The sequence below is a fragment of the Melopsittacus undulatus genome, chromosome 19 (genome assembly GCF_012275295.1).
Source record: "Melopsittacus undulatus isolate bMelUnd1 chromosome 19, bMelUnd1.mat.Z, whole genome shotgun sequence".
Classification (NCBI taxonomy): domain Eukaryota; kingdom Metazoa; phylum Chordata; class Aves; order Psittaciformes; family Psittaculidae; genus Melopsittacus; species Melopsittacus undulatus.
In genome coordinates, this window is record NC_047545.1 from 150085 (window position 1) to 267178 (window position 117094).

Here is a 117094-nt window from a genome sequence, read left to right on the forward strand (position 1 = left end):
TGCCTGCGCTCTGCCTGACCCCTCACCAGCACCAACCAGAGCACCCCAAGCTCAGCACCATAAAGAGCCCCAGCAGCAGGGTCACACAGACCCCCCCCCCCCCCCCGGGCAGGAACCGGTCTGGTCCCTGCAGCCCTCCCAGCACCCACCCCATGCTGCTGCCACCCCCCCCCATCGAAACCCAGCCGCTCCAATGCAAACACGTCCCACCCAGCGCCTGATCAGCCGCCTACAGGACCCTGTCCCTGCCAGCGCGCTCCGCCATGGGGCTGCCTCGGGCCACCCCCCCCCATGGCCGAGGGTACCCCAGGACCCTGCCAAGCCCTGGGGGGATGTGGCTGCACCGCACCAGGCTCAGGGCCCATAGGGATGGGGCAAGTGCTTCCCTCCCAGCTGCTTCTGAGAAACGCGGATGACTCAGGGAACGCCGCATTCCTGCCTCGCTCCAACGCCTGGCCCCGCATCACCCCCAGCCCCAGACACCTCCGGGCCCCCCCAGTCCCTGCTGGCACCCCCCAAAAGCACAGCCAAGCGGTCCTGCTCCAGCTCCTTACAGATGCAGAGGGGGAAGTCAAACCCAGACAGAGCACGAGGGGGCAGCAGGAAATCCCCCCCGCCCCCATACTCTTGCAGTCTCCAGCTGGGCACAGCCGTGACTGACAACTGGGTCCCACCACCCAGACACCCGTGGGGGGGAGGGGGGGTCCATGCTAAGGAGGGCAGGGGGCAGAGCCCCACTGCCACATCCCATAGGTGGGCAGGATGTGTGCGTCCCCCCCACCCCAGCAGGCAGCGGGAATTGGGGAAGGAAGCGCTGAGGCTGCAGGATCCAGCGCCAGCCCCGGGGCTCTGGGCACGGCTCCCTGGAAAGCGGGGGCAGCTCTGAGTGTGCCCAGCGGAAGGAAGCGCACGGAGCCCTTCCAGGAAGACCCCGACCTGCGCAGCCGGGGGGGGGGGGGGGGGGGGGGGCAGAGCATCCCCATCACCTCCTGCCTGCCCAGCAGCCGCTTCCCCACAGGCACCAGGGCTGGGAGGGGGTGGCAGCGCCCCGGCCCCCCGCCGCCCCCAGAGGAAGCCGGCGCAGCTCCCCCTGCGCTGCCGGAGGATGCATGACGCAGGCACCACCGAGCAAAGCATGAATGAGAGGAGTGGTTTCCTGCCCCCCCCCCCCGCCCCCCAGGTGCTGGCGGTTCCTCCTGCACAGCCCCAGCTTCCTGAATCACCCGCCCAGGAGGAACCTGCAGTGGGCAGGAGGCAGAGCCGCTTCCCGCAGCAAACCGGGGCTGCCAGGCCCCCAGCCCGGCCCCATGGGCCCCAGCCTGCAGCCCACAAACCTCTGCTCTGCGGCACCTGCCCCCATGGGAGCCTTGCTGGGCGCTACGAGCCCCGACAGACGCAGAGGGTACCCCCAAAGCCCCCCTGCACCAGGCAGCTCCATGAGTCCCCTGGCCCTGCTGCTGCTCCCCAGGACATCCCACCCCAGTGTGGGGGGGGCTGCAGCCCCGAGGCCAGGGCATGCACTGCGACCCCAGGACCCCTTCCGTAGCTCTGCACCCCAGTGGAGATGGGCAGCACCCCCCGAGCAAACCGGGCTCCGGGGGGGCGGCAAGGCAGAGAGGCCAAAGCAGGCACAGGACTCAATGGGTTAAATCAGCTGCCAAAGTCAAGGTCACCCCGGGCAGCCAAGGGCACCAAGGGGCAGCCGCAGCCCTTGCCATGTGCTCACAGGGGCACAGTCGTACCCCCACCAAGCCCCCTCTGTCTGGCCCTCGATGGGAGGCAGCCAGGGCACAGCGCAGGGCTCAGCCCCGGCTCGGAACGCAGTGAGCAGGTTAAATCCAGCCCATAAGGAAAGCAGAGGAGCTGCAGCCTCGGCCAGGAAAAAAGGGAAGGAGCAGGATCAGCAGCAACGAGAGCGACGGAAAACAAAGGAGCCAGGGCCTGCGCGGCTGGGGGTAAATTCCACCTTGGAGCAGGCAGCTGGCGCCTGCGCACGCAAGGGCCCTGGGAACGCTTCCTCCCCGCAGGACCCCCCCGACACCCCCCGCAGGCACCGAGGAGCTCTTCTAAACACAGCCCCCACCCGCGCCCCCTCCTTGGCACCCAGCACAAGGCCACCGAGCACCAGAGCTTCCATCACGGCACGGCCACCCCCCCCCCCCCCCAAGGACGGCTCCAAGGAGAGGGGAACACCCCCTCTGGGTGCTGAGAGGAAAACCCAGGCTCTGCAGCCCCACAACCCGCCCGGTGCAACCCAGCAGCTCCCCACAGCCCCCTTCAACACTGTCCAGCAGCCATGGGGCAGGCAGCAGCCCCAGCTCTGCAATGGGGGGGGGGGGGGGGCAGCTGCAGCCCCACAGCCGGCAGCAGGGCCCTGTGCTGCCGACCTGCTGCGTGACCTTGAGTGAGTCACTTCACCTCCCAGCGCCGCTGCCCTCCCCAGCTCCAGGCTTGTTTGGGCTGCGAGCACTGCGGCGTGGGGCCTCCCTGCGCTCAGCACCACACAGGATGATGGTGCCCGCCCCGGGCACCACCCTCAGCGCTCCCAACCCCTGCTGAAGGTGAAAGCTAAGAGCCCAGCACCAAACACCGAAGCCTTTTGGGAAGGGAAGACGAGCAGGGTCGCAGCATCCCCCACACGCTCGCCCCTGCCTCCATCATCCCCGGCATCAAGGCTCTCACCTGAGTTTCAGTTAAGCTTTCCAGGGCTTGCATCACCGACTGCTCTGGCCTGGATGCCTGGGACTGGAAAAAAAAGAAAGGGGGGGGGAAATGAAGATTACAAATGCAGAGAAGGAGGGGGCGTCCGTGCGGCAGGAGGAGGGAGGGATGACATGTCACTTCCACTATCTCTACACGAGCCCTGAGAAAGCTGTGAAATATTAAACCTGCTGCATGCCCAGCCCAGCGCTGCCTCCTGGGCGAGGGCCGGGGCAGCGGAGCCGCAGGGCTGCCAGCACATCCTCGCCCAGGGCTTTAATAATAGATGGGGACGAGTGGGAGGGAAAGAGAGAGGGAGGGAGCAGCAAGAAAAGGCTGCTTACCATCAAGCCGGCCTCCACGGTGGGCACCAGCGTCAGTTTGCTTCCTTCCACGACCCCCAGATCCTGCAGTTTCCCAGAACTGAGTCGGCTGCAGGAGAGAGGAGATTCCAACAGCGGGGTCAGCGCGGCCTCAGTGAGCCCCAGTTACGTGCACCACCAGCATGGGGGTGACAGGAGGGGGGACACAAGCTGCAGGCCTGGCTGCTCCCAGGGGACCGAGCCCCCTTCAGCATCCCCACCGCAAGGCAGGAGGTACCCAGCACCATCCTGCCTCGTCCCCAGCTGCCCCCTGCACCCCGGGGGGAACAGCACAGGTGCTGGGGTACCCCTGCTCCATGCACTGTGCAAGAACGCTGGTGAGGGACCCGTGGGGCTGTGTGGCACAGGAAACCTGCGGGGTGAGGGTCTCGTGTCCCCTCGGGCTCGCACACACACGCGGTGTCCCCGGTGCCCCCCTCCCCTCCCCGCTCCGCCTGAGGCTCCGCAAGTTACTCCAGGCCGGGGGCGAGCGCAGCACGGGGCCGCCCGCCCCCTCCTCGAGCTTTGCTCCCGTCGGGGGGGGCCGCGCAGCCCCCTCGGACCGGGCGTCGGCAGACAAAGGACACCCCCCCCCCCTCCCCGCGCTGGGGCTTCGAGGGGGGGGGGCGGGCGCCGCCACCGAAGTTGAGCCCAGAACAAAGGGCAGGGCCCCCGCGGGGCACGACCGGGGCCCGCCGCCCACCCCGGAGCCCCGGCCCCGCTCCGGTCCCCGGCCCGCCCCCGCCCGCGGCCCCCCGGGCCGCTCCCCCCCCCGACCATGGGGCCAGGCGAGGGGAAGGGGGGCGGGAGCCTTTGTGCGGTGCCGAGCCCGGTGCGAGGGGCCGCCCCCGCGCCCAGCCCCGCTGCGGGGGGATGGGACCCCCCCCCGGGCCGAGCCGTACCTCTCTTTGTGCAGCAGAGCCAGGCGCTCCTTGGGCACCTTGAGCCGCTGGGACAGGCGCCGCTTCAGCCCCTCCACCGTCTCCTCGGCGGGCACGGAGAGCTCATAGCGGGTCCCGGTGGTGGTGTTGATGTAGAGGTTCATGGGGGGCTCGTTCGGGACCACCTCGCAAGCGGGGGCCCCGCGGGTGCAGCTCCTGGCGCCGGGCTGCGGGTCCATCCGCCGACCTGCGGTGCAGGGGAGCGGCGGTCGGTGGGGGCCCGGGGGGCGGCGGAAACGCGAGCAGGAGGAGGAGGAGGAGGAGGAGGAGGAGGAGGAGGGAAGGGGGGGCGGACAAAGGAGGGAGCGGGGCCCGCTCCGCCGCACGCCCCGGCGGTACCCACGGGAACTCCGGCTGCGCTTCAAGTCCTCCGAGGATAGAGCGGGAGGGGGGTGGGGGCCGGGGCGCTCCCCGGCGCCGCCTGACAGCGCCCGGAGCCCCCGCGGGCCCGGAAAGCGGCGAAAACGGTGAAAAATGTGAATTTTTTTTTAAAAAAAGCAAAAACCAAGAAAAACCCCTCAAAAACCGGATCTTCCCGCTCCGGGGGGGGGGGGGGGGGCGGCGCTGCCCTCACCCGCTGCCTCCTTCCTCTGTGCTCGCCGGTGCGGGGGGGGGGAGCGGACCCGAGGCCGCGGCGAGGGGCAGGGGGGGGCGCTCAGGGCCGGACCCGCCGAACCGGCCGCCGCCGCCGCGCTCAGCCGTGGGAGCCGACTGGGGGGAGGTTACAATGTAGCAACGTCCCGGGGGCGGGGCCTCGCCCTCATTCACTCCGGCTCCTCCGGCGGCCGCCAGCCAATGGGAGGGAGCCGGCATCACAGACATCCGCGGAGGCAGCCAATGGCAAGCGGGGGAAGGCTCCCCACGTGGCCCGGTGGGAGGGGCGGCCCGGCCGGATTCCTCCCGCCCACGCGGGCGCGAGGCTCCGCCCCCTCAACCACCCCCCCCCCCCGCGCTCTGCCCCCCGCCCCTCCCCTCGCGCCCTCGCGCCGCGCCTGGAGCCATTCATAATCCCGGCGCACAACAAAGGCCCCGCGGCCCCACCGGTACCGGTAGCGCCGGGATCGGCACCGGAGCGCCCCCCCCCCCCCCAACACCCCCTAACCCGGGGCGGGGTGAACGCGGGACACGGGCGGGGGGGGCCGCTCCCCGCACCGGAGGCGGCCGCGGGGGGGGGGGGGGAAGAACCCGGACCCCCCCTCCCCCCCTACCGGGAGCCGAGTGACGCGGGAACACCGAGGCGGAAAGGGCGGGGGAGGGGACACGCGGAGTCACCCGTACCGGTCACACCCGCCCGGTCACCTCCCGGTGACGCCGGTGCAGCCCCAGCGAACCCCCCCCCCGCCCCGGGGCCGGCGCCGGCGCCTCGCCCGGGGGGGTTCGGGGGGGGCTATGAGTCAGCAAAGCGCGGGCGCCCTCTGCCGGCCCCGCCGCGTCTGCTGCGCCCGGGGGGGCCGCTGAGCCGGAGCCGAGATATGGGGGGGGCCCGGTCACGGTGCCCCCGGCGCCGCTGCCCCCCCGCCGGTACGGAGCGAACCAAGCGGGGCCGCCAGCCCGGGCACTGCGGGGCACAGGGGCCGCTTGCCGGGACGCGGGGGGGCTCGGTGGGGGCTCCCCGGTGCCGCGTTCAGGGTCCCCCCGCAGCCGGAGCAGGGTCCCCGGCCCCGCCGCCCTGGCCATGGGGACTGGAAAGCCTCGAGGACCGGGGGTACGGAGGGCTCCGGCGGGGGGGGAGCGCGGCCGGCACCAGAGCGAACAGGTTCCGCCGTGGGTCCGTCCCCACGGGAGCCTCCGGGCTCGGGGAAGCGAGGCCGCCCCTCCTGTCCCGGGGCCCGTGCGTGAGCGCAGCCCGCTCTGCGGAGCCCGCACAGCCGCACAGGACCCCCCATCCACACAACCCCCCACCGGTTCCGGGACCCCCCGAGGGCCCATCCCGCCCGTAGCCAGCCCCACTCACCGAGCCCGGAGCGCTGCCCCGCCGTGTCCCGGAGCGCAGCTGCCTCCGGCGGCAGCAGGGAGGAGAAGACCCCGAATAGCTCCCGGGGGCCGCGGCTCGAAGCTGTGTCCCCTGCCCAGCGCAGCCCTGACTCGGAGCCGCCGGGGAGGTGCCCCAAGTTTTATCCCGCACCGCCCGGGGTGGAGCCTGCTGGGGGCAGGAACCGGCCCTGGCCCCGGCTCCGGCCCCGGCTCCGGAGGGACCCGCAGGTGACGCGGCCGCAACCGCTCGGGGGGGGGTCCCCGATCCCTGCCCTCAGGGTCCCAGTCCCTGCTCCCGGTCCTGCTCCAGGGGTCCCGGCTCGGTGCGCCCTGACCCGATTTCAGCCGGGGGGGGGGTCTGAGTCTCTCCCGGGGCCCCGGTTCTACCCCTCCGGGGGTCCCCATCACTGGGGTCAAAGTCACCCCATGCACAGGGTTGAGCTCTCCTGGGGAGCTGAGCTTCAAAGCAGCTCCCGGTGGAAACTCTCTGATGTCTAATAGCGAGGTTGGGCCATCCCTCCCCTGGGGATTCCCTCTGCCCAAACACCTACTGCACAGCCAGGGCAAGGACTCAGCCCCACAGGACTGTTTGGAGCAGAGGTAGGTCCCATAGGGGGTGATGTCCCAGTGCCCTGGAATGGGAGCCAATGGCTGGTTATCCCTTGCCCTGGGACAGGGTCTGTGGGGCCAGCGGCTGCCCCAGCCTGCACAGGGAGGATGCTGGTGCTGGGGAGATGCTGGTGACCTCCGGCTGACTCCACTGCCTCTCCTTTGCAGACAATGCCCTGGCACAGCGAGACACAAAGCAGCTGGAGGGGGGATCTGGCAGCCGCGAGGAGGGGGCTGCACATCCCCGACCCACGAGGCAGCAGCGAGGGGGGCCTGGAGGGAGCCGGGGCCCGGGGGGGGGGGGTCCTCTCTCTCTCTGCAGCCCTAAAATGCAGCCGCTGTTTTCCTCTAGAGTGGCCTCCCCTGGGGTCGGGGCAGATCGTGGTAGAACCGTGTTGGGGGGAGAGCGAGACCCCTCCATGTGCCAGGAGCAGGGATGGGAGGGAGCTTTTGTGGTGCTGTCCTCGGCCCACCGGCCCCCTCCGTGCTCTCAAGGGGGAGATGAGCTCAGGCAGCTCCAGCTCCTGCCATTGTTGTCCCTGGGAGAGGGGCCGGGGCAGGGATGCACCATTGTTCTCTCTGGGAGCTGCGAGCCCTGGGCCTGGGAAGCCACTGCTGCAGGGGCCATGTCCCAGCCTGTGTGTCCCGGGAGGAGCGGGGGGCAGCCGGGCCCTGGCCAGGGCTCAGTTCTGCACCACAAGTGATAAGGGAGCAGGGCCTGGCCTGTAGCACCCTGCTTGCAGCCCTGCAGCCTGGGTTGTGTGGGGAGGGACAAGGGGATGTCACGGCCATGGGGAAGCTGCTCTGGCTCTGGCCATGCCCCAAGGGCATCTCCCCACATCCTCGCAGCCCTGAGGAGCCCCGTTCCCGGTCACCACCCTCCCGCATGGCTCCATCTCCTTCCTGTGAGGAAGCTCATCTCCTCCGGCAATCCCATGACTCCGGGAGCTGGTGCGTTAGGAAGCATGTGCAGATTTCAGTGTGGTTGAAAGTATCCAGAGCCTCCAGAGACACAAGCTGGGAGATCCCAGGATTCCCAGCAGCCCAGATTTTGTGTGTTTAGTTCATTGTGTTGCCCTGGGAATACATCATTCAAGATCACAGACAGACTTGGGCATAATTGCTGTGCAGCATCCGAGGCTCTGCCATCTCCAGAGGGAGCATTCTCCAAACCCCGCATGGCTCAGCAGCTTGGGGAGAGCTGATCCAACAAGCAAATACCCCCCCAGGAGCTCCCTCAGTCCTTGTGGATCAGCCCCACAGTGGCTCACATGCACCAGGTGGGCAGCATGGGCACAGGATGGGGCTCACCAAGGGTCCCACATGGACACTTCCCATGGGGCCTGCCCAGTGCGCACATCCCAGTGCAAGGGCAGGCTCGGGGCAGGACCTTGGGGTCAGCTCCATCACGTCGCTCGGGGCTGCCCCATCCTGCCGGCCCCAGCTTCAGCTGGGAGCCCTGAATCTTGGGGGCTGGTTCTTGGAAGTGCTGTCCCTCGAAGGAAGGGAATTCCCAGCCCTCTTTCCGTGGGGAAATCCCCCACCAGCCCCAGGCAGCAGCTTTGCTCTTTTTTTTCTCCTTTTCTTTTTTTCCCTTTCCCTTTTGGACTGGATTCCTGGCTGGTTTCACAGCTTTGGCAAACGGGGATTTTATCACAAGTCTCTGCATTCCCCTCACAGGCGCGGGGTCATGGGATTAAGGGCAGAGCTGACGCCAGACAGGAGGGAACAGGGCAGTTTCTCACTCCTGCGGCTGCAGAAGATGCGGGGGGGACCGGGACCCTTCTCCTTCAGGTCCCCATCCCGGTCCCGCAGGGTGCAGGGACCGGGGCCACGGTCCGGGCGCTGCCAGCAGCGAACGGGAGCGTTCCCATGGGCGCGGGGCCAGGGCTTGCACGGGGCACACCCGGCAGGAGGGAGCAGCCGAGCGGCTTCACCTCCTCCGCTGCAGGGGGGGGACACACAGGGATGGGGGTCCCGGCCCCCCCCCCCCCGACCCCCGAGCCCTATGGGCTGAGCGGCTCAGCCTTAGTCACGGTGGCGAGCGGTGACTCAGGTGGCCCCGGTGCGCTCAGGTGAGCCGTGGCTGCGGTGACTAAGAACCGGTGCTCCCCACCCTGCCGGCGTGAACCCCCATCCCACCGGGCTCCCTGCCGGGTGTCCTTGGGCAGGCCGGTGGTGCCGGTGACGCTGGTGGGGCTGTAAACACCCAGGCGTGTCCTTGGAAACACACAACCGGCTCCGTGTGTTTCCCGGCTCTCCGGGATGTGTCCTGGTGGCCCCTGGCACCGTGTCCAAGCGTCGCAGCCTGGGGACACTCCGGCTGTCAGCCCAATGAAGCTGGAGCCAGGGACCCAGCCTTGGCATTGCCTGCCCTGGCTCTGGGGCACCCCCCTGGGGCTCTGCCCATCACCCTGACCTCAGGCCTGATGAGCCCCAGAGGTGAAGTCACCCTCGGGTGTCAGACACCCCAGGCAGCCCCATGTGCAGAGGGGACCCTGGCACAGTGCAGGACTAAACAGCTCCTGATGGACCCCAGGATGAGCTGGATCCCAGCCCAACAGCACTGGGGCAGGGGGAGTCACCGCAGAGGCTCCCATCGGCAGCCTGGCCCTGGCCCTGGGAAGGATGGCGAATCCCTCCAGATATAGCAGCACCGTGGGCCCAGGTGTGGGGCCGTACTTGGCTGTGCCAGCCCACAGTGAGGCCAGGGCTATTACGGGCTCCCTGAGCTCATGGTCCCCATCAGGACTCTGAGCTCTCCATCGCTGCTGACGCAGGGTGAGCAGCTCCCTGCCCATGGCTCTGCTGCCTCCCTGACATTCCCTGACGCTGCCTCCCTGGGCTGGGCAGGAACAGGCATCTGACTCTTCCCCTTGCAGCACAAGGGCAGGTTGGCCCCAGCCCTGCTCAGCATCCCTGTGCCAGCTCCGGCGTCACCCCTGCCCAGGCTTCAGCCCAGAGCCTTGCTGGGATGGGGGGGGGGGGGGAATCCCAAACCCTGGCACCACCACATCCAGCTCTGCCACTGCCCTTTAGCCACCATGGCCCTTGTTCCCCCTTGAGCCCCATCCTGTGCCCCAGCCCATGCAGGAGCTCGGCACTGGCCCCAGTGCTTTGGCAATCGCAGCAGTCGCAGGTCAGGAGAGGTCTCGGTGGTTGCATCAGCACCGTGGGTGCGCTCCCAGCTCATGGCCACCAATGGGACCCTCCCCTGGGCATGGGCCAGGGTTCAGAGCCACCAGTGGGGCAGCAGCCCTGGAAACCAGCCCTGACCCCCTGCCCTCCACACTCCCTGCCATGGGAAGGCCCCTGTGGTCGCATCCAGCCCTGGTCCCAGCTCGCGGTTGTTTCTTGGACGCTGCAGCATTTGTTGGCCTGCTTGAAGTGCCTGGCTCCAGGAGTCAGAGGCCAGCTCAGCCTCCTCCTGCTGTTGTTATTATTATTGTTATTATTGTTATTAGAAATGCTTAAGCAAGTTGCCAGCCCTGGGGAGGGGAAGGGCCCAGGAGCTCAGCAGCCTCCTTGGGTATATGCGGAACCTTGTTCCTGGGATGACCCAGGCTCATAAATCAGGGGGCAGCAAACCACACCCCATCCCTCCCACTCCATCCCATCCCTCAGCTCCTGCCGCTGGGGCAGTTCCTGGTCCAGTCTGGGTGTGAGGGGAGCCGAGGCTTCATCACCACATCCACTCTCTGCTGCCATCCCGGGCCCAATCCCCTCTGCCTCCCTTACCCCAAAGCTGCCCCTGCCCTCATCTCACCCCAGCCAGGCCCTGGGTGCCCCCCGGTATGACCCAGGCTTAGGGAGCACTGACACCATGTGCAGGGTGTCTGCGGTGCCACCGATGGCAGGACCCCATCACACCGGTACCCCGGGGGTCCCACAGCCCGTTCCGCCCCCCCCCCGGACTACGCACCCCACAATCCATCGAGGCCACGCCAGGGTGGGCAGGGCCAGCCCGTCCCGCAGTGCATTGTGGGGGGTGTAGTTCGGTTGCCCCACTTTGGGGTGCGCAGTTGGGGTGCAGCATCCCCAGCACCCAACACTGAACACTGCCCCGTGGCCGGGCAGAGCTCAGTGCCCCCTTCCTGGGGGTCCCATGGGGCACAGCTGCCTGATGGGAACACTGAGCCCACCCACGGGTGTCCAACCCCACAGCCCCAGGGCCAGATCCCGCCTGTGCAAAGGGCAGAGGCAGAGCTGGGGCCGTGTGAGATGGATCCTGCTGAGCCCAAACCCGTGCCAAGGGCTGGGGGCGATGCTGGTCCTGGGGCCGGGTGTGGGGTGCCCGGTGTGGGGGGCACGGGGCGGCTCGTCCGTGCTCTGACACACACACGGGTGCACACTCAGCGCAGCGGCATTCCCACCCCGCGCCTGCCACTGCTCCACTTGGAGCCGTGTCAGGAATGTGGGAACCTCACCCGCGGGGGGCCCGGTGCCAGCCCAGGGCTGCTGGCACCCCTCTGCCCGGCCTCCCATCAAAACCCTGTGGAGCTGCCAAGGGCTGGTGGGGCGGCTGCAGCCCCACAGCACAGCACGGGCCATTGGGGCACACATGGCACCCACTGAAGCCAGGGAGGAAGAAGAAGCAGAGCCCTGCGGGGGGGGGGGGGGTTGTGCCACAGGGAACCCCAACCCTGGGCGAGCTGGGGATGGGGAAAGGTGCTTCCTGCTGGGCTCATCCCTGCACACGCGTGTGCAGCCCCTGTGGCACCAGCCCAGCTGCACGGGCACTCGTGCACACACACACGCGTGTGCTCGCCCTGCTCACAGCCACAGCCACGCGTGCTCCCATGTGTGTCACACTGGATGCGGGCTCATGCTGTGTGCACACATCCCATCCCCGGCACGCTCACCTGGCTCCTTCCCAGCCCGGCCGTGCTGACCTCGCCACGGTTCCTGGTTATGGTGATGGTGCCCAGCATTGACACTGGTGTTGGACACCGGGGGTGCTGCCTCCCCCTGAGCCTGACCCCAGGTCCCGGTGAGGTGGGGCTGGTTCCAGGCTGGTGGCTGCATGGGGTCACCCCAAGGATGTGGGGCCATGGCCTATTCTGGGAATGGCATCAGGAAATCCTGGTGGCGAGAAGAGCTGAACCCTGGGTGCCACCGGCTCTGCCATGGCTGTGCATGGGGGTGTGGGTGCCCCTGACCTGTGCCCGCACCGGGATGTCCCAGCACCTCAGGCAGCTCCCTGACTGCTCCGGGATGCTGGAGCAGCCCCTTCTCCATGGGGGATGGAGGGAGATGCCGTGCCCAGGGTTGGGGTGAGTCAGTGTGGAGCGAAGAGCAGATGGAGGTATCCAGCCCTGCGCCAGACCCACTGCGCCGCATTCCCCAGCGCCGAGACACGCTGCAGGGAGCCAGGCTGGGCTCATCCCGGTGCTCTACCCATGGGGAAACTAAGGCACCGGCCAGGGAAGTGACTCACTCTGCACTGTGGCCTTCTAAATGCCCTGCTCTGATTAGATAATGGGCGGAAGGATCAGAGAGAGCGAACAACTCCTCATTAAACCTTTGTCTCCCCATCGCACCTTCAGCTCCAAAGGGAGACCTTGGCCATGCTGAGCTGGCTCTGGCCCTGCCCTGACACACACATGCTGGTGAAAGCAGGAGCCATCCCAGCTTCTCCAGCCCCTCGTCCCAGTGATGCTGGGAGCATCCCAGGAGGCAGGCCCCCCCACCAGGCTGAGCGGCAGGAACCAGAGCTCCCCGGTTGCATTGGCTGTGGTGATGAGGCACAGGCAGTGCCGGGGCTCTCCTGCCCTTCTCTCTCCTATCTCCCCTCTCCCTTGCAGGCAGCCAGAACTCGAGGGGATTGCTCTGGTGAGGCTCACAACAAGGCTGCGATAAGCAGCCAGACAAGGCCGGCGTCTCAGAGCAGCCGGCACTGAGCAGCTTCAACGCTCTTGTCCCACTGCAGGGCTGGGGTCAGGGGGAGCAAGGGCTCTGCCGGCAGCTGAGGCGGGAGCTCCTGGGTGGAAAATTCCCTCCCAGGGGGAGCAAATCCTGCTCTCCCAGTGCCGGCAGTCCCGGCCTCGCACCGCCTCAGCAGTGTCCCTGCTCCGATGGGAACCAAGGGTCTCAGGAGCTGCTGGTGCTCGGTGGGGGAAGCAAGAAGCCAAAGAGAAGAGCAGCTCCCCTCGATGGGGGTCTGTGGGGTGCACAACCCTGCACCTTCTGAAGGTGCAATGCACACTTGTGTGCACTCAGTGCTCACACATCAGAGGGGACCCCCATTGCTTTCCCCACACCTCACAGGACCCTTTGGGGTGCCCCAGCTGCGACCTAGGCGTGGGGGGGAGGGGACTGCAACCAGGCCCCATCTGCCGAGACAGGATGTGGGGCCGGACGGGGGACACAATGTGGGGAAACAGCGAGGGGCGAGCGGGTCACAGCCCCCGGCTCCCCCTGCACCGCGCAGAGAGCGGCAGCTCCGGTTCCTGCCGGCCCCGTCGGGCGCTCCCCGGCGCCCTGCACCTGCCTGGCCCCGGGGGGGCCGTGCCTGCAGCGGCCTGTCCGCGGGCAGCCGGGACGCGATGGAGCTGGTTGTGCCGGGGTCCGCTCAGCCCACACGGGTGCGGCCGCGCTGGCTGCAGGCACCGAGGCTCCGCGCCCGGCCGGCCCCGTCTTGCTGGGTGGCAGCGGCTCCCTCCCTCGCTCCGCACCCCGCGGCGGACGGCACACCCCGGCATCACGCCCCACAGCAGCTGCCGGCGCTGCCCGGGCAGGGAGGGGGCCGCAGGGCCGCGGCAGAGCCGGCACGGCCAGGTAGAGACGGGGATAGTGGGAAGCCATCATCACCATCACCATCATCATCACCATCACCATCATCATCACCATCACCTGCCCTGTGCGTGGCCCCCGCCCTGTGTGGGACCCCACAGGGACACGTGGTGGCCCCAGCCCATGGTGGGGGGAGTGGATGGGGTTGGGCTCAGCAGCTGTCTGGGATGTACCCTGCGGGGCCACGGCGCACAATGACCCCATTGAGGTCCGGTGGGGTGGCCCCAAGGTGGTGGTGATGATGGAAGTGACTTCAGTGTCACACCAGGCCTTAATCCCTGCTATTTATACCCATTAAGGGGCGTCCGGTCAGCGCACAGGGGGCCGTCGAGGGAGCGGGGGTGAAAGGGCTGCCCTCTCCTCATCCCCACCGCATGCGGGGGCATCCCGGAGGGCAGCCGGCCCCGGCCCCCCCGGCTTCCCCTCCCCACTCCCGGCCTCAGCCTGGCGCCGGCCCTGCCAGGAAGAGCCCCCCCTCCGGGCCCGACTGCAGCCGTTTCCTCCGGGCCAGGAACCGGGGAGCCCCCGGCTGCGGTGGGCAAAGGGAACCGAGCAGCCCCTGGAGCCCCCAGCGGGACGCCGGGTGCCGGGATCCAGCCAAGAGCTCCTTGGGAACCTCCCAGCTTTACCAAGGGCGAAGTCCCGGCACATCAAAGGCAGGCGGGGGCAGCGGGAACCGGGTCAGGAGCCTTTGGTCCCAGCTCTGCCGCAGTGCCACGGTCCGGTGCCTGCGCACCTGGGTGCGGGGCTGCTCCCCCTCCCTGCCTGGCACCGGGCCCAGCGCTGTGGCAACCGCCACCGGCTCCGGGGGTGTTCTCTGCACCGGCGCTGCCGTGGGAACCTGGACCGGGGCCACCTCGTTCCGCTCGGGCTCCCTGGGCCGCCTCTGGAGCCGGCGTCGGGCTCGGCTGCCGGCGCCTCCTCCCGGCCTCTCCCTGGGATGGGGGCTTCGCTGGGCCCCCGGCGCAGCCCCTGTGTCCCCATCCGTGCACCCCGCGGCTTTGGGGCGGCTCCAGCGGAGCCAAACACGAGTGGTCACTGAAGCACCCGCAGACCCCAGGAACAATGCGCTGCCCCATTGCCCCTGCAGCTCCCGGGGGGGTCACCCACAGCAGCAGCACCCTGGAGCATCACAGGGCAGGGTCTGCCGTTCCCATGTCCTATCCCTGCTCTCCCCAGCTTCCAAGTGGTTCCCCCCCCCCCCCCCCCCCCATCCGTGCCTCAGTTTCCCCAGGAGAGAACCCACCCCAGGCCAAGGGTTTGCTGTGCTCGCCAGTGCAGCGCTGCGGGGCTGCTGGCCCGGGAGCTGCATGACTAGCACCATGGTGCTGGCTACAACACCCGCTCCGCACAGCGCCCCGCGGCACCCGCTCCTGTGCCCAGGGTTTGGGGTGAGGCCTATGGGGCAATAGCTCCCCACGTCTCCACCGCCATCTGCCGGCAAATCCCCCCGAAACGGGCTGGATGCTGTGGCCCGAGCCCCTGCTCTTGCCCGCAGGGCTTTCCCTGAGCCACGTGTGTGGGAAGGCGGCGGAAAAGGAGCATTTTCCAGTGATGGAAACTGAGAGGAAAAGGCTGCAGGATGGAAGGAGCAACGCAGCACGGGTTAATCATTACAGCAGCGCTCCCCCCTGCTGAAGGAAGTTGCGGGGATTCGGCCTTTGAGCCACCCAAGGGCAACGTGGCCCAAGCAAGGACACGGCCAGGCTCGTGGGGAGCCTCTGCCGACCTTCCCATGCTGGGATGGGGCTGTGGCATCAGCCCACGGCCATGGGAGCAAGGGAGGAGTCCTTGGAGCCACGTCTGCACCCGCAGCGCTTTGGCAGGGACGAGGCAGAGCCCAGGCACCGAGGCCATGGGGCGATTGCAGGGGGGCTGCAAGGGGCAGGGACGGATCCTGAGCACCGGGTTTGGGCAGGGAAAGGGGCGGCTCTGCCGGGTGAGTCAGAGCGGGGGGAATCCTGGCGTTCAGGGCTCGCATTTCCTGCAGAGAGCCGGGAGCTGGGTGGGACGCTGGGAATTCCAAGTGGCCGAGCACGGGGAGGGGACGTCAGCACCGGGACATGGGGCCTGGCTCCGCTCGGAAATCATCCCCCGAGAGGCGAGGCGCCGCTGGCAGCAACGGGGATGCTTCAGTTCCCGAGCGCTCCCGGCCCCGCTCCCCACCCTCCATCTGGCAGCAGGAGGTGGGAGTCATGGGCGAAAGCCCTCGGTGGGAAGGAAGGAGGAGGGCGACGCCGCCGTGTTCCCGGCAGCCCTTCCCTCCGCTTCCCAATCCCGCCCACCGCACCCGCGGCTGCTGAAACCCGGAGGCTCCATGGGATAACTGCGCTGATGCTCCCGGCCCCGTATCCCCCTCCCGGAGCAGGGACCAAGGTGCAGGACCCAAGTGCTTCCCCAGCAGTGAGGAGAGACCTTGAGGTGCTGCTGCAGACAGAGATGTGGTCCCCAAGTGCCAGCACTGCAGGGACAGCCCCGCTGCCCCCCGAGCCGGGCTGCTCTCGGGAGGAGATGAGGGCGGATTCACCCCTTGAATCACATCACATCAGGGTACAGGCATGGGCACATCGGGGCTCGACCCCCACATCCCCGCTGGCAGCACCGACACCAGATCCTGGTAGCCGAGGGAGCAGGGAAGTGTTCGCTCCCTGCGCCCATCCTCGTGGCATCCATCGGGATGTGACTGACGGCGGCTCCCGGCGTGGGCAGAGGGAGCCGGAGCTGAGCGCGGCGCCGGGGGAGGACGAGAGCGCTGCTGCTCTCCAGAGCCGGATAACGAGAGCGAGGGGAAGGGACCGGTGAAGGGCTCGGGGCTGAGGCTGGATCAGGGTGAGGGATGTAAAGGGGACTGCGGGAGAGCACAGGGAATGTCCCCTGCCCCCCCGAGGAGCAGGGCAATGCGAAGCAGGCTCACAGGCATTGCCCAGCGCTGCTCCGGTCCTGCCTCGGTGGCAGCCCCTTCCCCACAGCTCGAAGGCAGGAGAACCCCTGCCTGTGGGGAGCAGGGATGCGAAGCGAGACTGGGGGGGCCTCCCTGCTCCCCCCAAACTACAAGTCCCAGTAGACATCGCGCTGTGAGAGCCTGGCCAAGGGCACCCTGTGAGGGGCAGGACCAGGGCCCCACCGGTCCCCGGTCCCCCCGGGGGCTGGCAGGAGGCAGCGGAAGGAGCCGGTGAGAGGCCGCTGACGGAGCCGCTGTTTTTTCCCATCCTAAAAATAGGCGCTGGCCGCTTCCCCAGTTCCCGGCCTCGCCAACGCTCTTCCATCAGCTGAACCCCCCCCAGCCCGGGCACCTTCCGTCAGCGCCGGGGGAGGCACCCGCACGCCGCAAATAGAACCGGGGACCAGGGGCGAGCGGGAGGCAGCGGAAGCAGGAGCAAAGAGCCCGTCCCCAGTTATTCCCGAGACGTTTTAATTAGCACCGCTCCGCCTCGGAGGCTTGGCTCATGCACGGAGCGGCGCACGACCTCTGAAAGAGAAGGAAAAGGAGGGGAAGAAGCAGGCACCGGAGCAGCTCGGGAGCTGGGAAGTCGGCTGAGCTTCAAATAGCCTCAGCGTCAGGCACTCGGCGGCTTTTAATGAGCCACAGTGAGAGATTTAACAGCACAGGCGCTATTTTTAATCACTTGGGAAGGAGGGAGGGGGGGAGGAAAAGACGGAGCAGAGAGGAGGAGGAGGAGGAGGAGGAGACAGCCAGGATGACATCCTGGGTGGCAGCACCCGGAATAGCCGTGTCCCGGAGCACGGGAGGATGGTCCTGCTGCCCTTGGCGGAGCGGCAGCAGGCACCGGGAAGCCAAAGCGGGATCCCTGCAGGCACTGGAACGCTGCAGGATTAGAGCAGGGTGAGGGGACCCTGTGTGCCCAGCAGAGCCTGCACTGGGGGCTGCACTGCAGAGGGAACCCAGAACCCCTGTGGGGAGCTGGCACCGAGCATGGAGCCTCACAGCAGCCGGTGCTGCTGGCAAGGCCCCATCCTGGGCATCTGGCACAGGCAGAACCTGTTCCTTTCTAAAGCCCATTCATCCCACAGAGACTGGTGAGCTGGCCACAGCCACGCAAGTGCTGCCTCCCTCCTTCGGGCTGCCCTGGGCTGCTACCAGCCCCCCACCAGGCACAGATGTGAGGAAAGCCTCCCACCGTGCTCGGCATCTGCTCCCCTCCCTGCACCCAGCCCGTTTCCGATGAGTGGGGGCAGATTTCCCCTGCTCTGTGTGCTACACGCATGGTGGAGATGCGGTGATGGGGAATGGGGCCAAGCCCGGGCAGCTGCTGTCCAGCTGCAAGCAGCACTGTGATGAAACAGCCCAGAAACAGGAATTCCTGCGGCAAAGGCACTGGGTTGCTGAGCAAAAGCCAGATGGGGCAGGAAGCCTCTGGCACAGACCTGCATGGCCCCACGGATGCTGCCTCCTCTTCCTGCTGTAATCCCGCTGTCCAGGTGGATTATTTGAGGTGGAGGTAGCTGACAGCACGAGGAGAGGGGTACAAAATCTGCCTGACAACCTCTTGTAGGTGAATCTCCCAGGAATGGGAATACCCAGAGGAGCTCAAGCACAGCTTCCCAAGCAGCTGCACTGCAGCACAGGGCAGGAGTGGGCCCCAAGCATGCAGCCACCAGAGCAGCACGAGCTGCAACCCGTGCTCCAGAAGAAGGCAAAACGCTACGAGATGGGATTACGTTTACTTTTAATGGATTGGACCATTCTGCCCGCCTCCGTTTGTCCCAAACCATCCATACAATAGAGGCAAGGAGGGCAGTCTGGGCTTCCTCTACATCCACAGGGGAATTCCTGCAACACAGAGAAGTGGGATCGGTTTTAAGGCGGGTTCTGGTCCAAGGGCTCTCAAACCAATGCCAGGAACCAGGAACCAGCAGCTCTCCCAGAGCTCTCCCAGGCCAGAGCAGAGGGAGCAGAGAACTGAGCCTGCTCCCTGCAGAGCCCCTCGGAGCAGCTCCTGGTGCCTCACCAGCCAGGCACAGCCCCACGGCCTCCCGACAGCCAGCACATGGGAAGAACAGGGATAAGGCACCATAAAGGAAAAGGGGCCTGGCCCTGCCACCCCAAGACAGAAGCTGTTTGTTTGCAGGGGAAGGAGCACACACAGGGCAGAGGCCGCCTGCTGCTCTGCCTCTGGGGCCTCAGGCATCAGCCTGCCCCTGAGCTGCACTGGGGCTGCTGTGGGCAGGGTGAGCCCCATAGCGCTGACACCCACAGAGAAGGGCAGCTCTGCTGTCACTGCTCCCCAAACCCAGCACTGGAGCACAGGAACGGGTCTGCAGAGATCCCAGCCAGGACACAGGTGACACTGACCTGCATTATTCCAGGGCTTTTACAAGGGCTTCATTTGCTTCTACTTTGATCTGAGCTTCTGCTTTAGCTGCTTCATCGGATGCTGCGGCCATCTCTGAAACAGCCTTCTCCAGGTTTGATTTTGCAGTCTGAACACAAGAGCACACGGAACACGGCATGGAAAGACCACGGCAGGACAAGAGGCTTGTCCTGCAAAGCCCTCTTACCCATGCAGGGGCCCCGCAGACACCCTATCAACAGCCCTGCGGGGAAAAAGCTGGTTTGGAGACTAAAGAGGGCAGGGGAGGGGCGAGATCAGCATCTGTGTGAGGAGGGAAGGGGTAAGGACTGCGCTGCTTCCTCTGCCTGCAGCCTGGGGGGAGCTCACCCGGAGGACCCCCTTTGATGTGGATCAGGGGGGATGGGGAAGCAGGGGGAAGGGGTGAAGGCACAGGAAGCTCCTGAGACACCCCCCCCACCACGGCGAGAGAACCCCCCCGATGGAGCTCGGCTGCCGGCGCTGCCCACTCACAGCCAGGTCCAGCATGTCCATGGTCACCGCCTCCTCCGCCAGCACCTGCACCGTGGAGTCCGCGTGCACCGTGACGGAGCCGCTGCTCACTGCGGGGACACGGGAGCGGCTCCGGGTCAGGCAGCGCTGCCCCACGGGGCTGCTCCGGGGTCAGACCACGGAGGCTCAGCCTGGAGCCTGACCCGGTCCTGCCGGGGGGGAACAGACCCAGACCCCCCTGAGCCCCCCGCTGAGCCCCTCCCGCAGGCCCCACCCGGACCCCGGCGGGGCACAGGCCCCGGGGCAGCCGCACCGTCACTCACCGAAGTACCGGGTGGCGGTGCCGTCCTCGGCGTGCACGGTGACCACCCCCGGCCTCAGCACCTGCAGCGTGGGCACGTGCGAGGCCAGGATGCCGAAGGCGCCGGTCAGCGTGGGCACGTCCACCTGCTTCACGTGGGCGCCGTTGTAGAACACCTGAGCACGGCAGAGCGGGGCGGGTGGGCACGGGCACGGGCACCGGCACCGGAGCGGGGTCAGGGCCGGGGTCACGGCCGGTGCCCTCGGTACCTGCGTGGGGGACGCGAAGGTGAAGGCCATGGGGGCGGGGCCGGGCGCGGCCTCCGCGTACCCGCGGGCCCGGGGCGGCACCGGGCGGGCGGCGAGCACCGGGGCGAGGCGGCGGGCGAGCAACATGGCGGCGGCGGGCAACCGGAGGGCGGCGGGCCACGTGACGCCGAGCGCTGATCCCAGCGTGCCCCGCGCGCCGCCCGGACGTGACCGCGCGGGCCGCGGGGGATCATGGGGGTTGTAGTTCACGGGGCTCGATGTGGGAGCGGGAGACAGACCCCGAACGGAACCAACCGGAAACCTCCGTGCCCGAGACCGGCAGGGGGGGGGGGGGGGATAGGGTCAGGGTGCGGGCAGGGCTCTGGGTACAGGCAGAGCTTGGGTACGGGCAGGGCTCTGGGTACAGGCAGGGCTCTGGGTACCGGCAGGGCTCTGGGTACCGGCAGGGCTCTGGGTACCGGCAGGCTGATGCAGGCAGGGCTCCGGTACAGGCAGGGCTCTGGATACAGACAAGGCTCTGGGTACTGGTAGGGCTCTGAGTACAGGGAGGGCTGATGCAGGCAGGGTTCTGGTACAGGCAGGGCTCTGGTACAGAGAGAGCTGATGCAGGCAGGGCTCCGGTACAGACAAGGCTCTGAGTACAGGCAGGGCTGATGCAGGCAGGGCTCTGGTACAGGCAGGGTTCTGGTACAGGCAGAGCTGATGCAGGCAGGGTTCTGGTACAGGCAGGGCTCGGGGCAGCCCCTGTCCCCACGTGACGCCCGCGCCGCGCGGGGGCGGCTCCGGTTCATTCATAAATCCCGGGGCCGCCCCGCACCGAGCGCAGCGGCGGCGGCGATGGAGCCCCGGTCCCGGCTGTAGGTGAGTGCCTGGCCCCGCCGCCCCGCGACAGCCGGGCCCGGCTCGGGGGGGGGGAGACTGCACTGCATCCCACCGCACGTGGAGGTCCTGGGGTGTCCTGCGTCCCTGCCAGCATCCTTACCCTGCATCCCTGCCTTCATCCTTACCCCTATATCCCTTCCAGCATCCCTACCTTACATCCCTGCCATCATCCTTACCCTACATCCCTGCCTTCATCCTTACCCTACATCCCTGCCAGCATCCCTACCTTACATCCCTGCTTTCATCCTTACCCCTATATCACTGCCAGCATCCCTACCTTACATCCCTGCCATCATCCTTACCCTACATCCCTGCCTTCATCCTTACCCTACATCCCTGCCAGCATCCCTACCTTACATCCCTGCTTTCATCCTTACCCCTATATCACTGCCAGCATCCCTACCTTACATCCCTGCCATCATCCTTACCCTACATCCCTGCCTTACATCCCTGCCTTCATCCTTACCCCACATCCCTGCCAGCATCCCTACCTTACATGCCTGCCATCATCCTTACCCTACATCCCTGCCAGCATCCCTTCCCTGTATCCCTGTCTGCATCCCTGCTCCACATCCCTCTCAGCCCCGTGGGGCTCCCATCTGCCGCTACCCCACAACCCTGCCAGCATCCCTGCCTGCCTCCCGCATCCCTGCCTGCATCCCACATCCCGGGCGGGGCCGGGGCAGCCGGGGGGAGCAGAGCGGGTCCTTCCGCTCCCCCCCGGCCCCATGGGATGCGCACACTTGTGGGCGCAGACCCCTCCCTCTCCCTCCTCTCCGTGCGGAAGCGCCGGGTCCCTCGGCCCGAGCCCCCCATGTCCGTGTCCGTGTCCCGGCCCGGGGCCGCCCCGAGGCCGCGGGGACCGGCCCCTCCAGACAATGGCCGCGCTGTTCCAGCTGGGTCGCCATGGAGACGGGATTCCTCCATGATGGGGAACGGGGGGGCACCCTTCATCCGTCATCCTTCCCCCCCACCGAGCCCCCGCCTCGGTGCCCGCAGGGATCCCATCCATGGGTGCCCATCCCATCGGGGCCGCCCCCTGCCAGGCCCCGGCTCCCCCCTGCCCTGGGCACAGCACGGGGGGGGGGGGGCAGAGGAGGGACCCCCCCTTCTCCCATCACCCCACATCCCCCTGCAGCACCAGAACACCCCCACATCCCTCCGAGGGGTCAGCACTGATCCCTGGCGGCCGCCCCCGACCCTCGCTGCCGGCCGGGCCCCCCCGAGCAGCGGCTCCCCCCGGGGCCGAGGCTCCGCTCACGCTTTTCGCTGACCTGATTTTGAGCGGTGCGGACCCCGACACCGGCATCGCCCCCCCCCCCCCCCCCCCGGCCCCTCCGGTGCCGGAGCCGCTGCTGGGGCTGACTCAGAGCCGTAAGAAGCGCCGGGACCCCGCCTGCACCCCCTCCCTTCAGTGCCCCGAGCTGCTCCCCCCGGCACAGCCCCGGCCACCACAGGGGAAGCTCCGGCTGCCGGTGGGGTCTGTGCCCCACGGGAAGCCGGGGCTGGGCGCAGGGTGACAGCGATGAGGGGCGAGGAGGCTGCGTCCTCCTCTGATCCCTCCATCCTGCTTCCCTCCATCCCACCGCGCCTCCATCCTTCCTCCTGACCACACCCTCCCTCCATCCCTTCATCCCGGTCCCTCCCTCCCGGTTCCTCCCGGTTCCTCCCGCACCGCGGTGCCGGGCAGGGCCCCGGGGCCGGGCAGGAGCCTCCGCCGCCACCCCCGGCCCGGCCCCGGCACCTCCCGCTGCTTCCCCCTGCCCAGGACGTGCTCGGGCTGGGACGGACCATGAGCGATGACCCGACACCGTGGGACAACGCGACGGAGAGCGCGACGGTCAGCGGGGCCCGGCTTGGGGGGGGTCGTGGGGGGGGTGCGGGCTCTGCATGGCCGCCGTGGGGCTGGGGTCTCTGTCCCGCTGTCACCCCCCTGCTCCCCAGTGACCCCTCTCCGTGCCTTCTGCATCCCGCTGAGATGCTCTGAGTGTGGGTACGTGGGGGTGCAGGCACCGACCCCCGTGCTGGGGCTGGGGTCCTGTCCCCATCCCCATCCCTGCTCAGTGTGGGGCCCCCCGGCTGCCGTTGCCTTGGTGAAGGCAGGTCCCCGGAGCTGGCAGCAGGCCCGGGGGTGGCGGGGGAGCAGGAGCATCTCTGGGGAGCAGATCTCAGCATCAGCTCCACACCCCTGTGGGGCTGGGATGTGGACCCCCCCCGGCTCAGCCCCTGTGCCCGGTGCAGGCGGTGCCCGGTGAGGTGTCCCCCCAGGATGGGTACGTGCTGCTCCTTGCCCTCCTCTCCATCTTCATTGGCGGCACCCTGGTCCTGCTCTCCAGCATCCTGATCATCTGCCGCCGGTGCTGCGAGGCCGACCGCCGGCACTCCCGGTGGGCACCACTGTGATGTGGGGTACAGGGGTGGGGGGGCTGCTGTGGGGCACTGCTGACCCTGCATCCCCCAACAGAGCCAGTGATGACCCTGAGAAAACCAACACCACCTACCTGGAGGACTCGCAGCCGGCCCAGGGTGAGCATCACAGCGACCTGCCAGTGCCCACCCACCAGTAACACCAGCAGCTCCCCACTGGGGGTGAAGCAGCTCCTGGGACCCCCCTCTCCTGGATGCTGGGATGGCCACACACCCCCATCACCCAACACCCAACTGGGTGGTTGGCATTGAGGCCTTGGGTGCAGCGAGTTTGCCCGGCCTCAGCTGGGGATGCTGGTGATGCTGGCGTGCACCACGGTGGGGGGTCCCTGGTTGCTGACACCCCCTTTTCCATAGATATCACCATCAAAGTGGAGGACCCCGACTGCCTCTCATCCTCCAGCTACCGGGATGCGGAGAGCGAGCGGTTCCTGTCCTCCAGCTCCTCCACCGCCCGCCGCGTGTCCTTCAACGAGGCCGCGCTCTTCGAGCAGGGCAAGAAGACCCAGGAGAAGGGGAGGAGGTGAAGCCTGGGGCCGGGACAGGGGGGAGCCGGGAGTGGTGGGGGGGCCGGTGCTGCCCCTGCTACCGCCGCATGCCCGCAGGTACACACTGACCGAGGGGGACTTCCACCACCTGAAGAACGCGCGGCTGACGCACCTGCACCTGCCGCCTGCCCTCAAGATCGTCACCATCCACGAGTGCGAGTCCAGCGAGCACAGCCTGGCCATGACCCCGCGCCTGCCACCAGCCAAGCCCGGCCTCGCCATCTTCCAGGTGAGCCCCGGGGGCAGCGCCGCAGCCGGGCTGCGGGGGCTGGGGGGGCTGGGGGCACCTGCAGGGGCCCCGCGTGGTCGCTGGCTCCGGTGTGGAGCCCCCTGAGCGCTCTGTGCCCCACAGCCCCCGGCGGGGGCTCTGCCGCAGCCGCTGCTCCCCAGCTCGGCGCTGCCCGGGGACACCTACAACTCCAGCGCTGACACCAGCTTCAGCCAGGCCAGCCCGGCAGCCTCCTCCGACTCCGGGGAGGGCCCCTCGGTGAGTGCCGGGGCTGGGGGGGGGAGAGCCTGCCCCGAGCCCCCCATTCCCACTTGGGGGCCAGGGAGGACACAGGGAGGATGTGGAGGAACCGGCCCTGTCCCACCCTCCCCATCCCCGTCCCCGGGGCACATCTGTGCATCAGCTGAGGGGGATGAAGCCCTCATGGCCCCATCCCTGCTCCCAGCCGGTAGCAGCACCCAGGAGCGGAATGGGCAGTGCCGGCCCCGGGGAGCCCCCCCCGGCCCCCACGCAGGGCACGGTGCTGCAGTTCTTCACCCGCCTGCGCCGCCACGCCAGCCTGGACGGGGCCAGCCCCTACTTCAGGATCAAGAAGTGGAAGCTGGAGAGCACCCAGCGGGCGTCCAGCCTGGACACCAGAGGTGGGAGCTGCACCATGGGCTTGGGCACGGGATGGAACCGGCCCCCCCCGAGCCCTGCCCTGTGCTCCCTCCTCCAGGGTCTCCCAAGCGGCGGCAGTTCCAGCGGCAGCGGGCGGCCAGCGAGAGCATGGACCAGGAGGACCGGGACCCACACCAGACTGACATCATCCAGTACATCGCCCGCACGGACGACGTGGCCTTCCACCCGGCGGGCAGCCCCTTCCTGCCCCCCCCAGCCAGCCCCCCACCCTCTCTCGGCAGGTATTTTTCAGTAGATAGAGGGGATGGGGAGGGGGGTCCGGGAAGGCTCCGGGGGGGCTCCCCCCTTCATGCGGCTTTGGTGCGGGGCGGATTGGGGTGGCGGCAGCGGTTGGGGGTGGATGGTGCATGGGGAAGGTGATGGGGACCACAGAGCTGAGCCCATGCCCGTCCCTGCCGTGATGCCGGGGTGGTGCCCACAGGTTAGAGCCGGGTGAGGGCAGCCCCGGCGAGGCCGCGGTCCCAGAGCCCCCCAGCGCCTACCATGACATCTGGAGCCTTCGCGCCTCGCTGGAGCTCTATGCCTCCTCCGAGCGCAGCAACGACCAGGACTCGGTGCGCAGCGACGGTGGGGACAGCGTCTCCTCCGCCGGCGGCTTCCCCCCCTGCCCCTCTTCACCCCTGGATGAGGCCGAAGGCCCCGAGGAGAAGCTCTGGGGTCGGCCCAAGCCGGAGGAGTCGGAGCCCGGCACGCGCAAACTGCTGCAGATGGACAGCGGCTACGCCTCCATTGAGGCTCCAAGCCGGGGGGGCGAGGAGGGGACCCCCAAGGACCAGACAGCCTCCGAGAAGCGCATTTGCTTCACCAGCGCGGGGCGGAAAGGCACCATCTTCGAGAGCTTCGAGGGCCGGGAGCCGGAGGAGGAGGAAGAGGAGGAGGAGGAGGAGGAGGAGGAAGGGAGCGTGGTCCGGGGTGCAGCTGGGGGGGGTCTCCCCCGTCCCCACAGCCCCCTGGCCTGGTCCCCATACGGGCAGATGTTCCCGGGGCGGGAGGCGCTGCCCCGGCGGGACTACAGCATCGACGAGAAGACGGACGCACTCTTCAATGCCTTCGTGCGCCACGACCCCCAGTTTGACGAGTCCCCACTGCGGGGCAAGCACCGCTCCCGCACCCACCTGCGTAAGCAGTGGCAGCACACCAAGCAGTACAGCGACCCCGGCGTGCGCTACCCGGCCCTGGAGCGGCACCGCACCCCGCTGCGCCGTGGCGACAGCGCCAACTACCCCCTGGACACCCGCTTCCACAGCCCCCTGCCCCGCATTGTCAGCGCCGGCGACGAGGAGGCGGCGGAGGCGGCCGATGGGGTCCCCCCCGCCCCGGCACTGCCCGACCCCGAGATCCAGGTGATCGTGGAGGAGGAACCCGGAGAAGCGGGGCCCGAGCCCAGGGGCGGCCCCGAGCCCCCCGGGGATTGCCCTGGCCCCGGCAGGTGCCTGGGGCTGGGCTCCGGCTCGGAGCTGGTGATGGACAAGATCGCGGGCGGCATCGAGGAGCGGCTCTATGGGCACCTGAGGAAGGCAGGAGGGAGCCTCGAGCACACGGTGGCCGTGGCTGCCAGCGACGCCCCCCCCGACCACAGCCCTGTCTAAGGCCCAGCGCAAGGGGGAGAGACCCTGGCACAGGGGTTTGGGGCTCGGCAGGGCCAGGAGGATGCGTGGGGGCCCCTGGCTGTACCCCTGGTGTGGGGTCCGGCAGCGTGGGGTGGCCGAGGCGCCAGGCACAGAGCCCCGGGGGGGTGATGGGATGGAGCAGAGCAAGGAGGGGATGGAGCCCTGAGCCCAGCTCTGTAGCGGACGCGCTCCCGGTGTTCACAAGCAATAATGTCCCTGGTGCAGCCGGGATGGCCCGGTGAGGATGGGGCCAGAACTGGGTGCCCCCCCTGCCCCACCGCTGGTGGGAAGGGGGGGGGCGGTTATTTGGGGAGGGGGAGTCCCCTCCTCAAGCCCACTCCCTCCTCCCTCCAGTTCTGCAGGGATCCTGGGATCTAAACTGGAAGCCACAGGGGTGGCCGTGCTGGGGCAAGAGGATGCTCGAGGGGCTCCTGTGGCAGCATCCCAAGGGCTGGGGAGGAGGAATGAGCCCTGGGCCCCCCCAAAGCACCCCTAGAGAGGGGTGGGGGCTGCCTGGGTGTAAAGGGCAAGAGCCAAGTGTGGGTGACCCCTGAGTGCTCTGCACCCCCCCTGCCCTCCCCAGGAGCTTGAGGCCCTCAGAGGATTTGTATTGGTGGGTACAGAAGCAGCGGCTGCTCCGTGGGGGGGGGGTTGCTTTTTAGTGGGGTTTTATTTGTGTTTCAAAGGATGGGTGCAAAAAAAGGGGGAAAACCCAATAGTATCTCCCCAACTGTGTTACCTGTTCCCCGGGGGGCTGGGACGGGGAGGGCCCCTCGGCCCCCCAACTGCATGCGAGTCAAGAGGCCGGATCGCTCCTTCCCTCTGCCAAGTCTCTGTCCAAAGCACCAACTCGAGCTCCAACTCGGTGGTTTTAAGTCTATAAACAAGACAAAAAAGACAAAAACCCCCAAAGTGTGCCTCCTCTGAGCTTGTTTCCGTGCGGGGCAGGGGCTGGCTGGGGAGGGCAGGGAGCCTCCGGCCCCACATCACCCCAAAGGAGCGGCTTTGCCAGGCCGAGGAGGAAGGAGAGGACCAAACCCCACCTCGCTGCTTGCACTTTATTGTGGTTTTCTTAAAAAAAAGGGAAAAAAAGGAAAAAAAGAGGAAAAGAAACCAAGAGTCGACGACCGCTCCTGCCCCCTTCCCGAGCCCTTGCCAGCATGCAGGCTTCATCGAGCTTTTGCTTTGTCTTAATACCTGGGTTGGGTTTGGGTTTTTTTCCTCATCTGGTTTATTGTCACACATCACGATGTGTAGGAATCTCTAAATATACGGCAAATATAAACAAAACCAAGGGGAAAAAAAGAGGAAAATATATAATATATACCAGTAGTCTAAAACATAAAGTGCACGGCAATGGCTTTGCACGACTTCTACACAGCCGGGGGGGCCCCGGCCCCGCTGCTCCCACCCCGAAATTCAAACCAGGAGCAGGGTCTCGCTTGGCAAAGTGATGGGAGAGCAGCCGGGATCCATCCTCCATCGGGTCCTGGGTCCAGGCGCGAGCGGGGCCGCAGGGATGGAGCCATGGTTGGGTTCCTCTGGGTTCTTTTTGGATCACAAGCACAGTCCACGCCAGGAGAGAGGCAGAGATGGGGTGAGGGGGGGGACATGGGCTGGCCCCAGGGCGCTGCTGTGGGGAGCAGAGGGGTTACAGTGAGTGTGGGGCCCAATGGGCAGGTCGCAACATTGTTCAGGTCCCCCTCTCTTGATGGCACTGTGGGGATGGGAATAAGGGGGTCGTGGGGGCCTCGCTCCATCCAAGCACCCAGCCCTTTGCCTGCATCACCCCCACCTGATCCTGCAGCCAGGAAGCAAATCCCAAGGGGAAAGTGCAGGAAAAGGAGCTTCACTTGTGCCACGGAGACAAAGCTTCTGTCACTGGTGTTAGGGGCTGACTGCTGGGGCAGAGTTGGGGATTCCCAGCCATTCCTGGCCATCCCTGCAGCGCATGACCCAGGCTCAGGCAGCCTGCATGGACCTTCCCCTTCCCCAAACCTCTGGGCACCAGCGGTGGAGTCCCCAACCCTGGGACCTGAGCGGGAAGGGGTGAGAGGAGCCCCTGATCCCACCAGATCCGAGGCATCTGCTGGCGGCTCCAGCAGGTCCCCGTGCAGGTGAGTCACTGCCAGGCATGAATTAAAGATGAAGCTGCCACAGGGCCCGAGCTCTGACAGCTGCAGGGGGAGGAACGCGCTTTTATTTCGGGCTCCTTTCACACCACAGAGCTGGTCGTGATCCAGGCGGATCCTGAGCCGCAGCCCCACGGAGCCGTGACGTGCAGAGAGCCCGGGGGTGGGAGCGCGGGGTCTGACTCATCACTGCCTCACTCATGAATGAGGGCTGGGGAGAAGGGACAGGGAATGCAGAGCCCTGGCAAGAGCCGGAAGGAGGAGGACGGGGGAGCGGGGATGATGCTCAGCTTCCCCCGGAGGGGAAGGGGCTCGGGTATGGGCACCGGTGGCACGGACACCTCCTGCTCCGGGGAAAGGGGCTGTCCTGACCCTGCAGCCCAGCAAGGGGGGCAGGATGAGGCAGCAGCTTACATGGAGAGGGTAGAGCAGAGACAGGCAGCAGCAGAATAGGGAGCACAAGGGGGGTCCCCACTGGGCTCTGCACCCCCCTCACAATGCAGAGGCTCCCGGTTCTGTGTGCCAGGGACTTGTGTGTCAAGGTTGGATATAAGGAAGAAGCTCTTCACGGTGAGGGTGCTGAGGCACTGGCACAGGGTGCCCATAGAAGGGGTGAATGCTCCATCCCTGGCAGTGATCAAGTCCAGGCTGGACAGAGCCTTGAGTGACACAGTCTGGTGTGAAGCATCCCTACCCACGGCAGGGGTTGGAACTGGATGATCTTCAGGTCCTTTCCCACCCAAATCATGCCATGACTGTATCTGCAGGGGGATGCTCAGCACCCAGAGCTCTCCCCTCTCCTGCTGCCCCTGGCTCAGACCTGTTCCCCCCCATCCCGTTACCTGTGCGGAGCGAGGGGCCCCGGCCTCACTGCTGCTTGCACGTGGAGAGCTTGCGGATCTTGCTGCTAGCAGAGCAGGCCTTGCGCGAGGGGTTGGAGGAGGCGCTGGCCCGGCGCTCGCTCTTGCCTTTGGTGCTGAGCTGCCCTGGCTCCGTCCCATTCATGCACACAGGCTTGGGCAGCCCCCGGCCGCGGCTCTGCCCGTTCTGCGCCGCCGCCTCCTCCTCAGGCACCTGCCCTGCAAGGGAAGAGGGAGGTGAGGCAGCGGGAGGGCCCTGCAGCATCGCCCATTCCCATCGCCTGGAACGCTGCTGCTGGGGGGGGGACATCAGAGCCCTGCTCCAGCACCTGCGAGGGCAGCACCGCAGCGAGGGGTGAGCAGGGAGGAGGAAACCTGAGGGGCTGGGGGCACCATGGGGGTCCCCCGGGTGGGAGAACAGCCTCAAATGAGCCCTGCTCCCCCCCGGACCAGCTCAGTGACTCAGCACACCAAGAGCCATTTCCAGAGGCATCTCCTGCAACAGGGTCGGGTCCTTGCACTCACCCCCCAGCACAGCCCTGGCCCCCTGCTCCCACTGGTGCACCCCCAGACAGGCAGGGGCTGGTTCCCATTTCCCCCCCCCAACAGATCCATCTGAGGCAATTTCCTTCCAGCAGGAACGTCACGCTCCAGGGCCCTTCAGTTATGACTCAGAGGGGTGAGTGGAAGCGAAGGCTGTAAGACGATTATGTATAATTTTCTTTAAAGGATGCTCAATCCTTTCTCTGCCAAGGCCGAGCAGCGTCATCCGTCTGCACTTGCGCCAGTGATCACCCCACTGCTCAGAGAGGAGGGGGACACACATGGGGATGGGTGCTGGGAGACACGCTCCTCCTTTGGGGCTCCACCAGAGCCCTGCACCCTCCCCTGCGTCGCCGCATCCCCCCCCAGCACTGCTGCAGGATCCCGTCCTCCATCCCTGCGCCGTGCTCACAGATACACAGGGCACATCCTCGGTGGGCGAGGAGGCAGACAAGGGGCCATGGAGGTCACCTTGCTCAAAGTCACCTTCAGCACCCACCTTCCTCTCAAAGGCCTGAAGCACTGGAGGCAACAGGAGCCCAGCTTTGGTAAAGCCTCATTCACCGGTGCAGGGGCTGGAGCAAAGCTCTGGCACAGGCTCCTCTGACAGCCCCAGGCCCTTCTGCTGCTCACCTGATGCTCCACGTGCGCCCCAGTGTGTCAGTGCTGGAGCCGGGGGCAGCCGCAGTGTCCCGGGGGTGTCCAGCCGTGCACCTCCCCACTGACAGGGATGCAGCTCCTCGCACAGCTGCCCCCCGAGCAGGGGGGACCTGGGCCATGTCCTCACCTCCAGGGCTTTCTGGAAAGGCCCAGCAAGGCAGGAGGCTCAGGAGCACAAAGCAGACACCAGTTGGACACATCCAATCCATCCCGATCCCACTGCGGGGCCGGCCAAGGCTCTCTGAGCTGCTCCAGCAGGGCAGGACCTGCTGGTCACAGTGTTCCCCTGGGGACCCAAAGCATTGCTCAGGCCGTACCCCCACCCCGAGCTCAGGGTCCTTCCTCTTGGCCCCACATCCCAGCACCCATCTGCAGCACCTCAGATAACCCCACTGGAGCAGAGCTGGAGGCTCATCCTTCCCTCCCTCAGCTGAACTCGGGCCAAGTCAATTCCCATTTCTGGCTGGGGAGGGAGAGAAAACACATCCCAACAGTTCCTCTGCCTTTTGTGCGGCTCTTCCCTCCTCAGCACAGCTCCCCGAGTCTATTATGGACACAGCACAGAGGGAGGGCACGAGCTAATTTTACCTCCTCACCAGTGACAGTTGCTGACGTTCAAATTAATGAAAATAAGAACTGAACACGGGCTGAAGTCTTGGCAACTGCCTGCCCACGAGGAAGCCGGTGACCCAGCACTGCCTGGTGGAACAGCTACATCCTACCTTGCCATTACCGCCTGCTAAAAATACAGGGATAAAAGGAGGCTGAGAGAGGCACCAGGAACGTGCGTGTTCATCCTCACCACCTCTCACATTTCTTAATGGCTCCATGCAGCTCATTCAGGCACAAAAAAGGCTTTGCTATAAACTCAGGAAGAGCTTTTGGAGTCGCTGTGTTTGTCAGGCACAAACACACGTTCGTGACTTGCAGCTCCAAAGGCACCTCCCCAAGTACCAGTTTTACCCAAAGCCTCCAGCCCTGGCTTTGCTCCACAGCCTCAAACCAAAGCTGAGGGAGCAAAGGATGGATCCTCTGCAGGAGACCTGCACTGGAAGCAGGAAGGGGTTAATGGTAGGGAGGAAGAAGCAGAGCACAGCCTTCTAAAGGTGAAAGGGGCACAAGATGCTTATACCCATCTACTGCATCTCCCAGAGGAAATCATTCTGGAGAGGACATGGGGCCAGAGCGCTCCCCTGGGATGAGGTATTGAACACCCCTGAACCAGCTCTCTCTGCAGGAGTCTTTCAGTAACCCTTTAACATACAAGCATATTCCCCAGCCCCTTCTTCCTTTGCAGGATCTAATGAGGTTCCTTCTCCTCCCTCCCCAGCACCCACCTATGAGTCACTTTACTCCTGCCCTCGCTGCCCAGCAGAACCACGACTGAATCCACAGGCACTTACAGGGGTTTGACACTTTTATTGTCCTAGGGGGTCTCTGAGGTGGAACAGGGACCTGGAGCTGAGTGAGTTCAAAAAGATCCTGCAGGAAGACCCGAGGAAAGAGGTGAACATTTACCCTCCACTGCGCTGCACCCACGGCTCCCTCCTCACCCTGCTCCTCCAGGAGCTTCTCAGGAGGGTTCTGCTTCTGGTGAGGGATTTCTGCCCACCACAAAGCCTGAACCTGCAAACTGCACCTTCCTTCCCCATCTCCCTCCTTCCTCTTACCCTTCTTTCAAGGCATCTCTGCAAGACCTGGGAACCTCTGTCACAATCACAGCCTCCCTAAGCCAGGGCCCTGCAGTGATGGCTGCACAGGAGCAGCACAAGAACATCCAGCACAGAGAAACCCTCTTCCTGCTCCAGGTGGTTCCCTAGGGAGCTCTGTGCTGTGGCCCACATCTGGACTGCTGTGTCTGATGGCTCTCAAGGAATCCACCCTTCATGGACCCATCCAGCTCAGTCTGTAAGACCCGAGGGCTGGGAGGAGGACACACAGAAACCACTTCACTATCTACCTAAGCCATTAGCAACAACTCTTGAAACAACCCAAAGGTTAAACCCATCAAAAGGCACCAGTTAAACCAAAGTCGTGTCCAGCCCACCCACTTCAGCTAACTAAGGGGGGAAGTGCTGGTTTATGGGGCCACAATTAATCTTTAGGTCTTTAATCCCTCTGAAACAGCACAAATTACACACGAGAACTTAAAACATCTCCTAGTAATTTGCCTGTCATTTCTGAAATGACAGTTCTTATTTGGGTTTAAATACTGCTGTTTGCATTAAGAGTATGCAATAGCTGGTAGTGCTGCTCTGGAGATGATCTCCCACTATCAGAGTCACCTGCCTGTGTGGGTACATCCAGCTCACTGGCAGACAGGGCTGCTGGGGGAGCACCAGCATGTACAGCACTCAAAACCAGCACCAAGAGCTCCAGAGGCCCAGCAGCAGCTGGGACAGGCAGCTCCATCCGGGGCTGCTGGACACACCCCTGCTGTGGGCAGTCTGCCCAAGCTTCTGCTTTTTACATCCCATAAAGCAGGCAGCAAGGCAGGCTCATCCCCACTGGGGAAGCTAAAAGGAGACAGAACATTTCAACTACAAGTGAGAACAGGGAGGAACACAACTTCTGTCCAAACCCATTGGTGGGGGAGGTCTGCAGGAACAGGCTGGATTTCACCAGTAACCCACTCTGCAAGGGGTCACAAACCATCACAAACCATCTCACTACAGTGCATTGAGCCCCTCTGCTTAAAAATACAAACCCAAAAGCTAAGAAATTATTCCCCTGCAGAACAAAGTTAGCTGCTTTGGAAACAATACAACAGGAGGGTCCTGGGGGAAGCAAGGAGATGATCCTGCACTCTCCAGCCACTGCCATCAGCTCAGGCCAAGGGAAGCCCAAGAGGGCAGTGGCTCTGGGGCCTAGGCTAAGCTTCACCTTCCTCTTCTGCACGCACGGCTGGTGGGAGCACGGCTTCCTCTCCAAACAGCTCTCCAGGGCTGCTCAGTGCTCTGCTCTGGCCGCTAAGCCCTGCCTCAGCTTTCTCCTCCTCCTCCTCCTCTGGAGCTGGGAATGCACAGGGAAGCAACAGAGCACTGTTAGAGAGATGCACAAGCTTGTTTTCTACACTGACACCCAGAAAGCAGTGACAGACTCTGCTCTTGGGTTGCCTGAGACAGGCATGTGCTAAGAGCAACAAATCCACTCTCACAGAGGTTATCTCCAAGGCAGCTTACACACAGACCAACTGTACCTACTGCCTCTTGAAGCCAGTTTGGAAGGAAAATGTAGCATCAGAGAGGGATGTCAGTGATGCTGGTCATGGATTTTTAAGCCTCATCATTGTGCCCAGGTCCCACTGCCTGTGATGGGGCTCCCAGCCCCAGCACTTTGGCAGAATCACGTCTTGGGCACTTATGCCCAGGCTGTTCCCAGTGAGAGCTCTTGCAGAGCAAAGAGCAAACCCTGACAACAGGGAACGCATCTGGCAAGTTCTCATCTCTCCTGTTTCTGCACTTAGAAGGGCCCCATCAATCATGTACGTGCTCCATGAGCCTTTTTAAGAGGATCCCTCCCTTCAGAAGCCTCCACTGAGCTCTGAGGAAAGGCCTGGCCCTGATCAGATTCCAGCACAAAAGTCCATGGGATGTAAGAAGAGAGCAAAGGACAGAGCTCTGTGGGTTACCCAGCTGGCACAGGGACATTCCTACTATTAGAAAGGGTTATAAATTCCCCAGCTGTCACCAGTGAATCTGCACTTGGAAATGGATTGATCCCACTTTGCTGAGACACCATCATCTTGGCAGCTCCTCCTTGGACTCACCGATGGATCTGCTTGGACCCTGTTGGGGGCATCAGTCTTGGAACTACAGAAGCCAGGGCTCTCCTCATCACAGGGAAGGTTGGGCACAGGAACCTCTAACACAGAGTGGTGAGTCCATGAGCTTCCCTACAAATGGTACTTGACACCTGCCCTCCAGAACAACTGAACCAGGCTAGAGTAGTCCATCTACAACCCCTGTTCTGTTGATGGAGGCAGTGAGACAAAGAACTGCCCTGATCAGACAGCACTGCTGCGATGACTAAAACCCAGCAGCTTTTGTCTTTAGTCTTACCACAGCCATGCCCTTCAGTCCTCACCAGCCACATGGCCTACAGGAACAGGGAGGCTGAAGAACAGATATTTGATCACCACCTCTTTGTTAGAGCTGCACTGCTGAAACCACCTCCCCTCCCTGTACTTACTGGCTGGCTTACCTTAAAACAACAGGAAACCCCTAACAAAGGAAGAAGCAAATCTGTAAGTAGATAGTTACCAAGGCTGGAACAGAAAAAAGAGCACGGTGTAAGGCTACAAGCAGCCTTCTTTGTCCAGATGTGCCATCTACTCTGAACACTGAGTCATTTTAGGGCTCTGCTCCAAAATAACTCAGTCTAGCAAAAGAATTAAATGTGCTAAACAACACTGTCCAGGAGGAGCAGCTATTACTGGATGAAGGAAGGAAATGGGCATATGGGTAATGCACAGGAAGGGGCATCCTGGTTGATCAAATAAAGGATGGAGGCATCCGGAGCATCACAGCTACTCACTAGGTGTGACTCACCCCACAGTAATCAATAGTTTCCTCCTCTGCTGAGAGGATTAGTTGGACCTCGAGGCCTTTCCTGAAAAGCTTGAAATGGATGGAAAACAAGCTACTTCTGCCCTACCCATCCCAGCACCATCTTCTCCTACCTGGTACTGTGAAGTCCTGAGTGTAGATGATATCATCTTCAATGTCATACAAGTCATCATCTTCTTCCTCATTGTAGCCATGCAGATCTTCCAGATAAGGCACCGCCGTCATACTTCTCCACCGGTCCTTTGTTTCTGGGCTGGGAGGAATGGGCACCAGAGCCTCTGCCTGAGCGTGTTTCTTACGAAACCAACTGCAAAGAGGCCAAGAGCAACGTGTCAGCAGCACAGCTTCACTGCCCAGGAGGCACAGAGAAACCCCTCACCCCACCAGAGGGGCCCATTCCAGCCCCACAGTCAAAGGTTCCATATGGAAAGCTTCCTGGATGGTTTTCTGGCACTGCAGGGCTTTGAAATGGAGAATGAAAGGGAGGAGACTGTCAAGAAAGGTGAGTGTCCTGCTGACAGCACCACAGGGACACCTGCATCTACAAAGAGCAGCTCAGGGCCTGCAAACAGAGCACAGGAGTCTTTTCCCCATCATCAGCCCAAGCCCAGACCCTCAATGAGTCAAACCACAGCAGAGCTGCTAGAGCTGAGATCTGGGGTTAAAGCAAGCAGAAGGAAGTTCTTTCCCAAAGTTGAGGCTAATCCAGCACAAGACAACAAAGTCTGCAGAATGTCAGTCTAAAGAGAATGGTATTTACTCCTGAGCAACTTTAACAGGCAGTTTCCAACAAGGCCACAGCAGAAATGCTTCTACTTTATCTCTTTATCCCACTTCTGTCTCAAAGGACGTCTATTACTGTTAAACCCAGAGTGCTACCATCTGCCCAGCAAAGGGTATCAGCTCTGAAAGCTGCTCTTAAGCAGATCAAGAGACTAACAGGCATCACATCAGCATCTCAGAAGCCAGCTGGGTGCCCTCTTGCATTGTTATCACCCTTCCTAGCAGGGGTGCAGCACTGGGCTGTCTCTGGGACATCTGCCAGTGCTGCATGTGGGCACCGAGTTTCCTGGAAGCACTGCTGGAATACTCCATGGGATCTCTCTTCTGAATGCAGGTGGGACCAGAAGTCTAACCTGCCCTTCCAGCCCACCCCCCCCACCCCCATCCCACTCCTGTCCCTGAGCCAGCCAGGTTTTACCACTCCAGTCCCAAACTCATGTTAGGAAGGAAGGGTTGGATGCCCCTTCTGCACAGGAGAACTGTAAATCTAATGTCATTCTAGTCTTACATTGCTTTGACATTGCCTGAAAAAAACAATGGCACTCTAACAAAACTACCCAGCCAAAGCAAAAAGTTAGGAGATGAAAATGTAGCTGCTGGGACAAATCAGCCTGGATTCAGAGGAGTGAACCCTCATCCAGAGACCTGCTTCACAATCAGCATCTTTCAACTGCTTTCTCTGTAGCAATTGAGTTTTAAAGTGAGGAAGACAGCAGCATCCTGCCACTTGCAGGAGGAAAGAGCAAGGCAGGTCCTATAGCCTGAAGGTTCAGAAGGAAACATGTTTTGGGTAATCACGTATCAACACCATGCAAGGAATCGTGTTCCATCTAGATCCCACTGGTCAGGTTCCACCTCTGGTTCATGAAGAGGCATTACCAGAGCAAAGGGAAAAGGTCAGCCCTGCTCCTGGCCCAGCAGGAGCAGATTTTGGCCAGCAGTTTTAGCGAGGCCCCTGTCTGGCTTCTTTGGTGATGTGCATGGCACACAGCACTCCTAATCCCATCATTTCCTTTCCCCGCCCTGGGAGGCTGCTTTCATCAAGGAAGCAAATGGCAGGATCACCCAGTGCAGGGCAGCGGAGCCAACACAGACACCAGAGCTGCAGGCATCCAAACTGAACAGCATGGATCTAAGGAGGATGGAGCATCCTGACAAATGAGATCAGAATGACTGCCATTAAAAGGAGCATTTTCAAAGGAGAAAGCCTGGAAGTCTCTCCAGCAACCGGTGTTGTTATTTTGCTGTATTTCAGCTCTGCCTCTTGCTTTCCTTCTGTCCTACTTACCAGGAGAGTAAAAATAGGGTTTTATTAACAGCAGAAACCTGAGTCGCTGTGCTCGAGTCATAATGATTCCATCCTCTGGGAGGTGATTTCAAACACTTGCATATGCATGTATGGTAATGAGGATATAGACTGAGAAGAGAAATTCATTGAAGTTCTAAGAAAAATCAAAGCCCTCTTGGAAGGAGCCTCAAGCAATCCTGTGTGGAGCAGCAGAGTATTTCCCAGCAAGCAGTTTTCCAGCAGGGACAGACATTCTGCTTCCTGCACTGGTGCTAAATCTTATTAGTGCAGATTTGCTCTTCAGCTGAGGACCACTGGCTCCATCAAACCCCCTCATCTGGCTCAGGAAGCTGCTGCCCACTGATGAAGCCAGAAAATGGCCACTCTCCCATCACTCAGCAATGCAGATGAGGTCAAGTCCATCTTCACCCTTCATCACTGACCCTAACCCATGGGCTGGATTAGTGCTGCCCACAGAGTGCCCTATTTCACCATTTGTCCCCAGTTTCATTCAAGTTTTCTGAGCCAACGACACAAACTCTGCTCTTTTCAAATCCTGGTATAAGCAAGGTTAAAATAAGCAGCAGTAAGCTCAGCTGCAACTTCCAAACACTCCCAGCTCATTCACTTCCCATTCTAGGTCACAAATACTTCAGTTTGCTTGTTTTGTACAGGGACAATTTGCTCTGAAACCAGATGCCAAGCTGCAGGCCACCACCCTGCCAGCAGGGATGGCTTCGGAACAAATCCCCACCCCTGGCAATGCCCAAGGCCAGGCTGGACAGGGCTTGGAGTAACCTCTCTAGTGGAAGGTGTCCCTGCCCATAGCAGGGAGGTGGAACTGGGTGAGCTTTAAGGTCCCTTCCAACCCAACGCAGTCTGTGACTCTATAAAATCACTGGTACGGCAGCTCCAGGGCCTCAGGAGGAGACAGGAGCCTGGCAGGTTAATCTACACCTCCACTAATGAAAGGTGGGAGGTGGAAGTACCTTCCCCTTCTTGCTATCAACTCTGGCAATCGTGTCTACGACTGAACAAATTAAGTGTGACACTCGTGGAGAAGGAAGGCAGGATGGTTGCCTTGGAAACGAGGGACAGAGGCAGAATTCTGCATCCACTCCATCACTCTAAGTGCTGCAGCAGGGTCAGTGAATTAGCTACAAAATGCAGTGTATGAGCATTAAGCCCTTCAGCAAAAGCACAGGGTAGAGGAGATGGTGAATGGTCTATAGAGAGCAGGTTGGTAACTCCCTGGCTCTGGGCAGCTTCTCTTCACTGGCCCATGTTTCATCCCCAGAGTATGCAATATTCACAGAGGGGAAGTGACAGGCTCAGTTTTCCATGCACCAGCATCCTATCCCGATCCTTCTGGGAAGAGCAGGCTTCATGGCTCTTGCATTGCTAGTCAGGGGTCAGCTTCTGGCAGTTGACAAACTCTCAGGCTGAGAGTTGGAATCCATTTGAGTTCAGAGCTCGGAGGCTGCGCTGCACACATCTCATGAGGAGGTCTGAAAAGCCGCTGGAAGCAAAGAGGAGAATGTGGCTTTGTCCTGAATTAAAACCAAGTGCAGAACCATGAGCGTGAGGCAAGAGCTCAGCTATGGAAGGGAAGAGAGGAGAAAGCAGCTGGCAGGTACAACCCTGAGTAGTCTCTGCCTACAGCAGCCTTCAGGCAAGGCTGTGGCTGCAGGGGGCAACAGTGTTGGGGGCAGATGACAAGAATAAAGGGAAGAATGGCAGAATTCCCATCACTGGGCCATCAACACATGCCTGCTGCTTCTTGGAGCAGGACTCAACACCCCTCAGTGTTCCTCTCACCCCCTGATGGAGCCCTTTATTCTTGATCCCCCGATGACAGCAAGAAACAGCACCACATGGGAGGTGTTTATCCAGCTCTGGATGGATCCCGAGCACCCAGACACCTCTGTGACACTTCCCTTGGGATCACCCTTCCCACAGGACAGGGGAACACAGCCCCTTCCCGTTGTGCTGACACCAGCCTGGTCTGGCAGTGCTTGGCTCCACTGCCCAGGGCACAGCGTTGTCCCTGCTGGTTTTCAGGGCACTTTGAGAACCCCTTTGTCCATCGGAGCAAGGCACCAGCCACAGCAGTTCAAAGACCTAAAAGGAGACTTGCAGCAGCATGGGAAGGCACCGGGTAATTCCGGTTTGAGGCAGTATCCATCCCAGCAGGGCAGCCTGGGGAAGGCGCTTGATGTTTCCATAGCCTAGTTCCTTTGCCTTAACACATGCTTTTGTGGGAGGAGTGTAGAGAAACCTAAAATCATTAATGACTATTGCTCCCACACACACACGAAATCTAAGGATTCTACAAAGCAACCCTTTTCTTACTGAAATGCTTTCCCAAAACCCCTCTGAGGATCCCAAATGGCTCCTGCTGTCCTCCCCACTGCTTCGTGTGCTTCAGAAATACACCAGGGCCACGTTAAGCAGAAGGGCTAAGCTTCTCTCTATTTAAAGAAAACCAGGAGAACCAAACACTGGATCCTGAGCACAATGCTCCTCCACAGAAAGGAGATGGACAGGCACATCCAAGCTCTGCTGAGTTTGATGTCATTATTAGGATGCCACAGCAGGAGGAAGGAGGCAATTACTAAGAGGGGAGAAAAGCCTGTTAAGAAGCACTGGTTAAGCTCACAGCAAACTAATAAGGGGCTAAGCCTTGGAAACGTTTCTGTGTTTGCAGGTAGAGCCTCTCTCAGGGCTATGAGATGAAAAGCCTCCTCACAGCAGCTCTGCCCAGGGAGAGGGCTGGCTGGGCACAGGAATCACTGGGATCTGTGCCTGCCCCCATGCCAGAAGCTTGCTCCAGTTTCTTTGGCTTCCTGACGGCAAGCAGGGTCTCTAGAGAAGCCTCTTTGCTTCCAGCTGGGCAGAGCTGACACAAAAACTCACTGCCACGTGGGAGAGGTATAAATGAAGCCCACAGGGGTGGGTAAGTGGCTCAAATACCCAGCAGATACACGCGAGAACCAGCTATGCACCCAATGCATCTACAAGAAAGAAAGTGCTTCTAAAACACCCAGTAATGCACTGCTGGACTTAATTCCTGCTGTGCTTATTGACAAAGCATCCGAGGGACTGTGTGCAAGCTGGTCACCACCCTGCACCAGCTGTAATGAACAGGAGAACCACTTCATTGGGAAGTACAACAGTGCTTTGCTGTCTGGCTTGAAGCACTCCAGTTCTCTGTGGTGGAGGGGATGGAACAGCAGGAGCTTTTGTTTCCAAGAGCAGCTCTATAGGTGCTTGAAGTGCTGTGCAGCATTGCAGAGGCCAGCTCCAAGCAGCATCTCATGTGCATGGCAGAGGAGGCTTGAAAAGCAAACGTGTGCTCCCATCCCCTTCCAGACTCAGAGGAAGGAGTGCACAGCTCTTGGCTACTGGTAACAACTGGCCTGGCTTAACTGAGTGCCCAGGCTACACGGGACCTGCCTCCTGCCTCTGCCCCTCACCAGGGGAAGGGAGCAGCCACTCCCCTGGTGAACACCAGCACGTTTCAAACCTGGCACATTTTGTTCCAAGGCTCCTGCAGATGCCTCCTATGCCATGACCCCTACCAAGGACCAGCACTGGCACCACATGGTGAGCACGGGGGGTGCTTTTCCACAAACACACCAAGAAAACAGGGCTCTTCCTGCCTGCAGGAAGCACGTTGGAGGCCATTGCCTCCCAGAGCCTTGTTTTTCCAAGGTTCCCAAAAGCTTCCTGGGAAGCTGGCAGCAGGGTCCCTGCTGAGCAGCTGTGGTCCGAGCAGCTCTGCCTGTCCTCAGAAGCACTTCCTATTCAGAGAGCAGATAAGCTACTGCAGCCTCCGCAGTGAAGCATCCTTCTGATGCTTTTTGTTCTTGTACTTTTATCCGCCCAGGAAATCTCTGCTCCGAGGCAGCACGTTCAAACAGATCCTCAAGGAAAAGAAAAAGCCTCAGAGATAAGAGGGCCCTTTCTCCCCCCAGACAATGCCAAGGAGAAAGAGGGAGGGAGGAGGATGACATTAAAGAGAAAAAAAAAATTCCTATTGTCCTGGAATGCTTCTGCACATCCTGATTCCATATGGAGCAAATACCAAGGGCTATTTCTGTCACCAGACTGCCCAGAAAACCAGAACTAACACACATTACTAAATAGTCCTAGTTCAATAACCCAGCTTTAAGGAACCCCTGTTCTTCTGCTCCATTAGCACTATCCAGAGCCCTTAATTACCAAGAACCAGTCACTCTGGAAGCAGATTTCCAACATATTCATTATTTACTGGTTAGCAATTCAAATGCTTGCACCGGATGCTCTAATAGGAGGGAAAAAAGCCAAGTGAAGGTTGCCAGAGCTCCAGCAGAGCTGGAGGAAGGATATCTAGTGACTTCCATGTGTCTGCTGTCAAAAGGAAAAATGAGTTGAGAGCAATAGCACAGGTACATTAGCATAAGAAGCAGAAAGAGAATGACTAATAGGAAGAAGCTGAACACTCACTTGTGCTGCCTTATCTGCTGTATTGAAAATCTCTTGGCTGGGTCGTATTCAAGCATCCCTGAAAAGAAGGAAAAAAAGTCCAGGTGTGATCACAGATGCTCTCAGCCAAGTTGAAGACAGGAAGCATCAAGCTCTGCCCTTCCCTCCCACCTCCCTCCCCAACAGCCACTGGGGTGTCCAGCCCTCCTGGCAGCTTAGGGAGCCTTTACATCCAGGAAGAACCTGCTGCTTGGGTCACAGGCAGCTCAGCACAGCATCCCCACTCCATTGCTGACTGCCTGCTTGAGGCTGTTATTCAGCTTCCCCACCTGCAAAGTGGATACGACCTTTCCCTTCTTCACCCTGCAGGGGCAGCAGCTTGCACAGCCCTGGATCATACATCCAAGTGTGTCTTCAGGCAAAGAACATCAAGACTTTGCCTTTCACAGAAAATGCTATTGAAGTCTCTCCATGGAAGGGCCAAAGCCTGAGGCACAGCATACAACCAGTTGCTCAGCATCCCAGAATCTCCAGGCTAGTGAAATTCTATTGTGGAAGTACAGAGAACAATCTACAGTCCCTCCTTTTGCCCCAGCCAACAGGCTGATTTCTGGCATTGCCTGCTAAGATAACTGGGGAGAGAGTAAGAGGATAGAGAGGAAAAGTAGCTCTCTAGGAGAGAGGGAGGTGGGTTCTTTCAGACCCACAGGATGCTCCACTACCTTGAGAAAGCTCCACAACTCAACAGAAGGAAGTACCAAATTTTGCCATATTCTTCAGAAACCAGCTAGTGGGACCTACCACATCCATCCAGCAGCACCCGAGCCATCCCCCAGTGAAGGGCCCATGAACACATTCCTCTAAACCAACATTAACAAAGTCTCACTGCTGCACATTACAAGGAGTTTTGCTTTCACTGGATGATACCCCCCTTGCTGCTCTTGCAGCACCAGTGCTGCTGTGAAGTGGTGAAGCAGGCAGCATGAAGAGCTTGGGACAGAGGTGAGAGGAAGACTCCATCTCCAGCAACCAGAAGAAAGGCTACGAAGCACAGCTGACTGTCAAACAGGAGCTAGAGAAGGTCAAGGGCACCACAGGCATCTGGCCTCATGAACTGAAGGCACTCGAGTCTTCAGAGCACACCGGAAACTTATCCTTGCCCTGCTGAGACCACAGGAGCCACCATGCAGCTACAGCAGACTGACACTGAGCAAGAGTGGAGCTACAGCAACAGCTCCCTGCTCGAGGGCTGGCAGCCTCCTGAGCAACTCCTTCTCTCTGCTATCTCCTCTCCTGAGCAGGCTAAAGCCTATAAACAAGCAGCCGTCAGCCCAGGCTGCAGCTACAGACCACAGCCTCATGTATGTGGCAGGAGTGTCCTGTGCTCCAGCATGGCCCCAGCAGACCCTGCAGCCTTCCTGGAGGCTGGAAAGGACCTTGGAGATGACCTAGTGCAAACCTCCTGCTTGAAGCGGGCTCTGTTTGCCCAAGGCTGTGTCCAAGGGGGTTTGGAATGACTCTGAGGATGGAAACTACAACCCCTCAGTGCAACCTGCTCAGCCCCCTGGTACTAAATGAGTTTTCTCACGTTCTGGTGGAATTTCTCCTCACCTCAGAAGAAATAATAATTGAAAGATGAGATGGGAAGGTGGTTCAGAGGAAAAAAAATCCCCACCTAATTAAATAACCTATTAATAACCTATTCCTAAGATCATTAGGCAGTTTCACAGCTGAGCTGCCCAGATGTGATGGCTTTTTTAAGAAATAGGACTGCAAAGAGACCTCATGTGAAGTTCAGGAGACACCAAAGCAAGAACTGGCTCAGTTACATCATTCATGGCATCAGAAACATGTAAGTCAGGAGACCTCCCCCATTTACTGACTTAAGGATCACATCTCAAGGTGCTTTAGGAATCCAGCTTGTTATGATGAAGAGGCCCAGCAGCACCAGTTACAGACAGCTCTGGTGCAGAGAGCTGTGTGTTCTCAAGCAGGAAGATAACTGATGAAAAGGGACCGTATTTTGGGCAATGTTTGGAAGAAAATGGCAAGTCCAATCACTGATAATGTACATTCATGCCTTCAGCTCTGACTCACTCGTGGCAGCGCTGCGGCTGGAGTCCTGTACTGCAAAGAGACTTCCTCAAGACAAAACATCATGTACTGTTCACCAGTCATCTCAGAGTGTCTGCCCACAGGAACCACACACTCTCTTCTCCCATTTAGGGGAAGGATTTCCATGCAGTTCATCTGTGAGCAGAGCTGAGACTCTCTGGAACGGGGCGACTCTTCAGGGGATGCCTAACTCACAACCTGGAAGGATTCACTGTGCCCATACATGGGGCTCTGAGCCCATCACACATGGGCAGCCTCAAAACCCGTTTCAAATCCTGTCAGTGCGATCCAGATGCTGGAGGCCACGAGCCTGTCCTGACTCCTTACAGGCTTCAGCTCACACACCCCAATCCTTTGGGACAAGGCAGCACTACAACACATGGCAGAATAGCCACTGTTAGCAGACAGCCGGTACATGGCTTGGGAAGTGAGAAATCAGAGAGCAGGAGCTCATGAACCCAGCCTGGATTTCACTTCAGAGTCTCCAGCTCAGACCAACATTCAAACCAACCAAGAGAAAAGCACTGTAAGTCCAGTCTGTGGTGGGAGACAAGGCTTCTTCCCTCTCCTTCATCCTCTGCAAGCACAGACAAGTGTTCTGACCAGAAACTCCCTCTGCAGGCAAACCTGGAGCTCTTGATCAAACCGTGCAGGAGTCACCATGGGATGGGTTTCAGACACCAGGTGCCTGCCCTGGGCTCTGGGGACAACCTGCTCCTGCAGAATTGAAGCACCCACTATACCCAGAACACACCTATAGTGACAGGTCACTGCAGTCACACGCGAGTGAGAGACCGACCAACCTGTCCCAGGTGCTAAGGGCTGTAGCAGAGTCTGAAAGTCAGGTGTGAACACAGTGACTGCAGTCTCAGAGCTTCCTCGGTCAGTATTAGAATAGGAGTAGGAAGAGCTGAGCTCTGTCACTTTGCTTGTCCAGAAGCAAACTGCATACAAGTTGATAAGTCATGTGCTAATGCTGACAGAAGAGCCTTAAGGCTATTTATAAATGCTTCCACTGACACATTGTTCACAAGGCAGAGCAGCGCTGGCTCTTCGCTCCTCTGTCAGGGAAGAGCATAAATAAAGCTTCATCCCTGATTAGGGAGACAGAAAGAGGAGCAACATCTCAACTAATCTGTTGACATACACTGGCCTGCAAGCCTCTTTATAAGTCAGAAGCTTAAAAGTCCTCTAAACACTGCTTCTTCTGGCAAGAGGAACAAGAAATAAAAACAAGCTCCAGGGGGAGAAAAAGCAAAAAGCCACTATAAAAGTAGTCCACAGAAGAACAGAAGCTTAAAAGGTGTATTCTAGTGTTTGCTTCATGGTACTGTGGTCAACACAGCACTTGTAGCCAGAGAGGAAATAAGCACTTTGCAGCATCCTGAATCCTTCCTCACAATCCCCCCCAGAGGAAGCACTTGCAGCACTGCAGAGTGCTTCAAAAGTCTTTTAAAAGCAATGCAAAGGCAAAACCAAGTCTCTAATGAGATAGAGCTGAGCTGTGTGGGTCTGTGCTGCTCACAGAAAGCAGCCAACAGTCATGGACAAGATCTGATCTGCAGGCTCTTGATTCAGCTTCAACCTGCCGCAGAAGCAGCAGGCATCTACCAGGAAATGCAGATGCTGTGGACAAAAAGAGCAACCTAAATAAAGCCTTTGGGTTTTATCACCATAGCTACGTAGTATCAGCACCACAGGGCTTGGCCCTCCCCTGCCGCAGGTGCCCTGGTACCTGCTGGGCTGTGGGATGCTCGGTCACAGAGCACAGGGAACTGGCAACTCCATGTAATCCATCCTCCACGGATTCACTGTGCACTCCAACCACTAGGAAACATCAAGAGAAGCAAAACAGACCAGAGAACACCAGCTTTTGCCAGCTTTTACTGGGTGACAGATGCCTACGACAAGAGGAGGGGTAGGAGCGTCTTCTCAGGTGGGATGGAGAGAGTAATGGGAATCGTGAGAGCTTCCCATCAGCCTGGGTGAAAGGGTCCAGGTGGCAGAGACACAGACATCTCCTCTGCCTACCAAACACACTCAGTTTGCATCCTTGTGGTGTCTGAACACAAAGGGGATGATGACAAAGAGCAGCCAGGATGAAGGGAGCAACTCAGACAGGCATAAGAGCTGGACAAAGGGCATCAGGCACGAGGCTCCTCCATTTACAAGGAGGCAGAAGGAGAAGTAGGAAATTCTGACTCCAGGTCTTCTACAGGGAATGGAAAGAGAACTAAGGAAGGAGTTACTTTGCTAATGAAGCATAAGATTTTAAGCTATCAATATCTTCAGCACAAGAAAGAGAAACAACTGCCACGCTTGATTTCCCTGGGGGACAGCACTAAGTGCAGAAGAGAGGCTTATCACAAACCTCAAATGGTTTCTGCAGGGCGCTTCAGAGGCCTATCCAGACAGACCATTGCACTTCCTCCCTTTGGGCACTTCCCAAGCTCATAAAAAAGGCCATGTTTTGAGTCAGTGCTCCCAAATCAAGCACCACATACGGATGAGGACACGGCTCCCTGGGGTGTGCGGGTATGACATGGAGCACACAGCAGTTGGGAACACTGGGCTGTGAGCAGGGGCCACATGAGGCTCAGCAGAAGGGCCATGGTACCAGCTGTGCTGAGCACAACTGGAAGCTCTGCCTGTGCGATGCCTTCTGGAAGCTCTTAGGGCTGGTTACAGCTTCTTGAAGCACACAGAAACAGCACTGTCCCCAGCCCAGGCTGGGAGCACAGCTCCCTGCAGCCATGGGGAACACTGTCCCCATGTGCTGTCTGTGGCATGAGGTGCTGCCCTAAGCTGCCTTGGAAGCCTCAAAGACAACGGCCCCATGAGCACGCAGAGGGCAGCACACAGCTGTTTGCAGCCCTGAGGACAGGGCTGACAGAAGGAAGGGAAGCTGCTGTGGTTTGCTCACAGGCTTTCACCCACACCAACCCCTCCAACCCCACAGCACAAGCACCAGGAAAATCAACCTGAACCAAAGCAGTGTCAGCCCATATCCGAGCTCTGATCCCTCACAAACAGCTCAAGACCTGTGCCTGTGCTGAGGGGTGGGGAGTGTAACCACACAGGGCTGTCCCCTGCCAATGGGACTGCAGGAATGATGCCTGGGATCTCCCATGTGCTCAGTCACATCCTACCTGCTGCCAAACAGGCCCTGCTGGGCAGCTGCTATGCACAGTGTAGCAGCTGCCCTGACATTCACCTCCCCAAAGCAGACACTGCTCACTACTGCGTAGTGCCTGGAGCAAAAGAAAACCCAAACAAAAGCCACAACTTTCTCCTTTGACCCAGAAAGTGCTGCTTCTGTTTCTCCCACAGCCTTGTGGGCACCAGTCACTTTGCTCCAGTATCCTAACGGTAACTCTCAGTTTGGAGAGGGAGGAAGATGACAGCTGGGACTGAAGCAACTAAATTCAGAGCTGAGGAGGGACAGCAGAGCCTGAGCACTCAGCATTTCACAGTACAGAAAACTTGGAAAGGGGATTTCATTGAGTTCTCCCTTGCAAAACCTACATCAATGCTATGATGCCATTTTAAATTTAACCTCTTGTGGGTTTTGTCTTTAGATGCAACAGCTTCTGAGAGCGCAAGAATCGTGATGCAAGAACCAACTGTACAAGGGGTAGCAACTGCAACTCATGCAGGGCTTAGTGTACCTCAGGAAAACGTTTGTGTTAAATATGTGTCAAAGGCTTATAAGGTTCCCAAGCACAACCTCCCTCTCTAACAGGATCCTGCCTCTTCACAGGATACTTGGCATGAAGCTCTCCCCAGCACTATGCAAGCTGAGCATCTGTTGCATTTCTAAGTTTCGCCCTTGCAGAGCCATCTGGGGGACTCACCTCTCAATAAGTCTGAGAGTGGAGGACCACAATCCTCTGGAATTGTGTAGTCACCTTTCCCGATGTTTTCAAATAACTTATAGATATTATCCCCTTCAAAGGGGTACAGACCCGTTGTGATGTTGTATCTGTAAAGGCAAAAGGAGAAGCTGCATGAGGAAAAGCACCCAGAGCAGGGACTTCGATTTTGGGGAACAAAACCCCATCCAAAGCAGGGACCACCACACACCCCCCATCCCTGCTCCCCCCCACCCTACAGAAGAGCAGCGATGGCAGCAGACAGCATGAGACTGAGTTATGTGGGGCTTTGTCATTTTACTGCAACTGCTGGGTGCTGCACAGGCACTTACAGTGTGACCCCTGCAGACCAGATGTCTACTTTAAAGCCTGAAAAGGTGTCAAGGCCATTGGCAATTTCTGGTGGCTGGAATGCTGGCGACCCTTGGCTCGTTCTGCATGTGTCATCCTCTGCAAACGGATGCAATGCCTGTGGCAGAAGAGACCCATTAGCTTCAAACTTCCAAGGCAAACAAACTGTAACCGTGAGAGAAACAAAAGGGGAAACCTCTGATACTGGCTTACATGGGATGCTGTGCTGAGTCTATCATGAGAACATGCCACTGCAGCAACTACATGCCAACAGCGACAATCCTCACACCTCTCCTACCCAGCTAAAACAGCCTTTAAATAACAAGAAGGATGAGGTTATGTAGCTCATCACCATCTCACCACGCTTGTGGGCTTTTCTGAGATTGATGTCCTCCTCCGTATGCTTCCCGGATGGAAGTTTTGTGCTGTTATCAACAAAAGTGGTTTGCCAATGGCAATAAATATTCGGAGTCACTCGAGAGCACTCCACAAGTTTAACAGAAGCCCAACTGCACAATAAATCACTTGGCACCACCAAGGTCACCTCCATGCAGACTGTCACGCTTCCCACAGTCTTGACTTTGCTGCAGTTCTCACTTACCTCTGCTACGCCTAAATCGGATATTTTTAGTGTCCCATTGGTTGTTAGCAGGAGGTTCCCCGGTTTGATATCCTTGTGGACAATCCCTTGGCTGTGCAAGTATTCTAAGCCATCTATAAGCTGGCAAAAGTACCTGTAGAAAGAATTAGAGGAGAAAAAGTTCACAGACTTCCACAGATGGTGAACTGGTCACACATAAACCAAAGGAACCAATTTGTACCTACCCGTGAGCCTGAAAAACTGGAAACCTCTTTTCTGGGACACTGTCCAGCATTTCCTGCATCCCACACACACAGTACTCCATCACCATATACGTAAAGGCAGCGTTAAGGAAAGTTCAAGGTCAAACACTTCTCAGTGCAGGCAGAGCACTGTGGCACGGGCAGCCCCCACTACACACACACAGTGAGACAGGCCAAGGGGAAGAACCCCCTTCTGCTTATGGCCACCTACAGCTCTGAGACCATTGAAACAGGAGGTGAACCCCACAGGAGTGAGGCTGGGGGTCTCATAAGCATGGCACAAACAGGGTAATACTCTGAAGGGGCTGCAAACAGAGTGAGGAACCCCTGGCAGAAGCACCCTGGGCTGTAGCGTATCCTTCAGTACCGAGGCTGCTCTGCACATGAAACAACAGCGAGGTCCCAGCACCTTCCCCAGAGCTTCTCTTATTGTCCTTGTCCTGTCCCCACACAATACAGCTCAATGCTGCTCACCCCCAGCCCCACCGTGGTATTTCAGCAGCAGGAGGTAGGAAGCTGTTTTGAAACTGTGTGGATTCAATGAAGTTACAGCAGAGCTGGTGGCACTTTTCACGTTCCCTGGCAGCATATTCCAGTGTTCAGCTCCTTAAGCTTTAATGGAATGAACATCACAGCTGCCTGAAGCAGAAACTGCCTCTTCTTCCTCTCTCTGGGCTTTTCAAGGCAGCCACTGCATGGAGAGGGGCTTCTAAGAACAGACCCTGAGACATCTGGTGGCTTTGCCAAGGGAGTGCATCTTCCAGCTACAGAGCAGTGTGAAGCAGGGCTGCCAGGCAGCTGTACCCCACAGCACTGCTTGGTCACTCATGAGTCCTGGCAGATGCTGCCTTAACCTAAGCCTAAAATAAGTCGCTTATGCCCCAGGATGCCATCGTACCTCTTAAGGCAGGAGAGGCTAAAGAGACCCGGGCTGTAAGTGGGATCTGTGCTAAGAACTGTGTTGCTCCTTTTGCGGCATGTTACATCCAGGAGCTCAAAACACTGCTTTTGCTGAGCACTGCTTCCTTGCAAGGCCAGTGCAGTGAGTAAGAGACTGACCTGTGCAGGAGGCAGCCTGAGAGTGAGCTACTGTTCAGGTGGATCCATCCCCAAATCTGTTCACTGTGTGGCTGCACAAGCGTTTGCACCCTCAGCACACTGAGCAGGCATCAGCACAAGGGTGAAGCCAGAGCATCATCATGGATGAACCCTGCTCCCAGGGAAACACCAGCTTTCTCCAGGTACCTGCCAAAACTGAGCATCCAGAGAAACAGGCTTTCTAGGAGCGTCAAAGCAGGTAAAAACAGTGACATCAACCTGTCCTTGCAAGAGGGCAGCGCTGAAAAGCAGTCTGTGGCTCTTCAAACACTACTGTTCACAGAGTAAAGCAGGGAACGTCCCCTCTGGCTTTGGGAGGTCACATTTCTGAAGGAACGTTTTGGGTTGTCATCGCCTGTTACCAACACATGAGGTCTCTCTCGGGCTCCTTTTTTCCCCCGTGCTTCTCCTTTAGCAGCCCAGCTTATTAAATAAATGGTGTCTTGCAATAGACAGTAATTGAATTGCAGTCCCTTCGGGCTGTTCAGGCTACAAAGCAGGCAAAAGTTGTCATGCTTTTTTTACACTCATGACTTGGTGGCAGAGTATTTGGTCTAATTAAAGCACACAATTAAATTACCCATTTTCTGAAGTATTTAGAAAACACTGTCAAAAAATAAGCAAAGATTTAGAACCTGAACTCCAACAGAGCAGCAAAATAAACTCCCAAACTGGTTAAGTCAAAGTGCACTCCGAGCATGGCAGAGATTAAAACCCCAGCTACCCACTTCAAGCCAAGGTGTGCAGTTACACCAGTTCGTGCCTACGTGTACCTGGGGAACAGGTGAAGTCCAACAGATGCACTGAGATCACAAGCCACAGCCCAGGCTCCAGGCCGGAGCAGTATGGTTTCAAAACGCTGGGCTGTAGGTCTCACAGAGGATGTGCTTTCAACTCTCACCACTGTTACAAGCTTTAGGTCACTTCAAGCACTGTCACAAAGGACAGCAAACCAGAGCAGGCTTGGGAATCCATTGGAAGGATAAGCAGCAGAACACACAACCTGCTTAGGCAATGGCGCCGAAGACCTGCCTAGGGAGAGCTGCAGGAGCCCGGTGTCAGCCAGGGGCAGGGTTGGTTCCTCTTGTGATGGAGAGACAAAAAATACCTAAACCATTGCCAAGGACTTCAAGTAAAAAGCATTACAGGAATTGATTTCACATAGCATAGACAATAAAATGTCCATCTTCAGGGGAAAAGAGGCACCGAGACATCCCACAGCTACAACCAGAGGCTGGAAATGACAGACCTACAGCTCTTCTTTCACCTCTGAGCTCCTGAAGGTCACAGAATAAACCAGAGTGTTTGAGGGTCCCCAGCCCTGCAGCTGGGACCTGGGCACAACATTTCAGTCCCTAACTGGAAAGCTCAAGGAAAGGAACTTGTGTGGAAAGCATTCCAGACATGCAGCATGTTGAAAGCTGTGCAAGCAAGTTTAAGCTTAAGAAACTCAAAGGGGGCACAACCAAAGCAGAACTACCATGATTCAGCACTACAACAGTGGGAATTCAGACCTTACAATTGGGTGAGAAAAAGGATATATTTTCTGCTTCTCTTCATTGTACAATACATCGACCAACTGGATCACATTTTTGTGCCGCAATCGTCGCAGGAGCTGAATTTCCCTGCAGGAAGAGGAAAGGAAAAAACCTGTGTTAAAAACAGCCCATTTCCTTACTACAGGTTAAATCAATGGTTTTTAAGTCATGTGCATTTTGAAGACACTTCAAACTGTATTAGGCCCAACTGCTTTACTGGAGACTACCCAGGCACATTGATAGAAGGTCTTGGTTGTTCTTGAATTCACTGGTCCAAGGTTAGATCATGAGGAAACCTGGTCACTGGGTACAGACACAGGTGCCCCTTCAGCAGCACCATGCAGCCACTCTGTTCAGGGCAGGAGCTTTAGTCCATTGCTCCCTGACAACAGAGCTATTCCCAAGGAATGACCTACCTGTGTGCTGCACAGGAGATGGGTGGTAAAACCTCCCTGTGCCAGGGCTCTGGTGCCATTCAGCACCAGCCCACCAGAGCCCTGGCACTAGGCTCACAAGGTGCTGGTGCAGTGAGCCAAACCACCTCCTCCCACTTGCACAGCTCCACTCACACCATTCCCTGTGGCCCCGGGCAAGCTCCTCACCATTCCCAGTTTCAGCCAGTGCTGAAAGCTGGAGCTGGACTGGCTGCCCTGTCACCTGCCCAGGCAGGCCAAAGCCCATCCCGATTTGCTCCATGTGTCAAGGATGTGGCTTTAGCAGCTTCCCCCCAGTGATGGGGTTTCACACAGCAGTGCTGGGAGCTCAGCACCATTGTCTCCAGTTACACCCTTGACGATGCACTGCACTCGTGTTTACCACAGTATCTAGGACAGTCACTGCCAAGACAAACCTTTCATGTTTGCGCTTCGTGCTTCTTCGTACGCAAGTGTCATCTGCAGTTACAAGAGCAGGAATAGATCTGCTCGGGCTTCCAGGCTCCAGGGAATGTTTTTAATCAGCATCGTGACCAGGAACAGCCCCCACAGATGTCAGTGTGAGGCAGCACCGAGGCAGCATCGTGCCATTAGGTGTGTTCCCAGGGCCAAGCGCAGCAGAGCAGTTGGCACACGACTGCAGCCCAAATGCTGTTACCGAAGCTGGGAAGCAACTCAGAGAGCAGTTACTTGCCCCAGAAAAAAGGAAAGCAAAAGTTCCTAATTGCCTGAACAAGCAATTCCTCCTGGCAGGAAGTGCCTTCCTTCTGAGCACCATCAAATACAACACACAAGCAGCTGGTCAGCAGTGGGGCTGCAGGCCAAAGGCCCCCGAGCTGGCCAGTGCATTTGTGTGATCAGTTTAAGTGTCTTTACAGCTGAGTCAGTATAGAAATCAGCCTGAGGATACATCGCAGCCCTCAGAGGCAGTAGCAAACGGAGGCAGCTTCACAGGGCCCTTTACTAAAGCTGTGATTTCCAGGAGAATTCAGAAGTGAAGCAACCAGTGTAAGAATTATGACATCGGTCTCAAGAATGGGTGGAAAACAGGGAGTTCCAGTTAATCATCTCATTTCTTCCAACCTTGACTCCTAATTTGACTTGACTGAGCAGTTCAGAGATCTGAACTGAACCCTCTGTTGTGGGGAATAAAGAATGAGGAGACACCTTCCCTCGGCTGTGAAAATGGACCCTTGTCTGTCATCTCCTATCAGCTGCTTTCATCTCCCTCTCTTGTGATTCTGTACCGTGCCCCAAACCACATTTTAGTGTCTTTTGCATTCACCTCAGCCTGCAAAGCCCCAGCTGTGAAGAGGAGAAACAGGAGGATCAGGACAGTCAGGTCAGGGTGGTTCTGTCGGTGTGTGAAGTGCACATCCTGCTCCTCACTTTGCTCTGCTGCTTGTGCTGAACCACACACAAGCTCTTCTCTCCAGCTCCATTTGCTAAGCTGCTTTAAGGAGCATGGTGACATTCCAGCAGTTAGGAGCCCTGAAAGCAGCCTGACAAGGAATTCTGAGCTGCCTTTGGAAGCAGGAGCCCCAGCCCAAACACATGACATGCCAAGCTCTAAACCACCCATCCCATGCCCACACCGTGATGGATCACAGCCCATTAACCACCAGTGAGTGCTCCTCCCAAAGACTCCTCTGGTGCAGGAACACAAACAGGTTCTTTGAAAGGTCTTTTAAGGATCCCTGAGCATGTATGAATTATTCACCACCAAAGTTTAAGCCAGGCACTTTTCCTTTCTCATCTATGGCTTTAAACACAGCCCTGATGGGAGCTAAGCAGAAACCTGGGGTAAGAAGGCAAAACGTTGGGTTTAAATGGCACACAGGTTTACCAAGTGATGCAGCTGCTCTAATTATAGGAACGACCAAAAGACTGAAGTGGATTAAATTAGCCTAGAAACTGCAGCCAGCATCAGGGCAGGCCTAAGAAGTGTCTCTGTAATGAAGGGAGACGGGCCCAGGGCTCAGGCCAAGAGAGGGGCCGAGCACACGCATGGATTTAAATAGGACTCTTCTGCTGGGAAGCCAAAGGGAGCTTCCAATATTAGGAACACATTGGAATTCCTGATCCCAACAGCACATTCCCTGTCATGTAGCTTGAAAGCACAAATGCTAATTCCTTCACCTCCAACAGGCTGGTCCCTGCTCCACACTGCACAATGAGGCTCCTCAGTGGGACCCTGTGAGTCACCCTGATGGCCATGGACCCACCACAGGGCAGAGGCCAAGCAGCCCGCTTCCCAGAGGGAAGATTCCTGCTATTTTTAGCTCCTGTGGCATCCTGGCCGGAGCAGACCCAGCCAGAGCAGTCACCTCCCACTCCATTTGAGTCCCCCAGCTCTGCCGAGCCAGTGCCCTCGGTGCTCACCTCCCCGGCATGTGCCCAAAGCTACTTTTTATCCCCAAAATCAATACCAAACACCACCGGTCCCCTGCTTCCATCACCGTCTGCCTGCACCACTGACAGCACGAAGGACGAGGTTCAGGTGGCTCTGCTCCTGACCAAGGACAGGTGGCTTCCTGCCTTTCCCAATCCAGCCTGGTGTAGATTCCTGGGATACCTTTCGAGCTGCTCCTTGCCCCCTCCAAAACCTAATGTGGAATGTAAATCACAGCAGCTGCTTTTGAGTTGCTCCTTTACCTCTCAGAGGGAAAGGGAGAACCCCGTGAGGAGCCAGGCTACGCTTCCTGCAACATGGTGATCACTTCCATACACACCCTACGGAGCAGTGCTATTACGGAGCCAGAACAGTCTCCATTCTGGAATTTTGTTCCTGACTCTCCGGACTAGAAAGCCCTCAAGTGACAAGCCAGCCTGGCAAAGTGTGGGGCTTGCTTCAAAAGAAAACCATCTTGGAGGAGGAGGAAGAGAAGAGAAAAAGATCTTCCAGCTTGGGGGCTCCTATGTGGTTCTGCCAGAGCCACAGAATCCAAGTTATCCCTCTCCAGGTACCTCATCTGGGCAGGTAGGAGGGAATGGTGGTGCTCAAAGCTGTGCAGAGCAAAGCTGCCTACTTGAACCGTGTGCTACGTGATTTTGGAAGGTGCCAAGAATGGCCTAGGAGAAGACATGGTCCTTCCTGGACCATTTGAGTAAGATCTCCACCACAGGATGCAGCATTCTTTCTGCAGTTGTTTCAAGCCTTGCCTTCATCAAAGCCATTCTTGCTAAGGGAAAAAGGAGGAACAGAGCCACATCATTCCCTTCCTTCAGGTCACAGTGCTCCTCCACAGCTTTAAGCTTTTAGGATTTTTATCAGATACAAGCAATTGTGAATCTTTCCCATGTTACCTCCCAGGTTGGATGGACGCTGGAGGAGAGGGCTTGCAGCAGGGCTGTGCTGACAGCCCTGGGCCTTGGAGCAGCCACCCTCACCCCTCCTTCCCTTCCTGCTCATGCCTGAAGCCCAGCTCAGGCTGTCCACATGCAGCATGTGGCATGAGGAGCCTGGCACAGGAACTGGACACATCCCCTGTGCCAAGAGCCAGGGATGCACAGAGAGAACAGGCTCCATATGCCAGTGCTGGCACGTCCCAGAAAGCCACTAGCACCATCCTTCATCCTTGCTAATTGCTCCAGAGGGCTTAAGACTCCTTCCTTTGGTTCTTACACAACCAAACAGAGACATTAGGTGCTTGTTTAGATTGATTTTGTAATCCTGGAGAGGCAAAGCAAGTTTAAATCACACATTAGTATCCCCAGTATACCCCAGAGCAGACTAACCAAGAGTCAAGCTGGTGAATGGCTTTTTCCTGTTGATTTCACCTAAACCCCAGCAACTCCACTCGAAAGGACACAACTTGTCATTGTCTACACATAAGAAGCTGCACCCTTTGCTCTCGGAATGGGGAGGGATGTTTCAGGCAGGACTGAGCAGAGCACTGCACTGTTTCCTTCTGCAAACTGAGCCTGACACAGCTGAGTGAACATCTGACATGGGGAGGGGCTGACATCATTACATGTGGGTGAATCCGGAGTGGATCCACATCTTCCACATTTCGGTATCTCAACAGTTCAGGATTTAGAGTCTGGAAAGGGGTGGGAGGCCAAAAAGTGGGAATGCTCAGGGGCTGGAGCACCTTCCATACAAAGACAGGCTGAGAACGTTGGGGCTGTTCAGCCTGGAGAGGAGAAGCTGCGTGGAGACCTCAGAGCAGCTTCCAGTGTCTGAAGGGGGCTACAAGGATGCTGGAGAGGGACTCGTCATCAGGGACTGCAGTGATAGGAAAGAGAGTGATGGGTTTAAAGTGAAACAGGGGAAGCTCAGGTTGGAGATAGGGCAGAAGTTCTTTGTTGTGAGGGTGCTGAGGCGCTGGCACAGGGTGCCCAGAGAAGCTGTGGCTGCCCCATCCCTGGCAGTGCTCAAGGCCAGGTTGGACACAGGGGCTTGGAGCAGCTGCTCCAGTGGAAGGTGTCCCTGCCCGTGGCAGGGGTTGGAGCTGGAGGAGCTTTCAGGTCCCTTCCAGCCCAAAGCAGGCTGGGGTTCTCTGTCTGACAGGACAAACCCAGCCACCACAGCCCAGCTCCTGGTGCTCTGGTTTGACTGTTCCACCACAGAGCCCCAACAGACACCAGCTCCAGAATGAAAGCACCAGAGCCACCAGCTCCGCTCAGCAGGAGCTTCATTAAGAGAGCCAGGAAACGGAGCTGAGTCAGTTGAGCCCATCTCTGTGTACAGCACACGCCTCTGCAGCCACCAGCAAGTCCTTCCTCCAGCACAACTGTCCCTGCTGTGGGGTGCAGGGCTCTTGAGCTCCCACTTGAAACCTCCAAGGGACTCTAATGAGCATCTCTTCAACTCTCAGCACTCACTGAGCGTGGTAAGTACAGCACAAGGCACTTGGGATACGCACAGGAAGTCCCAAACCCTTAATTAAAATGTGAGGTTATTAGCACACAGTTTTATTAAACTGGTGCTGCTCGAGACAAAGTCTTCCCTATTTTCTTTCATCTCTCTGGCAATGCTACTAAACTCGTTTCTTGTGTTAACTGGAGGCAGGAACTCGCCATAGCCCTGTCTGGGTGACGGAGCCACCCCAGCCCTTCTCTATAGTAACTAGAGAGAAGCAAAGATTCCCCACACTGCTGTAGGGAAATGTTGCATTTGTGAGTTTAAATCCTCAACATCCACACCAGGACTCACAGGGCTCAGTTTTCAGGGGCAGAACCCCAGTGTTTCAGGGTAGAGAAGAATCATGTAACTTTACACAGGTCTCAAACACATTTCAGTCGCAATTTCAAGGTCCCCAAGGCTCTGTTACTGCACCAAGGACAGGCTGGAGCAGTGGTGAGGAGGAGCAGCTGGAGCTTTCCAAGTCCAGCCCCACATCTCCAGCACACAGCACAGACCTCACAATCCTCTACAGCTCATCATTAGTGTGCTCATTACTGCCCATGTATCACTTGCTCACGTAATTACTTACCCAAGGGCCAGCAGTCTAGGAACTGTTTTCTAGGCAGGTTCTTTGATGACACACTATCAATGCAAGTTTCACCTTCAGCACCGCAGCAGCAATGCTGAGGTGTCCTCTGCTAATGGCAGAGGCACGAGCCCGTTAGAGGAACTCAATCACGTCTCTGTCAAATCAACCACGTCCCAGGTGCACCTTTATCCTGCACAGGATCACTGAAACAACCAGCTTGGAAAAGACCATTAAGATCAAGTCCAAGCCTTACCCCAGCCCTGTCTAGGCCACCACTAACCCATGGCACTGAGGCCTTGTCTATGGGGTGTGTGAACACTTGCAGGGATGGTGCCTGCCCTGCCCTGGGCAGCCTGTTCCAATGCCTGAGCATCCTCTGGGGCAGGAACTGTTCCTCAGCTCCATCTAAACCTGCCCTGGTGCAGCTTGAGGCCCTTTCCTCTTGTCTCATCCCTTGTTCCTTGGGAGCAGAGCCCAGCCCCTCCTGGCTCCATCCTCCTGTCAGGCACTTATAGGGAGCCATCAGGTCCCCCCTGAACTTTCTCTTCTCCAGATTAACCCCTCCCCAGGCCTTTCACTTGAGCTGGAGCAGGCACTGGCTATGCAGTTGTACTACAGGGTGCTTTGAGACTGGAACAGTGAACAGCCTCTTCCAAGAGGAGCTCTTTTACACCCAGCCTGAGCCCCAGTTGCTGCTGAGTGCCAGTGCACCCTTTGCAGCACTATGTGAAGACATTAACCCCTGAGAGCACACTCATAGTCTGCAGACACCCTTGTACAGAGCAGGACACAAGTGGGACTGGAAGCAGGGTTCCCTGCAACACTGGAGTCGTGTCTTTACTCATTACTGCACCTCTTGATGGCTTTCAAGGAACTGGAACCTAATGGTGCGATTCAGTCCAGTCTGATTCTCTCCTGTTCTATTCCACACCAGTAGCTTGCTGGGTACAAACCACTCAGCAAAGCTGCTCTAATGGAGCCGTAGGAAGTCAAACTTTAACAGAGTCTGGCCAAGCAACGTGACATTAAAGAAATACCATCAGCAGAGCACCTTGCAGCAGTGGTTTGCTCCCCCATCCATACTGACCAGGCAAACCATAGGGGTTTGGTGATGTATCACAGCACAAGAGGTTTACTGAGAGCAGAGACAGCTTCCACAGCCTGTTGCAGTAGTGCCAAAGGGCTTTGGTAAGGTCAGAGAGCCACAGGAAGAGGGTATCACAAAATACAACGTTTTGCCTTAAAATCACCACTGAAGCAGCAGGTAAAGCAACTGAATAGGTGGGCAAAGGGAAAAGGCCACGGCGACGAAAATAGGCACTTGAACTAGAGTAAACTCTGGTTACAACATCTAAAACCTGCCTCAGCACTCTGAAGCAGGTGCAGCTGAGCCAGAAAAACATCCACAGCAAACCAGAGCGTGCTTGGCCAGGCTGCTTTAATAACTAACCTTAGGGAAGCTAAAGGAGACCCAGCCCGGCTCTGTGCATGACTCAAACTGCTCGAGTTCACGTCAGGACTCGAGCCCATGACCAGGTTCTGGTCTCAGGCGAAGCTCCTGGTGTCTGACAAGTCCTTCACTGCAGGGAGAAGCACTGACACCTAAAAGTTTCACTAAGGAGGAAATGATCTCCCCCTTCTTTAGAGGCTCTTGATGTAAGTGAAGGAGGGAGCAAGGCTGGGAAGGGGCACTCATGCCTTTAACCAGAAAAACAAGAAACATTTTATTACACATTAACCAACAGTTTCCTCCGATTCTGAACTGGGGCCAGCAAAGGAGAGAAAGGGAGGTCCCACAGGAGGTTTTGTGACTATTCCATAGGCAAGTCTGTCAGCAGAGGCTGGGAAGCAGACTCGGGCAGCTCACTGGACGAGCCCTGGTACACAATAAGCTCAGAAACACAAACCAACCCCAGCACCTGCACCAAGCCTCTGCCAGGTCAGAGCTCCACACTCAACAGCTCCAGCCCCAGCACAAGAGACTTCCAAAGAGCTCCACGTCTTCCCTCCCACTCCAGATAACCCCTCACAGCTCCGCTGCCCGGGCTGCACCAGCAGATAACCAGCCCTGGGCTGGGCTGGGCCCCTGGCATGGTGGGAGCACAGCCCCACAAGCAGGGAATGTTTCCCTCTGGCTGCTGCCTTCCATTAGGTCCTTGGGCCCTGACTAACCAGCACGTAACTAGCACTTGGGAAGCTCCCAAGCACAGCTCTTGAGTCACTGAACTAAAGAAGGTTGACAGCCCTTGGCCCCATTTTACACTTACGGAAATCAAATGAAGAGAACCCTGAATTACTTCCCGAAGTCATCAGTCAGAAATGAAACCAAGAAAGGAACAACAACCCCAAGCCCTCCCATGCCCGCTGTGCGCACAGGACGTTGGATCACCTCCGTTGGGAGCTGGAACTGCCACCCAGTTGCCATCAGGATCCACCTAATACACAGCTAGCACAGACCACAAGGCCAGCAGGTGAGCTCCTGCACCTCTTCCAGCTGACAGCACCAGTTTACCTCTTCAAGGTGACATCTTAAGGAGGGATTGCTTTAAGAAACCCTGGTTTATTCTTTAAAAGGAGCTGTGTGCTCCCACAGAGAACCCTTGGGAGCCAGCTCCCTCCCCTGCTCCCAACCTCAAGCGCTGGCCGCAGTTCAGCGCCAGAGACTCCTGAATACCTTTGGCTTAGGACACACTTCCAGAGCAGAGAGCCATGTTGTCAGATACATGATCCAGAACTTCAGCTGGAAAATAATGACAAACTTTAACCCCCTCCCTTCCCAGCTCCCGGAAGCATTTACTCACTTTTTCACATTTGCCTCCCCGTTGGGAATTCTGCGTAGCTTCTTCTTCTTCAGGATCTTGACAGCTCTCCTACAGAGGGTTTCAGAGTCCAGCATCTCCTTGACTTTGCCATAAGACCCTTCTCCAAGCAAGTCTCCCATCAGGTACTTGCCAATGAGCTTGGCTCTCTTCCGCCGGGGCTGGTAGATGACCTCGGTCGAGTCGATGCGATGGATGAAAGTGTCCATCCCCACAGACATCAGCTCACCCTCTGCAAACATGCCCAGCTGCTGCGGCTCCTGCATATCCATCCTGGATTAAGTTCCTTAACCTGTTTTCCTTACGCTCTCAGGGGTTTAATCCTGTTTGTGAGTTTCCAACACTCCCTTTGACTCCTTCTTGAAAAGAAATCTCTCGAAGATTGTACAAACATGAATAAAGAAAAAAAAAAGAAAGAAAACAAAACCAAAACAAAGCCACGAGCTGCTTCCAGCTCAATTGGATGCGAAAAGATCCAGGCCTGGCTCCAGAAACACAACGTCTTTGAAAAAGAACATATATCTCTGCCCAGAGCCGCTCAGCTTGGGACTTGCTTTGCTTCCGACCTGGTCCCGCTGCTACGGTGCTTTCGAGTCAACTCGGCCTTTCCCCGTGGCCCAGTTTGATTCTTAAGTGCTAGGTCATCCTCTGGGACTTTAGGCCACCACGTAAAACCAGGCAACGAGCGAGTCCCTTTCGTGACTTTCCATCCCTAGCAGCTCATAGCAGCCAGCTCCAAGCGGGGGGTGGGAAGCGGTTGTTGCCCCTGGGTGCAGATGGGGCACTGGGGGGGGGGGGGGTTCAGCCGTTTGGGAGCTGGAAGCAAGTTTCTTTGAAGGAGTTTTCGGACACGGGAATCCTCACGTCCTCGCTTTTCACGCCTACAAAAGTTTGAGGCCTTCGGTGCCTGTCAAGATCTCCCAGGGGCATCCTTCAACCGCGCGGGTTCCACCTCGCACATGATGCGGCACCACCAGCACGGGTCCAGGGGTGGCCGGTGTCCCACAACACAAACCCCAGCGCGGCCTCACGCAGCCACCGGGAGCGGTCAGGACGGGACTGCCTCTGCCCCGCGGCCCGGACACCCCATGCCCGTGCCCACACCAGAAGGTCGCTGAGGGGATGTCCGCTTTACCCCGCACACCGGGGTCAGCGGAGCTGGGGAGGAGGCAGCGGCACCGCCAGCACCCCCGGGGCTCACACACACACCTCAACGGTGGAGCCCGGACCCCGCTTCCCCCCGAGCCAAGGCCGAACCCCCCGCTCCCACCGCGGGGAGCCCGCCCGGCCCGGGCCCTTCTCCCCGTGCGGGCCGCGGCCGGGCCTAACCGGCTGCTCCCTCAGCGCCCCGCTGTCACCTCAGGGGACGGAGCTGGGCAGCCGCGTCCGCCCCCCCCGCCCTCCCCGCCGCCGGCTACCGGGCACCCGGCCGGGCCCTGCTCCGCGCTTCCCCCGCCGCGCTCCCCCCGCGGCCCGGCCCCGTCCGGCTGCAGCCCCGCTCGGCTCCGGCCCTACCCCCGCGCCGCCGCCGCCGCCATCTTGTTTACCTCCCGCCCCCGCCCGGCCCCGCCGCGCTCCCGCCGCTGCGAACCCCCCCAACTGGCGGGCCCCGCCCCGCCCCCTGGCGACCGACGTGCGTTCCCATTGGTCACGGCCCCGGCCCCGCCCCTGCGAGCCCACCCGCTGGTTGGCTGTGGCCGAGGCACGAAGAGGCGGGGCCAGCGTTACGGGTTTTCGCTTCCGGTTGCTTCCCGGCCTCCCGCCCACCGCGGAGCGCTGTGATAGGCTGAGGGAGCTGCCCGTCACCGGGGGGGGCGGGGCTAAGGCGGTGCGGGCCAAAGGGCGAAGGAGAAGCGGGTGCTGTGGGACGGGTTGGGGCCTGTCCCGTCGGGCCGGGGTGCGGAGCGGGCCCGGCGCCCCCCGCCGCTCCGGGTCGCACTTCCCGACTGCCCTGGACTATAATAAACAATGGACAGGAACCGGGGCCGGGGGCAGCCGGGGCCGGCCCCTCCGCAGGGCAGCTCCGCACCGGCCCCGGTGCGTGTTTGACACCGTTCGCTTTTGGTGGGTGCGTGCACAGGGAGCAGAAAACACCCCCGAGAGGTGCCCATGGCTGCCGGGATCGCCTTCATTCCGCGGGTGGCACCGGGTTAAAGCCTTTCCCCCGGGAGGGGTTTTACACACGGACAAACACCCCGGTTCCGCCTGTCAGCGGAGCGCCAGGTGCTGGCAGCAGCACGGAGCCCTGAGCCCGTTTCCAGGGGCTCAGCAGGGTCACAACAACCTCCTCCGTGTCCCCAGGACCCCAGGGAGCAGGGACAGGGCTGGGGCGAGGCCCAGAGCACCAGGAGGAGGCAGAGGAGCCCCATGGGGGTGAGCAGGGGCAGAGCCCCTGGCTCCAGCCAGCCCTGCCTTCCCCTCCGCTCCCTCACAGGCTTCTCTCATGATAGCGCCCGGCCACATATGCTTCACCTCAGTGCTGTCACCGAGCACGAGCACGGAGGGCTGGAAAGCCGGCACCCAAGTTCTGGTAAGTGCCGTGCTTCCCGTTCCCAAGAGGGACGGGTTCCCAGCAGCGGGAGGGCAGGATCGCCTGGAACCCATCCATAGCAGAGAACAGCACAGCTCCCATCACTGCTGCTCCCTACCTGCGCTGCACCAGCTGCTCCCTGCACCCTCCAGTACACATGGGGTGCCCCCAGGCCCTCTCTGCCTCCCCACTATGGAGCCTGTGGCTGCAGCAGCAGCTTCACCCCTGGGGGGGGGTCAACCTGCTTCTGAGCCGAGGAAATCAGGCTGAGACCCACAAAGCTCAGTGCACAGCACAGGGCCACCCTCCAGCAGGCAGAGCCCTCGGCCACAGGGGGCAAGGAAGGAGCTCCCTACCCCAGGATGGCTCCAGCACAAGGGGGTTCTCTAGGGCTGCTGCTCTGTCCCTGGGCTGCCTCTCCCCGGTGCTGGCAGAGGCAGGGAGGGCTTTCCCGGACCCTGGGAAGTCAGGGGATTTCCAGGCTGTGGGAACAAACAGGAACCAGTGGCATGCAACAGCAGCCGGGTCACCCCAATGCGGGCAGAGCAGCTCCACAGCATGCATGAGGGCAAAGCCAGCAGCATCAGAGCCATGAAACCCCCATCTCTGAGCCCATTTCCTTAGGGCTAGCTGTCTCCCCGGGCAGCAGCATCAGGGCTCTGAGCACCTGGGAAATGCCTACCTCCTGTTACACAACAGCAAGGATTGCACGGGTGTTCCCTCCAAGATGCTGCCTTCTCCTTGTGCTCTCTCCATGCTCAAGGAGAGCACCCAATTTCCTATCAGCACCCACCCCACTGTCTGCTCTCCCCTGAGCCTCCCCTCTGCACTCCCCCACCACCAGCACAGCCCAGGGATGCTCCTGAGAAAGCCCCTGTAGCCCCTCCACTCCCTTATTAAGAGGTGGCAATTAGAGCAGAGGCTTTATCTGCACCCTGGGTGGTGCTGAGGAGCAGGGGTGTAGGGTGGTTGTGGTATGATCAGGAGCAGGTCAGGCATTGATGTCCATTCTCTGTTATGTGGTACGGCAGTGTCTCTATGGGTCCTCTATGGCTTAGAGTTCTTGTGTCCTCCAGTGTGGCAGCACCTCACTGGCTGTGCCTCCCATGGTGAAGGTGCCCCAGGGCTGCCCCTGCACTGTGCTGGCCCCCAGGGACCATGGTCTGGGGCAGTGCCTTGGGCTCTAAGCCAGGACTTGGGCTGGGCCAGGGGGAGGAAATAAGTGCTTGTGGGACCCAGTGCTGGTGTTGGTGGTTGCAGGAGGAGGTGGCTCAGTGTGTGTGTGTCCTGGGCATCTGCTTGTTCACATCTGTGTCTTGTACTGAAGAAATAGCTCCTGGGCATCCCAGACACAACATGCGGCTCCATCCCAGCAATTGCTCCCAGATACAGGGGCCTGGCGCCAGGGATGCTGCTCCCCCCACAGCGTGCCCATGGCTCTGTGTGCAGCATGGGGGGTTTCTTACAGGGATGCCATTTAACAGAGCCGGAGCCTTCGGTGTTAAGCTCTGGAGCAGGGATATTCCAGCAGGTCTGCCACGGGCGCTGTGGTTGATGAATGCCTGCGGATGAGTGAAGCCTTCTGAGAGCAGTTCCTGTCGAGGGGAGGAAAAGCCCAACTGAGAAACGCTGTGCTGGGGTCTGAGCGGAGAAAGGGAACCTTCCCCGGGAGTGGGGATGTGCTTTAAACCCTCCCTCCTTCCCCAGCTTGCTGAGCACCGCATCCTATAGCTTGGGATATCCCAAGGGAATCCTCGTGCACGCGGGGACACCGGCGCTGCTCCCAGCACATCCAACGGCAAGAAACCGAACCGAGCCGGTGGGTGAGGACCCCGCACGGCCCAGACCCGGGCACCGGTGACGCCGCAGTTCGCCCCCGTGCTGCCTCCGGTAAGAGCCCCGCTTGGAAGGGCGGCTCCGAGTGCCCGGGGCTCGATCCCACCCCGGCAGTGCTCCTGCTTGGCCGTAGGGATGCTCGGGTAAAACCAGCCCCGTGCGGTGCGTTCATGTCCTTACCCCGGGGCTCACGGGCAGCCCGGATCCCACCGCCCGCCGCCGGTGCCCGAGCCCGGCTCCGCGGGGAGGAGCCGCCTTTGGCCCGGCCCCGGGGCTCCCCCGGTTCCCCCCTCACTTCCGTCCGTGTCCCCCAAGATGGCCGCGCGGAACGCGGAAGAGGTGCGGGGAGGAGGCGGCCGCCGGGCAGGAGCCTGAGCCCGCAGGTAAGGACCGGGTCCCGCGGGGCTGCGGAGGCCTCGGGCCCCCCCGGCCGCTGCCCTCCCCTCCCCCAGCGGGCAGAGAGCGCCGGGCCCCGTGGCCGGGCCGGGCCAAGCGCGGCTCCCGGTCCGGTGCCGTCGAGGAGAGGCCGCGGGGGGGCAGCGAGCGCTGGGTCCCTCACGCGTGGCTCCGGGGGATGGGGGGAGCCGGGTGCGGCCTCGGGAACGGGTCTGTGCCCGCGGCCGCTTTCCGCACGGAAGGGAAGCGGCTTTGGCCGCAGCAGGGCCGGTTCCGCTGCTCCGCATCCCAGCTGCCCCCCGAGCGAGGACCGAGCTCTCGGGGCTCGGCGGGGCCGGGTCCTGCCGAGGCCACGGCCCGGGTTCAGCCGCGCTGCCGGGCGCTGCCTGTTGTGGTGTAGCTCCGGTGGCGCAAGGAAGAGGCTCCGAAAGCCGGAGCTCGCTCCAGCGCCTTCAGCGGGCACGGGCTCTCAGTGGAGTTAAACACGAACACAAGGTTTAGGAGGAGTAACCTGGGCTGGCGGCAGGAGCACAGGGACTGTGAGGACAGCGAGATGGGCTGCGGACGTTCCGCAGGTTTCCTGCCGGGATCCTGAAGCCTGGAAGGGTTTTTCCTATTGGTGTGTTATCACTGCTGCAGTTGAGGTGCCTGAAGGATGCTGGCAGTGCTCTTGTCTCGCACAGATCACCTCCGTGTCACCTGAAGCACGCAGCCTGATGTGGGTACATCAGCACTGCTTCCTCCCAGGTTTTACCTTCCCCAGCGTCTTCTATCCCCATCCTTGACCAGGCTTCTCCTGGAGCAGCGTTCCTCCCTTTGGAACAAACCCAGCGGGACCAAGCGTCGTGTTTTGTCACATGCCAGCCATGGGACAGGCTGCATCTGCTCACTGAGGAGCTTCCAGCGCCTCCACCGCTGGCTTTAATCCCGCTGGGGTGTACAGGGACAGGAATTTGTTGTTGTTTTGGGCTCAAGCAGCGAGCACATGGTGTTGCTGAGGGTCTTTCCTGCCTGAATGGGGTCTTTTCAATGGGTAAGTTAGAGAACCCTGAAACGGAGGGTCTGTGACAAGGCTGCTGACACAGGTTTAAAGCTTTCTGCCTCGTGGCATTAATAAAGAGCTGACTGTGTAGTCGCTGAATGTTGCCCTGTGACGTTCAGTCGAGGGGCTGGATCTCTCAGGAAAGCCCTTCAGGCTTAATTAGAAGTTTTATATTCATTGAAAATGTTGGGTTTTAAGCTTAAAACTGAAAACTTCCGTGTTTTTTGGTTGCACAGTCAGGGTCTGTAGCTGTGCAGCTATGAAAGAGGTGAATACTTGCTTCTCCCACAGAGAAAGTGTGCCTGAAGGCTGGAAAATGTGTGTGTGCTCATGATCCCAGGGAAGCATCAGGAAGCAGGGACCTGCCATCTCTGCCCAGGGATGCAGGAGAGACCATGAGCACTCGTGTGAGCTCAGTGCTGCAGGTAGCAGCAGCACTTGGCTTTAATTGTGCAGCCTTGAAAGAGAAGTATCTGTAGAGGATTTCAGCCAGCTTCGATGAGTGGACAGATTAATGAACCTTCGTGGTGTTGCTAAAGCTGCTGCGCCGCTTAATTGCCTAAGATGAATCCCTAGAAGTGTAGGGAATGGCACACTGGGGAGGATGCCAGCAGCAAGACTCCGGGTTAAGCTTGTTCCCTCTGTGGGACAGTTACTATTTCTTGTCAAGAGGACTTTGCCCTTCCAAAAGTGGTCTGTGGTTGTCATTTATTCTTCCCTGTGTGCTCTGAGCTTCACATGAGGAGGAGCAAGCGCTGCTTGAAGGATAAAGCTCTTCCTTCTCTAGAAACACCACTGTCTGCAGAGGGCTCTACAAAGTTCTCCCTTTTGCCTACCCCACCGAGTATCTTGCATAGATGTGGCATAAGCTTTGGAGCGCTCTCAGTCCTTCCCTTTGCTTGCAGACTGATCCCAGCGGCTGAGCTGTCAGATTCACACTGATTCTGTACTGTCTGACTTGTGTAACCCGGCTGAGCAGCAGGATTTGTCCCGGTTCTGTCTCCGTGTTGCTCCCAAGCTGTGCGCTCACTGCCCACTCCGTGCCATGCTCCCAAGTGCATGTTCTTCCTTGCCAAAAGCATCCAGGGGTCAAGGTGGGTTGAAGGGCTTGGGTTAGGATGCCCTGGTGTGATTCTGTTTCCATCACAGATAAGAAGCAGCTTATAGATTGCTGTTATCCTCTGTGGTTGTAACCGGGCTGAGCTGTGTTCCTCGTGCCAGACATTAGGGTTTTTCCCTCCCCTCTTCTCTGTAACTCCTTCTAATGTTACTTGGAAGTTGCTTACATCAGGCCCACTTTTTGCCATGTTTCCTAATATGCAGGATTGGACACTTCTTCCTTTCTGCACTTCAGCTGAGGTAAAAGCATGCAGTCAGTGTAAGTGTCTTCTAGGACAGCTCTTGTAAGGAACAAGCTTTGGATTCTTTGGCTTTCAAATAGAAATGCACCAGTCTTTTGCTCAAGAATAGGAGTGAGGAAGTCACCCACAGGGTGTTCTGTTTCTGCCTTTGTGAATGCAATTCCTTTTCCAGTGGTGTTTCAGATTCACAGACAAGCAGAGCTGTACCTGGGTTTGCTCTGCAAAGAACTGGCTTTGCCTGATGAAAAAGAGCTCAGCTGCAAACAGTGAAGAGAACAAAAATCAAGGTATTTCCATCCCTGTTCTGACTTCTCTGCAGGCAAAAGATCTGACACTTGTGGTGGTGTTGGACTTCTGTCCTCAGATGTTGGCCTCTGTCTGCCGGGTCCCTGTTCTGAGGATGCTGGAGCCTTGTGGTAGCTCTGCGAGGGGGCTGTGACTGCAGCAGGAGGGTAGATCCCAGCTTCTCGCCCTTGGTTTTCCTGTTTCTTGGAATGAGTCACTGCCGGGCTTGGCTTTGAAGCCTTTTCTCATTCCTCAAGGCAAAACACGTTGTTTGATCTAAACTGTCCAAAACGATGGCAAGGAGAAACATGAAAGAGGAACTTGGTGCTCAAGATGTAAAATGGCTTTGAGAGTTCTGCAGGAGGAGGTTCCCATTTCTTTGGGCAGTTACATCTTGATTGTGCTGTAAAGAATTCCTCCCAGGAGCAGCTCACCCATGGCAGTGCCTGAATGGATGGATGGATAGAGCCAGGTCAGAGTGTGAGGCTTGGGGCTTCCATTCTGATCCATGGATGCATGTGTGTGTGGGAATTAATCTGCAGCAGGAGAAGGAACTAGATCAGATTTCTGAGGTCTTCTTGTCATTATGGAGCACGTGGGAATTCACGATGAGCAGGTTTAGCCCCTGCTCCGGGCATACCTGTGGTTTCCTGCCTGTCTCCCTCTAACAGAGGCTGACCCACAGCAGGAGGAAGTGCTTGCCCTGTGCCATGGGCTGGTTTCACCTCTTCACTTGCAGCTACCCGTGGACTTCCAGCTCTGGCATCCTGCTTATTGCAGAGCAGTTCATTGTCCTTCCAACTGAACCTGACTGCTGCAGTGCTGCTCGGATGGAACTCCTCAAAAACCCAAGCTGTTAAAGGGGTTTTGTGCTCCATAACTTCTGTGCATGATGAATTCCATGGGAATTGCAGACTGAAGCTGCCCCTTACTGGTGGGGCTCAATAGCAAACCTTGAAGCAAGCTTACTAACACTTAAACTGCTCCTACAGCTTAATCAGAAGAATTCCATGTTCAAACTGCTCCGGGGCTTTATCAGGCTGTGCAGGGAGCCAGCTTCATTGTCAAACATGGAGCGATTCCCGTGGTTTTGTCAGGCTCCTACAATCATTCCTTGAGTGCCAGTGCTCCAAGTCTGGAGATCACTTTGTTGTTCCTTAGGGATGCCTCATTACTTGGCAGTTCTCTTTTGAAGCTTAATCCACTCGGGAAGTTTTGGACATTCCTTGTCAGTGTTTGGTACCTCCCAGCACTCCAACTGTTTCCTGTGCTCTCGGGATGTGACGTGCACCAGGGTTTGTGTTGGTCTCATGTCCTGGTTTGCTGTCACTGATTATTCCAGTGCTCTTCCCTGCTGCCCGTGGAGTTTTCAGTACTCCCAAGTCACATTCCTTGCTGGCAGCACCTTAATACACTAAAACAACATTAAAAAGTCCTGGTGGGCCACTTGCATTCCCCTACAGCAGTGATTACCTCCAGCTGGGGAGCTCTGCTTTGCTGACAGTGGGACCTGTGGTTTTGTTGGGGTGTATTTGGGAGAAGAGGTGAAGTGCTTTAGAGGAGCTTGCTCTGAGGGTGCTCTTGCAAACCCTGGGCCTTTGTGTTTATCAGGCTTTATTGTTCCAGCGACAGGATGGGATGTGGAAATGGGATTTTCATGGTTTTCCATGATGTGGCAGCCTGGAGGATGGGAAGATGAGTGTGTACCCCTGTCCTTGTGATGGGTATTGTCCTGTGCTTGGGGTCAGGTCAAGCTGGAGCAAGCCAGACAGCAAGCCCCTCTTATCAAGAGTGTGAGCCTACAGCAAGAGCTGCTCTACACTCCCTCATCCCAGAGCCTGATGTAGCTGCTGGCTTCCTGCATGCTGAATCAAAGGTGGTTTTACAGAACTGAAGGGTTTTTTAGGTGGAGCAGGTTGGGTTTGATGACATCCACTGTGTGCTCTGCTGCCACATCCCTGGTGCTGCTCTTGGCATGCACCTTCAGCATCCTCAGCATCGGGGCAGCAGATGGGAGGGAGAAGGATGGAGAGTGAAGTCTTGATGCCTCTTGTTCTTGATGCTTGAGTGTCATTTGGAACCCCGCAGCTAGATCCTCCCCCACGATTCCAGCCTTCTCATTTCCTCTTTGTACTCACACTGTTGTGGTTCCTTGTGGATGCTGGTGGGGCACAAGTGCAGGGGTTGGAACTCACAAGGACCTTGTACTGGCAGCTCAGGGTGGGGATCAGCTGTGCTGTGGTGCTTGTGCATTAAGGGGTCTGTGCATCAGAGAACCTGAAGAAGAAAGCAGCAATGCCTGGAGAGGAGAGCAGAGCATCCCCAGGATGCTGGGTGGACATCACGCTGGCGCACAGCTTGTTTCACTTCTCTCTGGTGAAGCTTTTTATTGCATCTCTTCACAAGGGGCTCGAGGTCTGCATCTGTGCATCCCTCTTTGTGAGTTCTGTTGCAATAAATCATGTGGCTTGGGAGGGAGAAGTCCTCAAACATTTTAGTATCTTCATTTACTGCCTTCAGAGCATGGAGCTGCTTGGTAGGGGGGATGTGAACTCTGGGCTGCTGGATGGAACTCATCCCAGTGCTTGATCTTCAGGAGGGGGGATATGGAGCAGGTTTTGCTTAAAGAGGACCTGAGCATCAACGCTTCAATCAAGTGTGAGTGGGGCCAGAGTTGTGCTGGGAGCTGACTGCAGCCAAGGAAGGCTGTGATGAAGCAGCTTCTAATGAGGCTTCAAGACTACAAGTGGTTGACAGGCTGCGTTTGGGACCCCTGGTGCTAACACTTGGCCAATAAATCGGGAGGCCTGAGGCCAGCATGACAATATTAGTTGGGATGCTGGGGTTCTGGCTAAGTGGTTTGAGCTGTTTTTTGCTCCTGGGCTTATGGGCTATAAAGGCTGAGTGTGGATTTTATGGTGTAGTAAAAAGAAACACTTCTGCTTGTAAAGAATGAGACTGCAGTAAATGTCTGGTGAGCTAAAGCCAATGAAAAGGGACGAGGTGGTCCCAGGCCTTTGTGCACATTATTTATTCCATTAGGAATTAAGACGGTCTCAGGCTTTTGTGGTGTAGTGATCTATTCAGTGTTCCTTCTGCTGCTGTATGGACCTTGTTCTCTGCAGGTGATGTTCCATTGTGCTTCCCTAGGGAAGAAGCTGACACCTGAAGGCACCTCGGTCACTTGGTCTCCCTTTGTATTTGGCTTTCTGCAACCTGTTGGGCAGGGGCAGGAGGCAGAGCCCAGCTGAGCCCTGCTGTGAGCCCCCACTTCTGGCCTCTGCTCCTGGGGCAGCTCGAACCCAGCACGGGCTGGGGAGCTCACATCAAGTGACCCCCTCCCACTGCAGCACAGGGACAATGCTGCTTCAGCCCGCAGGGATGCGGCCTCTGGATGTGCTCAGTCGGGATGTGGCTTGGGAAGGCACCGCAGGGCGAGAGGAGGCACTGGGATCTCCCCAGAACACAAGGGATTTGCTGGGTAATTCCTCAGCATGGGATGGGGATCCGGGTCAGCCTCTTGCCCAGGGTTGTTGCTGCTCCCCTGCGGCTCGGGCCCTGCCACCGGAGAAAGAAGGAAAGAACAGAGTCACTTGAATTTCACTTTCCATTACCCATGCAGAAATCATTTCGTCCATGCAAAGGTCACTGCTTTTTAAAGGGGCTCTGACTCACAAATGACTTTTCAAAAACACTGCTTGCAGCAAATAGCAGCATTGAAATGATCAAAGCTGCTGTGGTTTAGAGCTCAGCTTCACTTTGCCTGCTCAGTGAGAATGGGCCGAGCAGTTCCGTGTGCTCTGGGGCCATGAGAGGCAGAGGAGGGGCAAAGAAAGGTCTAAGGGATGTAAAGCCATCCCAGATGCTTTTCTCTTGCTGTTCTGGCTGCGTAGGTTGCTTTTAGCATCTCTCTTTCTAATCCATTAAATCCAATTGGAAATCTCTGTCCATTTGAGTTATGGGAATGTAGCGAAAAGAAAGGATTGAAGAGGTAGAACTTAGGTTGGAGGTTTTTGACTGAGGACTTGCAGTGGGGCAGCAGCATCTTGGTGTCAGGTTCATCCCTGCCAGGGCAATGCTCTTGCTTCAGCAAACACGGTTCTGAAGTCTCACCCGCTGTGAAACCAGGGAGACACCAAAGTGCAGTGGGATGGGAGCCAGGAGCACACCCTGACCCGGAGGAGATTCCCTTATGATCCCTGGAATGATGTTTCCTGAGACCCAGCGATGTGAGGGAGGTGCTGGCCAGGAGCTTGCATGGAAGTGCAGGATCTTTGTGTGTGTGCCACCAAACCATTGCTCATGGTGAAAGCCACGTGTGTGTTACAGTGCCCTGCCAGGCTGCTGTGGTGTCCTGGGAAGAGGAGAGGTGTGTTTGAGCTCAGGTCTGGCTCAATTCCAGCTGTGGGGATATTTGAGAACTCCCTTTCCCAGGAAACCCCCTCTTTTCTAAAGGGGCAGCAGCATTTCACAGGCTGGTGCCTGTTTACTGATCTCTTGGCTCTGTTTGCTCTTAGAACTGCTGTTTTTTTTTCCCCCTCTTCCTCTTTCATAACACTTAAACGTGCGTTTCTTTTCCACCTTAGGACATGGTGCAGGGTGAAGAGCACAGATAAAGAACCTCCCACCATTCCACAGCCTGTTCCACCTGCCCGGAGGACTTCATGCAGCAGGACGCAGGCTGATGCCCTCAGCACCCCCTGCCATGGATGGGGGGAAGAACTACCCACTGCACGAGCACCAGCAGCTGGGGCACAGGCTCCCCAGCACCCCCGGCCTCCCCCCGCAGCTTGCCATGGAGGTGAGGCCCCACGTCAGGGGGGCACAGGCAGTTTTGGGGTGTCAGCATCAGGGGTATGTAAGGAGGGGATCCTGCCCCTCTGCTCTGCTCTTGTGAGGCTCCACTTGCAGCACTGGGTGCAGTGCTGGTGTCCTCAGCATCAGAAGGACAGGGAGATGTTGGAGCAAGTCCAGGGGAGGCCATGAGGATGCTCAGGGGCTGGAGCAGCTCCTGCATGGAGCTAGGATGAGAACATTGGGGCTGTGCAGCCTGGAGAGGAGAAGCTGCGTGGAGACCTCAGAGCAGCTTCCAGTGTCTGAAGGGAGCTACAAGGATGCTGCAGAGGGACTCGTCATCAGGGACTGCAGTGACAGGACAAGGGGTGGTGGGTTCAAAGTGAAACAGGGGAAGTTCAAGTTAGATCTAAGGAAGAAGTTCCTTACTGTGAGGGTGCTGAGGCGGTGGCACAGGGTGCCCAGAGAAGTGGTGAATGCTTCATCCCTAACAGTGTTCAAGGCCAGGTTGGACAGAGCCTTGGGTGCCATGGTTTAGTGTGAGGTGTCCCTGCCCATGGCAGGGGGTTGGAACTGGTCCTTTCCAACCCAAACCATTGTATGATGCTGTGATCCCAGGTGTGCTGTGGGAGCTGTTTACCAGCCTGTCTGGGCAGCTCTCCAGGGGCCTGCTGGAGGGCTGAGGTGATGGCTTTATGCTGCCTTCCAGGTGGGAGGAGAAAGAGGAGGCTGTGATTAAAACAATGCCTCTCTAAATGCTGGTAGGTGCCAGGCTCCTTGGGAAGGGCCTGAAGCGTTAGGCAGAATTGCAAACTTTGTTTCTACCCCAGCTCATCTCTGTGGCTTGCTAAATTTATTGCTGGGTCCAGCTGTGCCTCTCTGGGGGTGGCAGAGATGAATAGGGCTGTATTAGTCCTGCTCCAGCTGCTAAAACAAGATTTGTCCCTGATGCATTTGTCCTCAACAGGGCAAGAAGCAAACTTCTCTCCCAAAATAGCTTACATGTTCCTGCAGTTTTCTCTTTATAACTCTTGAGTTTGTCCTATAGGAACAGAGAGGTTAAAACACGAAGCCTGTTTCTTGTTGCTTCAAGCATGAGGTATCACTGCTTTGGACACAAGAAAGGACAGATAAAAACTGATCAGTAGCTGCGTAATAAGATCCTGTGTTCATTCCGTGATTGTATTGGTATGTGCAGAGCTAAAAGCTTCCCGGTAACGTTGGAGGCTGCTTAGGGAGGTGGGAAGACACAAAGAGGATGTTTGGGTGTTTCTGTGCCAGTTTCCAGTTAATGGGTTGGTCTCATTCTGCAGAGGCTGGGGAGGGCACTGACCCTGCTGCCCTTCTGGGGCCAGCAGGAGAAAGGGGGTTCAGAAGCTGGAAGCTTGGGGTGTAGCACTTGGTTTCTCTGCTGGGAGAGATGAAGAGCCCCCCACCTCCCTGCTTCTGGCAGGCACCAAGGAGGGAAGTGAGGAGCCTGGGCGCAGGTATCGTGGTACCCTCTGCTGCCCTGACTGTTCTGGTTTCTCCTTGCAGACCTCCATGCTGGCCACCGAGTCGTTGAGCAGCTGCTCCCCTGGCTCTTTCCCAGCCTCATCCTTCCCCAGTGAAAACCAGTGAGTGTTGCTCTTTGTATCGTTCTGCTCTTGCACACCCTGTGATTGAACTGTTTCTTTGCTGCTTTCCTTTTTTACTCTATTTCACTAACTGATGGGGAAATAATTGCATCACCCACTGATCTTGTGGCATTTCATAAACTGCTACATCTTGGAAAAAGCAGCAAATGGCCTTTTTAACAACAACTGAAGATAAACCCTTTGTTTTCTGGTGAACTTGAAGGCTGCTCTAAGGGAGGGACGGCCTTGGCTTAGCCTGAGTTTGGGACACTGATGGAGGTCTTAAAAACACCCTGTTAGCTCAGTCCAGCTGAGCAGATCCATCTCGAGCTGTATAGAGACGGTGCAGACAAGAAGATGTTACTGGTACCAGGGGACAGGCTTAGGGCTGAAGTGAAGCTGAGATCTTTTGCTGTGTAGGTGAGTGGAAGCTGACCAAATCCTACATCAAAAACACACACACAACCCCAACCACACAATGCAGCAGTCGTAAGAGCCGTGGCTTCTTCCTCTGGTTGTAACCGATGTTCTTCACTGATAAACTCATCCCACAAAGTGTGAGGTGGTGACTATGGCCGTGTGAGAAGTTGGGCTTGACTTCTGCCTAGCATACAGTGTAGTGCTGCAGAGTGCAGTTGTGATGGGTTTCGTAACCTGTGCCTCCCTGCAGTGGCCCTATCTGATGGGAAGAACACCAGCCAGGTGTGTTCTAGATTCAATGCAAAAGCTTTTCTAGATTTTGTGCCCAAAATAGCATTTTTGGGAGATCTTTGTCTAACAATAAACACTGTTCTTGCTTCCCCCCCTTTATAATGAACCTCCATCATGGCTCAGAAGGCAGGATGTGACAGGAGATGTTTGGGACAACATGAAGCATCGTTGTGCCACTATTGAGTGACTTGGGTTGGAACTCTCTTGGGACTAGGAGGTGTTGGTTGTTGGGAAGAAGGTTTGAGGGCTGATCCATGGCTGCTTTGCTCTCTCTGTGAATACAGGGAGTGGCACAGATATACAGGATGTGTTTTTATTTAGGTCAGAGGTGGGAGGGAGTTAAAATAAAAGAAACAGAACTTGATATCTTGAGCTAATAACTGGCTTCCAGGTGCTTGAGGCTTTAGTTTACCTTCCTTCCTAAAGGGATTTTAGCATCTCTGTGGAAAAGCAGAGACCCATCGTTGTGAGTGTCCATGCTCCTGCTGGCCTCTCCATTCAGAGGGATGGGATGTGGTTTGTCTCTGGTATCTCCTCTGTCTGCAGCACGAGCTGGCAAGGATGGGGCGGATGGAACAGGGCAGCTCCTGACATGAGGTAGCCCAGAAGCGGTCCCATAGGTGCTGAGTGCAGCTCTGGCCTCACCAGTTACTCCCCAGAGTGAGAACTGGAGAGGAGTTCTGAGCTAAGTTCAGCATCTCTGCTCTGAGCTGCCTCTGATTGGAAGAGGTTGTGCTTTTTGAGCGTGATTCCTGTAAATTACACTTGGTGAATCCTCGGGAGAGCTCTAACCCGGTTTCTGGTTTGCTGTATTGAACCACAGGACTGGATTGTGTTTGTCTATTGTGTTGGGGTTTTGCTTTGACCATTTGTTCTGGTTTTGCCCCTCACTTTCCTCCTCCTTAGTGCTGCTGGAAATGCGATAGCCTTGATCCTGCACCGACATGCCCGTGCTCCACACAGACGTCAGCTTGTTGACTTTGCTAGAGTTCCATTTGGAAATGGGGCTTATTGTAGCAATTGTTTGCTGGAGAATGATTTAGGCAGGGCTGCACCTCTGGCTTCCTGTTGTTCATATCCTGGTCATGGTAAAAATCACCTCTCAGGTGACGTTTTCCATCTCTCCCATTCACAGAACAACAAAAGTCTGGCCTTTTGTATTTCAGAATTGCCCCTGACACTTCTTTAGGGGGGTTTAGAGTTAGGGCATTACAGGTAGGAATCCTGACAGCGACAGAAACGGTGGAAAATGGGATGTTAACGGGAGCTGCCATTACAGTGCAATGTGGAAACCAGGAAGGATCAGATGGCATTGGGGTTAGTGCACGTTTCTCTTAAATCCTTGCAGAGAAATCTCATTTGGAAGTGGCTGTGTTTGGACAGGGTTTATTCTCATAGCAACAGCCTTGTCCCAGAGCAGGTTTTTCCTGTTTCTATCCAGTAGTTCATTTCCATGCTAGTGAATTTCGTTAAAAGGCACCAAAGCTCGCCTCTGCTTCACATTTAACCTGGAAAGTGTCAAGTGTATTAAACCTTGCTGAGGGAACAGATGAGGTTTGGGTGCCCTGCAGGGGAGGCAGTTATCCCTGAAGAGCTGCGCTTCCTCACAGCATTCCTTGCTTCAGGGTCAGTCCACTTGTGCTGGTGGAGCTGGTGTCGTGCATCCGCCAAAAGGTGATTCTCAAAGCCTCAGTTTCCAAACACACAACCCCCTTTTCTTGCCCTTTTTGTGCCCTTTTCCACTTCTCCGCATGGGTATGGAGTGCTGCTTGACAAGGAGAGTAGGCTTTGAGAACTTGGTCTTCCAGTGGGGGAGAAGACTGGTGCTGAGACAGCCTCTGAACCCCCCAGCTCCTCTCTGATCTGGCCTGAGATGTGGTGTTTGTGGCTCTGAAGGGAGACAAGCAGAGCTACAACAGAGCATAAAGCATGGCCAAAATGCCCACAGGGGGTCTCCAGTGCAGTTGCAACGTGGCCCCAGATCACCGGGTGTGGGGATGAGCAGCAGGTCTGAAGCCCATGGGGCAGCACCCTGCCATCTCCCCAGGATGGAGACCCAGCTCCTGGAGGGATGTGTGTTGCATTGCTCACCTCCAAGAGCCTGTCCACAGTGTGTTCCTCCAGGTCCTGCTGTTGGAAGTTGTGAGTTTCAGGAAAACTGAAGGGAATGACCGCTTTCTGTACAAAGTAAGGACACCCTAGTGTGAGCTTTGCAGTTTAATTCAACCTCTTTAAGTTCTTACTCGAAGAAAGGTAAAGCACAACACCAAAGGCACTAAAGGGACTTCGACCAATGTGTCCTTTCCTAGGAGGAGGCTCTCAGAGCAGTGCACTGAGCTGTTACTGGCTCGCTCTTCAGGCTGCAAAGCAAAGACACATCCCAACTTCACCGCTTCCAGACCCAAGATGAAGGGAAGCAAAAGAGCAGAGCAGAGCTGGGCATTCCGCAGGCAGGGAGGCTGGGGCTGGCTTGGGCTCCTTCCCGTTACCTCAACTGGCTCTTGGCCAGACCACGAGGGTGCTGCTGAAATTGGAGGCAGCGTTTGCTCTTCCGGTAAAAACAGTTTTCCCCTTCCCTGGCTAATTCCTCAGCGCTGGGTGAGCTCCATCCTCCTGCAGGAGACACGCTGGGACCACAGCGTTTGCCACAAACCTTCCCCTGGAGGGGAATGCATTGATTTCAGCACGGGTTTTCATTTGGCTGAATAGATGAGGAGGAGCCGTGGGTCAGGTAAATCCAGCCCTGCCAGACTGCAGCGGGTGAGACTGTGGCAGCGCTGAAAAGGAGGGCTGAGGAAGGAGGAAGGAGAAAGGCAAAGGGAGGAAGGAGCTGTTCTGTGTTGAGGGCATTATCTGGAACGGTGAAAAAAGCAGGAAGAATGTGTTCTGTGGAGCGAGAAACCAGTGTTTGCACATAAACCCATGTTAAGTGTGGTGTGTCTGTGAGCTGCCAGCCACACACAGCGCTTCCTCTGCTCCATGGCAGCATGTCCATGTCCAGCTCTGCTCCAGGCAGCGTTTCCTCTTCAGTCCTGGTTCTTGCTTCCCTCGGTGCCGGGGCAGCTCCGTGCTCTGGCGTTCCCGAGTGGGAAGCGTGTCGGTGGCTCCAGCCTGCAGATGTGTTGGGTGGCGATTGCCCAAGCGCCACGAGGGCACGGCCCTGACGGGAAAGATTACAAAGCACATTCCATGCTCCGGCAGGAAGGGAAGGAGCTGGTGACTGTGAGAGCAAACGCAGACAACGGGCCCAGGGGCCAGAGGCTGCTGCTGGCACCATGTCTGCTCTTCGGAAGCTCTGCCCCTCTCTGCTGGGAAGCAGCCGGTGCTGGAGCATGTGCCCGGCCCATCGGGGAGCACTGGGGAGACCTTTGCTTTACTCATTGCTCAGCTCGCAGAGATCTGGCTTTGTACAGGGGTGCAGTCATTTCCATGGTGCTCTCTGGGGCTGTGTGTGTCCATAACCCCTGCACTTCTATCTCTGAGAGCAGCAAACCTCCATTGGGGCATGTGGGGGGGGGGTTCCTCTCCAAGGCTCTTTTGCTTTTATGGCCCAAACTGGTGTTGGGGTGTGATGTCTCTGTGGCACTCGATGCTTCTCCTCATGTAGTGGCTTCAATTCTGCTTTGTTGCCAGATATCGTTTAGTCCTGCAGACCATTTTACCTGTTCAGTTACTACGGGTCATGCCTTAGCTGCAGTTTCACCAGTGATGATGGAGTCTGAAGCAACCTGAGAGATACTCAGGACTGCCAGGAAATAACTGCTTTTCCCATTTCCTTCCAGGCAATATTTTAATTCCCATCACGATTTTTATATGAATTCCATCAGCAGACCCCAATTCTTGGATACAAACTATGCACCTGTGGACCCCACGGACTTCTTACCAAAAAATGGTGACTTTCCTCAGGTAAGTGCAGAGCTCATGGCTCTGGGGGAGGACGGTGCTTTATAGTGATGGGTTTGGGTTTCAGTATTGCCACATCGAGGGGAAAGGAGAGGACAAGGGGTGATGATTTTAAACAGAAACAAGCAAAGATCAGGTTGGATGTAAGGAAGAAATTCTTTACTGTGAGGGTGATGAGGCTCTTCTCTGCCTGGAGAAGTGGTGAATGCTCCATCCCTGGCAGTGTTCAAGGCCAGGTTGGACTGAGTCTTTGGGGACGTGGTCTAGTGTGAGGTGTCCCTGCCTATGGCAGGGGGTTGGAAGTGGATGATCTTAAGATTCTTTCCAACCCAAACCCATCTGGGATTCCATGATCTTAAGTCCAGCACCTGACAGGAGTTGTGTGCAGCTGGGACAGATGCTCTGACAACAGCAATTCAGAAGCTGTCTGTTGGCACACTCAGTCCCACTGTCCATGTCACCAACAAAGCTGTTCAATGGGATTGGTCCCAACACTGATCCCTGAGGAACACCACTCCTTCCTAGTCTCCAACTGGACATGGAGCCATAGACCACAACTCTTTGCATGCAGCCATCCAGCCAGTTCTGTATCCATTGAGTGGTCCCTCCATCAAATTGCTGTCTCCAGTTTAGAGAGTGGCCGAGTGGTCCATGAGCTCCCTTCCTCTGCTGCGTCATGGGACTTGATCTCAGTCAGCTTGGAAGGGCAGATTCTGGGAGATTCTTTGTGGAAAGGAGATTCGTTGTGTGAGCTGGGTGACAAAAGAGCAGGAGGGCTCTGAGGAAAACCAGGCAGAAGTGACGTCCAGTAGTTTCCAGAAGAAATCATTCTTGTGCCGCTCTCCTGGAGCTCTTCCATCCCTTGCTTCAGCATTGTTTTCCACTATTCTGATTTCTTGCTGTCCCAGATGCCAGACTGTTAAATATTAACAGTCTGCCTGGAAAGCTGAAACATGCCACATGGAAGCTGTGGGCACATTTGGGTGGTGACATCTTTCTAGGTGACAGTGTAGGAAAGTACCTGTCTTTTTACCCTTGCCTAGCACGGTGGGAGGAGTGGCAGGGCCTGGCAGGTTTTGTGCTGTTACAAGCATAGCAAACAGAGGAATGACACCAAAGAGAGAACATGAGGTGCTTGCTGCATGGTTTGGGAAGAGAATCTTAAACCTGTGATCACTGGGCAGACGAGTACACTGGGTGCTTATGTGAGAGCTTGTGCTGCCTTTGTACAGCAGCACAGACTATTCCCTTTGCAAGATCCTAAAATCCCAGCTGGGATAGTTGGCCAGTGCAGGGATCTTGCAGCCCTGTGTGGATCAGCATAGCCTGCCCATGCTGGGTTCTGCCTGCTGCTGGGGGGGTCAGAGGAAGGTGCTGGAGGTGTCACCTCTGATCTAGAGTGATGCTTCGTGGTCCTGTGTGCGATCTGAGAGCATCCCCAGAGCCTCCCTGCAGCAGGGCTCCAGCCTGGCCTCCAGGCAGTTTGTGCCCTTCAAGAGCTTCTTAAGGATCACCAAAGAAGAGCAAATCTGAAGAGCAAATAACGGAGGATTCTGAGCTATTTGTGTAGCAGACACTTTGCTGCTGGCAATCAGAGGATTGCTGATGCACACCGGGGTTTGGAGGGTGGGAAAGGTGCTGTGTTTCCTCCAGCACTGGTGTTGCTCCTCCATCTTCAATCTGTTTCATCTCTGGGGCTCTCAGCTGGACCCTCAGCTCACTGTAAAGCCTTTGCTGGCCTCAGGATGCCATGAGTGGGAATTACTTTCCAGTTGAATCATTCCCTGTGGCTGTTCAGGTCTGAAGGGTGATTGTATCACAGCAGCATCGCTGCACCTTGGACAAGGTGTTTCATTTGCATGCTTAGAGCAGCCTGATGTGAACTTAAGAACTTGTTTCCTCCACAGTACTTCTGGTTCTGGGTTGCTCTGGGGTGATTCAGCTGTGCTGGGCTATTGGCATTCTTTATATAAACAAGTGGCTTAAACTGAGGTTTAGAAAACAGCTACATGAGGCCATGTTGGGGTCTGAGAGTGTTTCTGGGGAACTGTTGGCTTCAGGCAAAGTCTCCCCCCCATCTGTTGCCATCTCCTTATGGAAGAAATCTCCCGACTGCACACGTGTCTGTAGCAATCAGCCCCGAGGAGAAGTACATTTAGGTTTCCATTGCCTTTTGCTGCTCGTTCCTCCACTCTCAGTACTGCTGAGCTGGAACCAGTGCGGTGAACCTGCTGCAAAGGGCGTTTTGTCCTATCAGCATCAGTGCTGTCCTGTGTCACTGGTGGTGAGAGCTTCATTGCCCCAGCCAGACACTGAACACTTTGGCCTCTGTTGTGTGTCTGTCCCCAAGGCCTTATCGTGACAGCAGAGCAGCCTGTTCTGGGAAAGCATCCCTGTCCCATCAGTGCTCTTGGCCACCACAGGTTTTTCTTCCCACTTCACTGCTCTGCCCTGTTAATAATCACTTAAAGCCTGTTTCCTTTGAGCCTTTCCTTCCCTAGACCCAGCCTGCCCATTTCTGATCAGCTGTGTTTGCTTTTGCCTGACTTAGCTTGCTCCCTGTGCTCCAGAACTGGGCTCTTCTGGATGCCTGAAGCCTCCTCTTGCCCAGCTCCCACTGGAACATAACCCTGACCTCTCTGAGGTGGGCTCCTGCTGAGTGTGGAAGGTGCAGACTCACCTGTGAGGGCTTGGCACAAGCTCCCCCCTTGCCTGCCCAGGGAAGCAGCTCCATGTATGAACACTTGGGGTACCCTTCTTGAAACCCGAGCGGTGCTTGGGCTGCAGGAAGGTCAATCCCGACTGATTTTGCCTGTGGGAGAAGGAGGAATTGGCTGCTCGTGGGTAAAGTCATTTGCAGTCATGCTATAAAGATGCAATTACAGCCTTGTTTGATCTGCTTGTGGGGGGCTCTTGACCACTCCTGTTAATCATAAACCAGCCCTTTTCTCCCTCCCAGCCCCCTGCTATCCCCTGTTCATGTTTCCTGTTAAAGGGGGAGGAGGAAATTAACCTACTCTTTAAAAAGTATTCCTTTTTCAAAGTGCTTCAGTGCCCAGAGCTGGGGTGATTTAAGACAAATCAATGCAGCAGTTATTAAATTCTATGAAAGACTTGGTTCTGTCTGAAATGAAGAGTTTCCTGGAATAAGAAACATCCTGGAACTTCCTATTGCTGTCCTGGAGTTACGTCCACAGGGAATAGAGGAATTAAGATCAGTTTGGAGGCAGTTAACTGGTGCCTTTGAAGCATTTTCTGTTGAAGTTCCTTTACATGCTCTTTGGTTTTGTGCTCCAGGGCTGGGGTTTGGGCTGATTGAATTACACTTGACTTGGGGGAGATGCGCAATGCTCACATGAGGCCTTGGGTTGTTAAAAGGAAGCCCTGGCTGCAGCCACTGTGCTCACATTTGTGTTGGTGTTGACACCCATGGGCTTGTGTGTGACCCTGGAGTGCCCATGACCCCAGGGATGGGGTACAACGGCCTGGAGGGCTCCATCCTCTCCCCATTGCAGACTTCAAACAGTGATGCCCACTTCCAGACAGGAGAGAAGGGAAGGGCAGGGATGGGGAATGGCTTCTGGAGCTCTTGGCAAGAATCATCCCCTGCCTTCTCCCTTCATCAAGCTGACAAAAGCAGGAAAGTGCTGCTCTGAAACCCAGAGTGCTCTGAAAAATGCTGGTAATAGGATTTAACAGCAGGCCATGGGGAGATGCTTTAAAACAGCTGCTTTAATTCAAAGCAGACTCTGCCTGAGTCAGTCGGGTTGGGTGACTTTCCCCATCACCAGTTCTGCTGGTGGTCACGGCGTGTCCTGCTTCGTAACGTGCCTGAACCACCAGTGATCCTCCCACAGCAGCACCATGGGACCTGCTGCATCCCATGGGAATGCTGCCTCCAGGCGTGCTTCTTTCCCTGCCTCCTGGAGTTGTCACTCCACGAGCTGCAGCATCTCCCTGCCGTGTGCTGCAGTCAGGGTCACTGCAAGGGTTTCCTCAGCCTCAGCGTGTGAGAGCCCCTCGGGGAGCAGAGCCAAGCCTTGCACCCCACTGGGTGTCATGGAGCAGCAGGAGGAGGGCCCAGCCTGTCCATGATGTGCTCTCCCATCATTCATCCCTCTGGGATAAAGCCAGCCCTGTCAGGACAAGCTGCAGTGTTCACAGAGTCAGTGCCTGTCCTTTTCTTTGGCTGCTTTTGGAGTGACTTTCCCAAGGCATAGCACTGGGATCTGGTTCTGCCTGGCAGCTCAGCACACGCTGTCAGTGCGCTCAGGAAGGGTCCTGGAAGGAGGTGGCAGAGGATGCTGTGGAGCTTCCCCAGCAGTTAACCACCTCCTTGTACCTCCCTGGGTTTGACAGTCAAAGCGAATGCTGGCCTAATTCTGCATCCCTGTCTATGAGCACTTGTGGTCGTGGAGGGATTGTGGGGAGCAGGAAAGCTGGGACAGGGTGTTCGAATTCCAGATGGTGGTGTCTCAGTGGGTTATCTTCTGTGGTCTTGCAGAATCAGTGTAGCGGCCCCGTTATCTGTAAAGACATCCTACGTCTTGCTTCCTCCTGGCAGTCCTGTCCTGCTGCCTACCTTTTGCCCCCTTTGTGCACCAGCAGAAGAGGAAATAACCCACCTGCTTCTTTAAGGGTTGTGTAAATAGCCCTTGGTTAGTCCTAGGGAAGAGGTGGTGGTTTGATCCAGGGCTCACAGCAAAGCCAGCAAGCCACTAACTAAGGTGCTTCAGGAATGTATTTGGTCTCTTGAGATTCACATGTATCATTGCAGCACTCATCCCAAGCTCCAGGGCACTACCAGCTAATGCAATGCAATCAAATGCAGATCAAGGCAGCACTAAAACCCCAGTCAGTGCCTTCCCCCCACCCCAAACCAGCTGCCCCCAGACACCAAATGCTTCGTTTCCACTGTGCTTTCTACAGCAGCACTGGTGTAGCGGCCGCTCACAGCATTCCTGGTAGGAAGCATCTCTCTCCTGCAGGCCTGGTAAGGGCTCTGCCGTTGCTCCAATGCTTTGATTTATGGGAAGTGCCTTGGAACGTGGGATTTTCCAGCGCTTCTCGGCACGAGGCCCCGGGAGCACTTGCATCAGCAGTGGCAGCTCAGGGCTGAGCTGCCTTTCCCTTGAAGCCGGGCCATGGTTGTATGGAAGGACTTGGAGCAGGAGCAGATTGGTCCACAGCCAGAGCTCCTCTCCATGTCCCCCAGCATCTGCTGAGCTGGATCCCCCTCCCTGCCCTGCTCTGGTCGCACAGGGAGCGTTGCCAAAGCTGTGCTTCCAGACATGGAGCAGTGCAGGGTCCAGCTCTGGTCCCACCGAGCCCCTGGGAGCTGGTGGGGATGAAACCCCATCCAGAGCCCAGCACTGGTGCTGGAGAGACACAAACAGGAACCTCACGCTCCCAATGCAAGCAGGAGCTCTTGTGTGGCTCTGCAGCACAGTGGGTGCTCTGGCAAACTCACTTCTCCATCAGCCCAGGCTGTGGATGGTGACCAGATGATGACCAGATCCCTCTGAGATGTTCTTGTTTGTGCCTTTTTCTTCTCCCCGAGCAGAAATGTTGTTTTTTTTCTGTTACCAAACCCATTAAAAGGGAAAACCTTGGGAAAAAGAGACATTCCTGGATACTGAGACATAACAATGGTCTAGAAAAGAAGGAAGAAAACAGCTGCTCCTTTTCCTAATTACCCTCTTTGGGGTGGGGTAGATACTGGAGACAAAAGCAGCACATGTGGTGGGGGGGGTATAGAACCCACCTTGGGAACACTTCATGCTCTTGGTTCCTCACCCCAGGCTCGGGGGCACGGGAATGGGGTCAGGGTGTTCCATGGGGAGCCGGATTCCTGCCTGGCTCGCGCCGCCGTGGAGCTGAGCTTTGTTTACAGTGTCTCTGTGGTTGCATTACACCACATACAGTAATTCTCCTCGCATTGCCAGTAATTTCCCTGACTTACCAAGCAGGCATCATTTCCTGAAAGTCAGCCCTGGGCTTAGAGGAAGTACGAGCACTCTCCTTCGTGACTAACCACTGCATGCAAATCTGCCGGGCGCAGGGGCCGCTCCATGGCTCTCCTCTGCTCCTCCGTTTGCGCTCCTTGCTCCGCCATGGGACCTCTCACACAGCCTTGAGGAGCTCCTTCCCTGGCTGCTGCCGCGGTCATGAGTGAGGAGCTTGCTCCCTTCTCTGCTGCACAGTCTCACCTTGCTGCTCCCTGCACGTCCTGCGCTGCTGCCAGCACGCTGAATGCTGCTTTAAAATGTCCCAGATGCAGTTCTGGCTGAAGTTCCCATCTCTCTACAAGGTAACACCTGAGTTTTCTCTTCCTTCTCCTCCTTGGTGTTCCTCGTGGGGTTTGTTCTGCAGGGAAGCGGCTCCGGCTGCTCCCTGGCATTATCGCGGTGGCAGCAGAGGTCTGGGGGTGACAAAGCAGCCACCATGAGATCCGGGCTGTGCTCCAGGCTGCCTTCCTCAGAGCCTCTCCTGTCGGGTGGAACTTGGTGAGACTCGGAGGAGAAGGAGCTGTGGGGAGAGGTGCCCACGGGGGTTATGGGGCTCTGGGGAGTTTCAGTCCAGATGCTGGGTTCAGGGCAGTGATGGAGCCTCCAGGCTGCCCGTTATTACCCTGTGGTTAGAAAGACTTTGGGGTTTGGCACCTAAGAGGTTTTCTTTAGGGATCAGCTGCTCCCAGCTGGAAGTTCTTGATTCCGTCTCGCCTGAAACATCATTTGTTGAAGCTGGGACTGCTGGGACACCAAATGTCTCTTGTCTGGCAGTGCAGTTTGTTCATGGATATATCAGTGCAGTTTTCATGGATGTATTAGTGCAGCTTGTTCATGGATGTATCAGTGCAGCTTGTTCATAGATGTATATCTGTGTGTACCTGCGTGTATATGTGAGTGTGTGTTTATAGTTTTATATACACGTTATATAGTTTTATATATGAATGTGTGTATGGTTTTATATATAAAACCATCTATACACACACAGGTATATAAACTATATATGCATTTATATAGTTTTATAGATATATGTGTGTATATCTATAGTTTTAAGCCCCTATCAGCTGTGTGCAGTCAGTGGAGCAGTCAGCAGCCGCCGTGCAGGAGGAGTTGGTTCCTCCATGTCCGGATTGGGAGCAAATAAACCATTTGGATTGATGGCTCCATGGCCAGGAATACTTCCAGGCCGCACACCCCTTCTGTATTTAGACCTCACCTGTTCTTTCATTATTTTTAACAAAGACTTTGTTTTGACTGCAGGCTCTGAGCTGTTGCCAGTGCCTGGGAGAACCCCATGGGCTCTGCCTCGGTTTACCCTGGTTTTCCTCTGTTCTTTACTAGAGAGTTAACTCTTGGGTTTGAAAGCTTTCCTGGTTTGGGATAGTGATAGAAATCCTGTGTGCTGTGGTGGCATTGACTGCTGGGACCCCCCCCACCAGAGCACCATGTGCAGCTCCAGAGCCCACAGCACGGATGTGGAGCACATATGGAGCTGCTGCGAGGGCTGGAGCAGCTCTGCTCTGGAGCCAGGCTGAGAGAGCTGGGATGGGGCAGCCTGGACAAGAGAAGGGGAAACCTGAGAGCAGCTCCCAGGAAACCCAACCAAAATCTGAAACACCCCCCCCATCAGTCAACCTCATTCCAATGAGTTATGTCACTCAGATGCAGGGTGGTGTTTGAAATCAAGATCCTGCCCCGTGGGATAACCTCCATCTGCTGCAGAAATTCAGCATCCACTGAAACAGAAAATCTGTGCTGTTGCTGTGAACCCCTCTGATTCCAGTGAGAGACTAAAAGTTCTCCTTATTCAGCCTTAACCATGGACAGAGGAACTGGCTTCGGCTCCTGCAGCTGGGATGGGTGGCTGCTCACCGAGCAGCTTCTGCAGGTCTGGCTCTGCAGCATCTCTGCTCAGCTCATTGCCCCTTGCCTGCTGCACCTCCAACCTCTTCACCCCTTGTGGTTCCTGGGACCATCTCTCCTATACCTAACGCTGCCGTTTTCTCTTTCAGCTGCTTCTGTGTTGGGCTCAGCACCTTTGGGCTGGGGTACCAGCAGTAACCACAGTATCAATGGGTCTTGCACAGCCTTCATCCCACTGAGAAGGGGCATCCTCTCACTCACTGTTCTTTTGTGATGGTTTAGGGAATGATCCTTTCCCTTGAGGGGACAGGAAGTTGCTCCCATTTGCTCCCTATAAAGCAGAGGAGTAATGAGTGAAGGTGTGGTTTATGGCACAGGTTGTAGTTACCAGCATGGCCTCAGGTTAAACAGGTACACCACGTTCAGTGGACAGGCTGGGCTGACCCACTGGGGTTGTGCCTTCAGCTCTTCATGGGTGGATCTAACACGTTACTGGTTTGAGTGCTCCTGAAGTAACAGAATTACATACAACAAATGGGATGCTGAAAGTTTGTGTCTTGGGGGCTGATTTCCTCTTCCCATTGCAGGCCGGTGCCCTGAGCAGGGGGAGCAGTGGTGGGGCTGGAGGCTGGGTGCTTGCTGGCTGCCTGGGGCTGTGTTTCAGTGCTCTCGTGGCTATTCCAGCCATACACTTGCCTGTCTTTGGGACCTTAACATGCAGTATATGAAGATGGATAAACCCAGTGCATCGCGACGAGGCCGGGTGGGATCCGAGACCTCAAGATGCTGCTGCCGTATCCCTGAGGGTGAAGCCCTTGAGTCAGATGCCCTCAGTTAAATGCTGGAATGGATCCGTGTAACAAAGCTTTTCATCATGAAAAGACCAGTAAAATCCCAGCCTGAGCCCTGCTGGGTTTGCCCTGCAGCTCCAGCCTTTGCTTTAGCTCTTTCTTGTCTGCAGCGTGCTACCTCCCAGGCCTGCCTGTCCTTGAGAGAGGAAGAACACGCTTCTCCTCTCAGCATGCAGATTATCACAAATGCCTTTCATCTGCTAGATTGAAAGTCAAGGATGATGATGTCTCCTCTCACTTGTTATGAATAGAAACTCGTTCTTACAGCTCTGCTCTCTCTCCTGCCACTGAGCACTGTGTGACCTGGTGACAGTCCAGAGGCTGCTGAGCCCCTGCAGTGCTTGTTCTTGGGATCATGAACCCAGAAGAAGAAGCAGAAGGCTGGGAGGGTTGGGAGGGGAACAGCTCAAGGCTGTGGGGGGCAGCCAGGCAGGTTGCTGCAGGGTACCCAAGGCACTTGCTTTGGCCAAAAAGGGCCATCATTCCCCAAGTGTTTTCCTGCTGTGACGAGTGTGAAGCAGAGCCCTGTTTCCAGAGCTCACTTCATTCGGAGATAAGGCTGGGTGTCTGCTGCAGGCTCTGAAAAGCTTTGGTTTCTGGGAAACCCCAAAATAGCCACAGAAATAGCAAGAGTGAAGCGCTGCCGGGTGTCACACACCAGCGGATGCCCGGTGCTGGCAGGAGGGTGTCCCTGCAGCACAGCCACACCAGCAGCCCTTTCTCGTCCCCTTTGGGGCCCCCTGGTTGGTATTAGGAGAACCCAAATGACACACAGTGCCCATGCTTCCCATTGCTACTCACCTTCCCTTCAGTGCCTCGGTGCTCCTGCACCTATGGCTCCGGAGCAGAGAGTGTCTTGGGTGCCAGATGAGGCTGATGTGGGATGAAGGCGAAGGGATCGTGTCCTGATGGTTTGAAACACCCCAACCTGGGTAGCACCTGGGGGGGCTGACCCAGCTCTTGGCTTGAAGCCCTTAGGAACAGTAGGGGCAGGCTTGAGGTGTTGATTTTGAGGTCCTTTCCAACCCGAGCTGCGCTATGAGCTGGGGTCAGGCTCTGAAAGACCTTTGGCTGCCTTTCTGCCTTGCAGTCGGAAATTGGCCCTTAACTGGAAATGAGCAGATTCCTCCCCGTATCAGGCCCTGTGCTATTGTCACACTGCCTTGGTCATCTGCTCCAGCTGGAGCCGGCTGCTGGCAAACCTGAGCCCTGTGAAGAGGCAAGCACTGCCTGTGGGTCTGTCTGTCCATCTGTCCCTCTGGGCCGGAGGCTCATCTGTAGCAGGAGCTCGGTGTTTGGGAACAGCAGACCAAGGTTTTGTGCTTTGGGAAAGGTTTGGAAGCGGTGTTGGATGTGGAAGGAGGTGGTGTGAGGGAGCTAGCGAGGGCGCAGTGACCTGGGCCAGGGCAAGAAGTGCTTCTTGGCTGTTGATTCTTCCCACTTACAGTTGGAAAACCCAGACAAGGAATAGATGGGAGGGAGGGGATCAAAGGCTCCTTCTGAGCCAGCCTCTGGGTGACTCAAAGCAACCGCTGGGTTGGCACCGCATAAACCACTCGTAAACCATCCCAGCACAGGCACCAGGGCAGAGCCTGCTCCTCCTCACTGGAGCACGTTCTCTTTGTGCCCAGGCTGGGGCATGTGCCCTTGGGAAGAGCACTGGAGGATGTGATTTGTCTGGCTGCGAACCCAGGTGGCTCCTGCTCCTGCTGCCTCCTTCGGGCCAGGAGGAGACTCAGTTTGTCCATAGTCTTCAGGTACTGCTGGGTTATAAACTGCCATTCAAGAGCTGGGTCATTCCCAGGTGTAGCTGCTGCTCTGTTGGCTTCTGGGCATGAATGAAGTACTTGGGTCCTTTGGGTGTTAGGCTGAGGACTTTGCACTTCTTTAATCCACTGCTGGCTTGAGATGACTGACAACACTCCTCCTTCCACTCCTCACTGTGCAGAGCTGTGCACAGTGTGAGTCACTTGAGTCCATGCACCACCAGTTCTCTCCAGTCACTGCTCTCCCTCCTTTTCCCATCAACTGAGGTTTTAAAGCAGCTGCTGAGAGCATCTCCTCATTTACAAGGTAATTTCTAGGCTTTGTGGAGCATGAAGGAAAGGAGCTGCTCATTTAATAGCAAGAAATGGAACCTTCCAGGGCGAGTAGGTGTGAGAAAGGAGCTCTGTGGTCTTCTCATCCTGCCTCCTCTCATTGTGGCCCTCTCTCCATTACAGGATTCTTCATACCTCAATGAGCTCTCCAACAACAACTCCCTCTTCTCGTCCCCTGCGGATTCCCTCTCCGACATTGCGGATCCGAAGGACTTCTTGTCTGCCGATAGTCTGAACCATGTGCCAACACTATGGGATGTAAACACGCCGCAGCAGAACCCTATAGAGGTATGGGCAGCTCCTCTTCCATCCTCCCCGTCAGACACCAAATACCTCCAGCTTCATCCCATGATGTCTGCACCTAGTTTCCTACTTAGTGTCACCAGCTTTGCTCCGGGAGGGAAGGGATGATGACACATAGTTCAGTGTCCTATAAGCAGGGGAGGATGCAGACATCCTCAAAGGGGTATATGCACTCTTCTGGAGTGTGGTGCAGGCACTGGCTCTGTGTTCTGGCAGCTCTGTCAGGTGAGTGCATCATGAGGAGGATGGATCCTAAACCATTCAGCAGGTCCAGAGCAGCCTGGAGCAGTGCTGAAGAGCTGGGCTTCAGGAAGAACCCCACCACACACTGTCCCCACCACTTGTTTGTTTTCCATGGCAAACAGTTTAGTAACAATGACTAAAACCCAAACTCTGTCTCAACCTGAGACTCCCCATTGGTGTTTCCTTTGTGAGTCTAAGTCCCTGCAACCTTTTACATCTCTGAGTGTTCCTGGGCTGTGATCTCCCGCAGCCCCACAGCAACGTGGGGTTCTCTTCTGCCATCTGGTTTCCCTCATCTGTTGGGATGGATTACTCACCATTGCACAACCTGCTCTCAGTCACCACGGCTTGCTGCTGGAGCTGGTGGCACACGCAGCTGCTGAGCCTCTGGGTCTCAGCTCACAGGGAGTGCCCAGCAGTGCAGTCACTTTCCTTTCCTAGGTCATCCTCTTTTGAAGATGGTGGGGGAAAACCATTCCACATGGATACCCCAGCAGGCAAATCTGGCATGGCCGTGCTTCAGTCACTGCTGTGCTTGGAGGCTCTGTTGTGTTTTGAGGCTGCATTTTGCAGTTAGCAGTGTGCCATGCAGCAAGCTGGCTGTTTGTCACAGCTGGGAAAGCAGAGGCTTGGCAGCAGGTCTGCTTCAACATGCTGCTGCTGTGTGGCTCAGTGACAGGTTGGGCTCTGGAGTGCGGCGTGGAGATGAGGGTCCTAGCCTGGACGTGGCAAATGGAAGCTCCTGCCTGCTGTAGACTTCCTGGGAGGCCATTCATGCATGGGACACCTGAGCTCCTGCTGAAAGCCCTGAGATTCTATCACCTTCATAGACCTTTGCAGTGTCTGTAGTTGGAGACAGAGAATTCCACTGCTCCTCTTCCCATGGATAACCAGGCTGGAGATCAAGGGCTGTGCTGCTGTGCCGGCAGCAGGGGATGCACAGGCAATCCGCACAGGCTGGTAACCTTGGACCAGCTTGAACTTGAAGGCTGAGGCAGCAGGAAGAGAGCTGGGCTGTTTGAACCAGAGCAGTGGCTGAAGACATCACAGGCTTGTAAACTGGATGCAGAAAGCTGAAAAGCAGATCGTCCCCCAGCACAGAGAAGGTGTGCTGTTGTCTCCTGTTGTTATTGGGGTTTTACACTGTAGCTTGTATCATAAGCAGGAGCTTGGAGCTTTGTATCTGCAGAGCATGCAGCAAAAAGCCTTACAGGGAAAAGCTGTTCTAAACCCAGCATAAAGGGTGTGAGTGAGGAACAGACATGTCACCTAAGTGTGAGGCTGCTGGGCCTCTGCCTGTTGTTCTCCACATCCTCCCTTGCCCCTTGTCCTGCAGGTTCAGATAAGGCCAATTAACTCTTTGGAATTCCATTTACAAAGGACTTCCTGTTGCAAAGCATCTCCAGCTCTTTGTCTTATCCGTGGGTTGTGAATGCAGAGGTGGCTGGGCCAGGGTGTTGGTTGCTCTCTTGGTGATGGTTTTTGTTCTCCTGACTCCTGATGAGGTGTCAGTTCAGCCCATCCCAGTCAGGAGGTGTCAGTGTCAGTTTTGCAACTCCCAGGCCACCAGGTAAGTGCAGTGTGAGGTTGACTCAATGGGTTTAATGCCTGAATTTCAAACATGCTTTTACTGTTGCTGATCTGTGCAAAAGCTTAAGGCAGTGCCAAAGGGAAGGTTCCTTGCTGTAAAAGCATGGAGACTTTGCTGATATCCTGCCCCAGTATACAAGCCATTTAGATAACCTTTCCCCACATTGTTGCACCACCACAATTCTCCATCAGAGAGCAGGGATTTTGGTTTTGGAATAGCTGGAGCAGTTACTAAGTACAGCCTTGTACCTTGTCCTCTTGAAAACAATGAACTGCCTTCTGTTGGGTGGCAATGTGAAGATACGGTGTGGAACGACTCTCTTCTGTATTTGAGCCTTCCCCCTCTTTCTCTCAGCTGTCCCTGGCACTGGGGAAGTGGCTTTGCAGGAAAGGGGACAGCACAACGGGAGCAAAGCATTGCAGGGAGAGCACAGTGCAGAGCATTCCCAGTGTCCTGAGAAACCCCCATCCCCAGTGCTGAACCTTCAGGTGGGGTGTTTGTGCCTGAGGAGGAAATGGCTGGAGGCAGAGCTGCCTTCCTGTGCCCGTGGGGAGAGCCATTATCCGTAAGGAAAGGAGATGGATGTAACTGTTGGATGGAGGAAGAGCTACGACACCATTCAATGTTTGCAGGAGTCAGACCACTCCATAATGCTTCATTTGTAATGCAGTTGTGGAATACCTTAGGAAATAGTTCATGGAATCCATTGTGCTTTTCCACAGCCGTCTCACCAGTTTACACTGGTTTTAAGATGGGGAAAGCAAAGCCCTGGCCCTGCAGGAGCTGGAGTGTTGGGAGCTGCTGGTTCTAACTCATTCCCAGTGCTTGGAAAACGCAAGCAGCCTTTTCCTAGCCCAGCACATAGGGAATTTCTGCAAGGGGAGCTGGCTCCTCAGCCCCCTGAGGTGGCTCCGTTTCTCATGGGAGTCAGGGCAAGAGGGGGCAAATGCAAAGAGGAAGAAAACGAAGTGAGGCCAAGTCTTGAGGTGTGCAACTGCCAGCGGCTCTGCTCCGTCTCCTGCTTGTGTCCCGCGTTCTCCTGCCTGCTGTGAGTGCCTCTTCTCATAGTGGGGTCAGATGTGAGGCACAGAGGAAGGGGAAAACCGATGCGGGAGGTGAGTGACAGCAGAGAAGGGAGGGAATTGTGCCAGTTCAGTTCTATCCCCTGCCACAGCTCCCATCCCACCTGAACTGGCCTCCCAGTGAATCTGGGCCTGGGCCTTTCTCTTGCCCAAGAAGAAACTCTTTGCCCGAGCTGGGATTTGGAGGTGATGTTTCACCTGCTCTCCAGATTTGTTGGCACTGAAAATAGCTCTTCCGTCCAGCTTCCTTCTGGTAATTCTGAGTCAGGCTTCCAGGAACGGAGGGTGTGTTTCTGCTTTCTGCCTGCTTGGGTTTTTTTTCTTCTTTAAAAATAGGAAATAATCGGAGTGTTTGTGCTGAAGAACTTCCCATCTTTCCCTTCTGCTGCTGGAGCACGGGTCTTGATGTCTGGCACTCCTCACGGCCTCTACACTTGGCCTAGTGTTGCTTCTGGAGCTGCTCCTTGCTCTGGATGCTGGGAGCTGCTGGCTTGACCCTGTTTGCTGCCGGGAAATTCCAGTGTGATTTTGTCTGTGTGGGAGCAGACAAAGGATCTCCTTGGCTGTGCCTTTCCAGCTGGGAGTGTTCCTGGAGCTGCTGCCTGGCATTTCAGGGTGACCCGTCTTCCTTCTGGGTCCTTACAGCTCTGCAGAGGGACCCTTGTGCTGCTGGTGGTGCAGCTCCCATCGCTCATGGGCATGCACAGAATGCTCACACTCCTCATGCTTGCCTTGGTCAGGGACTCCCTGTGTGCACGTTGACAAAAGCAACTACAGCATTCCCAAGATTTATTAGTTTCCAGGATTAGTGCCCCGTTCACAAACAAAGAATCAAAGTCCAGGACTGGAGTAGAGAGCACAAGTACCTGCTGGTGCTGTGTTTTCAGAGGGCTTGGGCTGAGGGTTCAGGCTGCTTTCTCACCAGCACCTTTCTGTTCCAGCTGTTCCCACCCATCGGATCCTTCGGTGGCTTGAGCACTTCGACTGACCATGGTCCTGCTGGTCCCAACACCCCACTCCTCAGAAGCTACCAGGTGAGAGTGATGCTCGGCTCCGGGAGCATCCACACCAGGCACTTGGTGACATGGCAGGAGTGGTTCTGTTTTCCCTTTGGAGAGAGGGAGACAAGGAAATCAGACACAAGTCCCTGCTCTTCCCCAGGAGTGTCTCCTGTTTGCCCTAGTGGAACCTCCCCGATGTTAAACAAGGATTTGGGCTTCATGACTTGGCTTTATGCTGCTGAGTACTAAGTTTAAAGCTGGTCTGGGTCCCTTGTTTGGCGCCAGAGCAGAGCTGGGGCTCCCCACAGCGCATCTGCCAGGCCATGGAAGCATCTTCCCCTAATTTGATGTGGACCAGGCGCTGAAAGCAGCTGTGGAAGTGGTTGTTCCCCCCGGATGGTTTTCCTTGTGCTGCTGGAGTTCATAAAGGAGATGAATTGTGTCTGTGAATTTGCACAGGGAGGGATCCCTGGGGGTCTGTGTGTAGCACTGTGTGTGCCCATAGTCCAGTGAGAACATCTGGTTCATGCTCTGCTTCTTTCCAGTCTCAGGCTCCTGCAGAGGAGGAGGATGAAGGTGAGGAGGAAGAAACAGAAGAGCTGGGGCAAACAGAGACCTATGCAGAATATGTTCCTTCCAAGTGTGAGTGTTGCCATCCCATGAGTGTGGGCGGTTCTGCTAACTCCATTGTGGACCAGGCTAATGAACTGCTCCCTTATTTCCTGCAAGCAGGAAATCACAGCCCAAGCTTGTGATTCGCTGGAAAAATGGGAGTGCTGCTCCCTTGTTGGTGCTCTGCTGACTGAACACAGCACTTTTCTGTTGCTTGCTTTTGGGGGAGGCCTGGTGTGCTTCCGGCACTTCCCAGCAGAACAGAAGAGTGAAGAGCTGGGGCTTGTCCCTTTTGCTCCTGAGCAGAGGGCTACAGGCTGTTCCCATGAGGGCTTATGGGAGTGAAGAACTTGAGTTCTCCGTTTTCTGTGTTGTCATTTAGCCAAGATTGGGAAGCACCACCCTGACCTGGTGGTAGAGACGAGCACTCTGTCCAGTGTCCCCCCTCCTGACATCACCTACAGCCTCTCCCTGCCACGCTCTGTTGCTGACAAAGGGTCGCTCTCTGCACTACAGCTGGAAGCCATCATTTATGCCTGCCAGGTACGTGGTTCCACCGTGCCCAGCTTGCACTAGGAGACTGTCTTTCATGTGGATAGATGTTCAATAGAGGTGATGAAACTCCAGGAGCTTTGGCATATGACATTTTAAATGCTTTTTGAAAGGGTTATTTGAAGCTGGGGGCTTCTGTGTGGGCTGTTTCCCAAAGAGAACCCTTGACTTGGCCGTGATGCTTCACCATTCCTGCCGTTGTCTGAGCAGGAAATGCACTTGCATTGATGGGATGTGGGAAAGGGTTAAGTGATGCTCTTACAAGCTTTGTTAGCAAAGGCAAATTTAGTCTCATTTCCGGTTCTCTTCTTGATTTTGCAGCAACATGAAGTTTTATTACCCAACGGGCAGCGAGCTGGGTTCCTCATCGGGGACGGGGCTGGAGTTGGGAAGGGCCGGACAGTTGCAGGCATCATCTTTGAGAATTACCTTAAAGGGAGGAAGAAAGCTCTGTGGTAAGTTGGTGGTGGTGGTTTGGGTTTTCTCTTTTCCCGTAAGACCTTGGATGTAGTTTGGATCTGGGAGGAAGGAATTCCTTAGTGCTGATGTTGGCTTTGTAGTTGACTCACCCTGCGGCCTTGGGTAAGTCATTTCCACCTCTTTGTGCCTGTTTGCTGTCTGAAATGGGAATATTTCCCCTGCAGCAGTGATGGAGAGTGAGTCACTATGAAACAGCACATTATGGAGTGCAGTGTCAAGCTTGTCTCTGCTCTCTTTGAAGTCTGTAGAGGGGTATTCATGGACTTCCCTGGTGCAGACTGGAGCCCCTGGAGCATGGGCTTTAACTGCAGAACATGCAGCTTGTCGTTAGTGGCAGACTGGAGCCTGCTGGAGGCTCTTGGGCTGTGTGGGCAGTTGGAGCTGTGACGGTTTCACACACCTACTGCTGCTTTAGTCAGACTATTAATCACTGTGCGTGCCCTGCCTGCCTCCTTAAGAGATAACCAGACCCACGTCTCACTTCGCAGGTTCAGCGTCTCCAATGATCTCAAGTATGATGCCGAGAGAGACCTGAAGGACATTGAAGCCTCCCACATTCCTGTGCATGCTTTGAATAAGGTAGGAAGAGAAGGTGTAATGGTGTTCTGGAAACCCAGCCCCCAGGAGCAGTGAGATGGAGCCTCCTTAGGACGTGGAGCAGCAGTCGCTCCTGCCTCCGCCTGGCTGGTGGCACAGGCAGCAGCAGACAAGCTGCTGCTGTTCCCTCCTCCCAATGGGCTCTTCCCACTCCGGACTCCTGCTATTTTTACATGCTCTGCAGAGCTGCTCTGTGAGCATGGAGCTGGCTCCTGCAGGGAGCGAGAAGTAGCTCCAGGCAAGTGCAAAGTACAGCAGGGCCTGAACCTTTCTCACCATTCCTGAAGTCCTGCAGAGGGGAACACACGGTTTTCCTCCAGTTACTCCCTGATGAGGACAAAGGATTCCTCAAGAGAAACTGCAGTTGGGTGATGGGTATTCACAGGCTTCTTCCCAGCCTGGGCTTTCGTCTCTCCTCTGGTTTGTAATGGTATTGAACAACCAGCTCTCATGAAGTCGATGGAAACCACATGTTTTCAACACCTCTGAATGCACCCAGTTAGGAGACTGAAAGGCGTGTTTGTTGTCAGACCAGAAAGGCTTTAAATGGAACTTTCTTCAGATTGGGACCATGGGGGTTTTCCTCCTCCCTTGTAGTTCATTACAGGTGGGACCCCTGACAGTAAAACAGGCACCAGTCTCACCTGGCCAAAGAGCAAATGGTTTTCTAGAAGGAATTAAAACAGCTGAGAGGGTTCAGACCCATTAAACATTCTCAACTGTTGCTGAAACCCAAAGCGACTTCAGTTGGCCAGGAAATAGAAGTCAGAGCAGTGTCCACATTTCACTGCGTGCATCCAGATGTGCTGACACATTGGCTGGTGGAACTCATCCAAACATTTAAAGTCCCTGTCATCACCGTATCTCAGTGCCAAGTCGAAGTGCTCCAGCTACCAATGGGCTTTGTCTCTCCCATTCTTGGATGGGGTTTTGTTCTTGAGGCAGTCACTGCACGCTCAGGGGTGGTGGCTGTGGGCACAGGATGGGTGCAACACACTGAGGACAAGCATCCTGAGTGCGTGCTCTTGTTCTTCCTCTTCCTGCAGATTAAATATGGTGACACAGCTACCTCAGAAGGAGTCCTCTTTGCCACTTACTCTGCGCTGATCGGCGAAAGCCAGGCGGGCGGGCAGCACAGGACACGCTTAAAGCAGATCTTGGACTGGTGCAGGGAAAACTTTGATGGAGTTGTATCCTTTACCAAAGAAACAACGGCCACAAGAAAGCTGGATGGAGAAGAAGTGCATGGTTGTGATTGTGCTTCAGCAAGGAACAAAGAGCTTGGGGCCATCTGAAGTCACTGGGAGCAAGTGATAGATGTGGTGGATACTTAAACGCTGGAAGCACATGCATCCCCCCACGTTCCTCTCTCCTCCTGCATTCCTCCTCTCTCTTCTGCAATTAGTTCATGGGAGGGGAAGAATGCAGCTGGGATTAACCTTTTCAGCATTCTTCTCCCTCAGCATTACAAGGCAAGACACACCTTAGAGGTGAAGGGAGAAAAAGGGGGAAATGGCTTCAGGCTCTGAGGAGCACAGGACTAGGCAAACCCAATCATGCCATGGAGCAAGTCAGTGCCGCTGATACTGGGTTGTTCAGTTGGGTGCAAGAAGCTGGCTTGTATTTTCTGTCTGCTCCTATCCTTGGGATGAAAACAGATCCTTTCTCCTTAACTGCCATTGTCCAGATTGTGTTTGATGAATGCCACAAAGCCAAAAATGCCAGCTCAACTAAAATGGGCAAAGCCGTGCTGGACCTTCAGAACAAGCTGCCTCAAGCCAGGGTTGTTTATGCCAGTGCCACAGGTAAGCTGCTCTCAGCACTGTTTGATCTGAAGGATGCCCTTGAGATGTCCACAGGGAGAGGTGGTGGTGGTGCTGCAGTGCTAGAGGGGAGCCTGGTGTGCTAAGATCTGCCTCAAGCCCCATCACTGCCATTACTTGTGACTTTATGGCAAGTCAGACCAACTGCTCCCCAGTTTCACTTGTTTCTGGCTGGTGGTTCAGCTGTCTGGTGATGCTCGGCCACTTAGTGTATGGCAGGCAGTGACTGGGAAGGTCCTTGGGTTTCCTAAGGCCCAATGGCAAATGGCTCTCTTCAGCCAAAACTCTTCACAACTGACAGGGAATTGTGTCCAAACAGGTGCCTCTGAGCCAAAAAACATGATTTACATGAGCCGCCTGGGGATCTGGGGGAAGGGCACCCCTTTCAGAGCGTTCGATGAGTTCCTGCATGCAATTGAAAAGAGGTAAGTCATGGCCAGTGTCTCTTCTCATGTGGCTCAAGCTTCCTGCACCCATCACCTTTTGGGAGATGGGTGCCATGCCTGAGGACAGTGCCTGGCAGAGGCAGCTGCCCTGGAACAGAGGAAGGGGTTTCACTGCTGTGTTCTTCTCCCAGGGGAGTTGGTGCAATGGAGATCGTGGCCATGGATATGAAGGTCAGTGGAATGTACATTGCCAGGCAGCTCAGTTTCACTGGAGTGACCTTCAGGATCGAGGAGATCCCACTGGATCAGCAGTACAAGATTGTCTACGACAAGGCAGCAAAGTTGGTGAGCTGGTCCCACTGCAGTGGGGAGACTGATGTTTAATCATGTGGGAGGGTTCGAAGCCCCTAAACGTGGCTGTGAGCACAGACTTGGCTTGTCCATCAGCAGAAAAGGGCCTACATGCTCAGCTCATACAAAAACCCCAATCTCACACTTTTTAGCTTCTATTTAAAAGTTTCATATTTGCAAAGCAGAGCTTGCAACCAGCATGCTAATGGAGAGGATGACCACAGTGTTCCTTCAGCCCAACACAAGGACATAAATACCGCTGTTAAATCAGATCATCAAACTCCAGCCTGCCATAGTGGCTAATGAAATAACTTAGGAAAACTGAGCCATTAACTCGGCCTTGCTCGCTGTTGTCTGCAGTGGGCAGAGGCCTTGATGGTGTTCCAGCACGCAGCCGACTGGATCGGCCTGGAGTCTCGGAAGTCCCTGTGGGGTCAGTTCTGGTCAGCTCACCAGCGCTTCTTCAAGTACCTCTGCATTGCTGCTAAAGTCCGGCGGCTCGTGGAGCTGGCCAAGGAGGAGCTAGCCAAGGACAAGGTAGGGTACAGAGCTCACTGCTGGCAGCAGCAGGCGGCTGCTTGCGGTGCGAGTGGGGTGTTTCCTGTAGTACATCCAAAGGGAGTTAATTCTTGCTCCGTTTGGCTTGGAAGCAGCATCAAACCTCTTTAAGTTCTCTCCATGTTAACCAGGATGAAGCGAGTGTCCGGCTGCCTGAGGGCATTCACAGTAAATGATACTGGGGATGTAACGTGGCCTCATCTGCCAAGGCATTGCCCACTGTTTGCTTATGTGGGCAAGCTGAGCTGAAAAGGGTATTTTGGGTCAGGTACCAGATCTTTCAAGCACACCTCTGTCCTGTCATCTTTTTGGATGCAACTTGGAAATTAGAGGCAGAAACTACCTAGCAAAGTCAGGTACTTTCTGTATTCAGTTATCCTCTGTGGTGAGAGCATAGCTGAGGGTCTGGATGCTGAAAGCTTGGAGAGATGGGTCTTGATCAGGAGCCCCAGCAAGCATTTGGGGCAGGGTTCAAGGGGAATGTACCTGGGATGGGAAACAGCCTCTTGAGCCTGGAACTGTTTCCTGATGTGCTCCTGCTCTGACACCTTGTGTGCTGTCTCTTGTGTGTCCTGCAGTGTATTGTCATTGGGCTGCAGTCCACCGGGGAGGCTCGTACCAGAGAGGTCCTGGATGAGAACGATGGGCATCTGAATTGTTTTGTCTCTGCTGCAGAGTGAGTTAAAGATCCCTGGTTTTCCTCTGAGGGGGATGCATGGGAGGTAGGCTGGGTGCTAGGGAAACCCCTGCCCTGGGGCCACTGTCACTTGCAGCTCTTGACATGCAGCTCCCTAAGGCCTCACCCAATGCAAGCTGTAAATGGAGAGGATGCTCAGCTAGGTCCTTGGGACACTGTCTCTTCAATGTGACTTCATGAGCTTGATTATGGATTTTGGAGTCTTCTGTGGTCCAAACTTGCATGAGCAGCCTGCTCCAAGTCTACACACATGAAAGGATTGGCAGGTGTAGGAGAGGCAGAAACATGAGCTCAGATATAGTTTGTGTGGGTCTGAGTCTGGAAAATGGGGATGTTGACACTGAAGAAACAAGCAGGAGAATCTCATGTAATGCCAGAGGCTGGGATGATAAAGTGAGGCAGCATCACTGGAGCAATGAGTGACCCAAGGCTGCCAGTGCTGGCTTTCAGCACGTGCATGGGGCAGGACCGGTCTCCTGGTTGTGCTGCCTTTGTTCTGAGCTGAAAGCAGGGTTGGTTGTGCCTGAGATGGAGCCAGGAGCAGGACTCATGGTACCCTTTCAGCAGAGAATGAGGCTCATGCTCCTCGTTTCAGCCCACCCCATAAACCCTGCACGATGGGTGACAAAGCCTTGGGATACTGGGTCCCCTGCTCTGCCGGTGGCAGCGCTGCTCCTGTTCTCTTTTGAAGTGACTTTCAATGCAGGTAGAAGCAAGGAGAGGTGCCAGAGGCTGTGTGTGTCCAGGTCAGGCCAAGCATTCCTCATTGGCAGGGGTTGTGTTGGTCCATGTCACTGAATGCCAGTTTGGTGACAGCGCGCAGGGCGAGTCTGACAACTGCTTGGATCTGTTTGGTCTCTTGATTTGCTTTTCCTGTCACAGAATTCCCAGGGACTCTGTCTGGAGCACTCTGAGGTCCCTTTAAACCAGTCAATGCTCACAGTTGTGAGAGGCAGGAGCCCTTTGTCCAGCAGCACTGGCCAGGTCACTGAGTGCCCTTGGGCATCTGCTGGGGCTCTGGTTGTGTGGTCCTGGTTTGGGATTTCTCCAAGGGGAATGTGCTGGGAAGAGCATTGAGAAACAGGGCTCAAAATAAGCATCTTCTTCAGTGCATGACACCAGCCCAGCCTTTGTCCACAGGGAAGACAGGAGGAAATGAGCAGCTTTCCTGGTAGGGAGGCTCCTGAGAGTGAGCATTTGCACTTTGAGCCCACAGTCACCCTGGGATGACAGGGCCCTTCCTGCTGTCCTTGTCTGCTTCAGTTCTGCACACCAAGGGTGCTGGAGCTCCCTCCCTGGTTCCCAAGGCTCCCTTTCTCTCATGGGGGCGAGTTGTCATGTCCATACTCTCAGCTGTTGCTTCCACATTGGTTTTTTCCCCCCCGAGCTCATTCAGCACTGTCTTCTCATTGCACATGGGCTCCATCCCCACTCACCATGATCAGCATTTGCGCATTTGCTCTTTTATTTGCAGACCAGCCCACAGAAACATTTGTTTTCCACCTTTTCTGATGTTTTCCATTCACCTGAAGCCACTGTGGATCCATGTTTGATCCCTTTGCTGTGTCTGGTGGGCGAGCAGGCCCTGTCTGGCCCTTCAGAGCGCTTGGTGGAGACCATTTGTTGGACAGCCTAACCCTCTGCTGTCCGGCCATGGAGAGGGGCTGGGACACTGGGATTTATTGGATTTTTCCATAGTGATGTAACAGCTTCCCAGCAGAGTTTCCCACTTAAAACTCCCTCTCAGTTGCCATATAAAGGTCTTGCAGCTTCAGTCCGCTCCATAGCAGCTCAGAGCCGGGGTCTGCTCAGCTTTGGTCTCCTGGGAATGGCCTTGGGAGCAGCAGGAAGGCCACAGCAGAAGCACCGTTCCCAGCATTGCAGTGCTCTGCCATCCCTCAGCGTGCCCATTCCATGGCTGAGGATCCCATGGGAGAGCCCGCTGGTGAAACACGCTCTGCTCCGAGGAGCCGCGCTGGTGGTGCTGGTGCAGGGCTTATCCCCCTGCCATGAAATGTGGAGCTGGATGAGCTTTAAGGTCCCTTCCAAGCCCAACCATTCCATGGTTCTGTGGTGTCAGGTACACGTTGCTACATGATAAAAGGCAGATGTTCCTGTTCCTGGTAGCTAGAATAAATTTTGCATCTTACTTTCAGAGGCGTCTTTCTATCACTAATTCAGAAGCACTTTCCTTCAACCAAAAGAAAGAGAGAAAAAGGAACTGGCATTAAAAGAAAACGTAAGAGCACACTCCACTGTCCAGCATCTGACCTCCTGCCTTGCGCTTCCCCCAGCCACTCAGCTGCTTCTTTTCCTTTTTCCCTTCTCCCTACCTGGTGCTTTTCGCTGCCCTGGGTTCAGTTCGCCTCCCGCACATCTCCCATCGCTCGCTCTTGGCTGGAGGAGGCAGCTCCAGGCCACTCGCCCCATCCTCCCTGGAACCCACTTCCCTGTCCCAGGCAGGTCCTCGCCTCCTCCATGTGCCTGGAGGATGCCCCTTCCCTCAGCCCTGGCTAGGGCAGATGGCATGAGAGCCGGGGCTGCATGTCCGAAACCCTCTTGCAGCAAGGGGGGATCTCTCCATTGCCCTTTACCTATAGCATGGGGGGGGGGAATCACTTCCCTGTCAGAATTACTGGCTGTGGCTGCAGGTAAGAAGAGTTTTGGGATTTCTGCTCCAGGGGGATGTGGGAAAGGGGCAAGAGGGGGGCAGCAGCACTGGCACATTGTGGAGGTCAGCCTGGCTGGCTGCTGCTGCAGAGCAGGCTTGTGCAAGCTGGGTTGTGAGCCCTCTCGTGTAGCAGGGAGGTGTCTTACTGTGTGTGGAAGTAAACAGCATCCCAAAACACCGGCACCTTCCCATGTCCTGCACATTGCTCTGGAAGCAGTCAAACCTGCAGCCTGCTTCCCCTGAGGAGCAAGCACTGCTTAGCACTGGCTGCGTGTTCATCCTGATGCGTGCAACGAGAAAGTGCCTTGGTCTTCCTTTCTCTCTCTTCCTTTCGTTCTCCCTCCCTTCCTAACTGCCCCCCCCCCAAACCCAAGGGCTCTGTCCAAGCTCAGCCTTTCCTCTGGGCCAAGCTCAGCTCCATTCCTCCTCTTTCTGTGCTGTTGTGTGGGGCTGGGGCTCTGCCCTGAGGCTGCTCCTCCCGCTGCAGGGAAGCAGAGGGGCCGCTGTGCCAAGGCTCTGAAGGGCGTTTGTGACCTCCCGGCTGTCATCAAGATCAGCGACGACAGCAGCACCGACTCCGACATGGGGCTCGACAGCGACTTCAACTCCTCCCCAGAGTCCATGTTCGAGACGGACGATGTCATCTTCGTGGAGCACAGGATCAACGGCTTCGCTGGTGATGACAGAAGTGAGCAGGGCAGAGCTGGGGTCACCTCCTCCTGTGGAGCACAGCACCCAGCCATGGGGATGCAGCTGGGAGCAGGCACCCAGCGCCCCGGAGAGCCCGGAGATCGGATGTGACCCTTTAGGGGATGGTGGATGGGAGGCTCTCCTGGTGTCTTGGAATGGAGCCGTGAGCTTTTATCCTGTGAGGGGCCAGTTTGGGCTTGTGAGATGGAGTGCCATGAACCTGCTGTGGTCAGTGCCCTGCGTGCTTCTTCCCCCCACCCAAATGGGGAAGCACAGAATTCACTTCCTGCTCAGCAGCACTTACTGCAGATCCATGTGTCTTTGCCTGTTCATCAGACGGTGCCCTCAGAAGCCCTTTGGGACAATTGGTTTCCCCATTTGTGATCTTCAGTTACCAGGTAACTGAACTTCTGCATTGTCCATTGCAGGTAATTTCCCCATCCTGCCTTCCCAGAGGGAGACACACAGCCTGAGGGAACCGGAGTATGTGGAAAAGATGAAGCAGGACCTCCTAGCAAAAGTAAAAGCACTGGGCAAAGAGCTACCTCTCAATACCTTGGATGAACTGATCAATCACTTTGGGGGCCCAGAGCATGTGGCTGAGGTACTCCTCATTTCGGTGGCACTGGGTGACAGGGAAAAGGGCCAGCAAAGGAGGCTCCTGCTGGAGGAGGGTTCCTTCTCCTTCCCTGTGAGCTGCTGAGCGCTGGCTTGCAGCGTGCAGGTCTCTGCCCTCTGCTCACAGCCTCTCTCTGCAGATGACGGGGCGGAAGGGCCGTGTGGTTTGCAGACCGGACGGCTCCGTCGTGTTCGAGTCCCGTGCGGAGCAAGGCCTCTCCATAGACCACGTCAACCTGAAGGAGAAGGAGCGGTTTATGAAAGGAGAGAAGGTGAGTCAGGACCTCTGCAGGAGTACACAGAGACGGGGGGGAAGGAGAAGGGCCCTTTGTATGCTCGTGCTTTGCTTTCCATCTGTGTGACCTGCTGGAAGGTGATGGAGTCCTCGGTCCCCTCCTGGACTGGGGCTACCCTTGTGCTTTGGGCTGCTTTGGGAAGCAGCTTTTCGAGGACCTCCCACTCCTTTCTCACTTGTTCTCTCTCCCTTAGCTTGTAGCAATAATCTCCGAGGCCTCCAGCTCAGGGATCTCTCTCCAAGCAGACAGACGGGTGAAGAACCAGAAGCGCCGCGTCCATATGACACTGGAGCTGCCCTGGAGCGCGGACCGGGCCATACAGCAGTTTGGTGAGGGCTGGTGTCCCTGGGCACTGTCCCTGTCCCCTGAGAGTGCTTCAGGCCACGAGGCCTCGGGCAGCCCTGGGGAGGTGAGGGGAGCGTGGCCCTCGAGCTGCCCGTGGCACCTCCCGGAGCACAGAGCTCTCGTGTTCTGCCCGGGTGGAAATGTGGACACAAAGGGGTTGGGATTGATCTTGTGGGGAAGCCTTGTGATGACTTCAGGAGGGATTCACGGCGTGGGAAGGGGGAACCCTTCATACGTGTTCACAGCGTGTCCCCATGGAACATGCTGGGAGAGCCTGGGGGTTTCTGTGCCAGGATGGGGAGGGAGCCTGGGGAGCTCCAGGTGGGGAGTCACTGCTCTGCTCCTGGAGGTCAGGGCTGTAAACTCCACTCTGCCCAGGTCTCGGGATGGTGAATGTGCCCGTGCCTCTGTCCTTTGCCCTCCTTCGGAAACCAGCAGGATGTCCACAGGATGCTCTCCCCTCTTTGCTCAGCTTCCCTTCCCGTACCAGCCAGGCTGGACCAACCTCTCCTTTCCCCTCTGTTCTCACATCCTTGCAGGTCGAACGCACCGATCAAACCAGGTTTCTGCTCCAGAGTATGTCTTCCTTATCTCTGAGCTGGCAGGGGAGAGGAGGTTTGCATCCATCGTGGCCAAGCGGCTGGAGAGCCTCGTAAGTGCCCTGCCACAGAGAGAGCAAGATGTCAGCTCCAGCTCTCTCTGAAGAGCTTCCATTTCGGTGTTCCCACTGGCATAGCCAGCGTAATCAGTGCAGGGGATTGCATCACCCATCCCTTACTGAGGGCATTGCAGTGGGGGAAGGCTTTTGGCATCCTGGGAGCTGGGAAAGGAAGTGAAGAATATGTAAAGGCACCAGGAGAGATCTTAGGGAAGCAGAACCCAGTTCCAGATGCTGGAATTCCCCTGTTATTACAGAAGCATAAACCCATCCTATTTCCAGAAAGCTGATGAAATAATTAATGGAATCATTAATTTGTCTCTTTCATGTCACTTCTGCTAAATCCCCAAATACTTTGGCAAAGTGTCAGTATCCCGGAGGGACGCTGCCTCCCTCCCCACAGCATGTTCTTCTGTCCCAGCCTCTGGCCCTTCTTCACCTGCGTTTTGCAACAGCTCAAAGTACAAACGTGTCCCTTGCTCTGCCTTCTCAGGGTGCCTTAACTCACGGGGACCGACGGGCCACCGAGTCCCGGGACCTCAGCAAGTACAACTTCGAGAACAAGGTACCAAGAGGCTGTTCTCAGGGCAGCTCAGCCAAGGAGGGGTCCGGGGAGTTGGCAAATGCCTTCAGTGGGAAATCAGAGCCAGGAAGATCATTGCTGGCATCTACAGGCAGGATGTGTCCTAGCACACCGCTCCCGTGGGCAGCGCATAGAGCCGGGGGGGGGGGATAAACCAGGGAGGGCTGTGCTCCCTCCGGGCTGAGACCTTCATGTTCCTGTGGTGGGTCCCCAAGGGACAGCCATCAGGGCAGCCGCCTTCCTGGTGGTGCTGGATGTCTCTGTCACTGCACCAGAAGGGTTGTGACACACATGTCCCACACTTGGCTCTCATCTCCTTTTGCAGTATGGGGCTAAAGCACTGGACAGGGTCCTGTCCACCATCCTCAGCCACACGGAGAACAGGGTTCCTGTGCCCAAGAGCTACGACCGAGGGGAGGCTGCCTTCTTCCACGGTGAGAGCATCACCAGCTCGGGGGTTTCTGTGTCTCTCTGGCTGGGTTGGTCTCAGGTTTGGGCTGTCTGAAAACCAGGTGGAAGGTTGGGGAGAAGGGAGCAGGACCCCAGCTCAGCAGCAAACCAGGGCAGATCACGTCACCCTGCCAGGCAGGGGGGGAAATGAGGCTGGGGGAGACTTGGGTGTGGAATAACAGGCACAGGCTGGGAGGTTTAACCCTGCAATGCACAAGCTGCCTTCTGTCATTGCAGAAATGAAGCAAGGTCTCATCTCTGTGGGGATCTGCTGCAGTCAGATGAAGTACGGCACGGTCACGGTGGAGAAGGGTATGTGTGTGTCAGGCTTCTCCTGGCCAAAGTAGGAGACAAATGAGAGGCAGGGCTGTCACAGCCCATCCGAGGGAGCCTGGCCTGGAGGGTTTGCTGTGCTGCTGGCACGGGATGTTTGCTCTGAGGGAAGCTCCTTCGGGAATAGCCGATACTGCAGATCCATCTTCCCTGACTACAGCCTGCGGGAACAGCTTTGGGCTGCTGGGTGGCTCTGGGAGCATGGCAGTGGGTTCTGTGTTTCCTGACCCACCGTGCTCTTGCAGACTGCTCCATCACCAAGTTCCTGAACCGCATCCTGGGGCTGGAGGTGGACAAGCAGAACATGCTCTTCCAGTATTTTTCGGACACCTTTGACTATCTGATTGAAAAGGACAAGAAGGAGGGCAAATACGACATGGGCATCCTAGGTAAGGAGGAAGAGGGGGTGGCCAGAGCTGTGCTTACTGCACACCTGAGGTTCCCTGTTCCTCCCTGTGCTGATGGCAGAGCCAGGTGCTGGAGTGGCTGCACACAGCTTGGATGCTGAGGCTCTTGGCAGGGTATCTTACAGCAGTCTTCTCTCCTGCAGATTTAGCCCCAGGAGTGGACGAGATCTACGAGGAGAGCAAGGAGGTGTTCCTGACCCCTGGGCACCCGCAGGACGGGCAGGTTGTGTTTTACAAGGTAGGCAGCCTGCAACAGCCGTCTTCAGGCTTCAACAGTGCTTCCCAGTCTGGGGCTGTGAGCTGCTGGGTCCCTCCCTCTGCCTTTGTGTCCTGTTTGTGTCACATCTGCCTCGGTCATGGGCACGTGAGTGATGCTGGGAGCTACAGAGAGGAGACAAGGAGGGGTCTCAGGGCTTGGGGCTGCTGCAGCCAGGAGGGCAGCCTGGCAATGCCTCTTCCTAGGCTGCAGCAGCACCAAGTTTGTGTTGGTGGTGGCATTTTGAGGCACTTGTCCTGCCCCCTGGAGTTACAGAGTCCCTCTGCTTGTCCCTGTTCAGATCAGTGTCGACAGAGGCTTAAAGTGGGAGGAAGCTTATGAGAAGTCACTCAAACTGACAGGATCCTCGGAGGGGTTCTACCTCTCCTACAAGGTAGGTCCCTGGGCTGGTGCCTCAGTTTGGAGGCTGAGCAGGGGGAGGTGGACTGCATGGCTGTAAGAGGGTGATGTCCGAGCTCTTCCTGGGGGCTCAGAGATGCCCCTAAGAGCCTCCCTCCTGGATGGGATGGGGTTGGTTTAGCCTTGGGGAGGGAGGCTGTGCCTGTAACCATCCACTGTACCCCAACAGATGCGAGGCTGCAAACACACCTGCCTGCTGGCAGAGCAGAGCCGCGGGAAGAGCTTCATCCTCTACAAGCCAAACATTGGGAAGCAAAGCCAGCCGGAGAGCCTGGACAGCCTGCAGAAGAAGTACCGGCGGGTAGGTGGGACCTGCAGCTCCGCACTGTGGGAGAGGGAAAAGCTGTTTTCTAGGAGCAGGGGTGGCTTTCGAAGCACACTCACTGCAAGCTCTTCACAGCCCCTCCTGTTGGGGGGTGGGCAGAGAGAGTGGCAGCACCCCAGTGTCCTGACTCCCAGCCCTGGATTCCATGTCTCAGCTCCATGCTGGACAGTGGAAGAGCTCTAATGCTGTGTGTTCCTGCTGCAGGTGCTGCCCGAGGAGGCCAAGGAGCACTGGGAGAGCAGTTACCACTTCTCCTTGAAGAAGTGCAACCACGCTGCCTGGTAAGGAGCCTGCAGCCCCAGGCTGTCCTGTGTCCCCAGGGTGGGGAGCAGGGGGCTGGTTATGGGGAAGGGCTGCTCTGCTGCAGGGGCCTGGGCTAATTCGGGTGGGTTTCTCCCTTGGGAACTGAAGGAACGGGAGCTGCAAGCTGATCCAGGAGGGGAAGGAATGCTTCCAGGGCATGCGCCTGCGCCACTACTACATGCTGTGCGGGGCCCTGCTGCGGGTCTGGAGCAGGATCGCCAGCATCATGGCAGACATCACCAACAGCAGCTACCTGCAGATTGTGCGCCTCAAGACCAAGGAGAAGAAGAAACAAGTCGGTGGGTGAAGCTGCCCGTCCCTCTGTCCCCACAGCCCCCAGCCCTTCCCAAAGCGCTTTGGGGGCTGACGCACGTTCCTCCCCTAGGGATAAAGATCCCCGAGAGCTGTGTCCGCAAGGTGCGGGAGGAGCTGAAGCAGATGGATGAGAACGTGAAGCGGAAGCACAACCGGCTCCTCCAGGCCCAGGAGCAGAGCCCCCACTTCTCCCTCCCACCACACATCCTGGCACAGACCCTGGACCTTACCCAGACAGGGACTGGCATCTGCCTACCCAGGCACTCCCTGCGCCAGGATGAGATTCTGGACTTGACCTACAGCCCTCCCAGCAACATCATTCCCGACATGGTGATGACCCCAGAGCCTGGTGCCTTGGGCTACCCCTCAGAGCCCATTCTCCAGCCACACCAGCAGCACCGGTTACCCTTTGGCTTCAGTCACCCTCCTGCCTTTGAGAGCCCGGCCCCCATCCTGGAGGGGAGCTTGCCTCTGAGCTCCCCCCTGCACGAACACCTTCCTCTGCCTCCCCCAGGGCCCCTGCACACACTGCAGCAGCAGCAGCAGGAAGATTTCATCCCACAGGATGGGAATATCAATTTCAGAGAGATCCTGGAGGACATGCTAAGGACGTTCAATGGGGCCCCCCAGGAGAACATACTCCCCCAGGAGCGCCAGAGCGTGATCCAGTTCAGCGGGCCTTTCCCAGACTTCTGAAAGGCAGTGGGAATGCCGGGCCATGCTCGGCCGCTGTGGATCCGTATCCTTTGGTGCAGAGGTGAGAGCTGGGGAGCCCCGGCTTTGCTGCTGGGTTGGACTTGACCCTTTTCTGGTTTTGAGGGCAGAAAAAGAACTCTCTATAGTTCCTTAAAGCAAAGTTTATTTATGTGTAACTCGTGGTGGGGCACGGCCAGGTCTGGGTGTAGGGGCTGGGGTGGACTGATGGTCCCTGTGTGTTCGAGCCCTGCTCAAAGGTCAGTGCTGAGGAGCGGCGTCCCCTCCTCTGCCCCCCTGCAGACTACTGAGTGTCCGAGCTGGGTCCTGCCTTCCCCAGCCCTCCAGCCCCCAGCTCCATGGCTGCTGCCCCTCAGATCTGCTCCTCTGGGCCTGGGCCATCGCTGAAGGGCCCTGAGCCTCCACTGACCAAACTGTATCTGTCTTGGCTGCTGCCAGCTTCCCTCTTGAGGCTGCTCTGGAGGGCTGGGTCTGAAGGCAGGGCTGCCGCAGGGAATGCTGTCCCCAAGGAGTCGGGAGCTGCTGAGCTCGAGCATCGCCAGCGGTCAGAGTAGCTGAGAGCAGCAACACTGACCCTGCTGCTCTGTCCTTCGGCTGCCCGAGCTCCAGGGCACGGGGCAGGAGCTGCTGCACCCTCGTCAGGTCTCAGCCTCCCCGGGGACATTCCCTGGAGCAGGAGGGCTCCATGGGCCTGTCCTGCATTGAGCCCTGCTCTGTCACCTTCGTGCTGCCGCCTGTTGTCCTTTCACCCCCCACCTCTGCAGGGCTTGGCTGTGGATCCCAGGGGTCTGGATCCGGCCCTGAGGGAAGAGCTCCCTGCTGAGCACCAGGAATGTGCAGAGTCACTGCTGCTGCTGCAGATGGAACCTCCAGTACCAAAGAGCAAAGCTCTGCTTTGCAAAGCACTGCCCCAGGCAGGAGCACCGCGGGCTGCAGCATCCCTGGTCCAGCAGCATCCCTGCTGCAGAGCATCCCTGCTGCAGAGCATCCCACCTCAGCGCGTCCCAGGGAAACTGCCTTCTGTTTTCTCCCTTGCACCTAAGGAGCCTGGCAGGAAGCTGCCTGCAGGCAGGAAGCCTTCCCTCTGCTGTTGCTGTGCTCTGCCTTGAGCCATCACGGTGTTCCTAGACGTGGCACCGGGATGTTTTCAAGGGAAGAAAGTGAGACCTTCCCTGGCTGGGCCATTCCTCAGGGGAAGAGTCCCCTCCTCCGGGCAGAGCACCGCGACCCCTCTGGCAAGGATCAAGGCCTGCCCCAGCGCCCTGTTTGCTGTTGGGAAGTGCTTTGGGGCAGTGCCTGCAGCATCCATGGGGCACTGCATTCCCTGGCACGTTACAAGCACGGATGTGGGCTCATCCCGGAGGTGGCTCTGGGGTCTTGTCCTTGTGTGCCCCCCTTCCCCAGCCAGCATCTGCCTCCCTGCAGCCGCCGGGGCCGTGGTTCCCTTCATGGGATCTCCTTTACCTCACATTGACACCAAAGAGCCCTGGCTGCTGCCTGGGAGCTCCGGCTCTTCCCGCAGCTTTCCCTGGTCCCTCCCCATTCCCACCTCTATTTAAACTGTCCCGCACAGGCCCCGGCTCATCCACTTGCTGAACAATGAGCAAGGAGACAAAAGGGCTCCGGGAAAACCCAGTTCAGAGAGGCTGGAACTCAGGAATAACGAGGAGGAATCCTCCCCCCGGGCCCCTCCGCCACCCGGAGGCTCCGACATCGATTTCCAAGATATGCAATTCCCTCTCCCAGAGAGCACCTTGGAGGAAGCCCTTCCCTGCCCCAATCCTGTGTTTTTGTCAGGATTAAGATGTACCAATAGCTTTTAACTAAGTTATTATGCAGTCGTCCTACTGATGGGCTCTGTTTTGCAATGAGGCCCGTTTCTTCTGCCCCTCCACCTTTTTGTTAGCACTTTTTAACCCGCTTGTCGTTTGCCTTTGGTTTTCTATGTGTATTTATAATGGAGATGTATATATGTAAAAAGATTTTTTTTTGAATATGTGCCTTTGACTAATAATTCCTGGATTTTCTACTTGCCTCCGAAGTTTTTCATTCTGCTCAGTAAAAATGGAAAGGAAGCCACAGATGTGATGTCTGTAAGTCCCAGCTCTCTTTGTCCATCCGCCTGGCCTGAGGTGCAGGATCCCAGCCGGGGCTCGGGTAAGGATGGGGATCTGAGGCCCAGGGTCTGGTTATCTCCCTTGTCACACATGGTGGCAGTTGGGGCCCCAGGGCCAGAGGAGGATCCTCCCTGGCACTGCCTGTCCTTGAGGCTGCTCCCACCCGCCTTTGTTTGGGAAAACACTAAAGGATAAAGGAGCTGCTGTCCAGGCCTTTGGCAGCACCAGCTGTTGTTGTCCAGCCCCGCTGTGTCCCTGTGGGATAGGGATGAGCTGCAGGCAATGGGAACAGAGCAGGGATTCACACAACGGCACCATGGTAGCTCCCAAAACCAGCCCCTGAGTGCTCAGGCAGGACCTGGAGCAGGGTCCTGCTGGGCTCCTGGGCTGGAGGGAGCCCAGCACGACACGCACCTTCCCCTGCTCCGCTTGTCCCCACAGGGCCCCTTGGGAGCAGCAGCTGAGCCGGGATTCGTGCGCAATTCCCTGCTCAGCCCTAAGGATTATCCCGGCTGAGCTCCAGCCTTGCGCAAGGTCTCCGCTGCCCTGCAAAGCTCCAGGTTCTGCCAGCGCGGCCTCATTCACGGCTCATACCCAGACACAGGGCTCACTTCTAACACCTCTATTTATTATTGCAAGGGGACTCAGGGTGCTGCTCTATGCCCAGCAGCGGCCACCGGCCCCAGGAAGCCTCCATCCAGCAGCTGCACGCCTGGGTTCAGGCCTGCCTCACCAGCGAGCTGGCTTCAAGACAGGCCATCATGGGGGCTGGAGGAGGAGAGTCCATGGGCAGCGGGAGGCAGGCGCTGGGCAGGGAGAGGAGCAGGCCTAGAGGTAGGCAGGCAGGTCCTTCTCGATCACCTGCCAAAGAGAAGGGGAGCACTGTGCTGGGGGAACATCCCTGCCCCGACACCGTGCCCAAAGCCCCCCCCCCCCCAGCCTCAGCCCAGGGGACTCCTCAGAGGCTGCACCCCTTTTCTGGGAGCACTGGGGGCTTCTTTTCCCCCAGACAAAGAAGCAGGGCTCAGCCCCAGCTTCTTCCCCTCCTCCAATGGGTCTGGCAGCACTTACATAGGGATCCTCCATGGGGCTGTACCTCTTCACTACTTGGCCCTCCCGGTTAATGAGGAACTGTGGAGGGAAGCAGCACCCGGGGAGCTGGTGAACCTGAGGTCTGCCCTGCGGAGCCACAGCCCCCCAGGAACCCCTTGGGCTGCTGCTACCCCAACATCCAGGGTAACCACACAGATCAGAGCCTCGGAGCCCCCCCCCAGCTCCTCAGTGCCAGTGATGGATGGTGGCTGTGTCCTACCTTAGTGAAGTTCCACTTTATTGCGCTAGGAGAGAAAAAAACAGGAGTGAGACTGGGCAGAGAAAACCCCTTCCTCTTGCTGCAGCCGGGCCCCCGTTCCCCTCACTCACTTGCCCAGGGTGCCTCGTCCTTTGGGCTGGTCCTTCATCCACTTCCAGAGCGGGTGAGCATCATCCCCGTTCACATCGATCTTGCTGAACATGTCAAACTTCACCCCGTAGCTCGCAGCAAATGCCTTGATCTGAGCGTTGTCCCCGGGTTCCTGCACAAGGGCTCGGTGTGAGCCCATCCCCGGCCGCCCTTACCGCCCGCTCCGGAGCCGCTCCCGCACCTACCTGCTTCCCAAACTGGTTGCAGGGAAAGCCGAGGATGCGTAAACCCCTCTCAGCGTATCGGGCGTGCAGGTCAACAAGCTGAGTGTAGTTTACCGCGGTCTTTCCTCATTTAGAAGCTACGTTGGTGATGATGCACACGTACCCCCTGTGCGGAAACAGGCGGCTCGGTGGCGGTGCCCCCCCCTCCCAGGTTACACAATGACGATCCCGTGAAGCGCAATCACAGCCGCGCTCCGCCCCCCCCGCCTACCGGTACTGCTCCAGGGAGACGTCGTTGCCATCGATGTCCAAGGCGTGGAAGTCGTAGATGGCCCTGGCCGAGCGCCACTCCTCCGCCTGGGCGCACTGCGGAGCGTGGGGAGGCACCGTCACCGGCCGCACCCCCTGTACCAGCCCCGGCATCCCCGAGCCCCGGCACCCGCTGCCCCGCGCCCCCCCCCCCCAGGCCCCGGACCCCCCCCCCTCCCTCAACCGTGAGGCCCCGGTCACGATCGCGTCCCGGTCACGATCGCGTCCCGGCCGCTCCGCACTGACCATGCCCCGCACCGGCGCCGCTGCCGCAACCGCAGCCCGCACCGCGCCCCGCACTGCCTGACCCCATCCCATCGCGCGGCACCGCCCCCCGCAGGCTCTCAGCCAATGGGTGGCGCGGACTCACCGAGGCACCGCCTTTTTCTGGCGGAGCAGCCAATCAGCGCGAAGGACTGGGGGGGAGTCAGACCGGATGGAATCGGGGCGTTGGGCGAGACCATGAATATGGAGGGGAGGAAGGACGGACAAGGTGGCGGGAGGGGCGCGGAGCTGCGCTCCAGGCTGGCTCCCCCTTCCCCCCCATAGGTTTCCTCCTGATCGGAGCGCGCTCCGCGGCCTGCCCAGTGTGGGCCGCAGACAACCGGAGACCCGGCAGCGAGACACCGGTTCCCCGTGTCCCCCCCGAGGAGGAGCGGCGTGGAGCGGTCCGCGGGCGGAACAACGTTCCCAGCAGCCCCTGAGGTGAGGTGTTTGTGGCTGCCGCGGTCGCGCCATGGACGATGAGGAGGAGACGTACCGGCTGTGGAAGATCCGCAAGACCGTCATGCAGGTGCGGGGCCGGGCCCGGACAGGCTGGGAGCGCTGGGGCTGTGCGGCCGGGAGGGGAGAAGCTGCGTGGAGACCTCAGAGCAGCTTCCAGTGTCTGAAGGGAGCTACAAGGATGCTGGAGAGGGACTCGTCATTAGGGACTGTAGTGACAGGACAAGGGGTGACGGGTTCAAAGTGAAGCAGGGGAAGTTCAGATTGAATCTAAGGAAGAAATTCTTCACTGTGAGGGTGCTGAGGCACTGGAACGGGTTGCCCAGGGGAAGTTGTGAGTGCTCTATCCCTGGCACTGTTCAAGGCCAGGTTGGATGAAGCCTTGGGTGCCACGGTTCAGTGTGAGGTGCCCCTGCCCATGGGAGGGGTTGGAACCGGGTGATCTCCAGGTCCTTTCCAACCCATTCCGTGGTTCTATGGTTCTTTGACCCGACCCCCGCGGCTCCCGCAGCTCTGCCACGACCGCGGGTACCTGGTGACTCAGGACGAGCTGGACCAGACGCTGGAGGAGTTCAAGGCGCAGTTCGGGGACAAGCCCAGCGAGGGCCGGCCCCGCCGCACCGACCTCACCGTGCTGGTGGCTCACAACGACGACCCCACCGACCAGATGTTTGTCTTCTTCCCCGGTGAGCGGCGCCCGGGCCCGCCAGGCCTGGAGCATGGGGGGGGTGGGGGATGCTCCCGGTGACCCCCGTGGTTTCTGCCCCAGAGGAGCCCAAGGTGGGGATCAAGACCATCAAGATGTACTGCCAGCGGATGCAGGAGGAGAACATCACCCGGGCGCTCATCGTGGTGCAGCAGGGCATGACTCCCTCGGCCAAGCAGGTGGGGAGAGGCTGCTGCTGAGGCACTGGGGACCTAGAGGCTGTGGCTTTAAACCCAAGTGTATGTAAGCACAGCAACAGGTTCTGGTTGCAAAGGGGCAGGCAGGAGGGGAAGGACATGGGTGAGGGATGCTTTGTGCCTGTTTTGCCTCTGTGTGTGAGCGTGAGTGGTCCCCACGTGCAGCAGCGGGTGTTTGCCCCCAGAGCCGTGCTGCCGCCTGACAGAGCTTTCCCTTGGCAGTCCCTGGTGGATATGGCTCCCAAGTACATCCTGGAGCAGTTCCTGCAGCAGGAGCTGCTGATCAACATCACCGAGCACGAGGTGAGCAGGAACAGCTGCTGCTGTGGTGATGGGCTGGGTGCTTTCTCTGCCTTCCCAATGTTCCAGCCTCTCTCCCCTTTCACAGCTGGTCCCAGAGCACGTTGTCATGACAAAGGAAGAAGTAACGGAGCTGCTGGCCAGATAGTATCCTTTGTGCCTGCCCTCCCTGCTCTGGAGCCATGCGTGCTCCTTCGGGCTGGAAATGATCCCTCCCGTCCGTGTTGGTTTGTTGCTCTGGTCCTGCTGCAGGAGCCTCTCCTTGACTCTCTGCAGTAAGCTGAGGGAGAACCAGCTCCCACGCATCCAGGCAGGTGATCCTGTGGCCCGGTACTTCGGGATAAAGCGTGGCCAGGTAAGAGACAAACAGCACAGGGAGCAGGGTGGGGGGGTGGGGGGGTGGGGGGGGCAGATGCTCTGCAGTGGTTCAGAGCTCTCAGAGGCAGGAAGGGCACCTCTTCCACATGGAAAAGCTGCTGTAAGTTGGGTACAGAGGGGTGGAAGCCTCACAGATCCCTGGCTGTGGGGCCAGGTGAAGGGGGGGAGCTGGGTGTTGGATGTACTTGAGCCGGGCAGGGAGTCCTGCAGGGGAAGCCCCACCAGCTCCTCTCCCTCATGAATCCCTTCTGCTGGCGTTCCAGGTAGTGAAGATCATCAGGCCGAGCGAGACTGCCGGCCGGTACATCACCTACAGGCTGGTGCAGTGACCTGGAGCTGTGGGGTAAGGGCAGCTCCTGAGGCTGACACTGGGGCATTCCAGCATGGACTGGAAATAGCTGCCTCCAGGAAAAGCCTATCTCAGGTTTCAGTTGCTTTTGGAGGGGAGGGAGCTGTTGGTGAGAGGACAGAGCAGAGGTGGCTGAGGGGGATCGCATCCCGAGTTTTCTTGCTTCCAGGTGTGGAAGAGCTGTGTGACTCCTCCTGATCTCCCACCCAGCAGCACTCAGACACCTGCCTCTTCACAGCTGGCCAAGCAAACCCTCGCTCTGCCTTGCCTCTACAAGCTCCTTGGCCTCGTGCCTTGTTTGCCAGTGAGGACGGTGCTGTAACTCCTTGCTCAGGACTCGAGGCATGGAAGTTACCTGAAGCAGCACGAGTGTGCAGGGAGGAAGCGAGTGGCAAAAGGCCTTTGCTTTCCTGTTCTGGTCTATAGACTCCTCTTTGAATAAAGGTTTGCCCTCCCATTGCTCCTCACTGCTGCTCCTCAGCCTCTCCCTGGGGCAAAGCCCCCTGGACTTGTTATGTTCAGAGCCTTGCTGCTGATTTTTGGACATGGCCAAGCCCAGAGCTCTCCCTGCAGCCTCAGCCTTTTGCCACCGACTTGGTTCCCTTGTTCTACCCTGTGGCCCTTGGCTGAGACCTTGGTGTTCCCATTCCACGGAGCTGTCGCTCATCACCCTCCATCACTTCCATTTCCATCTCTTCCAGGTCTCTTGAGGGGGTTTTAAGCTGGAGCCCCTCGAGTGCTTCTGGTGCTCAGCCCCCTGTGGTTGGGAAGACTCAGCTCTCCAGGCCGGGGGTGGGAACACAGGGATTTTATTCCTGGCAACATGTCAATCCCAACACGTGTCACACCCGGCTCACGGGCATGTTGGAACAAGCAGCTCCACTGTTCTTGTGCTGCATTCACACACACACAAGGTACCCATTGCCACAGGAAGCTCAAGCACAGCTTTGTTTGTGTGTGTGTGTGTCCGTCCCAACTCACAGTCATTGTCACCCACCCTCCCAAACACGCCTGGTACTGCCTGTGCTGCAGTGTGGGAGCAGGAGCCAGCCCTCGGCCTCCTTCCTCTCGCCACCCTGGAAAAATCATGGAATCATAGAATAGGTTGGGTTGGAACAGACCTGAAGATCATCCAGTTCCACCCCCTGCCACAGGCAGGGACACCTCACCCTAAGCCATGTCCCTCAAAGCTCTGTCCAACCTGGCCTTGAGCACTGCCAGGGATGGAGCATTCCCCACTTCTTCCCAGTGTCCTGATGCTGTGCTGCGGAGCAGGAGGTCCCTCAGGCATCTCTCGCTCTTCTTTAGCTCAGTTTGAAGCAGTTTCACTGGGGTTTGTGTGTACCTTTACCTGCTCTGCTGAGACACGGTTCCCACTGCTCTGGAGAGCTTCAGCCCTGACCCCCTGTGCCAGGATGGATCCTGAAGGGATCTGGTTGATCAGTTCTACACTATCAGGTCCTCGCTGGTTGTTGGGAAACAGCTTTGGATTCATG

At 57.3% G+C, this 117094-nt stretch overlaps 7 protein-coding genes and 1 long non-coding RNA gene across 16 annotated transcripts in view; 3 read left to right on the forward strand and 5 right to left on the reverse strand.

Annotated features, from left to right (window-relative positions):
• The window catches only part of MIDN (midnolin), a 10649-nt gene extending 4542 nt beyond the window's left edge, over positions 1-6107 (reverse strand). The window contains exons 1-4 of one of the 3 annotated variants that reach the window (XM_034070746.1): positions 5958-6107; positions 3965-4190; positions 3045-3132; positions 2683-2745 (exon numbers count right to left, since the gene is read on the reverse strand). In XM_034070746.1, the coding sequence (XP_033926637.1) occupies positions 2683-2745; positions 3045-3132; positions 3965-4182 (369 nt within the window). In that variant the 5' untranslated portion in view covers positions 4183-4190; positions 5958-6107. Of the gene's footprint in view, positions 1-2682; positions 2746-3044; positions 3133-3964; positions 4191-4346; positions 4499-4577; positions 4643-5957 lie in introns of those variants that run through there. The other 2 variants (XM_034070748.1, XM_034070747.1) reach the window with 2 other exon arrangements.
• Positions 6108-18049: 11942 nt separating this feature from the next.
• Positions 18050-20029, reverse strand: ATP5F1D (ATP synthase F1 subunit delta). Its single transcript, XM_034070772.1, has 5 exons — positions 19753-20029; positions 19506-19659; positions 19204-19292; positions 18693-18820; positions 18050-18170 (listed from the first exon to the last, which is right to left on the reverse strand). The coding sequence occupies exons 1-4, from the start codon at positions 19876-19878 to the stop codon at positions 18698-18700; spliced, it is 492 nt and encodes a 163-aa protein (XP_033926663.1). The 5' UTR covers positions 19879-20029; the 3' UTR covers positions 18050-18170; positions 18693-18697.
• Positions 20030-20128: 99 nt separating this feature from the next.
• CBARP (CACN subunit beta associated regulatory protein) lies at positions 20129-26794 on the forward strand. Its single transcript, XM_034070711.1, has 10 exons — positions 20129-20613; positions 22403-22474; positions 22876-23021; positions 23099-23160; positions 23419-23584; positions 23667-23838; positions 23962-24096; positions 24284-24479; positions 24557-24740; positions 24941-26794. The coding sequence occupies exons 2-10, from the start codon at positions 22427-22429 to the stop codon at positions 26106-26108; spliced, it is 2277 nt and encodes a 758-aa protein (XP_033926602.1). The 5' UTR covers positions 20129-20613; positions 22403-22426; the 3' UTR covers positions 26109-26794.
• On the reverse strand, positions 22590-23799 carry LOC117437205 (uncharacterized). Its single transcript, XR_004550392.1, has 3 exons — positions 23722-23799; positions 23136-23591; positions 22590-23031 (listed from the first exon to the last, which is right to left on the reverse strand). It is a non-coding gene; the product is annotated as an uncharacterized lncRNA (long non-coding RNA).
• STK11 (serine/threonine kinase 11) lies at positions 25872-61292 on the reverse strand. 5 transcript variants are annotated; one of them, XR_004081468.2, is made up of 12 exons: positions 59921-60542; positions 51251-51334; positions 48594-48683; positions 48370-48502; positions 47750-47886; positions 47400-47527; positions 41452-41509; positions 35006-35199; positions 29104-29340; positions 27327-27762; positions 26869-27006; positions 25872-26027 (listed from the first exon to the last, which is right to left on the reverse strand). XR_004081468.2 is itself a non-coding variant. In XM_031054869.2 (10 exons), the coding sequence occupies exons 1-9, from the start codon at positions 60208-60210 to the stop codon at positions 29129-29131; spliced, it is 1326 nt and encodes a 441-aa protein (XP_030910729.1). In that variant the 5' UTR covers positions 60211-61288; the 3' UTR covers positions 27174-27762; positions 29104-29128. The 5 variants fall into 5 exon arrangements, 3 of the variants coding, with proteins under 3 accessions (XP_030910729.1, XP_030910730.1, XP_033926640.1); XM_031054869.2 differs by lacking the exons at positions 25872-26027; positions 26869-27006 and having other exon boundaries at positions 27174-27762; positions 59921-61288; XR_004550388.1 differs by lacking the exons at positions 25872-26027; positions 26869-27006; positions 27327-27762; positions 29104-29340 and adding exons at positions 33206-33336; positions 34094-34591 and having other exon boundaries at positions 59921-61290.
• A 2962-nt stretch (positions 61293-64254) lies between these two features.
• SBNO2 (strawberry notch homolog 2) lies at positions 64255-110974 on the forward strand. 3 transcript variants are annotated; one of them, XM_031054871.2, is made up of 32 exons: positions 64255-64358; positions 71975-72189; positions 73719-73798; positions 78292-78415; positions 89357-89521; positions 93394-93486; positions 93999-94095; positions 94448-94608; positions 94939-95072; positions 95586-95676; positions 96741-96884; positions 97382-97499; positions 97837-97942; positions 98095-98248; positions 98615-98791; positions 99391-99488; positions 101666-101748; positions 102668-102868; positions 103299-103474; positions 103629-103760; positions 103978-104113; positions 104669-104781; positions 105281-105352; positions 105696-105804; positions 106058-106132; positions 106399-106542; positions 106704-106798; positions 107118-107210; positions 107406-107537; positions 107766-107842; positions 107973-108163; positions 108250-110974. In XM_031054871.2, the coding sequence occupies exons 2-32, from the start codon at positions 72073-72075 to the stop codon at positions 108873-108875; spliced, it is 4314 nt and encodes a 1437-aa protein (XP_030910731.2). In that variant the 5' UTR covers positions 64255-64358; positions 71975-72072; the 3' UTR covers positions 108876-110974. The 3 variants fall into 3 exon arrangements, with proteins under 3 accessions (XP_030910731.2, XP_005141137.2, XP_030910732.2); XM_005141080.3 differs by lacking the exon at positions 64255-64358 and adding an exon at positions 64613-64687; XM_031054872.2 differs by lacking the exons at positions 64255-64358; positions 71975-72189; positions 73719-73798; positions 78292-78415 and adding an exon at positions 84477-84722.
• A 643-nt stretch (positions 110975-111617) lies between these two features.
• Positions 111618-113267, reverse strand: GPX4 (glutathione peroxidase 4). Its single transcript, XM_034070771.1, has 7 exons — positions 113192-113267; positions 112908-113002; positions 112658-112802; positions 112433-112584; positions 112323-112347; positions 112082-112141; positions 111618-111871 (listed from the first exon to the last, which is right to left on the reverse strand). The coding sequence occupies exons 1-7, from the start codon at positions 113261-113263 to the stop codon at positions 111839-111841; spliced, it is 582 nt and encodes a 193-aa protein (XP_033926662.1). The 5' UTR covers positions 113264-113267; the 3' UTR covers positions 111618-111838.
• Positions 113268-113567: 300 nt separating this feature from the next.
• Positions 113568-116065, forward strand: POLR2E (RNA polymerase II, I and III subunit E). The gene is made up of 8 exons (XM_034070770.1): positions 113568-113738; positions 114180-114354; positions 114438-114553; positions 114794-114874; positions 114960-115018; positions 115148-115226; positions 115513-115592; positions 115768-116065. Exons 1-7 carry the CDS (start codon positions 113682-113684, stop codon positions 115576-115578), a joined length of 633 nt encoding a protein of 210 aa, XP_033926661.1. The 5' UTR covers positions 113568-113681; the 3' UTR covers positions 115579-115592; positions 115768-116065.
• Positions 116066-117094: the final 1029 nt, after the last annotated feature.

Excerpts from the sequence above, each read along its gene's own strand:
- ATP5F1D (XM_034070772.1), bottom strand. The coding sequence starts at position 19,878 with ATGTTGCTCGCCCGCCGCCTCGCCCCGGTGCTCGCCGCCCGCCCGGTG. Across the intron at positions 19,660-19,752 it reads CCTTCGCGTCCCCCACGCAG|GTGTTCTACAACGGCGCCCA; the intron begins GTACCGAGGGCA and ends TGCCGTGCTCAG. Across the intron at positions 18,821-19,203 it reads TGGACATGCTGGACCTGGCT|ACTGCAAAATCAAACCTGGA; the intron begins GTGAGTGGGCAG and ends TCTTGTGTTCAG.
- CBARP (XM_034070711.1), top strand. The coding sequence starts at position 22,427 with ATGAGCGATGACCCGACACCGTGGGACAACGCGACGGAGAGCGCGACG. Across the intron at positions 23,022-23,098 it reads GCCGACCGCCGGCACTCCCG|AGCCAGTGATGACCCTGAGA; the intron begins GTGGGCACCACT and ends ATCCCCCAACAG. Across the intron at positions 24,480-24,556 it reads GTCCAGCCTGGACACCAGAG|GGTCTCCCAAGCGGCGGCAG; the intron begins GTGGGAGCTGCA and ends TCCCTCCTCCAG.
- STK11 (XM_031054869.2), bottom strand. The coding sequence starts at position 60,210 with ATGGATATGCAGGAGCCGCAGCAGCTGGGCATGTTTGCAGAGGGTGAG. Across the intron at positions 51,335-59,920 it reads GGGGAGGCAAATGTGAAAAA|GGAAATTCAGCTCCTGCGAC; the intron begins GTGAGTAAATGC and ends CTCTTCCTGCAG. Across the intron at positions 35,200-41,451 it reads CAGCAGATAAGGCAGCACAA|TTGGTTTCGTAAGAAACACG; the intron begins GTGAGTGTTCAG and ends GCCTCTTTGCAG.
- SBNO2 (XM_031054871.2), top strand. The coding sequence starts at position 72,073 with ATGCCCTCAGCACCCCCTGCCATGGATGGGGGGAAGAACTACCCACTG. Across the intron at positions 94,096-94,447 it reads AGAATATGTTCCTTCCAAGT|CCAAGATTGGGAAGCACCAC; the intron begins GTGAGTGTTGCC and ends GTTGTCATTTAG. Across the intron at positions 95,073-95,585 it reads GGGAGGAAGAAAGCTCTGTG|GTTCAGCGTCTCCAATGATC; the intron begins GTAAGTTGGTGG and ends CTCACTTCGCAG.
- POLR2E (XM_034070770.1), top strand. The coding sequence starts at position 113,682 with ATGGACGATGAGGAGGAGACGTACCGGCTGTGGAAGATCCGCAAGACC. Across the intron at positions 113,739-114,179 it reads TCCGCAAGACCGTCATGCAG|CTCTGCCACGACCGCGGGTA; the intron begins GTGCGGGGCCGG and ends CGGCTCCCGCAG. Across the intron at positions 114,554-114,793 it reads TGACTCCCTCGGCCAAGCAG|TCCCTGGTGGATATGGCTCC; the intron begins GTGGGGAGAGGC and ends TTCCCTTGGCAG.